Source organism: Rhinopithecus roxellana, chromosome 14 (assembly GCF_007565055.1).
Source record: "Rhinopithecus roxellana isolate Shanxi Qingling chromosome 14, ASM756505v1, whole genome shotgun sequence".
Taxonomy (NCBI): domain Eukaryota; kingdom Metazoa; phylum Chordata; class Mammalia; order Primates; family Cercopithecidae; genus Rhinopithecus; species Rhinopithecus roxellana.
Genome location: NC_044562.1, coordinates 17,488,376 through 17,631,231, shown reverse-complemented (window position 1 = coordinate 17,631,231; position 142,856 = coordinate 17,488,376). Strand labels below are relative to the sequence as shown.

The window sequence follows — 142,856 nt, the reverse complement described above, 5'->3', positions numbered from 1 at the left end:
TTCTTTGCTCTTGGAAGCAGGCTGATGGGCGTGAGTGTCCGGGGCTGGTCCACCCGGCCCGACGGGTTGGGGCTGTGGCGCCACATGGCTCCTTTCCTAGGAAGCGCCAGGCGGCAGTGGGAACCGCCACTGGGGCCGCTGTAGCGGGCCTTAAAGGATGGGAAACCTGATCACAGATGCCCCCGCCGGCTTTCCTTTCGCCGGACTAGTGGGAGAGGGACCAGTGGGAGAGGGACCGCAAGGACATTAGGCCCTTCTCCACGTGTCGCGTGCGACTCTTAATTTGGGATGGACAGAACAGACTGGTAGTTCTCAGCGCATTTGCTTACCCTGGGGTTGCTCGGAAGACTTACTGGTTACTGGTTCCTTCTTCCCTTTTGAAGGACTTAAAGGAGAAGAAGGAAGTTGTGGAAGAGGCAGAAAATGGAAGAGACGCCCCTGCTAACGGGAATGCTGTGAGTGTCCGCCTTGCTCCTGAGCCCTGGCAGCTACCGCCCCGCAAAGTTTTTCCTGCTCTACTTTAAACTTGTATATATATAGCTTTGCACAGTGGCAGTATCGTAGCCAGTGAGCTTTACCCGAGGCGCGAATATTGCTAGTTAAATATTTATAAAAACCTTTCGAGCAGCACCTGAACAAGAATAGGTTTAGAGGAGCTCTGGTCGTCTGAGTTTGTGCTTGTCCCAGGGTGGGGAAGCCCTTGCACTTGCCTTGGGGCAGTTAATGTGTAGGGTTCATGATGGAGCCTGGAGGGTGTTGACTGGAGAAAGGCTTCTGGGGTGGGCTTGGCTGGGCTGTAGATGTAGCTGGCAGCCTCTGGTGGGAGACTGGGCATCAGGAGCAACGCTCTGTCCATCCCTGGGCCAGCTGGTAAAGAACGTGGTCTGTTTTCTGTCGAGGAGAATGAGGAAAATGGGGAGCAAGAGGCTGACAATGAGGTAGACGAAGAAGAGGAAGAAGGTGGGGAAGAAGAGGAAGAGGAGGAAGAGGTGATGGTGAGTAGCCTTGTCTGTCTTCCCCTTTTCAGGTACTTCTTCCTGGCCTTGTCTGGCAGAAGGGGAAGGAGTTGGGGCTCCTGGGAGTGGGACCATGGTACTTGGGGCCAGTGGACCACATGACCATGGGCACCCACCTGTAGAGTCAGGGAGTGTCTCCCTGACAAGGAACTGTGCCCATGCTCACACCTGAAAGTTTGTTTCTTGCAGCTCTGAAAGCCACAGATCTGTTGGGCTGGCTTCTTGGGGTGCAGCTGCTTGGGCCTCTGTCCTCTGGAGATTCCCACCTGTGCAGTGGGCATGGGTGTCCTGATTGGGCCCAGTTGCAGGCAGCAGAGGCAGGGCAGGGACCTTGCAGGCCGCCACATCTTCCTCGGGATTTCCCCAGGAGCCACAGTAGGAGGGAAGTGTGGTTTACCTGGCCTTTGATTCTCCAGGTGAGGAAGAGGATGGAGATGAAGATGAGGAAGCTGAGTCAGCTACGGGCAAGCGGGCAGCTGAAGATGATGAGGTGGGTTCTGGCTTGAGAAGAAGCGGGGTTTGCCATCTGGGTCTTCCCACCTACCTCTAGCGGAGGGACTGTTTCTGACTTTGTAGGTGGCCACTGTGTGGTCCTGAATCTTAAGAACAGGAAGGAACAGGGCTGGGCTCAACTTCCCAGAGCAAAGGCCTTGGGCTGTGGAGCTGGGGGTCCCTGGTTCTTGCTCTGCCTGTGGGAGCTGAGGCAGTGGGCTGGATAGGGTCCTGGGGTTGGAGGGGCCTTTGACAGTCTTTCTCTGCCCAGGATGACGATGTTGATACCAAGAAGCAGAAGACCGACGAGGATGACTAGACAGCAAAAAAGGAAAAGTTAAACTAAAAAAAAAGGCCGCCGTGACCTATTCACCCTCCACTTCCCGTCTCAGAATCTAAACGTGGTCACCTTCGAGTAGAGAGGCCCGCCCGCCCACCGTGGGCAGTGCCACCCGCAGATGACACGCGCTCTCCACCACCCAACCCAAACCATGAGAATTTGCAACAGGGGAGGAAAAAAGAACCAAAACTTCCAAGGCCCTGCTTTTTTTCTTAAAAGTACTTTAAAAAGGAAATTTGTTTGTATTTTTTATTTACATTTTATATTTTTGTACATATTGTTAGGGTCAGCCATTTTTAATGATCTCGGATGACCAAACCAGCCTTCGGAGCGTTCTCTGTCCTACTTCTGACTTTACTTGTGGTGTGACCATGTTCATTATAATCTCAAAGGAGAAAAAAAACCTTGTAAAAAAAGCAAAAACGACAACAGAAAAACAATCTTATTCCGAGCATTCCAGTAACTTTTTTGTGTATGTACTTAGCTGTACTATAAGTAGTTGGTTTGTATGAGATGGTTAAAAAGGCCAAAGATAAAAGGTTTCTTTTTTTTCCTTTTTTGTCTATGAAGTTGCTGTTTATTTTTTTTGGCCTGTTTGATGTATGTGTGAAACAATGTTGTCCAACAATAAACAGGAATTTTATTTTGCTGAGTTGTTCTAACAAAGCTGTCTCAAGCCTAGTTTTTCTGTTTCAGTTTCGTCAGACCTTCCAGGGCACTAGGATAGGAGGGGAGGATCCCGGGGACAGTGGGTTGAAGACCTTTTGGGAGGCAGTTGGATGTGACCTGTGATGGGCAGCAGTCTGGTGGGTGGGCAGGGACTGAGCTGCAGTTGGGTGGGGGGCTTCCTACTGGGGCAGTCAGTGATTGTCCCAAGAAGCCTAAACTGGGGAGGAGGACTTCATCACTGGGTGCTACAGGGGGACTCTGGTGCCCTGGAGGTGTGGGGGCATGCAGTCCTAGACACTGGAAACAGGCCACACGGGACTGCCATTCTGTGGAGCGCAGGGGGGTGGTGGTACAGGCCAAAAGGAAACTTGCCAAGCCTCCCAAGACTCCTCCAACTGGTGGCTGCCTCTGCAGGCCTCACCGGTTTAGCTCCGTGACGTGGCTCCCCCTGCCGGCAGCGTGTGGTACCTGCCGGCCTCTTAGGATGCCTAGGGTTTTTTTGGTTTGGCACTGGTGCAGCCTGGCCGTCATCCAACCTTTGGTCTCCAAGTCCCTTAGCTTAGTTGGGCAGGCCCACCCTGCCCCTTGAACACAGTTGGAGAAGTTATTGTGCTGTTAGAATTTTCACACACGAGTTGTGAGCAGTGGGTCAGGATAACCGACTGGAGGAAGTGCTACCAGCTCATGCCCTCAGAGGTGGAGGTGAGGATAAGAGCTCACCAAGAACCTTCTGGGATCCTCCAATGAGAGCTGCAGGGGCCGGGGCCTGTATAGGCACTGCCAGTGGGCCTGTTGCCCAGGTAGGACCTGAGGAAGCCATCAAGGAGTTTCTGCAGGAAAACTCCCAGGAGCAGAGTAAAGTGTCTGCAGAGGCCTGGCCTGGGTTAAGGGAGACGCTGGGAAGGAGGGAAATGGGTGCATTTAAGAGAGCAAGAGAGACCAGCTCCCTCTGCCTGCCCCTTGACACCATGTCCGCTCCATTCTATGCCCCTCCCCCACCTTTGTGGTTCACACCGCCAGAGTTCTGGGCGGACCTTGCCCTTCTTTGGCTGGAGCTTAGTCACCCTCATGGGGCTGCTCAGGCCGCTTGTTCAGCATGTCCCCAGGCAGCTGCCATCAGGATCAGGGGCAGGTTGAGGCCTTGGTAGGAAGGACCCTCTGACCTGTGTCTACCCCACACCCTCTGCACAGCTTGGGCATCTGCATCATGGCTCATCCAGGGAAGAAAGGGAGGGTCTGGAGCCAAAACACTGGCTCCTCTCTGTTCTGCCACCCAAGGCAGCTCAGTACTGCAATGTTCCCAAGCTCGTTGCCCAGGAGGATGTCTCTAAGGCAGGAGTGCAGGCGAAGGCTGTGAAGGAAGGCCACACAGGGCAGGCAGCACTTGGAGCAGAGAGCAAGCAGGTCTAACCCAGCTCCTTCAGGCTGCAGTCCCGCTCAGAAGCACTACTAACAAGGCCCCCTGAAAGGGGAAAACTGTGCCCTGGTCTGCACACAGACATGGCAGCCATGTTAGCATGAGGCAAATAACTGAACCTTGTGGTCCTCAATCCCCTCCTCTGCAAAATGGCAACAATAGGATGAGGCATGAGCCAGGGCCCAGGGCTGCCTTGCCAGGGTCCCCGAGACACCCAACATCAGCAGAGCTTACTGCCTCCGCTGTCTAAGCTGCCTCATCCAACCAAAGGTTTGGCCAGGAACAGCATTTGCTGCTTCTAGCAGAACACACTTGCCCCTAGTCCTGAACCTAGCACACAATTAGCCACTGCCTGAGGATATGCCTCAGGGCCCGGAGTCACCTTGATACCACTCCCAAAGTCCCCGAATGGCCTCCCACCGGAGGCCGGGTTAAAAGATTAGCAAGGAATGGGTGCCCTCTGGTGGACAAAGAGGAACTAAAGCGTGCCCCTGAATTCTGTTCCGTCCAGGAAAGACCCTTCAGTGGGCCCTGGTCCCAAGGTCGGCAATGTCAGTCACCCTCCACCACCCTGATCCCCCCACCCAAACAAGACCTTTCTCCCTCTGTGTTGCTGGAACCCCAGTCAGATGTGACAGTCAGTGGTCATTTCCCAGGCCTTCCTCTGGGCGACTGATGCCCCCTCCCAAGGACGGAGTCCTTTATGTGGAACTAAAGCTGGAAGCAGGGGTCCACTCTTCCACGGTCTTGGGCATCCCTGTGGCCACAGGTGCTCCTGCCATGCTCTGTTCACATGCTTGGTGTGTACACTGCCCTCTTGGGGTGGGCCTGTTCCTCAGTTATCTCCAGTGCCAAGTACAGCACACAGAAAATGCAGGCCCTCATGGAGGACTGTACACAGCCTCACTCGACTCCACACTCCCTCACTGGAGTCCACCCTCCCTCACTGGACTCCACCTCCCTCACTGGACTCCACCCTCCCTCACTGGACTCCACACACCCTCACTGGACTCCACACACCCTCACTGGACTCCACACACCCTCACTGGACTCCACACACCCTCACTGCACACCACACACCCTCACTGGAGTCCACCCTCCCTCACTGGACTCCACCTCCCTCACTGACTGGACTCCACACACCCTCACTGGACTCCACCTCCATCACTGACTGGACTCCACGCTCCCTCGCTGACTGGATGCCACGCTCCCTTGCTGACTGGACTCCACGCGCCCTTGCTGACTGGACTCCACACACCCTCACTGGACTCCACGCTCCCTCGCTGGCTGGACTCTACGCTCCCTCGCTGGCTGGACTCCACGCTGCCTCACTGACTGGACTCCACGCTCCCTCACTGGCTGGACTCCACGCTGCCTCACTGACTGGACTCCACGCTCCTTCACTGGCTGGACTCCACGCTGCCTCACTGACTGGACTCCACGCTCCCTCGCTGACTGGACTCCACGCTCCCTTGCTGACTGGACTCCACACACCCTCACTGGACTCCACGCTCCCTCACTGGCTGGACTCCACGCTGCCTCACTGACTGGACTCCACGCTCCCTCACTGGCTGGACTCCACGCTGCCTCGCTGACTGGACTCCACGCTCCCTTGCTGACTGGACTCCACACACCCTCACTGGACTCCACGCTCCCTCACTGACTGGACTCCACACACCCTCACTGGACTCCACGCTCCCTCACTGGCTGGACTCCACGCTGCCTCGCTGACTGGACTCCACGCTCCCTTGCTGACTGGACTCCACACACCCTCACTGGACTCCACGCTCCCTCACTGACTGGACTCCACACACCCTCACTGGACTCCACGCTCCCTCACTGGCTGGACTCCACGCTGCCTCGCTGACTGGACTCCACGCTCCCTTGCTGACTGGACTCCACACACCCTCACTGGACTCCACGCTCCCTCACTGGCTGGACTCCACGCTGCCTCACTGACTGGACTCCACGCTCCCTCACTGGCTGGACTCCACGCTGCCTCGCTGACTGGACTCCACGCTCCCTTGCTGACTGGACTCCACACACCCTCACTGGACTCCACGCTCCCTCACTGACTGGACTCCACACACCCTCACTGGACTCCACGCTCCCTCACTGGCTGGACTCCACGCTGCCTCGCTGACTGGACTCCACGCTCCCTTGCTGACTGGACTCCACACACCCTCACTGGACTCCACGCTCCCTCACTGACTGGACGCCACGCTCCCTTTCTGACTGGACTCCATGCTCCCTCGCTGACTGGATTCCACGCATCCTCACTGACTGGACTCCACACTCCCTCGCTGGCTGGACTCCACGCTCCCTCGCTGGATTCCACACACCGTCACTGGACCCAACATATCCTCACTGGGACTGCTGCCCTGAGTGCACACTAGGGGAGTTTGAGAGTTTGAATGGGGGGCGTTCACTGGAATGACTAGAATGACTTAGTCACTAGATTGGGGGGCGGGGAGTCAGGGGCTCCCAGCTCTACTTCCTGGCTCTCTTGGCTGTGGGCTACATAGTCCCAGGATCCAGTACTGCTTTTCCTCTACTGCTATCACAAGCCCTGGGGTCAGTATCCTCAGCCTCTGGCCCTTCATAACTCCTCCCAGATCTCAGTCCCTCTAGGGCCCTAGCCTGCCTCTACCGAGCCACCTCTGCGGGTTGGATGCCTGTGTCCTAGATACAGGCCAGCCCTGCCTGCCTCAGGGCCCTGGCCGCTGCGTGGTCCCCTCCTGGTGGGAGCTGCTTCATGAGGATGGAATCCCTGGGCCCCATGTTATTTGGGGCCTGCTTCAGTGTGGCTGGGCCTCACAGGCCTGTCCCCCTGCTATGCCCAACCTGTCTACCCAGCAGCCTATCTCCTGGATGCAAGTGTGGTCAGTTTTGCAGTGTCGCTGCTTGTCCTCCCTGTACCCCAAGCCCGTGGAGGCATGGGCAGAGCCAGCCAGGGAATGGGGCAGAGCTGTGCTCTGAGCTCTTCCTCTCGGGATACCTCAGCCTATGCTCATGGGTCTGCCCTGAGCTCAGAGAGGTGAAGGAAGCACAGATTAGGAAACATGGCTGAAACATTTTAAGGCCGCCTGGCACACTGACCCTATTTATATACTGGGTGAATGACACATGCATTGTTTGCAGAGAAGGCCTGGCAGCCAGTGACTGGTGTGGATTCCATGAAGTCCTGAGCACAGCCAAGGATCGATGGTGTGCCTCCATGGATTCTCTGTCAAGGCTGTCACCCACAGCAACAAGAAGTACCAGGTGGTCACTTGAAGCAACCTCATTTTACAAGCGCCCATGTGGGGACCCTACTGTGAGGCTCTGGACAGGGAGCAGATCCCTTACTGAAAGGAGCTGCTGGTGGATTCCATAAGGTCCCAGGGGACATCTGTTATTTTTTTTTTTTTGTCACCAGCAGCCATTCCTTCACCCTTTTCTTGGCAGTAATGCCCTGAGGCAATGTCCAGCTTTTTTTCCCTTTAGATGGAGTATAGCTCTGTCGCCCAGGGCAGTGGCGTGATCTCGGCTCACTGCAACCTCCGCCTCCTGGGTTCAAGCAGTTCACCTGCTTCAGCCTCCCGAGTAGCTGGGATTACAGGTGTAAGCCACCAGGCCATAGCTTTCTTTCTGAACTTCCCCTCTAGCACACTCAGCCAAGCCACAGGGCAGAACACGTGACTTGGTCTGGGCCAATCAGTGGCCTGAGGTGCCCTGGCTGCATTGGTTGGGTCAGAGTTGGCACATGACCCAAGTCATTCAATCAGAAGGAGTTCTGGGATTTTTTTTTTTTTTTTTTTTTTTTTTTTTTTGGGTTGCCGGAAAGGGAAGAAACATATGGTTTTGTCCCTCAGGGATTTGAACTTAAGAGGCTGGGAAGATGAGGCTGCAGACTACTCAGTGAGGAGCAGAACTGAGCCAAGAGGCAGAGGAACCTCAATTCTGATGGCAATGCTTGAGGGCTTCAGGCCAGCCATGCAGAATATTCAGTTACACAAGCCAGCAAATTTCCTCCCGGTTTAGGCTAGTTCAGGTTGGGTTTTCTGTCATGTGTACCTGAAAGACTCCCAACTAATAAACAGGGAGAATGCAGGGGGCTTCAGGCTCCAGTCTCCAAGGCCGACGAGGCCTCCATGAACAAAGACAGCTTGTTGGTGGGGGACAGAGGTGTGGGGATACCTTTTCTGGTGTGGTTTCCAGATTGGGAGGAATACAGAGGTGTGTGTCAGCCTCAGAAGAGGCTGTGATCTCATGGTCAGTCTGTCAGCAGCATCTGAGTCCTGCCTGAAACATTCCAGCCAGGTGGGGGGATGGCCGGAGTCATGTGAGCTGACCACCTGGTGTCCTCTGTGTGATGCCTCTTATCCCCTCTTCTCCAGCCCACAGTGATCTCTGGCCCACTGACCTCCCAGTGCTCCCATTGGGCCTCACAGCCAAACACACTCATTGAAGTGACTCGATGGCCATGGGAGGCTCCTGGATAAGGTGTGAGATCCCATCTTCACGCAGCCCGGAACCTCCCAGTTGTCTCTCTGCCCCGAGGTGTACCTGAGAGAGGGGAGGTGACTCCATCCCATCTGGAGAAATGTTAGATTAAGCAATGCTAAAAAGGTTCTCTGGCAGGGCATGGTGGCTTGTGCCTGTAATCCCAGCACTTTGGGAGGCTGAGGTGGGAGGATCACTTGAACTATAGAGTTTGAGACCAGTCCCAGCCTGGGCAACACAGTGAAACCCTGTCTCTACAAAAAAATTAAAAATTAGTCAGGAGTGGTGGTGCATGCACCTATAGTCCCAGCGACATGGAAGGGTGAGGTGGGAGGATAGCTTGAGCTTGGCAGGTCGAGGCTGCTGTGAACCACTGCACCACTGCATTCTGGCCTGGGTGATGAAGCAAAACTCTGTCTTAAAGAAAACAAAAAAACAAACAAAAGTTCTCTTTCTGTAGAATTTCCTGGGCACTGGGCAGTGCCTGGGCAGTCAGTGCCCAGGGTATTCTAATATACAAAGGTTGCTGAGTTTCTGAGTGGAAAGTTTAGCATGCAGTTCACTCTCAATTTATTTGACCTGGATTTTTTCACAGAGAACTATTAACATATTGAAGGACATTAGTGTCCAACAAAAGCTGATCTTGCACAAGGACCCTCACCAGGGCTCAGGAAATGTTTGCTGAACCAAGCAGATGATGGAGAAGGATTCTTTTGAGAATTGGTTCCACAGTCTGGCTCTTGGAACCCTGCATGGGCCTTGTTCTCCGATGGCTACAGGTAGCTTGGGGCCCTGTGCTGACAGCACTACATGTCAGTGTCAGCCCAGCACGGGAGGGAGGCATGCCCTTGGCTAAGGAGGTAACTGGCATTTCTAGGTGGGGGGACAGTAAAATGTGGAAACTGGCATAAACCTTTCTGGAAAACATTTTGATCCTGTATATCAAGATCCAAAAAACATGCACACATACTTTTGACCTAGAAGTTCCACGGCCAGGAAACCTGCTGAGGAAATGCTGGGCAAGGTGGCTCATGCCTGTAATCCCAGCACTTTGGGAGGCTGAGGCGGGTGGACCACTTGAGGTCAGGAGTTCAAGACCAGCCTGGCCAACATGATGAAACCCCATCTCCATTAAAAATAGAAACATTAGCTGGGCCTGGCGCGCGCCTGTAATCTCAGCTACTCTGGAGGTTGAAGCAGGAGAATCGCTTGAATCTGGGAGGTGGAGATTGCAGTGAACCGAGATTGGGCCATTGCACTTCAGCCTGGGTGACAGAGTGGGACTCTGTCTCAAAAAAAAAAAAAAAAAAAACCAAAAACAAAACAAAACAAAAAACTGCTGAGGGAGACAGAGGCACTAGACCTGAAGGTGTCCATAATAGCATTATTATTATTATTATTATTATTATTATTTTATTGAGATAGGATTTGGCTCTGTTGCCAGGCTGGAGTGCAGTGGCATGATCTGGGCCCACTGTAGCCTTGACCTCTTGGGCTCAAGCCATCCTCTCACCTCAGCCTCCAGAGTAGCTGGGATTACAGGTGTGAGCCACTGTGCCTGGCCTAACATTATTGATTGATAAGAGTAAAAAATTAGAGACAAGCCAAACGCTCGATCATCAGGAAGCAGGCAAGTCACTTACAGTATAACCACTTGGTGGATATAACAATATTTACAAGGAATTTTGAAAATTGTTTTTAAATTTATAAAAGCGTTCCAGGCCCCCTGTATGACCTTCACACTAGACAAAAGTACTATGTGAGGAATCCAGTGAGACCCCCCTCAACCCCTTGTCTGGTCCAGTAGCCCTCTGTTAACTGTTAATGTGAAGCATGTGCCCTTCCCTCCAGAACTACAAGTAGTTTTGAATAATGTAGAGAAGAGCTTGTTTTAAAATGTCAAGAGAAAAAAAGTTGATACAGAATTGTGTCTACAGTATAATCTAATGATCAAGAAAAAAAAAAAGTTAAGAATGAAGTTCACCAAAATGTCACCTCTCGGTGGTAGAATTATTTTTTTCTTTAAGGTTCTTTAGTAAATTTTCCACACACAGACTTCAGCAGGGAAATAAATTAACAATCAATAAAAAGAAAGAAAGAAAATGAAGAAAAAAAAAGGCAAAACAGCAATCTGCACATCCATTAGGTCTCTTTCAGTTGCAAGTGATGGAAACCTAACTCAAAAAAGGAAGTTTGTTGTCACTAGGATGTCCTGAGATAGCGTGGCTTCAGGTACAGCAGGATTCAGGTGCTCAAACCATGTCATCAGGAACCCGTCTCCCTCCCGCCCTGTGTCAGTTCTGTTTTCTTTGGCATTGGTTTTGTTTTCTGGCCGTTTCACAGCTATAATACTATTGAACATGGTGACTACGGTTCGCAGCTTCTTCACCTAGCTTGCTGGTGGGAGTGGGAGGGCTGAAAAGGTAATATGTTAACAGGACAGTTGGTCTTCTAATGAAACTCTTGAGAAAGCAGTGTGACAGACATCATGAGCCCTGTGGGAAGCCAGCAGCCCCTTGCCCCGACTCCTAGTTCAGCTGGGATTGGGCTGTGCTCTGTAGGCCCTCCTCATGGGGCCTGCTGGGACCCAGCATCTCTGAAGGGGAACCAGTCTTTTTCCCCATGGCTCCAGCCTAAGTCCTGCAGACGGCTCTCACTGGTCAGATCTGGTCACGTGGCCCCACCCCCAAGTCAGTCCCACAGAAGCACTTGGACAGAGAGTGAGAATGGGGTAGGAGACCTTCCATTAGGAGGTCTTCCATTATGAAAAATCAATGTTATGAATAGGAGGGAGGCTGGGCAGGAGAAAGCAACTGATGTCTTCCACATCCAGTCAGTGAGTATTTGAGGAATTTCAATACAATTCCAAATGGAATCAGGGTGACCTGGGCCTGCTCCTGGGCAGGTGGACCTGGAGTATGACTGCACCCAGTGGTAGTGGAACCACATGTCAATATTCCCCTTGTTATTGCCCCTGAGTACTTCTCTCACTTCCCCTCATAGTTCTTCTACCACTAGGGCAAGGCAGGGAGCTTCAGTCTCATTCTCTGAGGGAAGGATGCAGCCTGGGCCAAGAAGACACTGCTCAGCTTGAGTTTCAAAGTAGACTCTCTTTACTCATAGCGAGATGAGAAACCAAGCTCTCAAGAGTAGAAAAGGGCTAATGTGTTTTTATGTATCATGGACCAAAGTTCAGAGACATGACCACAGTGGGAGAGGACAGTGAGAAAGGGCCCTGCTGACTACACAGGGAGGGGATGGGCCCTTCAAGGCTGACAGGAGTAGGGCTTGGATCAGGAGAGAGAGAGACAATTTAGACATGAGTGACCTCATGGGCTGGCAGCTAGTGCCACACGATGCCCCAAAGACCACGCGGGTCCTTCAGTGGATGCCAACATAGAATGCCTGTGTCTTTGGGTGCCGAGCCACCAGCCTCTGAGGAGCTACACTCTCATCCCTCCTCTCTGGGTCCTTTCCAAGCAGAGGAAAGATGCTGCTGTCTGAGGGATGTGGCTGCTTGAGACCTTGTCACATAGCTGGTCACCAGGCTTACCCACCACTCCTGCTTTCTGGTGCTCTCGAGGTCACTCCAGCCAAAAAATGGCCATCTGCTCTCCAGGTCAAAGTGGTGCATAGAAGGGACCAGATGACACCACAGCCAAGGACTTCTCAGGGAACAGGCAGCACCAGAGGATGGCGCATCCTTCACAGCTCTCATGCCCAGCCCTGTCCTGAAGATGCTGGGAGCAGGACAGGCCCGGCTCTGATCCTACTTGAGGGAGGCTTTAGGCAAGAAACTTGCCCTATGAGACTTTGGGCTCCTCATGTCTGAAACGGAGCTCACCAGCTCGGCTCCTCTCCAAATGAGGACAAACACAGGCCCCCCGAGTGTCACTGTTCATTATGATTAGCGACTGCAGGTTACAGGGATTTTGACAACCCTTCTACAGGCAGAATGGGTCAGGGCTCTCAGGTGACACAATGTGACAGGGACCGGTGTAGCTCCAGCTGTTTATGGCGTAGGAGGCTCATACAGCAGAGGACTCAGCCATTGGAAGAGCTGAGGGGTCTGTGGGGGACTGAGGAGGTCTGAGGGGTGAATGTGAGGGGGACTGCACGGTGGGACTAAGGGGTGACTCAGTGAGCTCAGGCTGCTGTAACAAAATACCTTCAACTGGGTGGCTTATAAACAGCAAATATTGGCTGGGCGTGGTGGCTCACACCTGTAATTCCAGCACTTTGGGAGGCTGAGGTGGGCAGATCACCAGAGGTCAGGAGTTCAAGACCAGCCTGGCCAACATGGTGAAACCCCCGTCTCTACTAAAAATACAAAAATTAGTTGGGCATGGTGGTGGGCGCCTGGAATCCCAGCTACTCGGAAGGCTGAGGCAGGAGAATCACTTGAACCCAGGAGGCTGAGGTTGCAGTGAGCCGAGATCGCACCATTGCACTCCAGCCTGGGCGATGAGCGAAACTCCATCTCAAAAACGAAACGAAACAAAACAAAACAAAACCCCAGCAAATATTTATTTCTCACAGTTCTGGAGGCTGGGAAATCCATGATCAAAGGTGCTGGCTGTCTACAAAAACAAAAAGCGTGCTTAATGGACGACACCTCTTTGCGGCGTCCTCACGTGGTGAAAAGGGGGAGGGTGCTCTCTGGGGTCTCTTTTTATAAGGGCACTAATCCCATTCATGAAGTCTCCACCCCCATGGCCCAATCACCTCCCAAAGGCCCCACCTCCTAACACTGTCTTCTTGGGGAGACAGGAATTTTTAGAGGGACACCAACATTCAGACAATAGCAGGGGGATACAGAGAAGGGACTGAGGGGACTGGAGGGGGACTGGGAGGAGAATGTGGGGGACTGAGGTAGGACTGCCCAGGGCCTACCAAAATAACAAACTGGTTGGGCATGGTGAGCTCATGCCTATCATCCCAGCACTTTGGGAGGCCAAGGTGGGGGCACTGCTTGAGTCCAGGAGTTTGAGACCAGCTGGGCAACACAGTGCAACCCCTGACTCTTAAAAACATTTAAAAAATTAGGCCGGGCGCGGTGGCTCAAGCCTGTAATCCCAGCACTCTGGGAGGCCGAGATGGGCGGATCACGAGGTCAGGAGATCGAGACCATCCTGGTTAACACGGTGAAACCCCGTCTCTACTAAAAAATACAAAAAAAGCTAGCCGGGCGAGGTGGCGGGCGTCTGTAGTCCCAGCTACTCGGGAGGCTGAGGCAGGAGAATGGCGTAAACCCGGGAGGCGGAGCTTGCAGTGAGCTGAGATCCGGCCACTGCACTCCAGCCCGGGCGACAGAGCGAGACTCTGTCTCAAAAAAAAAAAAAAAAAAAAAAAAAAACATTTAAAAAATTAAAGATAAATCAAAAACAGTGACTTAACTTTTACTGGTAGCCTCTTGTGCAATAACATGTTCTTGATGTGGCCATCCCAGTGGCTTTTTGCCTCCTCAGGTAGGAGGCCAAGGAGATGCCTGTGTGCAGAGGCATGGTTTTCCTTAGAATATCACTGTGTATCTCCTCCAGAAATACCATTAAATCCACAACTGAGGTTCTAGAATTTGGTGCTATAACATCATTTGTCGCCTACAAATGTTTGAGGATCACTCTGGTTGTAAAACTATTTTGATATCATAAAATGTCTACTTTTTTTTTTTTTTTTTTTTTTTTTTTTTTTTTTTTTGAGATGGAGTATCGCTCTGTCACCCAGGCTGGAGTGCAATGGCACAGTCTCAGCTCACTTCAGCCTCCCCTTCTTGGGTTCAAGCAATTCTCCTGCCTCAGCCTCCTGAGTAACTGGGATTCCAGGTGTGCACAACCACGCCCTGCTAGTTTTTGTATTTTTAGTAGAGACGGGGTTTGACCATGTTGGTGAGGCTGGTCTTGAACTCCTGACCTTGTGATCCGCCTGCCTCAGTCTCCCAAAGTGCTCGTATTACAGGTATGAGCCACTGCAGCCGGCCGAAAATGTCTACTTTTAAGTAAGTCTGCTGTTACTTTCTTGGAATCCTCCAAGAAAAACTGGTTATAATCTTAGCCTAATTTTACCAAATGAATATTAGTTATTCAAAATTTTCAATATCTGTTAAAGAATATTGTTGCTGAATATAAGCCAATTAAAAGTTGGTATATACTTGCCAGTAGAGATTATTTGGATTCTAATCCTGACTAAGAGCTAGACCTAAAGTAACAATATGCATAGCCAACAATGTATCATAAAGAAAAGAAATGATCATGATTGACCTCTTTAATAACATAAAACAATAAAGTGTAATTTTAAGTTCTGTAAACAAGTAGACCAATCATCTCCACTTGATTATGCCAGGGCACCTTGTGACCCATAAAATATTCAGATAGCATATTATATCTCAAATGCACATAATTTAACTCCAAATGAAATAATTAATATATATAAAGCATTCAAGTGACAATAACTTTGCTTATCCTCTTATAACAGAAGAATTATTTGGGGGATGATTTGAGCAAGTCAGTTCACTTAAGAAGTCTTTCTAAGATATCTGAGTAGATGCCTTTTCCATTTAATGCATTTCCTTTAATAAGTGCAAGAATTCAAAAGCATTCCATTGAACCAAGAGCTGCTTCAGAGCTCAGAAGTGGGTGGTCAATACCCATTTGTTGCTACAGCTGCCAGTGATGGTGATGAGTGTGTTTCTTTCTTGAGACAGGGCTTCACTTTGTCACCCAGGCTGGGGTGCAGTGGCATGATCTCGGCTCACCACAACCTCTGCCTCCCAGGCTCAAGCGATGCTCCCACCTCAGACTCCTAAGTAGCTGGGACTATAGGTGCGCACCACCACGCCCAGCTAAGTTTTGTATTTTTGGTAGAGATGGCGTTTCACCATGTTGCCCAGGCTCATCTTGAACTCCTGATCTCAAACAGTCCCCTGCCTCTGCCTCCCAAAGTGCTGGGATTACAGCAGGGAGCCACCATGCCCAGCTGATTATATGTTTTTAACCCTCTGAAAGACATTTGATTTTTTTGAGACAGGAATCTCACTCTGTTGCCTAGCCTGGTGTGCAGTGGCATGAACATGGCTCACTGCAGCTTCAACTTCCTGAGTTCAAGTAATCCTCCTGCCTCAGCTTCCCAAGTAGCTGGGACCACAGGTGTGTGTCACCACACCCAGCTAATGAAAAAAAATTTTTGTTTTGCAGAGACGGGAATCTTGCTTTGTTCCCCAGGCTAGACTTGTATTCTTGGGCTCAAGCAATCCTCCTGCCTCGGCCTCTCAAAGTGCTGGGATTGCAGGTGTAAGCCATGGTGCCTGGTCCTTCAAGACAAATATGTCTTTAAACTAAGAGCTTAACAGAGGTCCCCAAACTTTCTCTGTTCACAGCAATCTTAGTGGTTCAGTAACTTTTATTAGTGCACCTAGGCCAAAATAAATGAACTCCTCTTTAGTTAGTTAGGTTCAGACAACGTATGAAGCATTTCTGCTTTAATTTGGTAGCTTGTCATATTATTGATTGATTGATTGATTGATTGAGATGGAGTCTCGCTCTGTGGCCCAGGCTGGAGTGCAGCGGCTGGATCTCAGCTCACTGCAAGCTCCGCCTCCCGGGTTTATGCCATTCTCCTGCCTCAGCCTCCCGAGTAGCTGGGACTACAGGCACCTGCTACCTCGCCCAGCTAGTTTTTTGTATTTTTTTAGTAGAGACGGGGTTTCACTGTGTTAGCCAGGCTGGTCTCGATCTCCTGACCTCGTGATCTGCCCGTCTCGGCCTCCCAAAGTGCTGGGATTACAGGCTTGAGCCACTGCGCCCGGCCTTGTCATATTATTTTGGAGAAAAAAAGCCACATAAATTGAGAAAATATTTTCTGTCTTTTTTTTTGTTTTTTTTTTTTTTGAGATGCGCTCACTCTGTTGCTCAGGCTAAAGTGCAGTGGCGTGATCTCAGCTAACTGTAACCTCCACCTCCTGGGTTCAATCGATTCTCCTGCCTCAGCCTCCCAAGTAGCTGGGACTAGAGGCACATGCTACCACACCCAGCTAATTTTTGTATTTTTTGGTAGAGACGGGGTTTCACTGTGCCAGGCTGGTCTTGAACTCCTGGCCTCAAGTGATCCACCCACCTCCCAAAGTGTGGGGATTACAGGTGTGAGCCACCATGTCTGGTCTAATTTCATTTTTTTTTTTTTTTTTTTTTGAGGCGGAGTCTCGCTCTGTCGCCCGGACTGGAGTGCAGTGGCCGGATCTCAGTTCACTGCAAGCTCCGCCTCCCGGGTTTGCGCCATTCTCCCGCCTCAGCCTCCCGAGTAGCTGGGACTACAGGCGCCCGCCACCTCGCCCGGCTAGTTTTTGTATTTTTAGTAGAGACGGGGTTTCACTGTGTTAGCCAGGATGGTCTCAATCTCCTGACCTCGTGATCCGCCCGTCTCGGCCTCCCAAAGTGCTGGGATTACAGGCTTGAGCCACCGCGCCCGGCCTAATTTCATTTTTAATTAAAATGAATGACTTACTAATGGAGTGTGTGTGCCTATTAGTCACTGCACAGCTTTTCGTACCTTGGAATCCGATTGGACGCCACCATCCTCATCTCCTGTTCACGTTGATTTTCTCTGGGTTCTTGCTTCTTATCACCCAAACCTCCGCAAGCTCAGCTTCCCACAGATATTTCATCAAAGAGAATGCAGCATGGCCTAATTTGAAACTTAACAATCTTGAGCTAATAGTTAAGAGTTAATAGGACAGATGTTCAGTGCCACTGTCTTTTCTTTGAAAATTAAAAAAATCCTGCGGCCTCCCTGTGAGTTTGCGGAAGTGCCCTGGGAACCAAACATCTTTGCCAAATCCCTGATTCTCACTCAACTCCACCCCTCAGTTTATTCAAAGCTACAGCTGAAGCTGCTTAGTTACAGATCAAACAAAATCACCAAATAGAATTGCTAAGCCCGATTATGTCTTCACTTTGAGGACCATTTTAATAGTGTGTTTTGAAAGCTGTGAAACAATTACCAGGTCATTAGCAAGAAGTTCTAAAAATAAACTGGACAATACAGGCTTAAAGTACTGTCCCACAGGCACAGGACAGTATTGTAACTAGCGGGGCTGGTGATCAGATTGCACCTTAGTATGTTCTTTCTGGCTGTGCCGTGGAGAATAAGTCAGGAAGGGAGGCCAGTGCTGCAGTCCTGAGATGGTTACAGGAGCTGAGGTGGGGGCCGTGGGGATGGTGAGGACACGAACAAGATGTTTATGAAGTGAGGTCAATGTTCTAGGGTCTACTGGGCTGTGGGGCAGTGGGGCAAGTGGGGCAGGGAGAATGGAGACAGGGGATGCCCACACCCTGGGTGGATGTGTCCAGCCACTCTTCTCATGTGTGACTGGGAGTGAAGGAAAGCAAGGACACCTGACCTCTTTGCCCGACTTTTTCCTCATTTCTCTTCTCCATCATACACTAGGCTGCAAGGGGAGGGCTTTCACCTTCTCCTATAACGATTTCCCTCACGTTGTAGCCTGAGTTCTCTGTATTCAACAGGTAATCAAGTAGCGTACACCTGGTTCTTGTCATGTTGATGTCAGTTTAAGGGATTTAAACACTCTTTTCTTTTGGAGTAAAGCCTGGCTTTCCAGACTTTTGGTTTGCTGGAGACTAAAAAATTCTGTTTTGGAAGTCAATTGCTGAATGTTGACTTCTTTCATTTTTTTTTTTTTTTTTTTTTTCAAAAAATAAAGACAGGGTCTTGCTATGTTGCCCAGGCTGGTTTCGAACTTCTGGCCTCAAGTGATCCTCCCCCTTGGCCTCCCAAAGTGTTGAAATTACAGTTGTGAGCCACCCATGCCTGGCCTTGACTTCTTTCAGTTTCTACACCCCATCATTCCAGACTGATGCTGTCATTGTACTGTCTTGCTTTCTTCAGAACACTGATCACTATCTGAAATTATTTGCCTTCTGTCTCCTCCCATTAAAATCTAATGGGAGATTGGCTGGGCACGGCGGCTCATGCCTGTAATTCCAGCACTTTGGGAAGCTGAGGTGGATGGATCAGGAGGTCAGGAGTTCAAGACCAGCCTGGCCAACACGGTGAAACCCCGTCCCTACTAAAAATACAAAAATTAGCCAGGTGTGGTGGCGGGTGCCTGTAATCCCTGCTACTTGGGAGGCTGAGGCAGGAGGATTGCTTGAACCTGGGAGGTGGAGGTTGCAGCAAGCTGAGACCACGCCACTGCACTCCAGCCTGGACAACAAGAGCGAAACTCCATCTCAAAACAAAGAAACAAGAAAATCTAATGGGAAAATAGGGCCCTCACTCATCTTGTCTAGTAAGTTATCTCCATCACTTAGAACAGTGTCTGGAGTATAAAAAGTGCTCAGTAAATGTGTGGGGAGTAAATGTATAATGCCTAAAGAATTGTCACATAGCATGTTCTCAATACACTACAACTAAAAAAGAAAATCTAAGACATTTTTGGGACGAGGCAGCTGGAAGAAAATGAAGAGCCTACAGATGAGGAAGGAGCAGAACACCCAGAAGAGGGGCTCCAAGAATGCAAGGAGAAGAGAAACCCAGCAGACATTAGAAGAATCAGATGCAGCAGAGAAAGCAAGGACTCGAAGGCACCCGACAGAGGGGCGGGGGCCAGAGCCAGATGGCAGTGTTTGAGGAGTGGATGAGAGGAGTGGGAAGCATGAGTGAAGACAATTCCTGAGGAGTGGATGAGAGGAGTGGGAAGCATGAGTGAAGACAATTCCAAGTTTGGATCTGCAGAGAAAGAGAAGGGCTAGGGCAGAAGCTGAAGGCCATGCAAGATTGAAGATAAATCTTATTTTTAGAAATTCATTTTTTAAGGTGATTTGAACATGTTTGGTGAGCTGAGGGTTGATGGATCTGGAGAAGAGAAAAGGCTTTTCCGATTTTGTCTTGAGCATAGTCTCCTCTTCCTTTAAATTTCTACCTGGTATTTCTCTTTTTTTTTTTTTTTTTTTTTTTTTTTTTTGAGACGGAGTCTTGCTCTGTCGCCCAGGCTGGAGTGCAGTGGCCAGATCTCAGCTCACTGCAAGCTCCGCCTCCCGGGTTTACGCCATTCTCCTGCCTCAGCCTCCCGAGTAGCTGGGACTACAGGCGCCCGCCATCTCGCCCGGCTAGTTTTTTTTTTGTATTTTTTAGTAGAGACGGGGTTTCACCATGTTAGCCAGGATAGTCTCGATCTCCTGACCTCGTGATCTGCCCGTCTCGGCCTCCCAAAGTGCCGGGATTACAGGCTTGAGCCACCATGCCCGGCCTCCTGGTATTTCTCTTATGGCATTTTTTTTTCCTTTTTTCTTTCTTTTTTTTTTTTTTTTTTTTGAGAAGGAGTCTAGTTCTGTCACCCAGGCTGGAGTAGAGTGGCACGATCTCAGCTCACTGTAACCTCCACCTCCTGGGTTCAAGCTACTCTCCTGTCTCAGCCTCCCGAGTAGCTGGGATTACAGGCACCCGCCACCATGCCCAGCTAATTTTTTGTATTTTTAGTAGAGACGGGGTTTCATTGTGTTGACCAGGCTGGTCTCAAACTCCTGACCTCGTGATCCGCCCACCTCAGCCTCCCAAAGTGTTGGGATTACAGGTGTGAGCCACCGCACCCGATATTTTTTTTTTCTTTTTTTGAGATGAAGTTTCGCTCTTGTCACCCAGGCTGGAGTGTAGTGGTACGATCTTGGCTCATTGCAACCTCCACCTCCCAGGTTCAAGCGATTCTCCTGCCTCAGCCTCCTGAACAGCTGGGATTATAGGTGCCCACCACCACGCCCAGCTATTTTTTTTCTTTTTTTTTGTCTGTAGAGATGGGGTTTCACCATATTGGCCAGGCTGGTCTTGAACTCCTGACCTCATGTGATCCACCCGCCTCAGCCTCCCAAAGTGCTGGGATTGCAGGCATGAGCCACCACCCCAGGCCTCTTATGGCATTTCTGATAATTATTTATTGTATCCTCCTACTAGAGACAAACTCAGTAAAGGTAGGCTTGTGCCTAGCACAGCATCTTATTAGTGGGTATAACAGGCCTATAAGTGTGGCCTGAATGTGGAAGTGTGAAGTCTCCCTTTGGAAGACTTTCATGCCTAACTAGGGTCAGACTCAGTACTTCATCATATTCCCCATCACAAAAGCCCAATACTCAAAACACTGGCAAGAAACATAATGGGGGTACAGATGCGAGGGTGTATTGCACATTACACAGCAAAGTTTAACCGAAATTCTCTAAATAGAAATCTATATTCTTTCTCGCAAGTCTCCTTCTCCAAGGCTGTGCGGACTGGGATTCTTCCCCCATCTCCTCCCCAACACAGACTCTTAAGGCCCTCTTGATTGCCCTGAGCAGCTGAACTCTCCCTCTCAGCTTGTACAGGTCAGAGATGGGACTCCGTTCCTTAAGCAAGCCACTTGGAGACCTCAGTCTGTCCTGCAGCCATCCTCATATACACATCTATGTCTCTAACACATATTAAATGCTTCTACCAGTATTTCTCAAAGCATGGTCCATAGACCACCTGCATCGGAATCACCTGGCGGCTTTAAGGTGCAGGTTTCTGGGCCTCACACCTACTGATCAGACTCTCTGGGAGCCGGGTGGGGCGGGGACATGCCCATTGCTGGTCTGAAAATCAGTGGCCATAGACTGTGCTAGGCCTGGTCTATATGAGTCTCTTTCCAGGAACATTCTGCGGCTTTCAGTGTATCCAGAAAAAGCTGCTTCTCCAGGCATCCGGGCCTGCACCAAGGCCTGCCATACCAGAGCTGACTTTGACTTCACAAGGGTCCTAGTCCCTACAGTTCCCCTGTCCTCTCCTTTTGCTTGTGTTTACTTAGGCCTGCACCAATTCCTTCCTCCTCCTCCTAGCATTCAGCCTTCCCCCTCACCAGTTCAAATCCCACCCACACTACTTGGAGCCCCTAGTCAGTACTGTCCCTGAAGCACACACTTTCTATTTTTCTTAGAGCAGCTAGCAAGAAGCATGTCTGACTGTTTTGGACAGACGAATGAGTGGAGAAGCATTCTCTGGGAAGTCCTTTCTCCACTACAGTGTGTTCAGTCCCATGAGAACATTCCTTGATGGAATTATGGGGAGCAGATACGGTTTAGCAAAGAGAAGGAGATGGGTTCACTCTTAGAAAAAGAGATGGCATTTTACGAAGGTAATTCAGGCTTGGTGCGGTGGCTGACACCTGTAATCCCAGTGCTTTGGGAGGCTGAGGCAGGAATTTCTTGAGACCAGGAGTTTGAGACCAGCCTGGACAACACAGTGAGATCCTCATCTCTATAAAAAAGTTTTTAAGGCAGGGCGCAGTGGCTCACGCCTGTAATCCCAGCACTTTGGGAGGCTGAGGCAGGGTGGATCACGAGGTCAGGAGTTCGAGACAAGCCCTGACCAACATGGTAAAATCCCATCTCTACTAAAAATACAAAAATTAGCTGGGTGTGGTGGCACGTGTCTATAATCCTAGCTACTCAAGAGTCTGAGGCAGGAGAATTGCTTGAATCTGGGAGGCAGAGGTTGCAGTGAGTTGAGATCACACCACTGCACTCCAGCCTGGGTGACAGAACAAAACTCTGTCTCAGAAAAAAAAAAAAAAAGAGTTAAAAAAATTAGCTGGGCATGGTGGCGCACATGTGTAGTCCCAGCTACTCGGGAAGCTAAGGTTAGAGGATCTCTTGAGTCCAGGAGTTTGAGGCTCTTGTGAGCTAGTATCGTGCCAACTGCACTCCGGCCTAGGTGACAGAGAGAGACTCTGTCTCTAAAAGAATAAATAGATAAATAAACAATAAAGCAATTCATTTTCAGCTTGTTTTTTTCTTTCTTTCTTTTTTTGAGACGGACTCTTGCTCTGTTGCCCAGGCTGGAGTGCAGTGGCGTGATCTCGGCTCACTGCAACATCTCCCTGGCTCAAGCAGTTCTCCCTGCCTCAGCCTCCTGAGTAGATGGGACTACAGGCACCCGCCACCATGCCCAGCTGTTTTTTTCTTTTCTTTACATTTTGTTTAGTTCCTTCCTTCCTTCCTTCCTTCCTTCCTTCCTTCCTTCCTTCCTTCCTTCCTTCCTTCCTTCCTTCCTTCCTTCCTTCCTTCCTTCCTTTTCCTTCCTTCCTTCCTTCCTCTGCACCCGCCACCATGCCCAGCTGTTTTTTCTTTTCTTACATGTTGTTTAGTTCCTTCCTTCCTTCCTTCCTTCCTTCCTTCCTTCCTTCCTTCCTTCCTTTTCCTTCCTTCCAACAGGGTCTTGCTTTGTCACCCACGCCAGTGTTCAGTGGCACGATCTCAACCCACTGCAACCTCTGCCTCCTGGGCTCAAGCAATCCTCCTGCTGCATCCTCCCGAATAGTTGGGACTACAGGCACACACCTCCATGCCTGGATAATTTTTTTTTTTTTTTTTTTTTTTGTAGAAACTGGGTTTTACCATTGTTACCCCAGGTTGGTCTTGAACCCCCGGGCTCAAGCAATCCTTCCACCTTGGCCTCCTAAAGTGCTGGGGTTACACCAACTTGTTTTTCCATCCAAACTTTAGTATTTAAAAAATAGCTTTTGGGCCGGGCATGGTGGCTCACGTCTGCAATCCCAGCATTTTGGGAGGCTGAGGTGGGTGGATCACCTGAGGTCAGCAGTTCGAGACCACCCTGACCAATATGGTGAAACCCTGTCTCTACCAAAAATACAAAAAAAAAAAAAAAAATTAACCAGCGTGGTGGTGCGTGCCTGTAATCCCAGCTACTTGGGAGGTTGAGACAGGAGAATTGCTTGAACCCAGGAGGTGGAGGTTGCAGTGAGCCGAGATCATGTTACTGTACTCCAGCCCGGGTGACAGAGCAAGACTCTGTCTCAAAAAAATAAAATAAAATAAAATAAAATAAAATAAAATAAAATAAAATAAAATAAAGTAAAAAAATAAAAAATAGCTTTTGAAGACAACAGATCTAATATGAGGAATTGAAACGTCATTGAAAGATGATGCTAGTACACTAAAAATGTACTGTTTCTCCTCCCCACCCGCAGATGCAAACAGACTCAGGTAATAGAGAGAAAAGGAAAAGAGGAATCCGAGAGCAAGAGCCACACCAAAGAGAGCCACACCTTTGGTGTGTTCTGTCCTCTGGCCTCAGACCTTACTGCTTTGGTAACTTGAAAACATGTAATTGTTGGTATTTTATAAAAGACAGTGGCTTGCAGTGAGCTGAGATCATGCCACTGCACTCCAGCCTGGGCGATAAAGCGAGACTCTGTCTCAAAAAAAAAAAAAAAAAAAAGACAGTGAAGGCAGGCCAGGAGCGGTGGCTCAAGCCTGTAATCCTAGCACTTTGGGAGGCCGAGCCGGGCAGATCACCTGAGGTCAGAAGTTCGATACCAGTCTGGCCAACATGGTGAAACACTGTCTCTACTAAAATTACAAAAAAATTAGCTAGGTGTGGTGGCAGGCTACTCAGGAGGCTGAGGCAGGATAATTGCCTGAACCCAGGAGGCAGAGGTTGCAGTGAGCTGAGATCGCGCCATTGCACTCCAGCCTGGGCAACAAGGATGAGACTCTGTCATAGAACAAAACAACAACAAAAAAAGACACTGAAGGCTACTAGTAGCTCTGAGGTAAGAACACTTTTTGGTGTTCTCTTTTATGTCAGACCCGAAAGAACTGCCAGTTGTAATCCCTTTTCTCCCATGCTGGCTTCCAAAGACAGCAGTCTTAAAGGCCTCCCAGCCTCCTCCCAGCCCAGATGCCTTCCCATCGTTCTCCAGTTAGGTCCGTGCAGATCTTTTTGTTTTGTAGCTTCTAGTCTCATTTAGGAATACAAGAGTCCCTACTCTACCAACTTAGAACCGCCCTTTCTGGAAACTTCTTGAACAAATGAATACTGTAAACAAATAGAAACAATTAACAATAATAAACAAACAAAGAGTGCATGTATGTTGTGGAAAAGGACCATTAAAGATTGTGTCGAGGCCGGGCGCGGTGGCTCAAGCCTGTAATCCCAGCACTTTGGGAGGCCGAGACGGGCGGATCACGAGGTCAGGAGATCGAGACCATCCTGGCTAATACGGTGAAACCCCGTCTCTACTAAAAAATACAAAAAAACTAGCCGGGCGACGAGGCGGGCGCCTGTAGTCCCAGCTACTTGGGAGGCTGAGGCAGGAGAATAGCGTAAACCCGGGAGGCAGAGCTTGCAGTGAGCTGAGATCCGGTCACTGCACTCCAGCCTGGGCGACAGAGCGAGACTCCGTCTCAAAAAAAAAGAAAAAAAAGGATTGTGTTTAAAAGACAAATGTTAAGGTCATGGGTTTGGTTCAAGTATGTTGCACAATTTTGGAAAGCAGTAACTGCGGCACTAGGGAACAAGATCTATCAGTTCCATTCCTGGAGTAAAATACAGTTGTGATCTTATATTTGGTTTCTTTGCATTATGCAGCCAGGTTCACTTTCCAGAAAAAGGAGATAAAAGCAGTGCGATGCTAAAGACTGTAGGAATATTTTAATTCATACTTTTAATTACATTATGTAATAATATCACAGTCTATTTTACAAGTTAAATGTATGAGAATGTATGAAATAGAAATGGTAGGAAAAAACTAAACATGGGTCAGGAACATGGAATTTTTCCAAAACCAGGGGCCAAAGGTAGATGTGTAGCCTGTAGGGCCCAAGGAGGAGACAAGGAGGGCGACAGGTACAGTTATTAGTTTGTGGTATGTGTTTGTTCCCTGTGTGGGGAGGGAAGGATTTGAGACCTGTCCCCTGCCCTGGTCTGGGGTTGGGAGTTTAGTCTGGTCAGCTGGAAGATGGCAGCTTGGGAAAAAGAGCCATCTGGTTACCTACACAGAGCTGGTCCCCTGGTGGCTGCAGGTAGGTTCTGCTGTTGAGGGAATTAGGGGTGGAAGTGTCAAAAATCAAAAGTGTGGAGGAAAAAAGTAAACATAGTTTCCTCCTCCCTCCAAAAAACCCAAATTCTTGACATGCGCACACATTCTTCTTTCAAACATAGAAAAGTCTCACTCTGGATGTGCTTACAAGAAGATCGTCGTCAAAAAACTTTGTTTCTATGATAACATTCCCACTGTAAGAAAGAAGAGAAACAGAGGGCAAAAGAGTGAGCATGTTAGGCACAAGATTTCATTTCCACAAAGTGGTTTCCATCTGGATTCCTGGGCCAAAGGACATGTACCCACCCAGAGTATTAGCTTGGGGCCATTAAAATCCTTGTCTATATAGGGCTACAAGTCTAACACGACATTTAATTTATGTGGCTAGATTCATCCCTGTCAAGCTCCCAAATCAGAAGTGAGAGCATGTCTCCACTCCTTGGTACATTCTAAAGCCTTTAGTAGAGTGCTCTGCACACAGGGTGCTTATAGATCCGACTGACTTTCTGATACCGCATTCATGGACACCTCTGGCTGGTTTATACATAGAAGCCTGCAGACCTCAGGGGCAGCATCCTTCTCTACAGTACTCACTATAGTGGAAAGGTGGGCTTTAGCCTGGCCCACATCTATTTTCCTGCCTTTGGGTATCAGCACCTTGCTCTTCATTTGGGAACCACCCTTCCTCCAGTCCATGTGCCAAGTGAGTGGCCCCTCACTCACCTGGCAAAAGGGTGAACAGAGGATGTAACTTAGGCCCATCAGACTCTTTCCTTTGAGCAAGATCCTTCCTGTAGCTTCTCCTTGAGGAAGCCATCCAGGGATTCCTGCCCACCTGCATCTTTCGAGCCACCCCAGGTCTCCCCCTTAGTCTTTCAACTCTCGTATTAGCCAGAGCCTGTTTCTATGACTTACAACTAAAGAACACTAAATGATGCACCTGTATTGTGAGGGAAGAATTTTATTTTTCTTGGTGGGTATCTCAGTGCTCCCATTTGTAAAATGGGAGAGACCATGACCTTACCAAATCACACTTGAGCTGAGTTTAGGGCAACTGTTTTTGGGGGTTCTAAAAAGTTAAGTATAGTTGGTCCCCTACTTACAATGAATCAACTTATGATCTTTCAACTTTCTGGTGGATTTATGGGGATATTAAATGCATTTTTGACTTATGATATTTTCATCTTATGGTAGGTTTGAGACAGATCGAGACTCTGTCTCAAAAAAAAAAAAAAAAAAAAAGAAATAAAAACAGCAACAAAAAATCCGGCCTGGTGAAGAAGAAGTCAAATGAAGTTTAATAAAATCTAAAAAAAAAGCCGGGCGCGGTGGCTCAAGCCTGTAATCCCAGCACTTTGGGAGGCTGAGACGGGCGGATCCCGAGGTCAGGAGATCGAGACCATCCTGGCTAACACGGTGAAACCCCGTCTCTATTAAAAATACAAAATACTAGCCGGGCGAGGTGGCGGGCGCCTGTAGTCCCAGCTACTCCGGAGGCTGAGGCAGGAGAATGGCGTAAACCCGGGAGGCGGAGCTTGCAGTGAGCTGAGATCCGGCCACTGCACTCCAGCCCCGGCGACAGAGCAAGACTCCGTCTCAAAAAAAAAAAAAATAAATAAATAAATAAAATTAAAAAAAAAAAATAAATAAATAAAATCTAAAAAAAACACAAAAACCTGCTTTCCTAAACTACTCTGTACTTTCCCAGGGTAATTAATAACCAGCAGATAAATTCTGCTTGTAATTAATTATAAAACAGGTAAATAAGGTACTCAAAATCTGACTGGCTGATAGGATATAAAAATAGCTACCATTGTAATTAAAAATCTATTTTTAAAACCATTAAAACTTTAAACAATTCTATTACAAATTTGTATTTATTTGTTTATTTATTTATTTATTTATTTTTGAGATGGAGTCTCACCCTGTTGCCCAGGCTGGAGTGCAGAGGCACAATCTCGGCTCACTGCAACCTCCAGCACTTGGATTCAAGTGATTCTCCTGCCTCAGCCTCCCGAGTAGCTGGGACTACAGGTGCGTGCCACCAGGCCTGGCTAATTTTTTTTTTTTTTTGAGATGCAGTCTCACTCTGTCGTCCAGGCTGGAGTGCAGTGGCGCAATCTCAGCTCAGTGCAAGCTCCGCTTCCCAGGTTTACACCATTCTCCTGTCTCAGCCTCCCGAGTAGCTAGGACTACAGGTGCCCGCCACCACACCCGGCTAGTTTTTTGTATTTTTTTAGTAGAGACGGGGTTTCACTGTGTTAGCCAGGATGGTCTCGATCTCCTGACGTCATGATCTGCCCGTCTCGGCCTCCCAAAGTGCTGGGATTACAGGCTTGAGCCACTGCGCCTGGCCTATTTTTTTGTATTTTTAGTAGAAATGGGGTTTTGCTGTGTTAGCCAGGATGGTCTCGATTTCCTGACCTTGTGATCCACCTGACTCCGCCTCCCAAAGTGCTGGGATAACAGGTGTAAGCCACCACACCCAGCCTCTGTTACAAAATTTAGATGAGGTCTTGCTATGTTGCCCAAGCTAGTCTCAAACTCTTGGACTCAAGCAATCCTCTCCCCTCAGCTTCCCAAGTAGCTAGGATCATAGGCAAGTGTCACCACACCTGGCTCTTAAAAAAAACTATTAAAAACTTAAAAATGGGCTGGGCACGGTGGCTCATGCCTGTAATCTCAGCACTTTGGGAGGCCAAGACGAGTGGATCACCTGAGGTCAGGAGCTCAAGACCAGCCTGGTCAACAAGGCAAAATCCCATCTCTACTAAAAAATACAAAAAATTAGCTGGGCATGGTGGTGGGTGCCAGTAATCCCAGAGACTTAGGAGGCTGAGGCAGGAGAATCACTTGAACCCAGGAGGCAGAGGTTGCAGTGAGCCAATATTGTGCCACTGCACTCCAGCCTGGGCAACAGAGAGAGACTCTGTCTCAAAGAAAAAAAAAAAAAAACTTAAAAAGTAGAGACAGGCATGGTGGCACATGCCTGTAGTCTCACCTACTTAGGAGGCTGAGGCAGGAAGACCATTTGAGCCCAGGAGCTGGAGTCCAGCCTGGGCAACATGGCAAGACCCTGTTATTATTATTATTATTTTTTAATAAAATAAACAAAACCCAAAACCAAAACAAACAAAAAACCTAAAAGTAAATAACCTCAATTTTTAACAAATTCAATATGGCTTTCATAAAGGAACTGTTGAAAGAGATGATCCAATATTACACAATTATCTGTGGGACTAACTCTTTTTTTTTTTTGAAACAGAGTCTTGCTCTGTTACCCAGGCTGGAATGCAGTGGCGTGATTTTGGCTCACTGCAACCTCCACCTCCCAGATTCAAGCAATTCTCCTATCTCAGCCTCTTGAGTAGCGGGGATTACAGGTGTGTGCCACCATGCCCAGCTAATTTGGGACTCTTTTTTTTTTTTTTTTTGAGTCGGAGTCTCGCTCTGTCGCCCAGGCTGGAGTGCAGTGACGCAATCTCGGCTCACGGCAAGCTCCGCCTCCCGGGTTCACGCCATTCTCCTGCCTCAGCCTCCTGAGTAGCTGGGACTACAGGCGCCCGCCACCGCGCCCGGCTAATTTTTTGTATTTTTGATAGAGACGGGGTTTCACCGTGGTCTCGGTCTCCTGACCTTGTGATTCGCCCGCCTCGGCCTCCCAAAGTGCTGGGATTACAGGCGTTTGAGCCACCGCGCCTGGCCGGGACTAACTCTTTAGAAGGTACTATTACTATAACATCTGAGAGACTAACACCTTTCCCACAGACAATGGGAGGTGGGAAGTTACTGACCGTGTTTTTGGACAAAGCACAAACAAATTGTTCTTTGAACAGGAACCAAAGCTATTAATATGGTAAGCTATTCACCAAAAAATTGTAACCAAGTATTATCCTTGAAAACAGAATTATTATTATTATTATTATTATTATTTTTTTTTTTGAGACGGAGTCTCGCTCTGTCGCCGAGGCTGGAGTGCAGTGGCGCGATCTCGGCTCACTGCAAGCTCCGCCTCCCGGGTTCACGCCATTCTCCTGCCTCAGCCTCCTGAGTAGCTGGGACTACAGGCACCCGCCACCGCGCCCGGCTAATTTTTTGTATTTTTAGTAGAGACGGGGTTTCACCGTGTTAGCCAGGATGGTCTCGATCTCCTGACCTTGTGATCCGCCCGTCTCGGCCTCCCAAAGTGCTGGGATTACAGGCGTGAGCCACCGCGCCCGGCCGAAAACAGAATTATTAATAGGACTTTGCCAGATTCTGTTAAAGGTGATCTAAACAAAATACAGAGATACCGGAAGTATGGTAGTCAGGAATGGGAGCAAATTAACATAGATTCGGTATATATTAAATGCCAGTCTCCTTCCATGCCATTGCATTTTATCTTCATTACACCTCTGTAAGAGAGAATTAATTTCTGTGTTTAGAGATGAAAGACTAAGGCTCAGAGAGACAAAGTATATTAGTGCCCAAGATGACACAGGTAGTCAGGGTGAATCAGGAATTTAAATCTGGTCTAATCTAAAGTTTTTTTTTTTTTTTTTTTTTAATTATTCTTTCCACTCTATCACACTGTCTTTTTTATATGAAAAAGGTCAGGAACCTGGAAACCTAGACAACCTTGGATACTCTTTTACTCTATTTCTCAACTGAGCTCTCTGCCCACTGAATGGCACCAGGAGTCCCACCTGCCTGGAATGACTATTTCTAGACACACTTCGTAATTTCCTGAGACCTGCTCACTCACGTTAAGACGCTTGCTGGCATCATCTGGGACTCGGGTGCTGCCTCTATCAAGGACTGCCAGGTATTTGTGGAGTTAGGGATCACAAAGCCAAACTCGAAGAACCATTCTGAAGGAAGAAGGAAAAGCCGGGGTGAGCAGGTGCCCCAGTATAAAGTTTAAGGGCTCTTTGTCTCCCTCCTCTAGAGTGAGCCTCTTTCTACCCTGAGAACCACCAGGAAGTTATCAGCAACCTCTCAGACCAGAGGCATAAAAAAGACAGGGAAGCCTCCTCAGGTTGTCCTCTGAACCACACCAAAGGCTTGCTTCTCATGCTTTGAGGCCTAAAGGACTAGGACCAGTGACCAGGACACAACATAAGCAGCATTTTCTTAGAGGTAGGCTAGATGTGAACTATACATAGATACATAGCTCAATTCACTTGGACTAGCTCGAAGGGGCTTATGTGCCCTCTTATACTGCATGGTGAGAATTCAATGCAGAGTGGCCTTGCCAGTCAAATCTGTATGATACTGTATGTAGAGCACTGTACTAGGCCCTGCTCATAGCAGCTTCCTCCATGACCATATCACAATACAATGTCAGTGCCTAAACCAGGTACCACCATCCATGCTCCCAGTGTCAGAGACCTCAGAGCCCCTTGCAGTAGCCAGCTTTGTTTTGGCTTGCTTTCACTGGGGATTCACAGTCTTGCAGAGTGTAGGAACCCTACCACAAACTGAGTTGTAAAAGGAATGTTATCAAAGCACTGCTTTAGTTCACTGGGTATTGTTGCCTTTTGTCCTGGTCGCCCTAAGCCCTGATTTCAGGCATGCAGGCAGCAGAATACCTTCTAGGCATTGCCCTTTGAAGTAAACTTTTTGTTCCAGGCGGAATTTTTCCATTTGTTCTGTTGAAGAAAAATTGAGTTCTCGAGACACTGCCTTGCACTTGAGGATTTTCTTGGGAACACGGGCTGGTAAGAGAAAAACAAATGTTGAAGCCATTCTAAATGAAAACCACATGACTATGATGCTTCAAATTTCTGGGAGCTTCTTACAGCTGATTTAGAGAACACTTTATTACATTTTGGATAATGCCTTGGTAAGTGCACTACACTTTGTGTGGTTGAAAGCAGAGGACTCTAATTGGTCACTCATATCTGAAAGATATTAGATCTTCAAGGAACACCAGGTTTTGTGCATCTAAGGGCCTCATCAGGAAGCGGGCTTCATGGGTACCTTCTCTCTACTCTGTTCTGGTGATTTTAACCCCTTACTTCTTTACTTCAGGGAGATAAAAATACAAATTTTCTTTTGGAGAAAAAAGTTGAGATCTCAGTTTCTATCTTTGGGTATGTTCTAATGGTAAAATTTCAGCACATAATGGGTTTTGGGAAGTGGGAGAAAGAAACGTTAAGAAAGCAACTGGGTTGGGTGTGGTGGCTCACACCTGTAATCCCAGCACTTTGGGAGGCTGAGGCGGGCAGATCACTTGAGGTCAGGAGTTCAAGACCAGGGTGGCCAACATGGTGAAACCCTGCCTCTACTCAAAATACAAAAATTAGATGGGTGTGGTGGCACGTGCCCATAATCCCAGCTACCTGGGAGGCTGAGACATGAGAATTGCTGGAACCTGGGAAGCGGAGGTTGCAGTGAGCCGAGATCGCACCACTGCACTCCAGCCTGGAGTGTGTCTCAAAAAAAAAAAACAATAATAATTGTAATTGAAACTGTCAACATGTCAACAACACATGGATTAACATGCTGCGTCTTCAGGGGCTCACCCGCCTATTAGGTATGTGTTAACTTAGCTCTCTTATGCTCAGGTGCTAGTCTGGCATTGGTCACAGCCCTGTGTAGACAAAGGGTTGGAAAGTACCTTCATGCTCCACACCAGGGACAGACAGGTCTTCTGTTCCTTGCCAGAGAATCTTCCCTGTTTCAGCATCCCGAAGGTTCATCCAATTTCTGATCAAATATGACTAAGGAAAAATAAGGCACTGAAAGTGACTCCCACTTTGTACTCTAGGTGTCTCATGTTTACTCCCACCAACTCTTGTTTACTTTTTAAAAAGTCTGTCAAACTGCTCATTGCTATGGAAGCAGATAAGAATGTGTAGGAGAGTCAAAAAGACATCTAAAAGAGGAAGCAGAAACCTAGAGAAGACATTATTATCTATGAGAATCTTAAGGCTGTACACACCTAGAAACTGCAAGAAAGGGACAGAAAATGAACAGTGCAAAATTTAAAATTTACCAACAGGATCTAACCAACCAAGATAAAATACCTAAAGAAACAAACATCAGATGTACCCCTAGGAAACAACTCATGAAGATCACTCTATAGTGAAGGCCACAGTCCATACACTTCACCCACAAGCACAGAACTCTCAAATTGCTTTGTAGTGCCCCCCCCCCCCCTTTTTTTTGAGACAGAGTCTCACTCTGTCACACAGGCTGGAGTGCAGTGGCACAATCTCAGCTCACTACAACATTTGCCTCCTGGGTTCAAGCAATTCTTGTGCCTCAGCCTCCCGAGTAGCTGGAATTATAGGAGTGTGTCACCACGCCCAGCTTATTTTTGTATTTTTAATAGAGATGGGGTTTCACCATGTTGGCCAGGCTGGTCTCGAACTCCTGACCTCAAGTGATCTGTCTGCCTCAGCCTCTGAGTGCCCTGTTTTTAAATATGAGAAGATAGCCAAGTATCACCAGAAATTCAAGAAAGCATTTATTATGAAAGACAGACCTCAGCCGGGCGCGGTGGCTCAAGCCTGTAATCCCAGCACTTTGGGAGGCTGAGACGGGCGGATCATGAGGTCAGGAGATCGAGACCATCCTGGCTAACACGGTGAAACCCCGTCTCTACTAAAAACTACAAAAAACTAGCTGGGCGTGGTGGCGGGCGCCTGTAGTCCCAGCTACTCGGGAGGCTGAGGCAGGAGAATGGCGTGAACCTGGGAGGCGGAGCTTGCAGTGAGCTGAGATCCGGCCACAGCACTCCAGCCTGGGTGACAGAGCGAGACTCCATCTCAAAAAAAAAAAAAAAAAAAAAAACAGAAAAACAGACCAAAACAAACTAAAGGAAAAAAGTAACTTAGAGGAATAAAGAGGCTTACAGATAAAGACATAAAGTTTTTAAAAGGAGCATTAAAAAAAGAAAGATATGACATAAACTCTACAGACAATAAAAATTAATACAATAAAATTCTATATATTTTAGGTGAATTTCTCTGGTTTGAGGTTACAACTTATGAAGATGGTCAACTGATGTTCTCTGTCAGAAAATGCCTTCTAACGTAAGTATATTTTCTAGTTTCTGTATTGTTTGATCCATTAAATGAGCCAATAATACCAATTTAAAAAAGAATATTCAGAGAACAAAAAAGAACTCGAGTAATACATATATTTTGATAGCAGAACCAAACAACTCAACGCAAAGAAAAAATTGAAGAAAGCTTTCAGAATGAAAAAGGCAAGGATAGAAAACAGGAGAGCAGGCCAAGTGTGGTGGCTCAACGCCTGTAATTCCAGCACTTTGGGAGGCTGAGGCGGGTGGATTCCTTGAGCTCAGGAGTTTGAGATTAGCCTGGGAAACATGGTGAAACCTCATCTCTACAAAAATACAAAATTAACCAGTCATGGTGGCGCATGCCTGTGGTCCCAGCTACTCTGGAGGCTGAGGTGAGAGGATTGCCTGAGCCCACAAAGTCAATGCTGCAGTGAGCCGAGATCATGCCATTGCACTCCAGCCTGGGCGACAGAGGGAGACCCTGTCTCAAAAAAAAAGAAAAAAAAAGGAGAGTAAAGGTACAAAAACTTATAGTCCAAGAATAGTCTAAGAGTTCCAATGTCTAACTAACAGAAGTTCTAGAAAGGTAGAACAGAGAAAACTGAGGGGAGGATGGCATCAATAAATTAATTCAAGAAAATTTCGTAGATTGAAAGTGTCTAGGCTGGGCACAGTGACTCACGCCTGTAATCCAGCACTTTGGGAGACTGAGGCGGGCAGATCACCTGAAGTTGGGAGTTCAAGACCAGCCAGACCAACACGGAGAAACCGCGACTCTACTAAAAATACAAAATTAGCCAGGTGTGGCAGTGCATGCCTGTAGTCCCAGCTACTCAGGAGGCTGAGGCAGGAGAATCACTTGAACCCGGGAGATCGTGCCATTGCACTCCAGCCTGGGCAACAAGAGTGAAACCCTGTCTCAAAAAAAAAAAAAAAAAAGGGCGTGTAGCAAATGCCCATCACATCATTAGTGGATTTACATAATATCAAAGATAAAGAAAAGCAAAAAGCTTCCAGAAGTTAAACAAGTCATTATACAAAGGGTCAAATCAGAATAGGAAAAAAAAAAAAAAAATCAGAATAAATCAAATTCAAAAGGAACCCTGGAGGATAGGAGACAATTTAGCAGGGCCTTTAAAATTCTCAGGGAAACAATTCCTGAAACAAACTAAAAAATATTTACTTTCTTAAGAAACTAAGGAAAACATGGTTTCATCAAAACGACAGAGAAAACCAAGAAAGGGGATGACATGGGATATAGCAAGCAAGAAACAGAGGAAGGGAGTCCCCTGAGTGACAGTGAAGGAAGATCCCAAGAAAATAGCTCTTTAGCAGGTCTGGAGAGTGACTAGTCCAGGGCCCAGGCTACAGCAGGTCACAAAGCTGAGAAAGAGATTCTTTTAAAAAGATGAAATTCATAATACCTAGTGTGTTTATGTGGAAAGGAGATTTATACAATTAGAGGGAGATTTTGGGGTCAAATTCATGAGAAGCACAGAAAACCTAAGCAAATGACAAAAATTCAAGTATTGACATCAAGAAAAATTAAGGTAGTACTAGAAGAAAAATGTAGTCATAGTATAACTCATGGCTTCATTGCAAGTAGTGCAGATATGGTCATAACAATGAAAGCACATGCTAACACCCAGTATAATTACCTGGGAGGATGAGGGAACAAGAGTATGTATGGATAGTCAGGCATGAAATGTTGAGAAACAACAAAACTGTCATTTTCCACAGTGGAAAGTGGATAAATAATGCTAAAATGGAAACATTAAGACATAGCCACAATATGCTTTTTAGAAATATCAAGATGAATACCAAATAAATACGCTAAAAAGAATTGAAAATAGTTTTCCCTGGGGAGTAGAAAATAGGGGGACAGGGTGTGGTGCTCTTCATTAGAAACTAGGTAGCCGGCCGGGCGCGGTGGCTCAAGCCTGTAATCCCAGCACTTTGGGAGGCCAAGACGGGCGGATCACGAGGTCAGGAGATCGAGACCATCCTGGCGAACATGGTGAAACCTCGTCTCTACTAAAAAAAAAATACAAAAAACTAGCCGGGCGAGGTGGCGGGCGCCTGTAGTCCCAGCTACTCGGGAGGCTGAGGCGGGAGAATGGCGTAAACCCGGGAGGCGGAGCTTGCAGTGAGCTGAGATCCGGCCACTGCACTCCAGCCTGGGCGACAGAGCGAGACTCCGTCTCAAAAAAAAAAAAAAAGAAAGAAAAGAAACTAGGTAGCGTGTTTTTTTTTTTTGAGATGGAGTTTCGCTCTTGTTGCTCAGACTAGAGTGCAATGGCACGATCTTGGCTCACTGCAATCTCCACCTCCTGGGTTCAAGTGATTCTCCTGCCTCAGCCTCCTGAGTAGCTGGGATTACAGGCATGCACCACCACACCTGGCTAATTTTTGTATTTTTAACTAGAGACAGGGTTTCTCCATGTTGTTCAGGCTGGTCTCAAACTCCTAACCTCAGGTGATCTGCTTGCCTTGGTCTCCCAAAGTGCTGGGATTACAGTTGTGAGCCACCTCGCCTGGCTGACTGTGATTCTTTAAATTATGAACACATACAACTTAATAAAAATAAAGACTAAATTTAAGAAGAAAGTGCTAAGTTTTTTTGTTTTGTTTTGTTTTAAAATACAACGGACAAACCATTAAAGGAAAAGAAAATTAATATTATGCAAGCACAGAGGATAAGTCTGCAAAAGATCATTAATATTTGCAAAGAGACTGAGCTTCAGAAAAATATATGTATAATATAGATATAGTTTACATGTGTCTCTTTTTTGGTTTTCTTCTTTTGCTGTCTTGTAATCAGACTCTCTTCCCAAAGCACTCCATAGTCTCTCTTCCTTGTAGAAGGCAGTGACCGCTCTGCACTACAGCAGCTAGAAAGGCCAGATCCTTTTCTCCCAGTCCTGGTATAATTAGGGGTGAGCACAAGAAGGCCTAGCTTTGGACACTTGCTGCCCAGTTCTGGGGTCCTGAAGCTATAGGACTTGCAAGGGAGTTGGAAGTTCTTCAGGGTCGGGGCAGCAGGGGCATGCCAACCTGCCCTTTCCTACTGTGTGGTCTTTGCTATAGACCCTGTCCTTCAACTTCCAGGCAGTTCCAAAAGCCTCAGATCAGATACCCTTTCCCATTGTTTGAATAGCTTGCAGTGGAGAACCCTAAACAACACAGTTGACTGGAATCATCATGTGTGTAATAACACTATATTTTACCCTCTGGAGAGATTCTGTCTAGGTTTTGCTGCTATACAAGAAAAGTCTCAAAATATAACCAAGTGTTATTCAGCAGAGTGCCTGCAATGTGGTGAGGAGTCTATCTTTCTGTGCACTCAACTTGCTTGTGGGCACCCCTGCATGAATGTACTGTTGCTTTCAGGTCACACTGGTTGTGTTACTCTCCTCTCAGGGTGTGCAATTCCTAACAAACTGTCCTTCTATGCTCAATACATTTCCAGACAGTGCTGTTCCTCTCCACCTATGTGATCTACCTTCCTCTGGTTCATATTTTCAAACTCCACTTTGTTTTTTCTTTTTTTTCTTTTTCTTTTTTTTTTTTTTTGAGACGGAGTCTTGCTCTGTCGCCCAGGCTGGAGTGCAGTGGCCGGATCTCAGCTCCGCCTCCCGGGTTTACGCCATTCTCCTGCCTCAGCCTCCCGAGTAGCTGGGACTACAAGCGCCCGCCACCTCGCCCGGCTAGATTTTTGTATTTTTTAGTAGAGACGGGGTTTCACCGTGTTAGCCAGGATGGTCTCGATCTCCTGACCTCGTGATCTGCCCGTCTCGGCCTCCCAAAGTGCTGGGATTACAGGCTTGAGCCACCGCGCCCGGCCCACTTTTTTTTTTTTCTAAACAACTAAATTCAAAAGCAAGTTTACATACTTGCTTAGGTCATGTCTCACAATTATAATTGCTATAAATATGCTCACACCTCCCAGCGTCTCTATATATTAAGAGAAAGTTTCCCAACTGCAGAAGGAAAGCAACAGATACTACTGCTCTATCAATCCCCTCTGAGCTAAGATCTAAACTGTCCCAGGCAGCTAAGCCCAAGGTTTTCTGAAGACATAGTCCTCATTTGACCTGCTCTGAACAAGCTTTCCATTCTTTCACAGCAGACAGTGTCCTATGTACCCACTATGGCAACACGGACATCAGACTTTCTTAAATTAAACAATAAGACTAAACAAAACTAAAATGACTTCTACAGTTCCAGGCTCACAGGCAGGTGAGGCATTCTAGCAAAACTAGAAAAGCCCCGGAGGGTCCCTGTACAAAGCTGCGGCTAGAGCAGACTGAACTTCCAGAAAAAGTACTACAGTGACTGGCAGAGGTCAGAAAAGCAAAGCCTGGGGCCAGGACTTACTCTTCAATCTATATATTAAATGATAAAAAAGAAAGACATTTTAAATTAGTCTTCTATCTGGTATTTAGTGAATAGTAAATTTAAGCTCCCCTTATTTCAAGGGAGAGAAGTAGCTAAAAATACATGGTTGATTGCCACAACATGAGTGTCTTTTCTCTGTAAATAATCAGGTTAAGGACTTAATTGCTTATCTTTTTTTTTTTTTTTTGGAGGCGGAGTTTCGCTTTTGTTGCCCAAACTGGAGTGCAATGGTGCGATTTCTGCTCACCACAACCTCTGCCTCCTGGGTTCAAGTGATTCTCCTGCCTCAGCCTCCCGAGTAGTTGAGATTATTACAGGCATGTGCCACCACGCCCGGCTAATTTTGTATTTTTAGTAGAGACGGGCTTTCTCCATGTTGGTCAGGCTGGTCTCGAACTCCCAACCTCAGGTGATCTGCCCGCCTCGGCCTCCCAAAATGCTGGGATTACAGGCGTGAGCCACCGTGCCCAGCCCTAATTGCTTACCTTTTGGGGAATCACATAAAAAATATTCTATAAAATATATTTATATGTTTGGCCAGTTCAATAACTGTGCACTTCCTGCATGTGCCCTAATCTGAAAAATTATCTACCAGTATCTATATCATGTACTTCATTTTATAATCCTTGAACATTTTAATCCTTAACAAATTTTGTAAGATTTTATCCTCAATACAGCATTAGAGAAATACAAAGACAGCTCCATCCAAGGATGTTGGGATTGAGGCTATTGAGGGCCCCTCTAAGTTCTGTAATTTTAGGGGTGAAAAGGAAGCCCTTAGTTTATGGTAGAAATGCAGCAATTTGGGAACAACTTTACAAAATGGAAATCCATAATAGTCTATTAGTAAGGAGAAATAAAAGTTATTAACGTAGGTGTCTTAAAATAATAACAATGAGAAAAGCTGGTCCTCAAAAGAGGAAACTTCAAGTTGACTTCTGAGGAGCCAAAAAAAAAAAAAAAAGAGGAAACATTTTACTAAAAATGCTAGAAATGAAAGGCAAGCTTTGATGATTGGTCATCATCTGGCTAAAAACATATGTGTTTTAACAGCTTATTGCTAACCAGATTTTTTAGAGAAAAAGAGCCCAAGTTTTAAGACTCAAAGGTCAAGTCACTTCCAATCTTGAGAGGAGGATTAGGTGGACAGGCTTTAAAGGAGGGGCTGGAATACTATTTATAAATTCTGCCCTCTGGGTCAGCCAGGTCTTTGTTCATTTAAAAGCTCCCTGGTGATTTATATGAAGGATGAGCATAAAGGAACACTCCTTTCCTATGGGAAGCCTCCTGCTTAGAGAAGATCGGGCCCTGGTACCCTCTCATTTGGAACCAGGCAAACATAAAGAAGCACTCTCGTATGTAAAAGTAAGAATATCTTAAAAATAAGCTTCAGAACAAAACCAATAGTTCGCAAAGTATTAAGCATTAGGAAAGGTAAAAAAGGAAGTAAATATTCCATAAATATTATAGAGGAATGGGTGACACTTGGCTCAACACAGGGTTACACAAATCCTCTTGTCTTACAGAATAGTTGTGACCTGGTGTGATTTAGATGCAGTCTGGTGCAGGAGCTGGGGGCAGACTTGAGGTGTAGAAGGCAGTGAAGGAGGTGGGTGGTAGAATGGGAAGGGAAGGATTGGGGATCAGAAGAAATCAGTTAGATGAATGGGGTACTAGGTAAATTTCCCTGAGAGATGCAAAAGCAGAAAACAGGATAATAAAAGGATTTGAACCAAGCTTGTCCAACCCATGGCCTCTGGGCTGCATGTGGCCCAACACAAATTTGTAAACTTTCTTAAAACTTTTTTTTTTTTAGTTCATCAGCTATCATCAGTGTATTTTATTTTTTAATTTTTACTTTATTTTATTTTATTTGTGAGACAGAGTCTCACTCTGTTGCCTAGGCTGGAGTGCAGTAGTGTAATCTTGGCTCACTGCAACCTCCATGTTCCAGGTTCAAGTGATTCTCCTGCCTCAGCATCCTGAGTAGCTGGGATTACAGGTGCCCGCCCCCACACCCGGCTAATTTTTTGTATTTTTAGTAGAGATGGGGTTTCACCATGTTGTCCAGGCTGGTCTCGAACTCCTGACCTCAAGCAATCCACCTGCCTCGGCCTCCCAAAAGTGCTGGGATTACAGGCGTGAGCCACAGTGCTTGGCCTGTTACTGTATTTTACGTGTGGTCCAAGATAATTCTTCTTCCAATGTGGCCCAGGGAAGCCAAAAGATTGGACACCCCTGTTAAACTAGTTTGTAACAATCATGTAGGAGTATTTTGGAATGAGTACACTGGTTCTGAGAGTCTTGATTAGTTTTAAATGGAAATAGTCAACATCATTTTTTATATAATAAACAGATCCACACTACATGCCCATACCTCACTGGCCAGTTGAAGGAGGAAGAAAGATAAATCAGGCTAAGAGAATAGAGAGTGAGAGGGAATGGGGAAGATAAAAAGCGGAAACAGAAAAGAAACACAGGGGACACACAGAGACGGAGAGACACAGGGACAGAGTGAAGGAGAAAAAAAGACTGAAAAAAACACAGAAAGGCCCACATACAACTGAGAACTAAGAGACAGAGCCAGGACAGAAGGCAACAAAAAGGAAGAGTCTCCGAAAATTTGGAGATAAGATCCCATACAGTTTTCTTCCTACTTTAATTTTATATAGCTCTCTGGGTTAGTTGAGTTTCATAAGACAGTTTGAAATTGAGCACACGAGGAAGACTAAGCATTCCAAGTGTTAAGCTCCTCTGAAAATGTTAATTGGCTGGTTCATAGTTTCGTGTAATTTATCATCCAAACTATGATATTTTCTTTTCTTTTTTTTTTTTTTTTGAGATGGAGTTTTGCTCTTTGTTGCCCAGGCAGGAGTGCAGTGGTACAATCTCGGCTCACTGCAACCTCCGCCTCCCAGGTTCAAGCGATTCTCCTGTCTCAGTCTCCCGAGTAGCTGGGATTACAGGCACGCACCACCTCACCCGGCTAATTTTTGTTTTAGTAGAGACAGGGTTTCACCATGTTGGCCAGACTGGTCTTGAACTCCTGACCTCAGGTGATCCGCCTGACTCGGCCTCCCAGAGTGCTGGGATTACAGGCGTGAGTCACCATACCCGGCCTATGATACTAAGAATGAAAGAGAGTGCTAACCGGAGAGCACATTTAAATGACCTGGCTCATAAAATGTGCTTAGAACAGTCCTCAGCATTAGTAAGCCATGTGTTAGCTATTATTATCAATGACAATTATATTATAATCAATTATCAATATTATTATAATTATATAATTATAATTACATTATATTATTATTATCAATGACAATTAATTCTTTATCATCTCCCATCTAGCATTCTGACTGGGTTTCCTTGCTTCCATTCTTGCCTCCTTCTCCATTCTCTTCATAGAAGGAAGGGGTTTTTTAAAACTATAAGTTAGGCTGGGCGCGGTGGCTCAAGCCTGTAATCCCAGCACTTTGGGAGGCCGAGGCGGGCGGATCACGAGGTCAGGAGATCGAGACCATCCTGGCTAACATGATGAAACCCCGTCTCTACTAAAAAAATACAAAAAACTAGCCGGGCAAGGTGGCGGGCGCCTGTAGTCCCAGCTACTCGGGAGGCTGAGGCAGGAGAATGGTGTAAACCCGGGAGGCGGAGCTTGCAGTGAGCTGAGATCTGGCCACTGCACTCCAGCCTGGGCGACAGAGCGAGACTCCGTCTCAAAAAAAAAACAAAAACAAAACAAACAAACAAACAAACAAAAAAACACTATAAGTTAGATGTCAATCCCTGGCTTTCCTCTGCATTTAAAAAAATTGAGTTCTTTCCATGGTCTACAAGGCCCCTCAATCACTATGCCCTAGGCACAAAAGCCTCTTACGTCTTTCTCTAACACACTAATACCTCTTCTCACCTGTGCCAAGAAGTCTGAATACTCTTGACCTTATTCTTCACAGCCTCAGGTCCTGGTGTCAGTGGCACCTCCCCTGAGAGGTTCTTGGGAACACTGAGTCCACAATGGTTTCTGAATGCACGCATCTGCCTGACTTCTAAGTTGGGGCTCCTTCTGTGCCTCCATGCCAACACTTGACTATCCTCCCCTGGGCAGAAAATTTGTGGTATCTGTATCTCTTCTGAGGAGAGGCTAAATTCCACTTCACCTTTGGTATATTACTTTCCTAGTCAAAGACTTTCTCTGATGTCAAGTGGGTATTTTGAAAAACACACTAGGAAATTTAAAAATATAGAAATAAGAAAAAAAAAAAAAAAAAAAAGACTTTCAGTGGATCCTCACAGACTAATCCAGGGCCCTCCATATATCTGATCTCAAACTATCATTCATTCATTTAATACATGTTTACTGACAACCTATGATATGGTTTGGCTGTGTCTCCACCAAAATCTCAACTGGAATTTTATCTCCCAGAATTCCCACGTGTTATGGGAGGGATCTATGGGTTGGTAATTGAATCATGGGGGCTGGTCTTTCCCATGCTATTCTTGTGATAGTGAATTAAGTCTCACAAGATCTGATGGGTTTATCAGGGGTTTCCACTACTGCTTCTTCCTCATTTTCTTTTGCCGCTGTCATTTAAGAAGATGGTTTCACCTCCCGCCATGATTCTGACGCCTCCTCAACCATGTGGAACTGTAAGTCCAATTAAACCTTTTTTTTTGTTGTTCCCAGCTTCAGGTATGTCTTTATCAGCAGCGTGAAAACAAACTAATACAGTAAATTGGTACCAGTAGATTGGGGCACTGCTGAAAACATACCTGAAAATGTGGAAGCAACTTTGAAACTGGGTAACAGGCAGAGGTTGGAACAGTTTGAAGGACTCAGAAGAAGATAGGAAAATGTGGGAAAGTTTGGAACTTCCTAGAGACTTGTTGAATGGCTTTGCCCAAAATGCTGATAGCAATATGGACAATAAAATTCAGACGGAGATAAGGAATGTGTTGGAACTAGAGCAAAGGTGACTCTTGTTGTTTTAGCAAAGATACCGGTGGCATTTTGCCCTTGCCCTAGAGATTTCTGGACTTTGAACTTGAGAGAGGCTTAGGGTATCTAGTGAAAGGAATTTCTTTTTTTTTTTTTGAGACGGAGTCTTGCTCTGCCGCCCAGGCTGGAGTGCAGTGGCCGGATCTCAGCTCACTGCAAACTCCGCCTCCTGGGTTTACGCCATTCTCCTGCCTCAGCCTCCCGAGTAGCTGGGACTACAGGCGCCCATCACCTCGCCTGGCTAGTTTTTTTTTTTTTTTTTTTTGTATTTTTTTAGTAGAGACGGGGTTTCACCGTGTTAGCCAGGATGGTCTCGATCTCCTGACCTTGTGATCCACCCAACTCGGCCTCCCAAAGTGCTGGGATTACAGGGCCACCACGCCCGGCCTAGTGAAAGAAATTTCTAAGCAGCAAAGCATTCAAGAGATAACTTGGGTGCTGTTAAAGGCATTCAGTTTTATAAGGAAAGCAGAGCATAAAAGTTTGGAAAATTTGCAGTCTATGTGATAGAAAAGAAAAACCAATTTTCTGGGGAGAAATTCAAGCCAGCTGCAGAAATTTGCATAAGTAGCAAGGAGCCTAATGTTAATCCCCAAGACCATGCGGAAAGTGTCTCCAGGCCATATCAGAGAACTTCTCTGCAGGCCCTCCCATCAAAGACCCAGAGGCCCAGGAGGAAAAAGTGGTTTCATGGGCTAGACCCAGGCTTCCCATGCTGTGTGCAGCCACTTGGTGTTGTGTCCCAGCTGCTCCAGCCATGGCTAAAAGGGGCCAATGTACACAGTTCAGGCTGTGGCTTCAAAGGGTGGAAGCCCCAAGCCTTGGCAGCTTCCATGTGGTGTTGAGCGTGTGCGTGCACAGAAGTCAAGAATTGAGGTTTGGCAACCTCTGCCTAGATTTTAGATGTATGGAAACGCCTGGATGCCCACACAAAAGTTTGCTGCAGGGGCAGGGCCCTCATAAAGAGCCTCTGCTAGGGCAGTGATTAGGGGAAATGTGGGGCCAGAGCCCTCACACAGAGTACCTACTGGGGCACTGCCTAGTGGAGCTGCAAGATGTCCACTCTCCTCCAGACCCCAGAATGGTAGATCCACCGATAACTTGCACCATGTGCCTGGAAAAGCCACAGACACTCAACGCCAGCTGGTGAAAGCAGCCAGGAGGGAGGCTGTTCCCTGCAAAGCCACAAGGGCAGAGCTGCCCAAGACCATGGGAACCCGTCTCTTGCATCACCATGACCTGTTTGTGAGACTTGGAGTCAAAGGAGCTCATTTTGGAGCTTTAAAATTTGACTGCCCCGCTGGATTTCAGATTTGCATGGGCCCTGTAACCCCTTTGTTTTGGCCAATTTCTCCCATTTGGAATGGCTGTATTTACTCAATACCTGTACCCCCACTGTATCTAGGAAGTAATTAGTTTGCTTTTGATTTTACAGACTCATAGGTGGATGGGACTTGCCAAGGCAAGGCAAAGTCTCAGATGAAACTTTTTTTTTTTTTTTTTGAGATGGAGTCTCACTCTGTTGCCCAGGCTGGAGTGCAGTGGTGTGATCTCAGCTCACTGCAATCTCTGCCTCCCAGGTTCAAGCGATTCTTCTGCCTCAGCCTCTTGAGTAGCTGAGATTACAGACACCTGCCACCATGCCCAGCTAGTTTTTTGTATTTTTTTTTTTTTTTTGAGACGGACTCTTGCTCTGCTGCCCAGGCTGGAGTGCAGTGGCCGGCTCTCAGCTCACTGCACCTCCCGGGTTCACGCCATTCTCCTTTCTCAGCCTCCCGAGTAGCTGGGACTACAGGCACCCGCCTCGTCGCCCGGCTAGTTTTTTGTATTTTTTAGTAGAGACGGGGTTTCACCGTATTAGCCAGGATGGTCTCGATCTCCTGACCTCATGATCCGCCCGTCTCGGCCTCCCAAAGTGCTGGGATTACAGGCTTGAGCCACCGCGCCCGGCCTTTTTTGTATTTTTTAGTAGAGATGGGGTTTTGCCATATTGGGCAGGCTGGTCTTGAATTCCTGACCTCAGGTGATCCACCTGCCTCGGCCTCTCAAAGTGCTGGGATTACAGGTGTGAGCCACCATGCCTGGCCTCAGATGAGACTTTGGACTGTGGACCTTTGGGTTAATGTTGAAATGAGTTAAGACTTTGGGGGACTACTGGAAAGGCATGATTGGTTTTGAAATGTGAGGACATGAGATTTGGAGAGGCCAGGGGCAGAATGATATGGTTTGGCTATGTCCCCACCAAAATCTCAACTTGAATTGTATCTCCCAGAATTCCCATGTGTTGTGGGAGGGATTTAGGGGGAGGTAATTGAATCATGGGGGCTGGTCTTTCCCATGCTATTTTTGTGATAGTGAATAAGTCTCACGAGATTTGATGGGATTATCAGGGGCTTCCGCTTTTGCTTCTTCCTCATTTTCTCTTGCTGCTGTCATGTAAGAGCCTTTCGCCTCCCGCCATGATTCTGAGGCTACCCCAGCCATGTGGAACTGTAAGTCCAATTAAACCTTTTCTCCCCCCAGTTTCAGGTATGTCTTTATCAGCAGCATTAAAACAAACTAATATAACCTACTATGTACCAGGTATTAATGTTAAAGTTGCATCTAAAAATTTTGGGCAATGTTTCATTTAAAACGACAGGTAGTATAGAGGGGGACAATATTTTTAAATTCATATATTATTTGATAAAATTTATGGTTTTAGTTATATATGTGAAAATATATATCTATTTCATCCACATCACTTTTTTTTTTTTTAAGACAGAGTCTCACTCACTCTGTCTCACTCACTTGCTCTGTCGCCCAGGCTGAAGTGCGATCTCAGCTCACTGCAACTTCCTCCTGGGTTCAAGAGATTCTACTGCCTCAGCCTCCCAAGCAGCTGGGATTACAGGCGTGTGCCACCATGCCCATCTAACCTTTTTTTTTTTTTTTTTTTTTTTTTTTTTTTTTTTTTTTAGCACAGACTGGGTTTCACTGTGTTGGCCAGGCTGGTCTTGAACTCCTGAGCTCAAGTGATCTGCCCATCTTGGCCTTCCAAAGTGTTGGAATTACAGGAGTGAGCCGCCATGCCTGGCCTCACATCACTTTTTAAAAATATTTTTTCACTGGAAAGATAAGAGATTACATTATATTCAGGGTTACCTTATATATGGACATTATTCTCATAATTTTATGGGTTCCTTCTAGTTAGAACCAAATAACTTATTTACTCATCTCCTTCAAAACAGTTCATATGCAAGTTGGACACTTATTAATGATACTGAGATAATCCTCTAATGATGTTACCTCAAATCCTCATTACCAATCTAGGGATGGAAAATCTAAAACATTTCAATTCATAACAATTCACCAAGAAATAAATTGTTTTATCAGGTGTTAATTCTATTCTTTTTTTTTTTAAATAAACCTTTTATTTTAGAATAGTTTTTTCTTTCTTTCTTTTTTTTTTTTTTTGAGACAGGGTCTTGCTTCATTGCCCAGGCTGGAATGCAGTGTTGCAATCACTGCTCACTGCAGCCTTGACCTTCCAGGCTCAGTCGATCCTCCTACTTCAGCCTCCTGAGTAGCTGGACTATAGGCACTTACTACATTGTCTGGCTAATTTTTTAAAAACATTTTTTATAGAGATGGGGCCTCACTATGTTGTTCAGGCTGGTCTCAAGTGATCCTCCCACCTTGGCTTCCCAAAATACTGGGATTACAGGCATGAGCACTGTGCCCAGCCAAGAACAGTTTCAGATTTATAGAAAAGTTACAAAATAGTAGAGTTCTCATTTATCACACACCCAGTTTACTCTATTATTAACATCTTACATTTGTCACAACTAATGAACCAATATTGATGTTATTGCTCCTCTTGGATGTAAGAGATTCTCAGACTTTCCTTGTTTTTGATGACCTTGACAGTTTTGAGAACTGGTCAGGTATCCTGTAGAAAATCCATAAACTGGTATTTGATGTTTTTCTTATGATTAGATTGGAGTTATGGGTTTTTTGGGAGGAAGACCACAGAGGTAGCATCATTTTTATCACATCAATATCAAGGATACATGCTATCAACATGACTGATAGATGCTGATGTTAACCTTCATCACCTGGGTGAGGGTAGTTGTCAGTTTCTTCCATTGTGAAGTTACTCTTTTCCTCTCCTTTCCACACTGTCCCCTTTGGAAGGGAGTTACTATACCCGGCACATCTTAAGGAGTGGTGAATTATGCTCTACTTCCTTGAGGGATAAATAACCATATGAATTACTTGGAATTATACACTGGAGATTTATCTTCTCTCCCCATTTGTTTTATTCAATCATTTATTTATATCAGTCCAGCTGTTTTTTTTAAATCAAATGACTGTTCTGATACCTAAATTTTTATCGCCAAGATGAAAGTATTTCAACACTAAGAAATCTGCTTAAAAATACTTATTTGAGATACTTACATGTAAGTCTCAGGAATTCATTTGAGTTATGGGGGAAGATAGAAACCATAGGGCATGTTAGTTTATAGTCAGAAGGAAAAGCTGCAAGAGGGGAAAATACAGTTGGTTTAGAGCAGAACACCTGCTTTGGAGTCCAAGTTCTATCACGTAGCAGCTGTGATCTTAGATCAGTCATTTAACCTGCCTGAGATTTAATGTGTAAACAACAGATAATATGAAGGCCTTATGGTTGTTCCAGGATTATATGAAATGCCTACAAAAATGGTTTAGAGATTATAAAACATGATATAAGCAAGCGTAGGACATTATTATACCATAATTCTTCAGGATTGAAAGAGGCAAATTATGGAAGTAACTTTTTATGAACAACTTCAAATTCTCTAATAAAAGCATATATCATTATCTTATTCTTTCTCTAAAATCTTCAAAAAGGAAAACACAACTGAAAGCTTGTTTGTATTAATTAATGTTTGACTTGAGTTTTATTCACTCAAAACCTTGTAATTCCTGGAAAACCTGCTACAGTCTTTTGTGCTGCTCATATATTAATCTTAATCTCTTTGCTCATCCTATTCTGTGTTAGAGATAAGGCTTGAGTCTACTTTTATACTTGTATTATATATATTAAATATTAGATATATACAGAGCAGAAATTGCATTTGAGAGATTTGAGTATTTTTTTTTTTGAGACGGAGTCTCTCTCTGTCGCCCAGGCTGGAGTGCAGTGAGGCAATCTCAGCTCACTGCAAGCTTCGCCTGCAAGCTTCGCCTCCTGGTTCATGCCATTCTCCTGCCTCAGCATCCCGAGTAGCTGGGACCACAGGCACCCGCCACCACGCCCGGCTAATTTTTTGTATTTTTAGTAGAGACGGGGTTTCACTGTGTTAGCCAGGACGGTCTCAGTCTCCTGACTTCGTGATCCGCTCGCCTCGGCCTCCCAAAGTGCTGGGATTACAGGAGTGAGCCACTGCGTCCAGCCTTCTCTTTTATATTATTGGTCCAACAGCCTCCCAATTAATTTTTCTCCTTTAGTCTCTGGTCCATTGTTTCTCAAAGGGTGGTTCCATGACCTTGTTAAAAATGCTGTTTCGGTCGGGTGCGGTGGCTCACGCCTGTAATCCCAGCACTTTGGGAGGCCGAGGAGGGCGGATCATGAGGTCAGGAGATTGAGACCATCCTGGCTAACACAGTGAAACCCTGTCTCTACTTTAAAAAAAAAAAAAAAAAAAAAAAATTAGCTGGACGTGGCGGCACGCGCCTGTAGTCCCAGCTACTTGGGAGGCTGAGGCGGGAGAATGGTGTGCACCTGGGAGGCGGAGCTTGCAGTGGGCCGAGATCGCACCACTCCACTCCAGCCTTGGTGACAGAGCAAGACTCTGTCTCAAAAATATATAAATAAATAAATAAAATAAAATAAAAATAAATAATAAAAAATAAAAATATAAAAAACCACCAGCTTTCACATAGATGAGCTTTTGCATGGAAATACATTAAATAACAGATAAAAAATTTAAGAAACCCCTCTAATCTGGCTTTTACAATCTAATACACGTGACAAGAGTGCCAGTGGTAAAATACAAACTGGATCATATAATTACCTCCTCTTTAAAAACCTTCAATAGGTTTTCACTGTTCAGAGAAAAGTGCTAACTTCTTAGCTTAGTATTGAAAGTTTACATTGTGGCTCAAAGATCTCTCTCGTTTCCCCTTCTGTTTTACACCCCTTCCTACACCCATTCTCATCCAGGCACAGTGAATCCAGCCTCTCATAAGGCTTCAAACATCAGCAACATTAAAAGAGTTGAGTGGCCTTTCAGGGACCCAATCAAGTGTTATGATGACCATAGGACCATATCAGACAAAGATGATAAAGGAGGGGGGAATAAACCTTTCCCTAACTTAGAAGATCCCTGTGGAGGTAACCATGACAGAGGAAAATGGGAGTAACAAAGACAGCAATTATTGTTTTCAGAGGCTGGCTACAATTGCCCCAGATGTACCAACTGCAGAGTAAAGCCAGCCATATTACCCCAAGAGAATCTCTCTAAAATATATCATCTCTATAGTCTTCACTTCCATTGCTGCGAGAAGAAAACGGCTTTTGTTTTTGTTTTTTTTTTTTTTTTTTTTTGAGACGGAGTCTCCCTGTGTTGCCCAGGCTGGAGTGCAGTGGTGCGATCTCAGCTCACTGCAACCTCCGCCTCCCAAGTTCAAGTGATTCTCCTGTCTCAGTCTCCTGAGTAGCTGGGGTTACAGGCACCCGCCACCACGCCAGGCTAATTTTTTTTTTTTTTTTTTTGGTATTTTTAGTAGAGACAGGGTTTCACCATGTTGGCCGGGCTGGTCTTGAACTCCTGACCTCAAATGATCCACCTGCCTTGGCCTCCCAAAGTGCTGGCATCACAGGCATGAGCCACCATGCCCAGCCTGCTTTTGTCTTTTTTTCATATGAGAACACCATTAATGCCATGCAGCAAAACTTATTCCAAAGAATGGCAGTTTCTCATTGTGTGATGAGACTAAGAGAAAGGTAATAAAGTAGACTAGTTAAGTGCCCTGGCCAAGGTTACAGAGCAACAATAAAAGGATAATCTTCTTGTTTTTGCTCTGCTACCACCTTTCTTATCCTCTCTTCCAAAGACTAAATTTTACCCTTATTTCTTACATTAATATTAATACATAACATTAATAAACTAAATGTTTATGTCCCCTCCAAATTCATACATGAAATCCTAACCCCCAATGTGACGGTATTAGGAGGTGGGGCTTTGGGAGGTGATAAGGCCATGAGGGTGGAACCTTCATGAATGGGATCACTGCCCTACAAAAGGGACCCTAGAGAGCTTTCTCCTTTCTTTGAACCACATGAGGATATGAGAAAACAATAATCTGCAACCTGGAAGAAGGCTCTCACCAAAACCTGAACATGCTGGTACTCTGATCTCAGACTTCTAACCTCCAGAACTGTGAGAAATGTTTCTGTTGTATATAAGCCACCCAGTCTTTGGCACTTTGTTACAGCAGCCCGAAATGACAAAGATATTGCTATTATAAATTTTAAAAATTACAGTGCTTTTTTTTTGTAATGAAATAAAGAACAACTTATTTGTAAAAAGACCCAGAAAAACTAAGTCTTAAGCACTTCTATAAGCACCAAAGTGCTGAAACCAATGACAATTCTGACTTCAGTCATAGGCTCCCAATTCTGGGGAAGCTGATTGCTTATGAAAGTGATTCACGCCCAGTCTGCAATCCCAGCACTTTGGGAGGCAGAGGTGGGCAGGATCACTTGAGGTCAGGAGTTCAAGATCAGCTTGGTCAACATGGTGAAACCCCGTCTCTATGAAAACACAAAAATTAGCCAGGCATGATGATGGTGGGTGCCTGCAATCCCAGCTACTTGGGAGGCTGAGGTGGGAGAATCACCTGAACCAGGGAGGCAAAGGTTGCAGTGAGCTGAGATCATGCCACTGCACTCCAGCCTGGGTGACAGAGTGAGACTCTATCCCAAAAAAAGAAGAAGAAGAAAAAAAAAAATCACCACAGGCATGAGCCACTGCACCCAGCCATGGAATTCCTTTAATTTTTTTTTTTTTTTTTTGAGAGAGGGTCTCACTCTGTCACCCAGGCTGGTGTGCAGTGATACCATTAGGGCTCACTGCAGCCTCTACCTCCCCAGGCTCAGGTGATCCTCTCACTTCAGCCTCCCATGTAGCTGGGACTACAGGCGCACACCATCACACCCAGCTAATTTTTGTATTTTTTGTAGAGATGGGGTTTTACCATGTTGTCAAGGCTGGTCTTGAACTCCTAAGCTCAAGCAATCCACCTGCCTCAGCCTCCCCAAAGTGCTGGGATTACAGGCATGAGATACGGAGCCCAGCTATTCACTGTAATTTTTAAGGTATAGCACATCCATTATTGGTCAGGGGCTTCATTGTGACAGGAAAGAATTTGAGTCATGTTAGATAACTTCTAAAGATCATACCCCATTTAGATAGTGAACCTCTTAAAAAACCAAAATTAAATTTGTTACAACACGACTTTAATATTTCTTTTTTTTTTTTTGAGATGGAGTCTTGCTCTGTCGCCCAGGCTGGAGTGCAGTGGCATGATCTCGGCTCACTGCAAGCTCCGCCTCCTGGGTTCACGCCATTCTCCTGCCTCAGCCTCCCGACTAGCTGGGACTAACAGGCGCCCGTCACTATGCCCGGCGAATTTTTTTGTATTTTTTGGTAGAGACGGGGGTTTCACCGTGTTAGCCAGGATGGTCTCGATCTCCTGACCTCGTGATCCGCCCGCCTCAGCCTTCCAAAGTGCTGGGATTACAGGCGTGAGCCAGCGCGCCCGGCCCAATATTTCTTTTCCTACCACACAAGCTCTTTAAAAAAAAAGTTGACTGGGAGCGGTGGCTCACGCCTGTAATCCCACCACTTTGGGAGGCTGAGGCGGGTGGATCACGAGGTCAGGAGACTGAGACCATCCTAGCTAACATGGTGAAACCCCGTCTCTACTAAAAATACAAAAAATTAGCCGGGCGGCGCCTGTAGTCCCAGCTAGTCGGGAGGCTGAGGCAGGAGAATGGCGTGAACCCAGGAGGCGGAGCTTGCAGTGAGCTGAGATTGTGTGATTGCACTTTAGCCTGGGCAACAGAGCAAGACTCCATCTCAAAAAAAAAAAAAAAAAAAAATTGGCTGGGCGTACTGGCTCACGCTTGTAATCCCAGCACTTTGGGAGGTCAAGGCCGGCAGGTCACTTGAGGTCAGGAGTTTGAGGCCAGCCTCAACAACACAGTGAAACTCTGTCCCTACTGTCCCTACTAAAAATACAAAAATTAGCAGGGTGTGGTGGTGCATGTCTGTAATCCCAGCTACTTGGGAGGTTGAGGCAGGAGAATCGCTTGAACCCAGAAGGCAGAGGTTGTAGTGAGCCAAGATTGCGCCACTGCACTCCAGCCTGGGTGAGAGTGAGACTCCATCTCAAAAAAAAAAAAAAAAAAAAAAAAAAAAAAATTCTGACATCTTTATAAAGTTACATTTCTTTCAAGCCAAAGAATATGAAATGCATCACAGTTTTATCAACCACACTTGATAATAAGCATACACTTTCAATACTGCCTCAAGCAAGGGCCAAGACCAAACTATCTGTAGCTGAAACAATTTCCAGGGCAGCACTAATTCTGTGTGACCAAGAGAACCTGAAATTCTATGATATATTAGTAATGGTGGGCAGAGGTGGCTTCTGTTAATTTGTTTCTGTCGACATTATTTTCCTTTGTCTCAGTCTGAAGCCACAGGGGAGGGCTACGGGGTTTGCTTTTGACTTGTAACAACAGTAGAGGCTACAGATTCCCTCCCTTGCTTAACTTGATTTTGCTCCTCCCCTGGAAATGGTCAAACTGGACACAGAACACACCCAACAGGACAAGTAATCTGCTATCCGTGAAACTTTTGGTTGGCTACTTGGGGAATGCTGATGTATCTGTCTGAGGAAAGAACAAAAGGAAGAGCTAGCTGTGGCAGGGAAGTCCATTAAGTTCCTCTGACCCTTTTATTTGCTCAACTTCTCACATTTTTCTTTTAATGCACATAGCTAAGTCTGGCTATAAATAAAACACCTGAAAAGCAGCTGGTTCCATGACTGTTTTGCATGGTTATTTACAAGTAAACACTCAGGCTAATTACAAAGCATATGTTTATGTTATCCCAGTAAGACAGTAGTTAGTGATACTGTACCAATGTCAATTACCTGGTTTTGATAATGGCATATCAGTAAGATGTTATCATTGAAGGACAGTGGATGAAAGGTACATGAACACTCATTGTACTTTTTTGCAATGTCTTGTGAGTCTAAAATTATTTCAAAATACAGTTGGCCGGGCACAGTTGCTCACATCTGTAATCCTAGCACTTTGAAAGGCAAAGGTGGGCAGATCACCTGAGGTCAGGAGTTCGAGACCAGCCTGGCCAACATGGTGAAACCCCATCTCTACCAAAAATACAAAAATTAGCTGGGTGTGGTGGCGCATTCCCGTAGTCCCAGTTACTTGAGAGGCTGAGGCATGAGAATCGCTTGAACCCAGAAGGTGGAGGCTGCAGTGAGCCGAGATTGCACCACTGTACTCCAGCCTGGCAGACAGAGCAAAACTGTTAAAAAAAAAAAAAAAAAAAAAGGGCTGGGCGTATTGGCTCACGCTTGTAATCCCAGCACTTTTGGGAGGCCAAGGCAGGTGGTGGATCACGAGGTCAGGAGTTCGAGACTAACTTGGTCAGCACGGTGAAATCCCATCTCTACTAAAAATACAAAAATTAGTGGGGCATTGTGGTGGCACCTGTAATCCCAGCTGCTCAGGAGGCTGAGGCAGGAGAATCGCTTGAACCCGAGAGGCAGAGGTTGCAGTGAGCTGAGATCACGCCTCTGCACTCCAGCCTGGGTGACAAAGCTAGACTTCGTCTCAAAAAACAAACAGTTAAAAATAAAAAAAAAAAATAGGCAAAGATACCCATATGTACATCCACACCAGAGGGCCACTTGTTTCTAAGATATTTCAAAACTCTAAGGCTGTGCTTTCTTTTCTTTCTTTCTTTCTTTATTTCTTTCTTTTTTTTTTTTTTTTTTTTTTTTTTTTTTTTTTTTTTGAGACGGAGTCTGGCTCTGTTGCCCAGGCTGGAGTGCAGTGGCGCAATCTCGGCTCACTGCAAGCTCCATCTCCCGGGTTCCCGCCATTCTCCTGCCTCAGCCTCCCGAGTAGCTGGGACTACAGGCGCCCGCCACCACGCCCGGCTAGTTTTTTTTTTTTTTTTGTATTTTTAGTAGAGACGGGGTTTCACCGTGTTAGCCAGGATGGTCTCGATCTCCTGACCTCGTGATCCGCCCGTCTCGGCCTCCCAAAGTGCTGGGATTACAGGCTTGAGCCACCGCGCCCAGCCTCTTTATTTCTTTCGAGACAGAGTCTCACTCTGTCGTCCAGGCTAGAGTGCAGCAGCACGATGTCAGCTTACTGCAGTCTCTATCTCCAGAGCTCAAGTGATCCTTCTGCCTCAGTCTCCTGGGGAGATGGGATCAGGCGTGTGCCACCACCCTGAGCTAATTTTGTATTTTTTGTAGAGATGAGGTTTCACCATGTTGCCCAGACTGGTCTAAAGCTGTGCTTTTCTTAGTGGCCTTCGATATCCCATTGTTTTACTTTATTTATGTTTCAACCTTAGCTTTTTTTCCTTAGTAATATCAGAGTAAACAATATTCCAGTAACATCATTACAAAATTTCAATAGAGAAATGAGGCAAGTGAAATTAAAGAGGAATTGCTCAAAGGACTAAGAGGAGTTTTTGGAAATTCCGTTTCTTGTCCTCTGTTGCGAGGGTGTTTATTTGTCACCCTGAGAATTACAGATTTTAGGGTAGTGGAAAGATGCAGATGAGTTAATAGTTGCGGAGAGAGCTGCTGATGGTAGTGGTTTTGAACCCAGGTAACCAGAAAACAATGGTACTTTCTAAAAATTAAGGCATTCAAGGGAGAAAAGCAATTATATTTTAGAGAGAAGAAAAGAGTTGGTAACAGTCTGGTGAAGGAGGTGGCTAAAAGGAGGCCCTTTAAGAATCTCAAGGATGAAATGGAAAAGTTAACGTCCAATATGTAGGTGGTAGTGGTGCACATTCATATACTAAAGTATACTTCAAGCTACAATAGTATGATACTATTAATACTAATAGCATAAAAATACATATTGATATACTAGAAAACCTAGGTATGACTTGAGTGATGTTAATAAGACTTTTATATATGCTAAATTTCAAATCAGTTAAGAAAAATGGTTATGTCACACTACACACTATAATATGTTCCAACTGGCCAATTTCTTTAGATGCAAAGAAAATACAGGTGAATACTTATGTGACCTAAGTGAGGATGAGGAAGACCTCTCTAAGGAGAAAAGCAAAAGAAGAAATGATAAAGATCAAAGTATATAATTCCACAAAATAAGTTCCGGATCTGAGTTGGGGGAGTAGGGTTTGGGATGGAGGTCAAAAGATACTCAATTGATGCTGGGTATGGTGGTGAGCACCTATAATCCTAGCTATCTGGGAGACCAAGGTGAGAGGATCCCGTGAGCCCAGGAGTTTGAGGCCAGCTTGGGCAACATGGTAAAATCCCATCTCCCTCAAATATAAATACAATTGTAAAAAATTATTACAAAACAAAATTTAATAAAGAGTCTCAGGCTAGGTGTGGTGGCTCACACCTGCAATCCTAGAACCTTGGGAGATGGAAATGGGAGGATCACTTGAGCCCAGGAGTTCAAGACCAGCCTAGGCAACATAGTGAAACTGTCTCTAGAGAGACTCAAATAAAATTGGTTGTAATTAGCTGGGCGTGGTGGCTCATGTCTGTAATCCCAGCACTTTGGGAGGCTGAGGTGGGTGGATTATGAGATTATGAGGTCAGGAGTTCGAGACCAGCCTGGCCAATATGATGAAACTGTGTCTTTACTAAAAATACAAAAAAATTAGCTGGGCATGGTGGTGCATGCCTATAATCCCAGCTACTCAGGAGGCTGAGGCAGGAGAACTGCTTGAATCCAGGAGGTGGAGGTTGCTGTGAGCCGAGATTGCACCACTACACTTCAGCCTGGGCAAAAGAGCAAGACTCTGTCTCAGAAATAAATAAATAAATAGTTGTAATTAAAAAAAATATATATATATTTTGTGGAGACAGGGTATCACTATGTTGCTCAGGCTGATCTTGAACTCTTGGCTTCAAGCGATCCTCCCGTCTTGGCCTCCCAAAGTGCTGGGATTACAGGTGTGAGCCACAGTGCCCAGCCCTATTATAATTTTTTACAAGGATAATTATTACCTGAATAATTAAACTTAATTTAAAAAGTAGTTCAAAAGTAAAAACAAAATCTTTTGTAACTCAAAATCATGGTAAACGAAGGTAAGTCAAATGAAAACTAGAAAAATATTTATAATATGACAAGCAAAGAGACAAAGTCTTTACTATATAATAAGCACTTATATATGATAAGAAAAAGACAAACATCTGAAAAGAGCACTAGGCAAAATATGAGGGAAATGCAAATTTTCACCTGTCAGACTGGCCCCCTGAGCCCATCCCTTAGAGAAAGTGAAGGAGAAGCAGCTGAGTTCCCAGAGGGTTCCTGAGGAGGCTGCCTCCATGGGGGAGGGTCAGGTTTCAGTGAGGGTAGGAAGATGGAAGGAGGGCTCCATGAAGAGCTCCATGAGGTAGGGGATTTTGTTTATAATGGAAAGGGCTTTCTGACAGGACAGCAGTGGTGTTGAGGAGAACTGGGTGGAATATAAAGAAAGGAGATGACACCACCAGAAGGGACTGGTGCCTGCAGGAGTCTGCATTTTGGGAAAACAGGAAGTTTACAGAAGAGTCAGGGAGCCACTTACAGCCTATTCTCAAGGTTTCTAATCTGGTGAAGGAGGTGACATTATTTTCATGCCAAAATTGCCGGAAAGCTTTGTGCCTTTAGACATTGCCTTTCATGACCTCCCCTGACCTTCCTTTCCAGATAGTCACCAGGTCCTGATATTTCTTCCACTGAAATGCACTGTCATGTTTCCACATTATTGTTGAACTTCTGCAAGAACTGCCGAACTGCTTTATCTCCCTCTCCATTCCAATCCAGTCTGCATACTGCTGCCAGACTAATTTTTCTCAAATATCACTTGTATCATGTCACCTTCCTGTTCAAAACCTTTCAATGCTTCTCCCCTCACTGGATCAAGTCTAGACACCCTAGATCAACATTCTTAATTGTGCAGGTTGTCTCCACCTGAAAAAACACCTGCTCCAGCCAAAGAAGATCAATCACTATAACCTGTCCCTATATGTGACAACATCTCTTCAAACCTTTTTTGTTTTTCCTACTCTTGATTTCCTCTCCTCTCTTTTCACTTATCCATATTCTGGCATTCTTTCACATTAGTTTCACTCCCTCTCCTCCCATCAGTATTCAATGTAGTTAAAGCACAGGTGTAGTCTCATAGCCCTGGGTATAATCATGGCTCTGCCATTTAACAGTTAAGTGGTCTTGGGCTTTCTTATGGCTTAGTTTGCCTCAACTCTGTAATGTAATAAAGACATGATTTTTGTGAAGATTCAGTAAGATGCCATGTATAAAAATAACAGAACATCTGGAATACAGTAAGTACTCACTAGATAAGTATTAATATTGTCCAAATGTACTCTTTTCTCTGAGTATATAGGCGTTCTTACTAGCTTTTGTGCACTATTATTTTTCTCTTACATTTAAACTTTTTTTTTTTTTGAGGCAGAGTCTCACTCTGTCGCCGGGGCTGGAGTGCAGTGGCCGGATCTCAGCTCACTGCAAGCTCCGCCTCCCGGGTTTATGCCATTCTCCTGCCTCAGCCTCCCGAGTAGCTGGGACTACAGGCGCCTGCCACTTCGCCTGGCTAGTTTTTGTATTTTTAGTAGAGACGGGGTTTCACCGTGTTAGCCAGGATGGTCTCGATCTCCTGACCTCGTGATCTGCCCGTCTCGGCCTCCCAAAGTGCTGTGATTACAGGCTTGAGCCACCGCGCCCGGCCACATTTAAACTTTTAATATTCAGGTGTTGTTTCCTCATACTTGACTTCATGTCATTACAGTCAGTGTGCCAAGCCCTGTATTAGGGGCTTTACATATATAAAATCCTGTAAATTGGGTCTCATTACATCTATTACTTCATTTTCCGGATGAGAAAACTAAGTTTTACAAATATTAAAAACCTTAATATTAAAGAACTGGGAAATAGTGGGATAAAGATCCAGGCAATACTTCTGGTTGATTTTTTTTTTTTTTTTTTTTTTGAGATGGAGTCTCACTCTGTCACCTAGGATGGAATGCAGTGGTGTGATCTCAGCTCAATGTAACCTCTGCCTCCCAGGCTGAAGCGATTCTCCTGCCTCAGCCTCCTAAGTAGGTGGGATTACAACCCCCGCCACCATGCCCAGCTCATTTTTGTATTTTTGGTAGAGATGGAGTTTTGCCATGTTGGCCAGGCTGGTCTTGAACTCCTGACCTCAGATGATCTACCTGTCTTGGCCTCCCGAAGTGCTGGGATTACAGGCGTGAGCCATTACATCCAGCCTGGACATGTGTGGCCCCTTGATCTTTTAAAAACATTTTTTTTGGCTGGGTGCGGGGGATCATGCCTGTAATTCCAGCACTTTGGGAGGCTGAGGCGGGTGGATTACCTGAGGTCAGGAGTTCGAGACCAGCCTAATCAACATGGTGAAACCCCATCTCTACTAAAAATACAAAAATAGCTGGGCGTGGTAGCAGATGCCTGTGATCCAAGCTACTCGGGAGGCTGAGGCACGAGAACTGCTTGAACCAGGGAGGCGGAGGTTGCAGTGAGCTGAGATTGTGCCACTGCACTCCAGCCTGGGCAACAGAGCGAGACTCCATCTTAAAAAAAATTTTTTTTTTTTTTTGGTAGAGATGGGGTTTTGCCATGTTGCCCAGGCTGGTTGCAAACTCCTGAGCTCAAGCAGTTCACCTGCCTCAGCCTCCCAAAGTGCTGGGACTATAGGCGGGAGCTACGGTGCCTGGCTGGAACTCATTTTAAATAGCAATTTGGCACATACTGAAATGTAGTATATATTCTGGACCAATCTTAAATTGTATATATATGTATTTTTTGAGACAGGTCTCACACTGTCACCTAGGCTGGAGTGCAGTAGTGTGATCTCAGCTCACTGTAGCCTTGGACTCTCGGGCTCAAGCCATCTTCCACCTTAGCCTCCTGAGTAACTGGGGCTACAGGCATATGCTATTGCACCCAATTTGTTGTAGAGACAGGATCTCACTATGTTGCCCAGGCTGGTCTCAAACTCCTAAGCTAAAGCAATCCTCCTACCTTGACCTCCCCAAAGCATTGGAATTATAGGCATGGGCCACCTTGCCCAGCCTCTCTTTTTAAAAATAAAAAAACTATTACTTAGGATGAACAAATTCCAAGCTGACAACTACAGATACTTTTTGACTAATGGTTAAGAAACCAAAATAAAACTCTAGGGCAATAACTTTGCTACGTATCCAAAAATGAAACATGTATCTCACTCATTTAATTTATCGAATATATTAGCATTTGTGGCCAGTGATATATATATATTTATATATTATATATTAAACAGAGACAGATATATATATATATAAAATATATAATATATATATATATATATATATTAAACGGAGATAGAGTCTTGCTATGTTTCCCAGGCTGGGTTTGAACTCCTGGTCTCAAGGGATCCTCTATCCTGGCCTCTCAAAGTGCTGGGATTACAGGTGTGAGCCACCACACCAGGCCCAGAGACATATTATTATTATTTTTTTTTCTGAGACGGAGTCTTGCTCTGTCGCCCAGGCTGGAGTGCAATGGTGCGATCTTGGCTAACTGCAACCTCTGCCTCCTGGGTTCAAGCGACTCTCCTGCCTCAGCCTCCTGAGTAGCTGGGATTACAGGCATGCACCACCATGCCCAGCTAATTTTTGTGTTTTTAGTAGAAATGGGGTCTCACCATGTTGGCCCGGCTGGTCTCGAACTCTTGACCTCGTGATCCACCTGGCTCAGCCTCCCAAAGTGCTGGGATTTCAGGTGTGAGCCATTGAGCCCGGCTCAAGAAATACTCTTTAATTTTGTGTTTTCATATCTTATTTAAGAGTCAAGGTACTATACTGACAGGCAGTATAGTATACACACATCGTCAGATAAATCAAGTCTAAAAATCTAATCCTTGGGTAGGTACAGTGGTTTATGCCTGTAATTCCAGCACTTTGGAAGGCCGAAGTGGAAGGATTGCTTGAGTCTCAGAGTTCCACAGCTGCCCTGAGCTATGATAGTGCCACTGCCCGCCAGTATGGGTGGCAGAGTGAGACCCTGTCTCTAAAAATAAAAAAAATTTAAAAATCTGGCTGGGCATGGTGGTTGAGGCCTATCATTCCAGCACTTCGGGAGGCCAAGGAGGGTGAATTCCTTGGGCTCAGGAATTCAAGACTAGCCTGGACAACATGATGAAACTCCATCTCTACAAAAAAGACAAAAATTAGCCTGGCATAGTAGCATGCGCTTGTAGTCCCAGTTACTCGGGAGGCTGAGTTGGGAGGACTGCTTGAGCCCAGGAGGCAAAGACTGAAGCTGAGAATGCACCACTGCACTCTAGCATGGGCCACAGCATGAGACCCTGTCTCAAAAACAAAAACAACAAAAAAAATCTAGTCCTCAAATTTTGATATAATTTTAGGTTTAAAGTTTCTTAATTATTTTTCTCCATCTTTCCTGCAGAATAGTTACCAACTTCACAGTTGTTCTACTTTTTTTTTTTTTTGAGACGGAGTCTCACTCTGTCGCCCAGGCTGGAGTGTAGTGGCCGGATCTCAGCTCACTGTAAGCTCCACCTCCCGGGTTCACGCCATTCTCCTGCCTCAGCCTCCCGAGTAGCTGGGACTACAGGCGCCCGCCACCTCACCCGGCTAGTTTTTTGTATTTTTTTAGTAGAGACGGGGTTTCACCGTGTTAGCCAGGATGGTCTCGATCTCCTGACCTCGTGATTTGCCCGTCTCGGCCTCCCAAAGTGCTGGGATTACAGGCTTGAGCCACCGCGCCCGGCCTACATTTTTTAAAAAAGACTAGTTAGGTACAATAGTGTAAAGACTTATTGGTATTAAGTAATGATCATCACATAATTGGTATAAAAGAAAAAACAAAGGTCAAATTAATCTGGATTTGTATATGCCGTTTTGATTATAAGCTGAATTGGACATTTCATTTGCCCAACATTTACTGAACAATTATGAGTGTTAGGCTCAGGGCCAGGATATACTATGATTAATAAGACATGGTTCCTGCACTGGTCCCTGGAGTTCTTCTCCAGGTAGGGAAACCACCAGGTAAAATAATTGCAATGCAATATGAGAAGGACTATCTACAATGGAGGCTTGTACAAAGTACCATCTTCAGCTTGCCTGTGATCAGGCCCTGTGAGATAAGATAAATATCAGTGTCTAAAACATGCCTCTGAAGCTGAATATCCACTCACTAACTTGTATCATTTTTCAGCACTGTGCCATACCCAGGTGTCTCATCTCTTCCTGATTTGCATGCCCAGACAAGATACCCAAAGTCGATGGGGCCACAGTCTCAGGTTAAGGCACAAACTCAGATCAAACACTACTCAAAGGAACCTACATCCTTTAGGTACCAATAAGTACAACTTCTGAAGACTTTAGGTCATGACGTGCCTTGTAATCTTTCTTCTCAAGAATGCTAAGTTTAAAAGCTCTGTTAGAATTCAACTCTGTAAATAAAATATTAGGCCTAGGCCGGGCATGGTGGCTCACACCTGTAATCCCAGCACTTTGGGAGGCTGAGGCGGGTGGATCACCTGAGGTCGGGAGTTTGAGACCAGCCTGACCAACATGGAGAAACCCCATCTCTACTGAAAATACAAAATTAGTTGGTGGCGCATGCCTGTAATCCCAGCTACTCAGGAGGCTGAGGCAGGAGAACCACTTGAATCTGGGAGGCGGAGGTTGCAGTGAGCCGAGATCGTGCCATTGCACTCCAGCCTGGGCAACAAGAGCAAAACTCCATCTCAAAAAAAAAAAAAAAAAAATTACATATATAAAGCCTATTTCTCTGAAAATAAAAATTGTGCATTTCTGAAACTTTTTTTTTTTTTTTTTTTTTGAGACGGAGTCTCGCTCTGTCGCCCAGGCTGGAGTGCAGTGGCCGGATCTCAGCTCACTACAAGCTCCGCCTCCCGGGTTTACGCCATTCTCCTGCCTCAGCCTCCCGAGTAGTTGGGATTACAGGCGCCCGCCACCTCGCCCGGCTAGTTTTTTGTATTTTTTAGTAGAGACGGGGTTTCACTGTGTTATCCAGGATGATCTCGATCTCCTGACCTCGTGATCCGCCCGTCTCGGCCTCCCAAAGTGCTGGGATTACAGGCTTGAGCCACCGCGCCCGGCCCTCATTTCTGAAACTTTTATATACAGATTCTGGTAGAGCAATGTTTAAAAGAGGTAAAAATGTGACGACAGAGCTTTTGTCCTGCAGAATAAGCCACTGTGTATCTTTATAAAAGTTCTCTAATTAAAGAACATGTCTCTTTCCTTTTCATCATAAAGAGACCACTAGCAAAATTACTCTCTTCCCCTATAATGCAAGCAGACTGGGGCAAGAACAGAACAGTTTTGGGGGCAGATAATTTCTTTTGTTGAAGTTGTTGGAGTGGTATTTATTCCCAAAGGTTTGGGAAAGAAGATATACTTGACTTTATTTGATTACAACATAGCTTGGCCATCATACACCACTGAGGTTTACAAGATGTTGCTCTAAGGATTTTCCAGCTTTCCATATCATAATGTACATATTATTGCAGAGGAAACTCAAACTGTAAGAGATATTGGTTGTCTTGAAGCACAATTCCAACCAAATCAAAGGTTCATTTATTTATTAAAGACAGGGTCTCACTCTGCCGCCCAGGCTGGAGTGCAATGGCACAAATGAAGCTCACTGCAGCTTTGAACTCCTGGGTGCTAGCGATTCTTCCCACCTCAGCTTCTTGGGAAGCTAGGATCACGGGTGCAAACTACTATACCCAGCTTTTTTTTTTTTTTTTTTTTTTTTTGAGAGACAGGGTCTCCCTCTGTTGTTCTAGGCTGATCTCTATCTCCTGGCCTCAAGTGATCCACCTACCTTGGCCTCCCAAAGTGTTGAGATTATAGGCATGAGCCACCACACCTGGCCCTAAACCAAAGATTTAAAGAGAAAGTTTAGAAATATAATTCCAGCCACAGGTTGCAATCCAAACATCATTAAGAATTCCCTGTGGTGGGCCGGGCGCGGTGGCTCAAGCCTGTAATCCCAGCACTTTGGGAGGCCGAGACGGGCGGATCACGAGGTCAGGAGATCGAGACCATCCTGGCTAACACGGTGAAACTCTGTCTCTACTAAAAAATACAAAAAAAAACTAGCCGGGCGAGGTGGCGGGTGCCTGTAGTCCCAGCTACTTGGGAGGCTGAGGCAGGAGAATGGCGTAAACCCGGGGGACGGAGCTTGCAGTGAGCTGAGATCCGGCCACTGCACTCTAGCCCGGGCGACAGAGCGAGACTCCGTCTCAAAAAAAAAAAAAAAAAAAATTCCCTGTGGTGAAGCATCTTCTGAGAAAGTGAAGTCAAGCTCTGTGTGTTAGGTTTAAGTGCTCAAAAAAAAAAAAAAAAAAAAAAAAAGATAGTATTCAACTGACTACTGTTGTAAAAGCCTTAGAGAAGGGCTGACGTAACCTCACTTCCAGATATCTTTTCTTTTTTTGAGACAGGGTCTCACTCCCATTGCCCAGGCTGGCGTACAGTGGTACGATCACAGCTCACTGCAGCCTCAACTTCCTGGGCTCAGGTGATCCTCCCACCTCAGCCTCCTGAGTACGTGGGACTACAGATGTGTGCCACCACACCTGGCTAATTTTTTATATATTTAGTAGAGACAGGGTTTTGCCATGTTGCTCAGGCTGGTTTTGAACTCCTGGGCTCAAGCAACTCGGCCTCCCAACAGACATCTCCTTTTTTTTGAGACGGAGTCTTGCTCTGTCGCCCGGGCTGGAGTGCAGTGGCCGGATCTCAGCTCACTGCAAGCTCCGCCTCCCGGGTTCACGCCATTCTCCTGCCTCAGCCTCCGGAGTAGCTGGGACTACAAGCGCCCGCCACCTCGCCCGGCTAGTTTTTTGTATTTTTAGTAGAGACGGGGTTTCACCGGGTTAGCCAGGATGGTCTTGATCTCCTGACCTCGTGATCCGCCCGTCTCGGCCTCCCAAAGTGCTGGGATTACAGGCTTGAGCCACCGTGCCCGGCCTGACATCTCCTTTTAAACATGTCCCCTCCTGTGGACCAGGGCAATTTCCAAACACTAAAAGGTTCAAGAATTAAACAATTTATTTTTTTTCTTTAGATGGAGTTTTGCTCTTGTTGCCCAGGCTGGAGTACAAATGGCATGATCTCGGCTCACTCTAACCTCCACCTCCCAGGTTCAAGCAATTCTCCTGCCTCAGCCTCCCCAGTAGGTGGGATTATGGGAGCGTGCGACCACACCCAGCTAATTTTTGTATTTAGTAGAGACAGGGTTTCACCATCTTGGCCAGGCTAGTTTCGAACTCCTGACCTCAGATGATCTGCCCGCCTCAGCCTCCCAAAGTACTGGGGTTACAGGCGTGAGCCACTGCGCCCGGCTAAACAGTCAATTTCTTAAAAACTCCATATCAGTATGTAAATAAAATTAAGGTAAAAATTCAGTTATCTTGGGTCAGGATTCACTTTAAACAATATAAAAGCCTAACTAATAATGTTTAATGGTATGTTCATAATGTACTGATATGTGAACAGGAAGAATATTTTTTAATTAAAAAGCAGTTTACAAAACACGTATAATGTGATCACAGTTATTAAAAAGTATATTTACACATATATTTCCTTTACCAAAGGAATGACTGTTATAGAAAGTTTGGAAAATAGAGGACAGTGCTTGCTTGGGCAGCACATATACTAAAATTGGAATGATACAGAGAAGATAAGCATGGCCCCTTAAAAAAAAGAAAACAAAGGACAAAACAGAAATAACTGTAATCTTAAAACCCAGAGATTACTGGGTTTAATATTTTGATGTACGTATTTCTAATTTTTTTTTTTTTTTTTTGAGACGGAGTCTTGCTCTGTGGCCCAGGCTGGAGTGCAGTGAGCCGGATCTCAGCTCACTGCAGGCTCCGCCTCCTGTGTTTATGCCATTCTCCTGCCTCGGCCTCACAAATAGCTGGGACTACAGGTGCCCACCACCTCGCCCAGCTAGTTTTTTGTATTTTTTAGTAGAGACAGGGTTTCACTGTGTTAGCCAGGATGGTCTCGATCTCCTGACCTCATGATCCGCCCATCTCGGTCTCCCAAAGTGCTGGGATTACAGGCTTCAGCCACCGCGCCTGGCCATATTTCTAATTTTTAATGCACATATGCTTCTCCCCAATAAATGTAACTGTAAAGGAGTTTTTTAGTTATTAGCTTTGCCTATCTACCTACCTACCTACCTGTCTGTCTAAAACGGCATCTTAGATAGACAGACAGACAGGTAGGTAGATGGTGCAGTAGTGCACATGGCTTACTGTAGCTTCAAACTGTTGGGTTCGAGGGATCCTCCTGGCTTGGCCTCCTGAGTAGCTAGGACTACAGGCACCCCCAGCTAATTTTTTTTTTTTTTTTTGTAGAGACAAGGTCTCACTGTGTTACCTAGGCAGGTCTCAAACTCCTGGGCTCAAGTGATGCCCCTACCTTGGCCTCCCAAAGTGCTGGGATTATAGGCACGAGCCACTGGATCTGACCACATCAACTTATATATACCTTGTATTCTAAGAAGCTAGGGCAAATTATAAGAATCATATACAACAGTGGTTCTCAGCCTTGGCTGACTATCAGAATCACTTGGGGGAACTTCTAAACCTCCTGATTCCTGAACCTGATCTTTCAGACCAATTAGAATCTCTGGAGGTGGAACCCAGGCATCACTATTTTTCAGAGTTCCCCAAGTGATTCCACTGAAGCCAGGGTGGAGAATCACTACTTGACAAAGTGTCCCCTAATCCCTGACCCTTGAGCAAAAGGTGATTCACAACAGGGATTTCTTAAATTTTCATTTGTATACCAATCATCTGGAGATCTTGTTAAAATACAGATTCTGGTTCAGTAGGTTGGGGCGGGAACTGAGATTCTGCATTTCTAACCAGCTCCCAGATGATGCCAATGCTACTGCCCCAGGGACCATACTTTGAGTAGTTTTAGGGTACTAGGAAAGAAAACTCTCATAAAGAGTGAAAAGAAAAAGATTATAGCCACTAAAGCCCATACTCTATACCAGCAGACAGGGAGGGGTGGTCCACAATGGATGAACAAAGGGTCAAGGCTGGGAATTAAAAGATGTTTCTAGGCCAGGCATGGTGGCTCATGCTTGTAGTCCCAGCACTTTGGGAGGCTGAGGCAGGAAGAATGGTTGAGGCCAGAAGTTCGAGACCAGCCTGGGTAACATAGGGAGACCTCATCTCTATTAAAAAAAAATAAAAAATAAAAAAAATTAGCTGGGCATGATGGCGCATGCCTGTGGTCCCAGCTATTTGGGAAACCGAGGTGGGAGGATTGCTTGAGCCCAGATGTCAAGGCTGCAGTGAGCTGGGTTCATGCCACTGCACTCCAGCCTGGGCGACACAGTGAGACCCTGTCTCAAAATGAAAAAAAAAAGCAATTTTAAAGAGAAAAAAAGGGAAAAAGATATTTCTAGGAAATAAGATTTTGGAGATGGGAAAGGTTTGGAATAACACATTTTTTAGGGGGAAAAACAGCCATTGGAGCTTATGTATTCGTGTGTACAAAGGAAAGCAAGCAAACATGGGGGAGAAGAGGAGTAGGCAGTGAGAGAAAAAGATCAAATATCTAAAAAATTGTTATGGAAAAAATAAACCCTTGGCTACAGTGCTGGAAAGGGATAGAGAAGCACTATAAAGGGATCTGTGGAATCTACCTCTCTGCCAAAAACATGTTTGGGAAGCAGAAAAGCTAATAAACTGAAGTTGGTGTAGATTAATAACCATCTTCCATCAACTCCCTCCTGGGGACATGAAGAGGCCCCAGGAATATAAGTCTCCCCTGGCAGTGCTTTAGGAACTAACAACAAACAGTGAATTACTGCCCAAATGCTTCTCTTTGTAAGCAATGAGAATGGCAAGCAGCTCAAACATGGCATCCCTTTGCGGATTCTTGGCAATATCCTTCTGGGAATTTCTAAACTTCCAGGCAGGCTAGAGATATAGCCCCCAAAACAGGGGAAAAAAGTGTTTTTCTCCTGAGGGCCTTCACACAGAAATGAGAAATGTTTAGTATTTCTTAGAACAATAAGGTAAACATTTAATGTAAAGATATTCATAAATCACTACCAGACTTTCATACCTTCAAAATAATTTCTAAGAACAGTAAAACAGGAAAACCTTATGTAAATTAGCTGGAGCAATTATTTGAATCAGCTGGTATACTTTATCAGCTGGTCCTTATCAAAGGGGTCACATCCAAGTAAATTTCTGTTTAAATCAATAGAAGAAAGTAAGGCAAAGACTTTACCAAGATATGGAAAGAATTCTGTTTGTAACATGATTTGTGTTACACATCACTTAGGTATACGAAACTCTGGCAGAAATGTATGCAGTATTCACATTCAGTATCTATTTACTGTACAATGATGATGGCTAAGATGTACTGAGTACTAGATACAATCCTAATAATTTAGATATTATTCACGTATAAATTAATCCATATAACCCTATGAAATAGGCATTATTATTATAGCTCTTACATGGATGAGGAATCTGCGGTTTGAGGATGGTAAGTTTTTGCTTCATTTCATTGCTCAAAGGTCACAAAGCCAATAAGTGGTCAAGTTGGTTTTTGACTGCCTGATTCTAACATCCATGATTTTTAACTTTATATGACACCTCCAACTATCCTGCATACCCAATTTGTACCAGGGAGAGACTGAGGGATATAAGATGAATAAGTCATGATCCCTACACTTATGGTACAAGACAAGTAGTTCCTCTAGGACATGAGATGAGAAAGGCATTTCCAAATGCTACAGGATACAAGATGCCAGATCAGATTATGCTGCTAGTGTATTCCACAGGTCAAAACCCATATACTTTTGGGGCCCTTGATTTTTAATCTTTTTTATATACCCTTAATGGGTAAAAGGCATATTTATAAAAAGGACACGCTGCAAGCCTAGTGACACTATTTTCTAGCTCAGGCAAGTTTTCCAGAAATTACTGAACCACATCAATTTATATAATAAAGGGGATAAAGCTGTAACAATGTCCAGCTAACAGATCTAATATCAGTTCAGAGAATGATCTCTTCCATATTCAAGTGATAGAGTGTTGCCTGATAACTTGGTTCATGAATACATTAGAATGGAGACAGAAATGAGTCTAAGACTAAGGTTGTGGTCTCTCTTCTGAGACCATTTCTATAAAATCTCCAAAGGCTAAAGGGAAATCTCATTCATTGTATTAGCCCAAAAATGGCTATAAATCAATAATTCTTAACCTATGGTTCATTGTCAGTGCAGACAGATAAAGTCTTAACTATTTTGCATTTCTCAGGGCTAGCTTTCTAACAGTCTTGTTTAACTTAACTGCAGACAGTATAAGGCCAGGGCAAAGGTGAACAATATTTCTAGCCTTATCTGGCATCTAGCTATATTCATAGTTTAAAGGTAGTCCTCAAACAAACAAGAGGCAGGGTAAAAGAGCTAATATTTGAGTACCCATTTTCAATATATATGTTACGTGCTGTGCTAACAGCCCCTCTTTTTTATTTTTCAATCTTATTTAATACTCATACCCACATAAAATAGTGGTGCTCCCAGCAGTCAAATATCTTTCTCAGGAACTCACAGCTGCTAAATAACATAGCTAACATTCAGATAGAGGTCTGTTCACACTACATACCCTTGAGAACAGAAAGGCTCCAGGGAACTGCAGGGTCCTGCGTACCTTTGTGATGACATTCTTCCAGGGCTAGAAGAGCTGAGGGAACTGATGAGAGGGTGAGAAAGGCAAGCAGACTCCCTCAAATATACCATGGAAATGGCCCTTTTGCCCTTCCTAACAATGTTCTCTTGGGGATATGCTTAGTAGAGAAGGAAGATGATGTATTGAGTTATTGACTTTGTACTGACCCACATTGAAAACAAAATTCCATTTACAACAAAACTTCCCTGTTGTAACTTGCACTTAAATATTGTGAGCTTAAATATTTCAAAATAATGATCTCCATTGAGTATAGCCGTATATGTGGCTATTAAAAAGTAGACCTCCTCTTTCCTATCCCTTGAATGAAACCATGATATATTTTTTTAATCTGAAGCAGACTCAAGGACTAACTTTTTTTTTTCTTTTCAGACAGAGCCTTGCTGTGTTGCCCAGGCTGGAGTGCAATAGTGTGATGTTGGCTCACTGCAATCTCTGCCTCCTGGGTTCAAGTGATTCTCCTCCCTCAGCCTCCTGAGTAGCTGGGATTACAGGTGGGCATCACCATGCCCAGCTAATTTTTGTATTTTTAGTAGGGACAAGGTTTCACCCTGTTGGCCAGGCTGGTCTCAAACTCCTGACCTCAAGCGATCCACCTGCCTCGGCCTCTCAAAGTGCTGGGATTACAGGTGTGAGCCACCGCGCCTGGCCTAACAATTTGGTTTTAAGAACTGAAGACTTGTAGTGTTGTAAGCAACCCAAACTTATCTTAATGGACACAGAAGGCTTGTTTCAAAGCTTTTCATAAAAATATTTCTTACCCTATTCAGCTAATCTTCTGAGAGGACACAGAGGAAACAAGAAAATCTCAGACAGAGATCTTAGGTGCAGTGGCTCACACCTGTAATCTCAGCACTTTGGGAGGCCAAGCTAGGAGGATCACCTGAGCCCAGGAGTTCAAGACCAGACTGGGAAACGTAGTGAGATCCCATCTCTACTAAAAAAAAAAAAAAAAAAAGAAAAAAGAAAAAAGAAAATCGCAGGCAGAGAAAGCATTTGGCAGTATGGTCCGTACCGCAACATGGAAAAATGCACTGGTTCTAAGAGCAGTTGTCAATATTTGAAATTAATCCTAGCTGACTATAGATCTGCTCATGAGAGCTAGTTTAAATAAATAGGTTGACATCTTTGTGCAGTCATTTAGAGCAAGTTTTACATATTCAGCATGAACAAAACTATATTTTGCATAAATTCAGACAGAGGATTTATTAGTATTTATCTGTCTTGATAGAGAGCCAAAGGAACAGTATTCCGAGTGAATGATGACAAAAAGTTTGTTTTACATGGAGGACAGCATTATTGCAGTAATCCTGAGTTTCTCACTTAATCATTTCCCTCCAACTCTCCAAAGAGAGCTTCTATTCTCCTTTTTTCCTTGCCTACTACTACAATCATTCCAATCGTCTCATTCACGTATTTACTGCACAAATATGTATTGAGGTACTGTGTATTGGGTGCAAATATTGGGGATTCCACAGCTGTACCACTCAGAATGTGGCCCACAGACTGGTCCTGGTCTATAAATCCATTTGCTACCAGCCTGTGACATGTGTTTGAAGTTTTTAATAACAATACAGCAGAATAATTTATTTGTTGATTTCAATAATAATTTTTAAAAACTTTTATGTCATTTTTTTTTTTTTTTTTTTTTTTTTTTTGAGACGGAGTCTCGCTCTGCCGCCCAGGCTGGAGTGCAGTGGCCGGATCTCAGCTCACTGCAAGCTCCGCCTCCCGGGTTCACGCCATTCTCCTGCCTCAGCCTCCCGAGTAGCTGGGACTACAGGCGCCCACCACATCGCCCGGCTAGTTTTTTGTATTTTTAGTAGAGACGGGGTTTCACCATGTTTGCCAGGATGGTCTCGATCTCATGACCTCGTGATCCGCCCGTCTCGGCCTCCCAAAGTGCTGGGATTACAGGCTTGAGCCACCGCGCCCGGCCATTATGTCATTTTTTAAAACCTTTTTTTTTTTTTTTTGAGACGGAGTCTCGCTGTGCTGCCCAGGCTGGAGTGCTGTGGCCGGATCTCAGCTCACTGCAAGCTTCGCCTCCCGGGTTCACGCCATTCTCCTGCCTCAGCCTCCCGGGTAGCTGGGACTACAGGCGACTGCCACCTTGGCCAGCTAATTTTTTGTATTTTTTAGTAGAGAAGGGGTTTCACCGTGTTAGCCAGGATGGTCTCGATCTCCTGACCTCGTGATCCGCCCGTCTCGGCCTCCCAAAGTGCTGGGATTATAGGCTTGAGCCACCGCGCCCGGCCTTTTTTTTTTTTTTAGAGACAGGGTCTCACTCTGTTGCCTAGGCTGGGGTGCAGTGATGTGATCACAGCTCACTGTAACCCCATACTCCTGGGCTCAAGTGATCTTCCTGCTTCAGCCTCTTGAGTAGCTGGGACTACAGGGATGCCACCATGCCTGGATAATTTTTAATTTTTTTTTTTGTTGAGACAGAGTCTGTGTTGCTCAGGCTGGTCTTGAATTCCTGGGCTCAAGTGATCCTCCCACTTTGGCCTCCCAAAGTGCTAGGATTACAAGCTTGAGCCACCCAGGCCTGGCTTTATGTTATTTTTCTAATAATGAATCTCACTGTATTTTACAAAAATATTGGTCTATGAAGGATTAGAAGTAAAAACCCAATTCTTTGACAGCTATAGTTTAAGCAGCATTGTTCTAGGAAACAGGAAGAGTAAGGTAAGACTTTTGCTCTTGACAAGGTCTTAGTCTTGTGTGAGTGTTCAATAAAAAGTCTTGCCAGGTGTAGTGGCTCAAGCTTGTAATCCCAGCACTTTAGGAGGCCAAGGTAGGAGGATCGCTTGAACCCAGGAGTTTGATACCAGCCTGGGCAATATAGTGAGACTGTGTCTCAACAACAACAACAAAAAATTAGCTACATGTGGTGGTGTGCGCCTTTAATCCCAGTTACTTGAGAGGCTGAGGGCAAGACTGTGCCACTGCACTACAGCCTGGGCAACAGAGTGAGACCCTGCCTCCAACAACAAAAACTCCTTCCATCTTTGTACACATTTTTGAGGAACACAGAAAGTTTAGGCTTTGTAAGTAGGTCTGGGGAATATTAATTTTTTTCTAATGAGCTATTAATAGGTTAAAAGGACAACAGAGAAGGGTGAGATAAGAAAGGCTGTCAACAGAAAGGACAGTTTGATAAAGAACAGGAAATCAACAGGCAACCAGGGGGCCAGCAGGTATAACAAATTGCTATATGCCTCAGGTGAAGAAGTCAAGAGGGCAAATCAAGGCTTACTGGAGGAAGACACTGAGTCCAGTCTCTGCCATACATTCCATTCTCCAGAGTGTTGTTTGTTATAGCATCAGCTCCTATCCTGGCCACTTGTTTATACCTGTGTCATAGTACTTTTTGGAGAGTACCAAGAATATATTAGTTTGCAAGTCAAATTCTACAAGTTGTAAGTCAAATAAATATATTATTTATCTTTCTCTTCTCAGTGCTCAGCATGTAACTGGCACTCAAATATGTGTTGAACTACACTAAGCAATAGAGGGCAAGTTCATAAGAATTCTCTTCAGGCTGAGCAACCAGAAGAGATGCTTTTAGGGTCTAGTAGACTGTAGAAAGGGCAATCTAGGCTGGGGCGCAGTGGCAAATGCCTGTAATACCAACACTTTGGGAGGCCAAAGCAGGAAGACTGCTTGAGCCCAGGAATCCAAGACCAGCCTGGGCAACATAGTGAGATTCCATCTCTACCGAAGGGAAAAAAAAAAAAAAAAGACAAGACAAATTAGCCATACAGTGGTGCGTGTCTGTAGTTCCAGCTACTCAGAAAGCTGAGGCAGGAGGACTGCTTGAGCCCAGGATTTCAAGGGTGCAGTGAGCCATGATCTTACCACCGCACTTCAGCCTGGGTGGCAAAGCAAGATCCTATCTCCAAAAAAAAAAAAAAAAAAAAAAAAAGTGGGAGGGGGACAACTGCTTAAACCTGAAACTCAGAAAAAAAAAAAAAAAAAAAAAGCAAAAACCAACCCACCAACCAACCAAAAAACCTCCACTCTCCCTAAGGAGAACAGCTAAGTCAGTCAGCTGAATTGCAAGTAACAATATATTAGAATTTAAAAGCCCATTCTGCATTAAGTCTGAATTCATGACTTGACAGAGTCCTCACAAATTATATATGGGCATGTGGCTCTGAGTAATTTCAAGGTAAGTATATTTTTCAGGCAAAATGGCTGACTAAGCATATAATGATATATGCTAATGTCTACTATGGCAGACCAGAGCAGTATGAGGCAAAGCTTCAAAATCAAGGTCACAGGCGTAAAGAAAAACCTCTCCCTTCTCATTACTTTGGGGTGGAAGCAGCTGCAATGACTAGCAGTAAACAAAGGGAGTTTCTATTTGGTGGTATCCTGAGCATTTTCATTACAGGGCTGTCCTTCTTTACTCTGTTTTCATAGTTTTTGGTTGTGGCTTTTTTCCTCCTGTTTTCTATCTTTTCACACTCTGCCTTTATGATCTCTCCCTTCTCAAACTCTCTCCTCCTTGTTTCCTTTCTGAACTCATTTCCTTCTCTTACTCCCACTTTCTTCATTAATTCTTAAATACCACTTAGTCAGAGCCCTCTTATGCTTCTGCCTTAGTGTTGGTTACACAGAGCATTCTGCCTTTAGTACCTTCTTAACGACCAATTCTAATTCACGGCCATTTAAATGCATTTCTCCACCCAATAATTTCCCAGTGATTTTCCCATTTATGGGGGATAAGGTGAGAAAATATAAATGGATCTCTGAGAACCCAGGTTTCAGTATCCTTGAAACATAATATGCAGCATTGTAATCAGTGGTGATATCCATGTGAAATAATACTCTTGTGCTGGCAAAGGTACTGTGCTTGGAAAGTATACAATCAAAATTCAAACTGGCCTGGGAAACAGTGGAGGCAAGTAATTTAGTAATGAGAAAAAGATCAGTATTATGAAACACAACAGTCTTCTCCCTAGCAAAGTCAAACAATAAAACAAACCTTTCTTTTTCTAGTCAGCCCATTATCCTACTGACATGTACAGTTATGTGCCTGGAACTGGTCAGAAACAAGCTAGAAGAGACATATCCAAAGAGATTCTTAGAGGTCCCTTTGCACTTTTATTTGCTTCCCAGCACCTCCTGATTGAAGAAGAGATAATACAAGGCCTTTTCCCAAGGGCATGTTCCCAAAAGGCCACTGTTTCTTTCAGGTTATTTCGAGGCACAGGGATATTGCCTTGAATCCTATCAAAATCTACATCCAGAGATGCCTGAATTTCACCCAGTTTTTAAAAAATGCTATAGTATTGGGAAGAAACTCAACTCCTTCAAATTATAACCCTTAAAAAAAAAAAGCTGGCTGGGCAGGGTGGCTCATGCCTGTAATCCCAGCACTTTGGAAGGCTGAGAAGGGCGGATCACCTGAGGTCAGGAGTTTGAGACCAGTTTGGCCAACTGAAACACTGTCTCTACTAAAAATACAAAAATCAGTTGGGCGTGGTAGCACACGCCTGTGATCCTAGCTACTCGGGAGGCTGAGGCAGGAGATTGCTGGAATCCGGGAGGTGGAGGTTGCAGGGAGCCGAGATCACGCCACTCCAGCCTGGGCAACAGAGCAAGACTCCGTCTCAAAAAAAAAAGCAAAGTCAAAGATGATTTTGGTTTTCCAGCTAATAAGTGTCATCTGGGGGGTTTCTTCTGTTGTCACTCCAAGAGCCACAATTAATTCCCAGAATTATGAAAAAGGGCTTTCAGGTATCTAAGCTGAAGTAAAAAACAATCAGTAAGGCTCTTTTCTGATATCCTGAAACATCAAATCTACAAATTTACAAAACAGATCGCAATGTTAAACTTTAAAGCAAAGGTAAATAATGATTGTAATAATGTAATAGCAAGCATAGTGAATTTGAAGAGCTATGGTTTTTAAATTGAGTTGGCATGTATTATTTCATTCAAATTTCATAACATCTCCATCAAACAGCATGCATTATCCTTGCTTTTTTTTTTTTTGGAGACGGAGTCTCACTCTGTCACCTAGGCTGGAGTGCAGTGATGCGATCTCAGCTCACTGCAAGCTCCACTTCCCAGGTTCACGCCATTCTCTTGCCTCAGCCTCCTGAGTAGCTGGGACTACAGGCGCCCGCCACCATGCTCGGCTAATTTTTTGTATTTTTAGTAGAGACGGGGTTTCACCGTATTAGCCAGGATGGTTTCCATCTCCTGACCTCATGATCCATCCTACTCGGCCTCCCAAAGTGCTGGGATTACGGCGTGAGCCACGGCGCCTGGCTGCATTATCCTTGTTTTACAGAATATTAAGTGACTCGTACAAAGTCAGATGGCTTAAATAAGTGATTTCCATTATGTAATGAATTATATCTACCCACTCAAGCTGCTCCCCTAATATCTGCTTTCTCAGGTCACCAGATTTCTTGAAAGAGAAATCTATTCTTGCTGACTTTCTTTCCTCATATATTTTATTCATTTTCTAATCTTGAAAGATTATACTTTGTTTCTTTATTGTTTCTTTTTTTTCCAGACAGGGTCTTGCTTTGTGGCCCAGGATAGAGTGCAGTAGCCAGTGGCACAATCTTGGCTCCCTGCAACCTCTGCCTCCTGGGCTCAAACGATACTCCTACCCCAGCCTCCCGAGTAGGTGGGACTACAGGCACACGCTACCATGCCTAGCTAATTTTTGTATTTTTGGTAGAGACAGGGTTTCACTATGTTGCCCAGGCTGGTCTCAAACTCCTGAGCTCAAGGGATCCATACACCTTAGCCTCCCAAAGTGTTGGGATCACAGGTGTGAGCCACTGTACCCTGCCACTATCTATTGTTAAAAGATCACAATGACCTATAAGGTATCATGGGACTCTCAGCTGATTCTTAAATATCATTAATGAATAAAATTTTGATGAATTCCAAGGATTTGTTTGGTCCTTATCCTTCCTCATTCCTGACTCCAACTCACTCTTGAAATACTTTCCTTCCTCTCTGTTACTCCCTACTATCATAAAGATTAAACTAGGCACCACCTCATCTTTTAAGATCCTATTCAAGTGATAATCCTTTGTTGTTGTTGTTGAGATGGAGTCTCCCTCTGTCGTACACGCTGCAGTGCGGTGGCATGATCTTGGCTCACGGCAACCTCCACCCGGGTTCAAGCGATTCTCCTGCCCCAGCCTCTCGGGTAGCTGGGATTACAAGCGTGCAACACCACACCCAGATAATTTTTGTATTTTTAGTAGAGACACGGTTTTACCATTTTGGCCAGGCTGGTCTCCAACTCCTGACTTCAAGTGATGCACCCGCCTCGGCCTCCCAAAGTTCTGGGATTACGGGCATGAGCCACCGCACCCGACCTCAAGGGATAATTCTTGAAGTCTTCCACAACACCCCTAGTAGTAGTCATCCTTTCTCTGAGTTTTCACAGCACTTGATACTACTAGGTACTTCACACATTGTATTCTGATTGTTATGGTCTCTTTCTCTCTCCCTTATATAAGTTACTTGGTCATGGAAACTGGTTTATAATTTTCTTTTTTTGAGATGGAGTTTCACTCTTGTTGCCCAGGCTGGAGGGCAATGGCATGATCTCAGCTCACTGCAACCTCTTCCTCCCGGGTTTAAGCGATTCTCCTGTCTCAGCCTCCCAAGTAGCTGGGATTACAGGTACATGCTACCATGCCCGGCTCATTTTTGTATTTTTAGTGGTGACAGGGTTTCATCATATTGGTCAGGCTGGTCTCCAACTCCCGACCTCAGGTGATCCGCCCGCCTTGGCCTCCCAAAATGTTGGGATTACAGGCGTGAGCCACTGCGCCTGGCCTGGTTTATCATTTTCTATCTCTTTGGTTTAGCAGATGATATACCACGTACAGATTCTATTAACAAATGTCTGAATGAATGGCCAGTAAGTGGCAGCACTATGACCAGAATACAGCTCTTCCGGTTCCTTTGTCTTTGCTCCTTAGGCAGAAGATGGCTCAAAAGAAATTAAGGCTTACAGTTACATTTCTCACCTCCTATTTCATGAAAATGCTGAATCTCAGATTTAGTCCCTTTTTCTTAATCTTTATCAGTGACCTGGTGAAGAACTATACTTTTCACACAGAGTAGTCACCTAGGTAGCAGTGCCACACATGGCATAGTTATGACTAACCTACAATTTGCTCTTTCTCACACACACACACATATACATACACACAGATACATACATATATACACACACACAGATATGTATATATATACACATACACACACATACACACACATATGGTTTGTAGAGATGGGGTCTTGCTCTGTTGCCCAGGCTGGAATGAAGAGACACAATCATAGCTCACTGTAGCCTCGAATTCCTGAGCTCAAGTGATCCTCCTGCCTCAGCCTCCTGAATAGCTGGGACCACAGATGGGACCACATTTTTTTTTTTTTTTTTTTGAGACAGAGTCTCGCTCGGTCTCCCAGGCTGGAGTGCAGTGACCGGATCTCAGCTCACTGCAAGCTCCGCCTCCCGGGTTCACGCCATTCTCCTGCCTCAGCCTCCAGAGTAGCTGGGACTACAGGCGCCTGCCACCTCGCCCGGCTAGTTTTTTGTATTTTTTAGTAGAGACGGGGTTTCACCGTGTTAGCCAGGATGGTCTTGATCTCCTGACCTTGTGATCCGCCCGTCTCAGCCTCCCAAAGTGCTGGGATTACAGGCTTGAGCCACCGCGCCTGGCCTGGGACCACATTTTTTAACAGAGAATCACAGAAAAGGAAATAGTCTGTTAGATTCTTATCTCAATCCACAAATACTTAATGGACCTTTTAAACAAACCCTAAATGCATAATAACACTCTGTAACAGGAACCCTCGAGTTGGTTCTATAAGCTACCCACAATATACTTTCACCTGATATTTTTCATAGATGTTTAAGGAAAAGGTTTCAGGATGAAACTGAAATAAGCTGGTCACAAGGTAGCCTTGTGTATTCTGAACAATGCCAGGAAATGTTTGTTTATCCATGTTAGTATCCAAGACTTTTTCACTTTTTTTTTCTATTAACGAGATTATCTGAATTGCTCATCTGAAACAACTTCATCATGGGATAAATTTTGTGTTACTTTATTGGATAAAACTATATGGACACAATCTTGTGCTTATCAGACTTGAGTAACAACCTCCTATGTTTGATCATCACTGAAGTTGCTGATCAGACCCCTATGAGTAGCCATCTCTTGACTACAGAGGACGATGTTTAAGAGGACTGTGCTTAAGATGAAAAAAATACGAAAACAAGAATATATCCACCTGCTGCTTAAGTATTTTCTGGAAAATGTATTTTTTTCCTCCAGTAACCCTTAATTGTTAAAAAATTCATTATCTTGGGCTAAACCCTGGCCCCTGTGTCTGGTGAATTGAGGGAAAAAAGAATATAGGGGACATGACCACATTAGAAGAGGGTAATTTTCAACGGAAAAATAAATGTGGCTGTGACTTAAACACTGAGAAAAGGGCTGGGCATGGTGGCTTATGTCTGTTAATTCCAGCACTTTGGGAGGCCAAGGCAGTCAGATCACTTGAGCCCAAGAGTTAAAGACCAGCCTGGGCAACATGGCAAAATCTGGTCTCTAAAAAAATTACAAAAATTGGCTGGGCGTGGTGGCTCACTCCTGTAATCCTAGCACTTTGAAAAGCCGAGGTGGGTGGATTGCCTGAGGTCAGGAGTTCGAGACTAGTCTGGCCAACACGGTGAAACCCCGTCTCTACTAAAAATACAAAAATTAGCCGGGTGTGGTGGCAGGTGCCTGTAATCCCAGGTACTTGGGAGGCTGAGGCAGGAGAACTGCTTGAACCTGGGAGGCAAAGGTTGTGGTGAGTTGACATTGCGCCGTTGCACTCCAGCCCGGGTGACAAGAGCGAGACTTTGTTTCAAAAAAAAAAACAAAAAACAAAAAAACCCACAAAAATTAGCCAGGCATGATAGTGTGCGCCTGTAGTCCCAGTTATCTGAGAGGCTGAGGTGGGAGGATCACTTGAGCCTAAGAGGTTAAGGCTGCAGTGAGCTGAGAAATTTTTTTTTTTTTTTTTTTTTTGCACAACCTCTGCCTCCTGGGTTCAAGTGATTCTTGTGCCTCAGCCTCCCAAATAGCTTCTGTGGGGTTTGCCATGTTGGCCAGGCTGGTCTTGAACTCCTGACCTCAAGTGATCTGCCCACCTAGGCCTCCCAAAGTGCTGGGATTACAGGCATGAGCCACCTCACTCAGCCAAGCTGAGAAAATTTTAAAACTCAAAATTAATAATACAACAACAAAAGAATAAATTCTCCAGAGAGGCACCATGGTATATCGTAGAAAAGCTGGACTTTTAAAAAGACAAAACAAGGCTTAAATTAAGGTTCTGCCTTCATTTAAGTCACTGCCTCGTCGATCCTCAATTCCTTAATCTATAAAGTGAGGCTAACAATGAATAGGGTTGTTGTGATAATGCAGTAATATATCAAAGTTCTTTAAAAACCGAAAAGCAGTATAGAATTATGAGATATTACTAGACCACCCCCTTTCTTCTTGTGGCTATATTTACAGTGTTAATTCATATTAGAGCTATTCATGTTTCATTCTCTGAATGTTATCTAAATTCAAAGGCAATAATTGCTCTCCTTGACTCTGAATCAGTTGTATCCATAATGCACTAAACCAAACACTTCAATACTGAGTGTCTAAGAGTTGTGTCAAAAACAAAACAGAAACAATCAGGTCACAAAAAAAGTTTTGCCTATTTCAGGTGTAGAACACATCTCCATATAAACATTTGCTGAAAAGAGTACTTGTTAAGTAAGAGAGGCTGTCACCAAATCAAAGAATTGTAGTGCTGGAAAAAGATTTGAGTATTTCTGGAGATCATCTACCATAATACACATTTGATACATACAAAATTTCCCTCTGCAACACTCTTGACAGACAGGTATCCATCTGCTGCTTAAAACACTTTCTGGAAAATGTCTTTTTTCAGGTAACTCTACTAATTGTTAAAAACTGGCCTAAACTCTGTCCCCTGTAATTTCTACCCTCCAAATCTTGTACTTCCTCTGAGAGCTACACAGCAACATTTAATTCTTCATCTTTAGAACAGTTTTTTTTTTTTTTTTAACTTTAGAAGAGAACACTTATGTCCCTTGTCCAACTCTTTTCATTTTTAGGTTAAACTTCCTTCAGTTCTCCCATTATTGAATGTATGCCATGTTTCAAGTGGCCCTCCTTTGCACCAGATCCACTTTCCCCTGCCTCCCTTTGCTGTAGACTAAACAAGCTCCCATGTGTCCTATGGTGAGACCATCACCTTCTTTGCCATAAACAGTGTGCTTTAGTCCAATCCACTGAAATCTTTGTGGATACTGGACTGTAAGAAAATATATTTGCTTTTCTTCCCAGCTCCAAGATTATAAGCAGGTCAAAAGCAAAAAAGAATGCTGCTCTCAAAACTTTGACAATTTGAGTTTTATGCATTCAAGCAATTATTAGAATAGTCAGGCTGCTGGAGAAGATGGCCTTTAAAATTCCTTCCTATGATGCTAGGCTTTAGCTCAGGAATAGGGAGGGATAGGGCTATAAGTCAAATCCTCTCATAACATGAGGATTTGTGGATGCAGAATGCTGACAAGTGAGGCCTGGGAGGCAAAACTGAGGTCAACCCTAGTAAGAAGCTAGAGCTTCCAAGCCTCAGAACCACTGCTAGTCCTTTATCAAATGTAGTGATGATTACAACTGGAATTCTTCATGAGCGTTTTACCGTGTTCTGTCCCATTTCTCCAGAAGTTACCATAATGTTTCATTATAAACCATATACACAACCCTGGGAAGAAACTTAGCAGATCAGTAGAAGACTACATAAATATCTAATTATACTCTAACTTCCTTCCAAAAAAGCAAAAGCAGGAATGCCTGTTTAAGAATCCTAAGGGCTGGGTGTGGTGGCTCACGCCTGTAATCCCAGCACTTTGGGAGGTCGAGGCGGGTGGATCATGAGGTCAGGAGATTGAGACCATCCTGGCTAACATGGTAAAACCCTGTCTCTACTAAAAATACACACACACACAAAAGTAGCCGGGTGTGGTGGTGGGTGCCTGTAGTCCCAGCTGAGGCAGGAGAAGGGCGTGAACCCAGGAGGTGGAGCTTGTAGTGAGCCGAGATCGCGCCACTGCACTCCACGTTGGGCAACAGAGCGAGACTCCGTCTCAAAAAAAAAAAAAAAAGAATCCTAAGTAAGACCAGGTGTGGAGGCTCATGTCTGTAATCCCAGCATTTTGGGAAGCCAAGGTGGGCAGATTACTTGATCCCAGAAGTTCGAGAGCAGCCTGGGTAACATAGTGAAACCCTTTCTCTACAAAGAAAAAATATGAAAATTAGCTGGGTATAGTGGTGCACACCTGTGGTCCCAGATACTCAGGAGGGTGAGGCAGAGGATCACCTGGGCCTGGGAGGTCAAGGCTGCAGTGAGCTATGATAGCACCAGCCTGGGTGACAGTGAGACCCTGTCACACACACACAAAAAAGAATCCTAAGATAATCAATAGGACATTATATTCATTTAATCAATTCAAGATAACAATCAAACTCTCAAGAGTCCATGCATGAGGAAACAAGCTACCAATCACAATCTACATGAAATTGGGCTATATGAGTGGTATACCTGGTTGCTTTCCAAGACTTTGGGTTGACAAAAACTATATTATGGGAAATAATAAACCTCAAATTCATTTTTAATATTTGGCCAAGGCCATTGTACTAGGGAATACTGACATTCAAGAGAAGTTCTATAGTCGACTTTTCTTAATAAGTCTACTATTCTTATTCTTTATTTTAAGTGAGTAAATAGAAGATGTAAAGCCAACTAGTTTTTGGTTGGAAGCAAAGTCAAGGATCAAGGTACTATGAGAAAGAAGATACAGGGATTCCAGGACCCAACTATGGGAGAAGAAATGTAAGAACACAAGTGAAAGGTGCTTTCAGAAACCTTCTGAGCCCAAACTCTTTTTGCTAACCTGACATAAATTAGAATGAGATTCATTTTCTAGACAAGATAAACATGAGGTATACATCAATGCTTATTGAATCATTTATTCAGAGGCAAAATGGGAATACCATAGTTTTTTTGTAAGAAAATATAACTCAAATGAAGGCATCAGTTATATCTCAGAGAAATAAGTGGCTTTACAATCATATTAACACTATTGTCATTATTATTATTATTATTGAGATGGAGTCTCTGTTGCCCAGGCTGGAGTGCAGTGGCGTGATCTCGGCTCACTGCAACCTCCACCTCCCGGGTTCGGGCGATTCTCCTGTCTCAGCCTCCCGAGTAGCTGGGATTACAGGTGCACACCACTATGCCTCATTTTGTATTTTTAGTAGAGACGGGATTTCACCATGTTGGCCAGGCTGGTCTTGAATGCCCAAACTCAGGTGATCCACCTGCCTCAGCCTCCCAAAGAGCTGGGATTACAGGCATAAGCCACCGGACCCGGCCTGTCATTATTATTAGTAATTATTAATAAAATGAATGGCAGCAGATATTACTATATGCCAGGCACTGAACCAAACATCTTTTATGCAGTTTCATTTAATTCTCAAAACAACCCTCTGATGATATGAGATACAGATGCTGAGGCTCAGAGTCTAACCCTTGGAAGTGAGCCCATACGCTAAACCATTGTGCTATATGCTCTACTGCAGCTATGTGTAAACATTTGATAGATACCAATTACTTTCTATAGACACTATACACACATATAAACCAAATGAGAGTGCCCCTTTCCCTCAATGTTGTGAACACTGATTAGTCTTTTTTTTTTTTTTTTTTTTTTTTGAGACTGAGTCTCTCTGTCACCCAGGCTGGAGTGCAGTGGTGCAATCTCGGCTCATTGCAACATTGGCCTCCCAGGTTCAAGTGATTCTTCTGCCTCAGACACCCTAATAGCTGGGATTACAGCTGTCCACACCATGCCCAGCTAATTTTTGTATTTTTAGTAGAGACGAGGTTTCCTCGCATTGGCCAGGCTGGCCTCGAACCCCTGACCTCAAGTAATCTGCCCACCTTGGCCTCCCAAAGTGCTGGGATTACAGGTGTGAGCCACTGTGCCTGGCATCTTTTTTTTCAAATAAATTTTTATGTATTTTTTTTTGAGACAGTTTCACTCTGTAGCCCAGGCTGGAGTGCAGTGGTGTGATTTCAGCTCACTGCAACTCCTGCCTTCTGGGTTCAAGTGATTGTCCTGCCTCTGCCTCTTGAGTAGCTGGGATTACAGGCGTGTGCCACTATGTTTGGCTAATTTTTTGTATTTTTAATAGAGAGGGGGTTTTGCTATGTTGGGCAGGCTGGTCTCAAACTCTTGGCCTCAAGTGATCTGCCCACCATGGCCTCCCAAAAGTGTTGGGATTACAGGCATGAACGACTGTGCCTGGCCTATTTTTTTTTTTAATTTTATTTTCATACAGTGCCACTCTCAGGATATATATATTATCAATCTTTTAAATTTGTGTCAAATAATTGGGAATAAAGAGATAGTCTATTATTATTATTATTATTATTTTAGACAACGTCTCACTGTTACCCTGGTTGGAATGCAGTGGGGCACAATCTTGGCTCACTGTGACCTCCACCTCCTAGGCTCAGGTGATCCCCTCACCTCAGCCTCCCAGTAGCTGGGACCACAAGTTTGCGCCACCACATCTGGCTAATTTTTGTGTGTGTGTGTGTGTTTTTTTTTTTTTGTAGCGGCAGGGTCTTGCCATGTTGCCCAGGCTGGTCGCAAACTTCTAGGCTCAAGCTATCCGCCCACTTCGGCCTCCCAAAGTGCTGGGATTACAGGCATGAGCCACTGCACCTGGCAGATAGTCTATTATTTTAACAAGGTTGAGCATTTCCTCATTTATTCATTGGTCATCTGCTTTTTTCTTCTAGGAACTGCTTGTTTATAACCTTTGTCCATTTTGAGTTAAATGCTTATCATATTGATTTGTAGGCAGCCATTTATATTCTGGATATTATAATATCTGAAGTATAAATAAAAGAATTAAATAAATAAAGGGAGACAATAAGCCAATATTAAAAAAAGCTACATTACTACTCTATATCTTATACCAAAGAAAATTCCAGATGGATTAAAGATAATGAAATCATAAAAGCATAATTCATTCTCATGGAAGTCTGTCAGTTTCTTGTTAATTTAATAAAGTAATATTTTTATGTTGATGAAAAAACTATTCAAATAGGCAAAACAGTGGATACAGACCATACTAGAAAGCTAGTAGAAGAGTACTGTGACAAATGCTGGGTGCGGTGGCTCACGCTTGTAATCCCAGCACTTTGGGAGGCCTGAGGTCAGGAGTTTGAGACTAGTCTGGCCAACATGGTGAAATCCCGTCTCTGCTAAAAATACAAAAATTAGCCGGGCGTGGTGGTGGGTGCCTGTAATCCCTGCTACTTGGGAGGCTGAGGCGGGAGAATCACTTGAACCCGGGAGGCAGAAGTTACAGTGAGTTGAGATCGCATCATTGCACTCCAGCCTGGGCAACAAGAGTGAGACTCCATCTCAAAAAAAAGAAAAAAAAAAAAGAGTACTGTGACAAATCTGTCAGTAAAAACAACTGAAAGTAATTATCTTTGGAAATCATAAATATGGCAAATCTATTATTAAGTGATCAAAGTAAGTTACAAAGTGATATTTACTATTCCATTTTTATAAAAAACACATTAAAAATTAGCTACATTAGAAGGCTATATTAAATAATATTTACAAACGTCACTCTAGGTAGCTGGAGTTTGTAATAGGAAAATTAAATAGAATTTAAAAAAATGCATTGCTTTTGAAGATATTCCTTTTACACAGACATAAAGCTGGTTAACCTTCTGGAAAGAAAGGACTGTAAGTCATTCATTTTTGTATCCTTCAAGTGTAGAGTGCCCTATACATAACAGTCACCCAACAGACCTTTGTTGAAGAAACGAAACGGGAAACGTGGGATTTACAAACATCAGTCTCCATGTCAGCTGCTTAAAATAATCAAATCCAGGCCGGGCGCGGTGGCTCAAGCCTGTAATCCCAGCACTTTAGGAGGCCGAGACGGGTGGATCACGAGGTCATGAGATCGAGACCATCCTGGCTAACACGGTGAAACCCCGTCTCTACTAAAAAAATACAAAAAACTAGCCGGGCGAGGTGGCGGGCGCCTGTAGTCCCAGCTACTTGGGAGGCTGAGGCAGGAGAATGGCGTAAACCCAGGAGGCGGAGCTTGCAGTGAGCTGAGACCCGGCCACTGCACTCCAGCCTGGGCGGCAGAGCGTGACTCCGTCTCAAAAAAAAAAAAAAAAAAAAAAAAATCAAATCCAAAATATTTGCAGGAGAATCATATTGTTTCCCAAGTAACATTTCATTCATAACATTAATTTACAATTAGGAAATGTTATGCTTTTAACAAACAAGAAAGAAATGCAAGGTTCTTAATGTGTATGAGAGCCTTGCATTTCTTGAGAGGTAGTATAGCGCCACAGTCCAGTATAGCTCTTTTTTTTTTTTTTTTTTTTAGACGGAGTCTCGCTGTGTCGCCCAGGCTGGAGTGCAGTGGCGCGATCTCGGCTCACTGCAAGCTCCGCCTCCCGGGTTCCCGCCATTCTCCCGCCTCAGCCTCCGAGTAGCTGGGACTACAGGCACCCGCCACCGCGCCCGGCTAGGTTTTTGTATTTTTAGTAGAGACGGGGTTTCACCGTGTTAGCCAGGAGGTTCTCGATCTCCTGACCTCGTGATCCACCCACCTCGGCCTCCCAAAGTGCTGGGATTACAGGCTTGAGCCACCGCGCCCGGCCAGTATAGCTCTTAAACCACTATGCTATATTACCTTTTATGGATCAAGGGATCCAGGAAAATACAAATTAAAACAAGGTATCATGTGTTGTCCGAACTGGCAAAAATAAAAAAGATTGACCTAGTCAACGTGGAAAACTGAGTACTATCAACACTGTTGGTGGGAGATCATAATGGTGCTCTTTTTGTAGTGATAAACTCTTCTCACAAAAACAGATACTCTGAAAGAGGTAGGGTGAGATGGGGTGAAGGTGATACGAGAATAAAATCTTGTAAGATTTTGTTTTTGAAACAACTGATGGCAAATACAAAGGCTTATACTGAATTCACTCAGACCATGCCTGATTTATGCATACAGTATTCACTCTTATGGAGTATCTTTAAATTTTTTTTTTTCAGAGTTGGGGGGGTCTCACTATGTTGGCCAGGTTAGTCTTGAACTCCTAGCCTTGAGCCATCCTCCCACCTAGGCCTCCCAAAGTGCTGGGATTACAGGTGTGAGCCACCATGCCCAGCCAACGTTTCTATCTACTGTGGGCACATGGCAAGCTTCTATGTGAATAAAAGGGACACAAATATTTATAGGGACCTTAAACACACATATTATGTTAGTCACAGACCAATCCTATTGTAAACTATACTAAATCACATCATAAAGCTATAATAATTCAATCAAATGTGTATAGGCACAAGAAGAGACAAATAGATCAACGAAACAGAAATAATCAAAAAATAAACCTACGTCTTATGAAAATTTAGTATATGACAAGGATGGCATTTCAAAACAGTGAGGAAAAGACGGACTAACTACTTAGTACTGGAACTACTGGCTATTCAAACAGCAGAAGTACTTAGATATCTAGCACATACCAAATGTGTAAATACGTTCCAGGTGGATTAAAGAGATAAACATTAAAAGAGAAGAAAAGATAGGATATTTAGTTAATCTTGGGATAAGAAAGATCTTTTTAAACAAGATACAAAATGCAAAAGCCAGACAGCAAATATTAATAAACTTGAGGCCAGGCACGGTGGCTCACGCCTGTAGTCCCAGCACTTTGGGAGGCAGAGGTCAGGCGGATCACAAGGTCAGGAGTTTGAGGACAGCTTTGCCAACGTGGTGAAACTCTGTCTCTACTAAAAATACAAAAATTAGCCGGGCGTGGTGGCATGTGCCTGTAATCCCAGCTACTCAGGAGGCTGAGGCAGGAGAATTGCTTGAACCTGGGAGGCGGAGGTTGCAGTGAGCCAAGATTGTGCCACTGCACTCCAATGTGGGCAACAGACCAAGACTCCATCTCAAACAAATAAAATAAATTTGAAATGACAATTTTAGAATTCTGTTCAACAAAAAAGGAGACAATACATTGAAAGAAAATATTTGCAAAATATATAATATGCAAAGGATTGATAATACAATATGTAAAGAATATCTACAAATAAGAAAAATAAACAATTTAATAGTAAAATGGGCAAAAACAAAATTAACAATTTACAGAAGAAAAAGAAATGGCCAAATAGAGGAGATGTGCAACTTATCTAATAACAACAAGAATAACACTAGCTAAAGCATAAGGCTTACTGTGGACCAGGTGCTTTTCTAAATGCTTTAGATATCAAGTCATTTACTCTCAAAGCCCCATGCGATAGGTAGTACACTATCATTTTTCGCATAAGAAAATTGAGATGAGGTTGAAGCAGTTGCTCAGGGACACACAACTAGGAGTGCAGGGCTGGAATTCCAATGCAGGCAGTATAGCGACATAGTCCAGTATAGCTCTTAACCACTATGCTACATTACCTTTTCATGGATCTAGGGACCCCAGGAGAATACCAATTAAAACAATATATCATTTGTTATCCAAACTGGCAAACAAAAAAGACTGACCTAGTCAACGTGGAAAACTGAGTACTATCAACACTGTTGGTGGGAGAACATAATGGTGTTCTTTTTGTAGTGATAAACTATTCTTACAGAAACAGATAATCTGAAAGTTCAGAAAATCTATTTACCCAATAAAAGGTGGACAATAGTCAGTTTCTTACTAAAACATTAATTTTACTTTTTCCTGAAGGTAGTAGCATATCTTAACATTCCTGCTTTTCTTTTCTTACTCCACAAATGCCCAATAAAGGCTACCAGAGGATGAGCACGCCACTGCTCTCATGCTAACTTTTTGATGTGGCTGCTTCCCTTGTGCTTCAGGATTTAATCAGCTCAGGTCAAGCTTTCCCAGACAGCCTGTTTCTGGATGCACTAACATCACTGAATTGGTTGATTCGCTTTTCCTTCTAGTGGGCTGACACAGATTCTGCCTTCTGAAACTCTTTTCTGTATTTGTCTCTTATCCTCTTTCTTAACAGGTTCAAGAGCCAAGACTGAAGGTGAGAAGCTCAAACTTTTCTGCTTTGTTCAAAAGCCATTAAAAAGGTATTTCTTCTTTTCAGCAATATGGTATTTCCAATCAGATGAAAACGTTGCTTCTGAAAGCTCTCAATTCTCCATAGTTTCTGGTTTACTGCTTACACAGCAGGTTAAGTAACAATATTATTACATTGTTACATGTTAAGTAATAATACAAATTACTTGAGGGAAAAATAAAATTCACGTCATAGCTTTTCCAGCACTTCAGTCATCCCTATATACCTATATGCTCCATTATGGAAACAAACACAGAAAGGCACATGGAGCTATAAAAGAAGCTGCCACTAAACCACTACATAAAAGTACTGAAAGTTTATCATGAATGGTAGTGTGCAAAGGTGATACAGCCTTTAGGTTTTTTTTTTAAAAGCATAGATCAATTTTCATTTGAAATATCTCACTTGTACATCCAAAACTTCCTTTTTGCACTGTGGTCTAAAATGTATTACCAACTTGGTTTCTGATGATAGCAAAGCAATTAAAGTTTGCAAGGGTGACATGGACATTGTGAAAACACAACAGAATATCAAGAAAACAGTGCTTTACTAAACCTCCAAGGAAGGAGCCCTAAAGTGGTGACTACCTTTTCACTGAGGGAGCAATTTAAGAACGTTCCGTACTATAGATTACAGACAGGATGTATGAAGAGATTAAAGTCGGCAGGAGAATGGAAAATTTGAATATATAAGTTTGCATTTTTTCATCTGCATCATATGGTGACAGACTAACACACTCCACGAAAACACAAAGCTTCCTTACCACATTGAGGAGAGGTTGCAAAGGCGGCATCACAACAGGCCCGAGGCAATGATTTCTCTACCCCACTCTATCCTACCGTGGCCCCAGCGACATCACACTATTGCTGGACAGCTCCACCACAGCTAGGCATTAACCGCACCCACAGGAGCGAGCAGACACCTCGGCTAGGAGCCCCAGCGCGAGGCACCCCACACCTAAGCCTATGGTCTTCATCTTGCTGGAAAGGAAACTGAGGCGCTGAGGGGGAAGCAGTGACCAATGCCTCAGAACGCCAAGAGTGTTAAGACGAGGTTGATCTTGGACTTCTCTTTCCCCACCTCCCCCAACTACTCCAGCCCTGGAAGAAGCCACAAGTTTGGAAGAGAAGTTGTGGAAACCAGACGGGGGTGCGGTGCGGTGCGGTGGGGGCCCTGAGAGAGTTTTAAAAGCACTGGTATTTGTCCCGCACAAGGTCGCCCGCTCCAAGTCACTGTTCCCCGCTCCCCGGGTACGCTTATAGCCAAAGAGGCTTCTAGGCTTCAAGATCAGCCCACCGCGCCCCCTCAGCCTTTCCCTGCGGGCCGCAGCCCCCTCCCGGCCTCTGGGTCCCGGCCGGGGATTGGAACCCAGCCGGTCTCTCCGACAGCGTTTGCGACGCCCGGCACCTCTCGCAGCCCCGTACCCCAGGCTCTTCCGTCCCCACCCGCCACCCCCTGGGGCTCCTATCAACGTCCCCTTCCTCCCTCAGGACGCCCCTGGGGGCGCTTCTCGCGCCTGGTCCCGCCGGGTGCTCGGCACGCTTTTCCTTTCCTCTCCCCTCCCGCGGCCTTTATTCCGTGGGGCCCACCTGGCGCGGCCCCCGCCCCCGGCCAGTCTCCTCAGTGAGCGGCCGCCTCCCAAGTCCTCCCGGCCCCGCCCCGCTCCCGGGCGGATACAGTTTGAAGCCCCTCAGGATCTCCCTGGCCCGCTCGTCCTTGGCTGACATGATGCGGCGCTCGCCGCCCGCGGCTTTCTCACTCTGGTCGGCGGAGCCTCGCAGACGGTGCCCAGGAGCCGAGGATGGAGCCGCAGCCCGGCTTGGAGACCTCGGGCGAGCAGCCGCAGCGGCCAGACCAGGACCGGCCTCTCTCTCCCCTCAGCTCCCGCTCCTGATCCCTTCTCCTTCCCCCTAGCCTCGCAATGCCCTCCTGGAACCAATGGAAAGCCAGCTTTGGCGATTGGCATCCCAACCAGCCAGTAGGAGCGCGCTGCGGCTTCGCAGGGGGACTGTTAACGTCAATGGGAAGGGCCCTCCCCGGGAAGTCCCATAGGACACAATATTCATCTGGTGTTATTGCCTAGAGTTTGTCCCAGCGGAGTGTTGGCTTCGGATCTGCACAGGCTTTAGGGACCTGCTTCCGCAGCTGAGCACACTAGCCATCTGAGGCGGCAGCTGGTTGCACTGTGCTACGCGACAGAGACTACATTTCCCAGCATTCCAGCGGCGCACTCGGGGGACCACAGATCCCAGCGCACCACAAAGAGGTCCGGAGACTACAAATCCCAGCATCCTCTGCACTCAGTTCCTCTGTAACTTAGACTCCAGTGTGCCGCGCAGTGTGCGCAAATTCACAAACCCGCCGGCTGAGTTGGTGGTTTCGGAATCCCGAGACTTGAAACCCAGCGGGAAGACCCTTCTCACCGTCAAAAGAAGATGACAGCCCGCAGAGAGTTAACTTCTGTTTACATGGAACTCAGACATCTTCTGCAAATCATGGTAAGGCTGCTAACAACAAACAAAAACACTGATTAAACCGTGAAAGATAACAAAATGACTACTTCAAATCGTGCTTGTTTGTTGGTCTGAGGCGCCTTTTACGTGTTTTTCAGGGGTTTTTGCTGTATTCCTGCTTTGGACCGGGAGAGCTATGGATTGTATACTCAGAATATCAAAACATAAAGGGACTTTGCTAATCTACCCCCTGTTGTTACGTACGAGGAAATTGAGGCCCAGAGAGGCGAAGGGATTGGCCACAGATCACAGCAAGTTCGGGCAGAGTTAGAATTCAGCCCTAAGTCGGCTGACTTGCAGTCTGGACTCTTTGCACCACACTAAGGAGGTGATATTTTTAGCAGCATGGCAATGTGAATTATTCTCCTTGAACAGTTTTCCTATCCAGTGTTGAAACACCCAGAATTAGGTAGCATTTATTTGGTGGATTTCTTTCAAGTGAGGGAGTGTGATATTTATTTTCAGCCTAGGTAGGACTTGGTGTTTTGTTTTTTGCCACTCAAGGTGACATTTAATGTGATTTCAGGAAGTAGGTAAAATTGCAGTGTGAGCCACGGTTCCCTTGGAAACCTCCTCTGTCCTCTTGGCCTTCCTTCCTCTGCCTGTCCCCTCTTTCACCCATCTGGGAACTCACCCAATTTTTTCTTCCATGTAATTCAATAAATATCTTTTCAGCCTGTTATTTGTCAGGCACTGAGTGGGTAAAAGGTGAAGGACATGGTCACTGCCACCAGGAAGATAAACATCTATTTAGGGAAATAAGGAGACTCCACTGAGATTCAAGATGGAGTGTGATAAAATGGCATAAAGAAACGACAATCAGAATGCTAAGGAGGCCCTGATGAAAAGGTTCATTGCAGCTGGCAAAACTTTAATGGAGAAGGTGGCATTTGGACTTGAAGTTTTTTTCCATGTTAAAAAAGTTTTTTTTTTTTTTTTTTTTTTTTTAATGAGATGTGACATACAGTATGGGAACAATTTTTGCATAGGTATACACCCTTGTCCTCACTACCCAAATCAAGATATAGAACATTTCTAGCATGCCTAGTGCTCCTTCCCAATCAGTATTACCTCCTTACATATTGAGATAATCACTCTCTGACTGTATCACCAGAGATCAGTTTTGTCTGTTCTCGAATTCCAGTTAAATGTAATAATACAGTATGTACAGTATGTGTCTGGCTTTTTTACTTTATCAATATTTTTGTGAAATTCATCTGTTGTGTGTAGCCTTTTAACTGCTGAATAGTATTCTGTTGTATGTATATAGCACAATTTACCTTTCCACTGTTGGTGGGCATTTGCGTTGCTATTTTTTGGATTATTACTAGCAAAGCTGTAGTGAGCATTCTTACATGTTTCTTTTTTGTAGACACTTGCACCCATTTCTAGGAGAGGAATTGCCCCTGTGTAGGGAGGGTAGGCACATGATCAGTGATAGTAGACATTGCCAGTTTTTCAAAATGATTGTACCAATTTATGCCTTTGCCAGCAATATGAGAGAGTTCTAGGTGCCTCTTATCCTTGTCAACACAGGATTTTTGTTGTCATTCTTCTTTTTTTTTTTTTTTTTGAGACGGAGTCTCACTCTCGCTGGGGCTGGAGTGCAGTGGCCGGATCTCAGCTCACTGCAAGCTCTGCCTCCCGGGTTCACGCCATTCTCCTGCCTCAGCCTCCCGAGTAGCTGGGACTACAGGTGCCCGCCACCTCGCCGGGCTAGTTTTTTTCTATTTTTTTAGTAGAGACGGGGTTTCACCGTGTTAGCCAGTAGCCATTCTGGCTGAATGTGGTATCTCATTAAGGTATTTATTTACGTTTTTCCTTATGTTGGGCACCTTTCAATATGCTTGTTGGCTAGTTGAACGTTGTCTTTCCTGAAGTGCCTATTCTTTTTTTTTTTTTTGAGACGGAGTCTCGCTCTGTCGCCCGGGCTGGAGTGCAGTGGCCGGATCTCAGCTCACTGCAAGCTCCGCCTCCCAGGTTTACGCCATTCTCCTGCCTCAGCCTCCCGAGTAGCTGGGACTACAGACGCCCGCCACCTCGCCCGGCTAGTTTTTTTGTATTTTTTAGTAGAGACGGGGTTTCACCGTGTTAGCCAGGATGGTCTCGATCTCCTGACCTCGTGATCCGCCCGTCTCGGCCTCCCAAAGTGCTGGGATTACAGGCTTGAGCCACCGCGCCCGGCCGAAGTGCCTATTCTTTTCCCAACTTTAAAAAATTGGGCTGTCTTCTTACTGATTTGTAGTTCTTTACAGTCTGGATATGCAGTTCTTTGATACATGCTTTGCAGATATCTTTTCCAAGGCGTGGCTTGTCTTTTCACTCTCTTACTGGTGACTTTTGAAACAAATTATATTTTTGAGGGGTGGGGTCTCTGCTCTGTTGCCCAGGCTGGGATGCAGTGGCTATTCACAGGCACTAGCATTGCCCACTACAAACTCGAACTCCTGGGATCAAGTGATCCTCCTGTCCCCGCCTCCCAAGTAGCTATAGTAAGACTATAGGTGTACTCCACTGCATCTGCCAAGCAGAAATTCTTAATTTTAACATAGTGCAATAGTTCCATGTTTTCTGTTATGGTTAGTGTTTTTTGCATTGGATTTCAGAAATCCTTGCTTTTAGAGTTGGTAGGTTTTTCACAGGCTAATATAAGAGCATTCCAAAAAGGAGTAAGCTTCAGCATAGGCCTGGTGTCTGAGAGGGATGGTATAAGTTGTGCGGGGCATGGGAGTTTAGACTGTGAAGGGGGTGGGGTGCGACAAAGCTAGAGGACTTAGGAGGGAGGCACACTTTGAAGGGCTTTCACTGCAGCCATGGGCTGGGTATGGTGGCTCACACCTGTAATCCCAGCATTCTGGGAGCCAAGGTGGGAGGATCACTTGAGATCAGGGAAGAGCAGCTTGAGCAACATAGCGAGACCCCATCTCTAAAAAAAAAAAAACAGAATAAATTTGCCAGGTGTGGTGGCCCGCACCTGTAGTCCTAGCTAATTGGGAGGTGGAGGTGGTAGGATCCCTTGAGCCCAGAAGTTCAAGGCTGAGGTGAGCTATGATAGTGCCACTGCACTCCAGCCTGGGTGACAGAGTAAGACTCCGTCTCTTAAGGGAAGAAACCCAAAATACTAAGTCCAAATTGCAGCCATGGAGTCTGGACATTATTCTGGAGGAAGTAGAGGCATTGCTGGAATTTCTATGAAGTCAAACTAAACTCTGTTGTCTTCCTCTCAATCCCATATTTGTCCCTCCTCGTCCATAGCCCTGTTCACTTAACACCAGCTCCAGACAGCTCTGGCCTCCCAGGACAGAATCCTGGGTGTTATGCTCCCCCCCTCCTTATATTCAGCTGGTCACCAAGTCTTATAGATTCTACATTCTACAGTCTAAATGTCTCCAACAGTGTCCCGTCTTTTTCAACCCCAATTGCTACTCCCTTTGTTTTTGTTTGTCTTTTTGAGATGGAGTCTCAATCTGTCACCCAGGCTGGAGTGCAGTGGCACAATTTCGGCTCACTGCAACCTCCGCCTCCTGGGTTCAAGCAATTCTCATGCCTCAGCCTCCAGAGTAGCTGAGATTAGTAGTGCATCACCATGCCCGGCTAATTTTTGTATTTTTAGTAGAGACGGAGTTTCGCCTTGTTGGCCAGGCTGGTCTCGAACTCCTGACCTCAGGTGATGTGCCTGCTTTGGCCTCCCAAAGTGCTGGGATTACAGGCGTGAGCCACCGCGCCCAGCAGTTGCCACTACGTTTGTTCGAGATCTCACAATGTCTTATCTAGAATAAATCGGTCCCCTCACCGGAGGTTTTCCCTGCCTCCAGTTCTCTCCACATCCAATCCATTCCTAAAGCACCTAGCATGACCACTCTAAAAAGGCAATTATTCATACCTCTTCTTAGCTTAAAAAGCCTAAGTAGTTCCCCAGTACCTGGCATGTGGATTCCAAGACCCTTGATGACCTGACTCCAGCTCTGTACCCCTCATTTCTCACTCTTGAAAACCCTGGGGTCAAACCACTCTGGGTTTCTTTTTGACATCAGTATATGCTGCACAGTGCAAACCTCTGTGACAATGGGCACTACTCCCCTTTTTGCCTGTTTTTTCTTCCTCAACCTCTTGTCTTCTGTGCTTCCAAAGTGTTGTCATATGTTCCTCATAGCATTTAACACATTGGAGCTTTTGAGGGGAAGAACTTTGTTTTATCTTTGAGAGAGAAAATGCAGCCTGAGGGGAGGATGTGGGGCCCAGGAGGGCGATGGCGACGGTTGGGCTGCAGTACCGTCTAGGCCGCATTCCTCTCCTTGGGCGCCTAGCCACCCCGTCCCCGCCGGGTTCCCGGGCTGCAGCCTCTTCTCCGCCCCCTCATCCCCACTTCCCCACCGGAGGTCTAAGAGAGTAGACGCGGCGGGTGGAACCTTGTGTGGGCGGAACGCGAGTGCAGCGGTGGGAGGCTTCCGGGGGAGCTGCACGGGCGACGGGTCGGCGGAGGCAGAAAAGCGCCGGACGCCGGGGTGATCATGGACGCTTGACAACCTGCGGGCAGGCGCCGGGAGGCCGAGCCAGCGACTAAGAGGACCGAGAGGTGGCTCGGACAGGTAGGAGCTAGCGAGAGGGTGGGCCGAGCGGGGCCGGCGCTCCAGGCTCGGCCAGACGATCCGGCTTAGTACCCGCCGCCAAGGAAGCCCGCGGCCGTGCCCGCCCCGCCCCCGCCTTGGGGAGCGCGCCCTGCGGCTCCTCACTCCACGCCTGCGGCCCTGCTTGGAGCATACCGCACGCCGTGAGGTCTGCTGCAGCTTGCGACCCTCAGCATCAGTGCTGTGGCTGCCTTCGCTTTCCCATCCCCAAACGCTGCCGTTTGCCCCACTCCGGTCCATCCAAATAGCGCCCTCCCCTGACGGGAATTTTTCTCCGCTCTGTGCATAGCCTCTGGCCTCCCACTCCAGAAGAAAGCGACTGTCTCCATCTCTACATTCTCTGCGCCCACAGGCTTTGCTCCTTAAGCCGAGATCTTTTGAAGGGACAAGTTTCTCTCCATTTCCCTACCCGCTCTCCACCCCCACCTCCTAACATTCAGTCTCTTGGCAGAGATCCCTATCTGTCTCTTCACACGGGTCCTCTTGGAAGGACCTTTTCGCTCCTCCTCTCTTGACCGTCACCGACCCTCCTTTCTTCCCTATTCCTTCCCTTCTTCCTCTTATCCTCTTCTCTTCTGTTTTCCCTTTCCCTTCCCTCCTCAAAACCCGTTGTTCCCCAGCACGTCACTTTTTTTTCTGTGTCTGGCCGGACCTTCTTAGGTAACCCTGAGTGAGGCGACATACTTGTTTTTCTAATACTGTGAAAGGGTAACTATTCTGTGTGCCTGCCAACACAAAACTTAGTTTCTCTTTCACCAAACTATTCTTCGAATTGTTCTTTGCTCCACTCTACTATACCGTCTTTCGTTCATTTTGTCACGCTGCTGTAATATGTATCATTCTTAGAGGAGAAATCTTACCTGGAACTCCTGTACACTCAGCGTGTAATTAGATTACACAATTGAGGGACCCTCTTATACTTAATGTCTTCGGAGTGCTGATAAAATATTTTCACTGTGTTCCCAAATCTTTTTATTGTTTTCTTGAGTTTTTTTTTTTACACATTCTGAAGTCACGTTTGGTTAAAATGTCCTATCAGGAGGAGGCCGAATACAGGGATTTTCCCCCATGGTCTTACACAGCATGCATGTTCTTAGTTTGAGTATGTCGCTGTTTTTTTTTCCAAAATGATGTCTCCCTTTACCTGTGCTTACCTAACTTGATTAAATGAGACATCTTTCTTGTTTGGTTTTTTGTTTTCCTTATCTGTCTGACTGTAGATGGGATTCTGATAACACAGTGGGAGCTGTAACTGATTGCTGTTGCTTACATCTGGTGCCTCTGTGTATAGGTAGTATCCTGTATTTCTTAACCAGAATGTGTAACCGAGGTGGATATAAAACAGCTGCTGAGAAACTCCTGTGTTTTTCTTTAGGTCCTGGTCAGGTTTAAGGACTTAGAAGGTGTTGCCTCTGGAGGAGGGGCAGGTGGAAGTGAAATGACTTTTACAGAGTGTGTTTCAAACACCAGAATTTAGTAAAAGATCCTTTTAACTCCAGGTTGAACTCCACCCATCTCCCAAGGTGGTAATTGCATCTGGACTCAGGAACTGTTTTTTTTTTTTTTTTAAAAAAAAAGACAGTCTCGCTGTATTGCCCAGTCTGGAGTGCAGTGGCGCGATCTTGGCTCACTGCAACCTCCACCTCCTGGGTTCCAGCAATTCTCGTGCTGCAGCCTCACAGGTAACTGGGACTACAGGCATCCGCCACCAGCCTGGCTAATTTTTGTATTTTTAGTAGGGATGGGGTTTCACCATGTTGGCCATGCTGGTCTCGAACTCCTCACCTCAGGTGATCCACCCGCCTCGGCCTCCCAAAGTGCTGGAATTACAGGCATGAGCCAATTGCACCTGGCCTGGATTTTCTTTGTCAACACTATAAAATTAAAGTATTCTGGTGTTTGATTCAGCACTAACTAGGCATAGACTTTGCAAAGGAGAAGGAAGAATGACACAATTTTCTTTTGGACAGATTTCAAGGCCAGAGGATGGCAGGGGAACAGAAACCCTCAAGTAACCTCCTGGAGCAGTTTATTTTACTAGCCAAAGGTACCAGTGGCTCAGCCCTCACTGCTCTCATAAGCCAGGTCTTAGAGGCTCCTGGAGTGTATGTCTTTGGAGAACTTCTGGAGCTGGCCAACGTGCAGGAGGTAAGAACGGCTTTCAAACAATTTCTCTGTCTTTGTTCTAAGACTCTCTGTAATTCTCCAGGTTTCCAAAGAATTTCAATGCTGAAGTATTGTGAACCTGTGAGGTAGGTTATTGAGAGAGGGATGGGAATTGGTGGGGCAGAGGAAGAGATTGAGAGGATGTCCTTGGCTCCTTTTATCCAGTATTTTTATCTTAACTTGGGTAAAATTAGATTGTTGCTAATAATAATCTAAAAGATAGTAAAAAAGTTAAGTTGATCCTGATAAATTACAAAAGTAGTGCTGTAAGCACTGATGTTTAAAAGGGGTAGATTCAGGCATTCTTAGGGACAAGAAACCTCCAGTGAATTATCGATAAGGAGGATTGGTCAGGGACACACAGCAGAAACTTACTGCTATTGAACATAAAATGGACATGAATAGGAGTGTATTTTTCTTTTTTTTTTTTTTGAGACGGAGTCTCGCTCTGTGGCCCAGGCTGGAGTGCAGTGGCCGGATCTCAGCTCACTGCAAGCTCCGCCTCCCGGGTTTACGCCATTCTCCTGCCTCAGCCTCCCGAGTAGCTGGGACTACAGGCGCCGCTACCTCGCCCGGCTAGTTTTTTGTATTTTTTTTTAGTAGAGATGGGGTTTCACTGGGTTAACCAGGATGGTCTCGATCTCCTGACCTTGTGATCCGCCCGTCTCGGCCTCCCAAAGTGCCGGGATTACAGGCTTGAGCCACCGCGCCCGGCCAGGAGTGTATTTTTCTTGTGGAAAAGGACAGTGCTATGCCAAATATGTTAGATATGACATGAAAAGCTAGGACATAGTTCATTTTACTTGTTTGCTTGCTTGTTATTAAAACCTTGGGTATCCAGTTTTGGTAATTGTGCCTCAAAAATGAGAAGATCCATTGAACAGAAGGAACAAAGAGATGTAAAGCAATCTATACTTCTCCACCTCTATTTCCCACTTTGAACATTTTTATTTATTTATATTTATTCACTTACTTGAGAAAAGTCTGTGAGCATCTTTATTGCTTTGTGGGGTGGAGGGTCATACTCAGGAGCTTTTGATGGATCAGTGGGGCAGGTCCCCTTCCTCTTCATCGTCACAGGCTTCTGGCTTTGCAGGCTGGTGCTGGCTCTGTGGAAGGCTGCCATGCACCGATCTGGGTGGTGGTACCTCTTGTGGAGCATGTGCCGGATGCTGTTGAGAGTGGCCCTGCAGTTCTTGGTGGTGGCTATTTGCATATAGGAGGAGGTTTGCTTTTGTTAGACAGTTTATCACCTTCATGACCACCACAACACCTTTGCTGTTGGCTCCACACCCACAGTCAGTTTTAACAGGAGTTTCAGTGAATCTGTTAGTTGTAACCAAAGGAGTTGCTGGCCTTCAGGTTGTTGGATTCGGAGCTGTGTGTCCACCTGTTCCTCTTGATGGGGAAACTGCAGCAGTTCCCCACAGCACAGCCATTTCAGGTGCCCACTTACGACTCCTCTACCTGTGATGGTCAGAGATGAGAAGAGCCACTTTTACTTTTTCATTGTAAATTTTTATTTAATGTCAGGCTTGCTTGCCAAACTGTAATCTCTATGAGGAGGTCTGTAGTGCTCAACATTGTTTCTTTAGAGCTGAATACATAGCCTGACACACAGTAGGTTTTCAATAAAAATTTAATTTGCCAGAAGTGGAAAATAAAATGAGTTTTATGAAGAAGATTTGAGAGAACTGGGTTCGTTTTTCAACACAAGAGATGAACCAAAGGGTAATATGTTCCTTCAGGTTCATGAAAAGCCTGCATGAATATGCCAAGTAGTTGTTTTGTAACTGTGGAAGATTGGCTAAGAGGAGATGGTTGGAAAGTAAAGCCAGAAAGACTTTATTGACTTAGGCCAGGGGGAGAAGTGTTGGAGTATCTGCTCTGGAGAAAATACTCTTTTCCGGCTAGTTTTGTTAATTATGTGTCTGAAAAGTGGGGGCTAGATTGGATGGTCTTTACCAGGTTTCTTCCCCTTCTGATTCAGGGACTTCAGGAGGTTTGTGGTAACCTGAGAAAGTAGCCTGAGGTATTAGGATGCTGGAGTTCTCCATAGGGTGCTTAGCAGACCACCTTTATCTCTCCATACATTGCGTTTTTCCTTATGTGAGCTGAGAATATGCTGGTTGCCTTTCAGTGATCTGAAATTATAGATGCATTTCTTGGAAGTTTTATTTTTTTAAAGGCTAAAATTGAGTAGTATCGCTAGTCCTGTTTAGAGTTTACTGGGCTTGGTAAGTTGGAAGGGTAACAGGAGCACGTTTGTGATTTAAAAAAAAAACAAAAAACCCACCAGTTAACGTAATTGACAGCAGAGAAGTTCCAGGCAGAACAGTGGCTCTTTCGTTTTTCTTCTACACGTGGCTTTTTGCCATCAGCATCAGTGAAGAATAAGTAATTTTAATGAACATTTTGATTTGGAGCAGACTGATACACTGGTTTTTCTGTCCCAGCCTGGCTTTTTGTCATGCCCTATGATGTGCTGGTCTCTCCCAGGGTTCATAGTCCACATGTAGTCCTGAAACTTGGAACGAACCCTGAGCTTTGTTCACTTTGGGTTGGTGGTGGCTCATGCCATACCTACCAAGCTAGTATGTAGATACGGCTGCTGCAGTCTTTGTTTTAATGCAAACAGAATCTTGAGAAGATTTGAACTCCTTCCAATGCTTAATGCTTTGTATGTGTGTGAGAGAGAAAAGCAGTTCCTTGGGCATGCTGTGTAGAAAGTAAAACATTCCTGAGGGAGAGATATTAAGTTTGGGGCTTTAATAATCTTCTTTATTTTTTCCCAAAGAATCAGAGTTGAAAGAGACCCCAGGGGCCAAGTAATCAAATAGTACAGAATAAACAGCCATGGCATCTTTGACACATGCTCACCCGTCCTCTGTTTGAACACTACAGTGATTGGTAGACAGTTTGGTCTGTGGTGAACTTTTTTTTTCCTCCTCAGCTTGCGGAAGGAGCTAATGCTGCTTATTTGCAGTTGTTGAACCTGTTTGCCTATGGGACATACCCAGATTACATAGGTGAGTTGATGAAGATCCTTCAAAAGACTTGTCTTAATTATGTTGCTCAGTTTGGAAGTCCATCAAGGTTTGAGAGATAAAGCATGGCGTAGTGGGGAGACTTCTTGACCTGGCTCCCCATTTTGCTGTGCGTGGTAGGTGACCTCACAAAGGGAATTTTCCTTCTCACCTTTTATATTCTAGTGGGTAAAATGGGGACTGTGTGTGCTCATCCACAAATGTAGCCCTTGTTTATTTTCCAGACGAGATTCTTGAGGACTGGTGTTTGTAGGGCTCTTGGAGTGCTGTGAAGTGTCAGAATACCCACCTGTAGAATATTTCAACATTTTAAATATAAAAATAATACCAGCATATTGAAGAAAATTTGGAAAATAGATTTTTAAAAAGTCACTCATAGGCTGGCCGCGGTGGCTCATGCCTGTAGTCCCAGTGCTTTGGGAGGCCGAGGCAGGCAGATCACTTGAGGTGAAGAGTTTGAAACCAGCCTGGCCAACATGGTGAAACCCTGTCACTACTAAAAATACAAAAATTAGCTGGGTGTGGTGGTGGGCACCTGTAATCCCAGCCACTCCGGAGGCTGAGGCAGCAGAATTGCTTGAACCTGGGAGACAGAGATTGTGGTAAGCTGAGATTGCACCACTGTACTCCAGCCTGGGCAACAGAGCAAACTCTGTCAAACAAACAAATAAATAAATGTCTGTCATAGTTGTATTTCCATCAGACATTTGGATGCTGGACTTTTTTGTGCCCCTTAAGTTTGTGTTTTGTATTACATAGGTATAACTATGTATATAGTTTTATGTCTTGCTTGTTTCCCACTTATAGACATTTATCCATGTTTTAAGTCTTTGTAATATTTTTAATATTTCATAACCTAATATTTCATAATCTACTTAGCCCATTTTCTGTTGTAGGACATTTGAGTCATTGAATCTTAAATATTAGGATGAGGTATTTGTGTGTCCAAACACTGACTTACCTTCTACCCAAACCATTTTTTTCTGGCTTTCCTACCCTTTTTTAATGGTATGACAGTAGCCTAATACTCAGGGTCTTCTCTACGATATCCCTGACTTCTTCTTTCTCCCTAGTCACTTCTACTTTGTACGGCTCTCAGACTGGACAGTTTGCCACTTCCTGGTACACCACATTTTTTTCTGACCTTCCCTTTGTTCTAGGGAGTGTGTTCTGTTTTTCTGTCCTCGCTTACTAAAGAGGCAGCATTGCAAAGACTCTGTTACCAGACTGCGTGTAGCCACTCTGGCTCCACTTCTACTAGTAGTGTGTTCATTGACAAATTAAGTAATCTTATGCAACTCAATTTCCTCGTCTGTAAAATGGGAGTGACAATACAAGTCCATTATTCCTTACCTACATTCCTTAAAGCTAGATGTTTCAGAATTTAGAATTTTTGGGACGTTAAAAGGGTAATATGCGCATGCCTTTTTATGGAACATTTTCAGAGGAATGTGGAAACAAGTGGGATAAAAAGCCTGTCTCCGTTCAGGTCCAAAATTCTCACCAGGTGAATTTCAGCACCATGCTTAAGGAAAAAAAAATCAGTTTGGATTTAGTTTGTTGGAATCCAGAATTATGGTTAAGGAATTGAGGACACTTGGAATCTTGTGGGGTTGTTGTTAAGATGAACTGGATGTGTGTATGTATGTGTGGATCTATGTGATCCGTAAGACATAAAGCTTGCTATTTATGTTAGCTGCTGCAGCTGCTGCCCTTGCTGTTATTATCATTTATGGTTATTATTGAAATTTTGCCTCTTCCTCGAGGCTCAACTCAAACTCCATCTCGTCCATGAATTCTTTCCTTTTATCTTCCGTACCTCCCAAATGATACTGTTCTCTTTCTCTCTCCCCCTCCCCTTTCATCTCTTTCTCTTACTCCTACCTCCTCCGTCTCCTTTCTTCTGGTAGCTTGTACCTTTCTTCTGGTAGTTCTGCCTTGCATTTGTAGCTGTTGAAGCATCTGATTGTAAGACGGAGGACAAGTCCAGGGCCATGAAGTTGCACACCTCTAGGTGATTGGTGGCCCTGGAGCTGTGCCATGCAGCAGCACTGGCAAAGCCCGTCTTATTCATCCTTGATTCTTCTCAGGACAGAGCATGCACACAACAGATGCTCGATGAAGATATGTTTAACTTAGCGGAATGTCACAAGGGGCACAAATAGTACTCCATTAAGATAATTGCCACATCATTTTGCTTGTTTACTTTTTAGGAGACTAAACTCTGTTTGTAGAAACTGAGTCTTTTCTTCTTTGGAAGTACATAGTCTTCCAAAGAAGACAGGAATATTTGCCAAATGAATAAGTGCAAAGTCATGATAGTGATTCAGTAGTAGATTTGGTTTGGGGAGTTGTTGAGCTTATTCCATAAAAGAAATCCTAATTTTATTTTGTGTCTTGATTTTTGTGGTGGGTGGGACTGAGCAGCCAACAAGGAGAGCCTGCCAGAACTGAGCACAGCTCAGCAGAACAAGCTGAAGCATCTTACCATCGTGAGCTTGGCATCAAGAATGAAGGTACGGTCCTGAGCCCTCGCTTGTCTTCCTCCTCATCCCAAGTCAGCTGTCTCATTGGCATCAATGAGGGAAGTCCTAGCTGCATATAGGAGAGTCACATCATAAATGCATAAAATTTGCTCAACAGAGGAAAAGATAAAATAGTGTAGACAAGTACTCTCCATTCCATACAGGAAAAGTATGCCCAGCGGTGATTGACTCAGCAGGTCTCAGTCCTGGCATGCTGTGGTGCTGCATGTGGCATGAGCATTTTGCCATGTTAAGGGGAGACTGCTGGTAAAGATACACATTTTTCAAATAGCAAGGCATCTCAAGGCAAGTTAATAACTTTATCTCTTGCTCAGTGCACAGTGAACTGTGCCCATCCCGGAGGAAAAACTTGCTATATTGGACTAGCTAGATTTGATTTTTTTTTTTTTTTTTTTTTTTTTTGAGATGGAGTCTCACTCTGTCACCCAGGCTGGAATGCAGTGGTGTGATCTCAGCTCACTGCAACCTCCGCCTCCCAGGTTTGAACAGTTCCCCTACTCAGCCCCAAGTAGCTGGGATTACAGGCATGGGCCACCCTGCCCGACTAAAGTTTTCTTTTTTTTTTTTGAGACAGAATGTTGCTCTGTCACCCGTGCTGGAGGGCAGTGGTGCAACCTGGGCTTACTGCAGCCTACACCTCCCAGGTTCAAGCAATTCTCCTGCCTCAGCCTCGTGAGTAGCTGGAATTACAGGCACCTGCCACCACGCCCAGCTAATTTTTATATTTTTTAGTAGAGTCAGGGTTTCATCACGTTGGCCAGGCTGGTCTTGAACTCCTGACCGCAGGTGATCCACCCACTTCAGCCTCCCGAAGTGCTGGGATTACAAGCATGAGCCACCATGCCCAGTTAGATTTTTAATATACTGCTTTTCTCTGGGATTTTCAAGGGTTATTATACTAATTGGAATTTTGCCTCATATGCTAACTTTAGACCCTAACCTTGTATAAGATACCAACCACTCCCCTATACCTCTAAGTCCTCTCCCACAGTTGATTTAGAAGAAGCTTTGCAGCCAGCTGCTCATAGCCATTAATAATGAAGGTCCAGATTTAGTTAATTTATAGTTGATTTTGGCTCTCTGTCTAATCCCAGCCTAAGTGTCTAAGTTTCTGTGGGACTATGCCTTTTAAAAAATTTGGTTTTAGCATTTCCCCTCCATGATTGAGCTTCAGAGATAAATATTATTTTTCTTTCTTTCTTTTTTTTTTTTTTTTGGGAAGACAGAGTTTTGCTCTTATTACCCAGGCTGGAGTGCAGTGGTGTGATCTTGGCTCACTGCAACCTCTGCCTCCTGGGTTCAGGCGATTCTTCTGCCTCAGTCTCCTGAGTAGCTGGGATTACAGGCGCCTGCCACCATGCCCGGCTCATTTTGTATTTTTAGTAGAGACGGGGTTTTGCCATATTGGCCAGGCTGGTCTCAAACTCCTGACCTCAGGTGATCTGTCTGCCTCGGCCTCCCAAAGTGTGGGGATTATAGGCATGAGCCACCTATCCGGCCTTTTTAACTTAAAAAAAAAATTTTAAATTGAGACACGGTTCTCACCATGTTGCCTAGGCTGGTCTCAAACCCCTGATTTCAAGTGATCCTCCCATCTCAACCTCCCAAAGTGTTGGGATTACAGGTGTGAGCCACTGCACTTGGTCTGTCTTGTTCTTGGATTGCAATTTCAGTTGCTGAAATCATTTTATCTGATCTAATGACACATTTCTGATTCTCAGCCTAGCATTTCAGGTGGGAGGGCTATTTTGTTGGGAAATGAGGACCTGACCTTTTTTCTTGTCCTGATTGTGGACTTCTCAAATGTAGTAAAGAAGTAACAGTGACCCTTTTCCTCATTTCTGCAACCTGTCATTGTAAGTCCACCGACCGCCCATGGATATCTATGCCTTTAGCCATAGAAAACCCTTCTAGGTATATTTGCTCTCCTCTCTGTATGTATCTTCCTCGTGTCTGTTTCTACAGATTTGATCATTGTGTTAATGTTCAAACTAGTAGTGATGTGGCAAAGGATTTGCAGAAAACTGGAGTCTTGGAGTCATGCAGAATGTTGGTACAGCCCAATAAAGAACTATTGTTGGGGAATTCGTATTGGTTGTAAGTGTCTGAGAAACCAGACACAAACTTCAGGATGATGTCTGAGCTGGCAGTACCCGTTGGCCACCTATAGGTAGATGTGCTAGCCTGCAAGTTTTTTTTTTGTTTTTGCACTTTGCTGGGCAAGTAGCCAGTTCTTTCCAGTGACTGGGATCTGCTGGAGATTTATGGTGATCTGACAAAGTCTGAAAGCTTCCAGAAGGTGGCAGAGTGGCATATACTCAGTAGTTCCCTGTCTCTCCACTGGTACAGGTTTTTAGGATCTCTGCAAGTATGCTGCAGCATGTGAAATCTGAAGGCTGGGTGAAGCCAAGGAGGCAGAGAACCAGGAGGTTGCTTTCTTACATGTTATTGGGTCTTCTAGGTCTCGTGGTTCATTTATCCACCTCTTGTTGCCCTAGCTATTAATAATTACCACTAGCCTGCATTTCCTGAGCCTAGAGGCAGCTGTTGGCTATGTGAGTAATACCTGCATTTTCGCTAATGCTTGCCAGATGGTTTTTATAATGATCTTATGGCCTTATCTACAGTGTATCCCCTACTCCGTGTTGCTGAAAGACCTGGAAATGCGGAATCTTCGGGAACTAGAAGACCTCATCATTGAGGCTGTCTACACTGACATCATCCAGGGCAAGCTGGACCAGCGAAACCAGCTGCTGGAAGTGGATTTCTGCATTGGCCGTGACATCCGAAAGAAGGATATCAATAATATTGTCAAGACCCTGCATGAATGGTGAGGCTGAAAGGAGAAGGGCGATATCTAGCATGTCTTTTGTGCCTCTCCTTGCAAAAATGTGATTTCCTGGTGTCAGCTGAGGGTTTGGGGTGGGCCTGTGGCTACCTGGGAGCTGGGGCTTAGTGAGCCAGAGAGTGCGGCTACATTTGTGATCACAGCTGTGCAACAACAGGAGTCATTTCAGGCCTCCTGGTGCCTTGGTTGTGAAATAGTTCTTGCCTTAAATGCAACTGGGAGCTATTTAAAAGCGGGCTATAACATGCCCAGGGTTAGCAGGTGGAGTCTGTGTGTCCTAGCTGTGTGAGGCTAGTCCTGCCCTTTCCAAACTCACACTCAGGTTTGACCGCACTCAGGAAGGCTAGTGTTTGTAAAATTCTCTTTGTTTTTATTATTATTTTTTCTATCCCTGTTGAAGTTAACATGTTTATAAGATTCTTTGGATAAAAGAACTTATGTTCAAAATCAGTAACATTTTGGGCTAATGTTTGTGAAACACCATGAGGGACATGGAAGACAAGGAGTGGGTCATTTTAACTTGGAATACAGACTCATACAAAGAATATTTGATAACTATATTCCAGTATATAAAAAGCATTGGGACATTTGCGTTTTCTCTGTTTTAATGGAATTTGATATTTGCAAGAGCTGTCACACATTCTACAAGGATTTAGTATGGAGTGATTTAAATTATTTGGGGCTTATAAAGTCAGATGGACTGATTGGAGAAGTTTTAGCTCAGTTTTGAAGGAGGGCCAGGGTTAGAGTATACCTGGAGGTGAGGAGAGTGTGTTCCCAGGCATGCACGTGGCATGTTGGGAGCCGTGAAGCAGAGCCGGCGAGCTTCATGCACAAGTTCGGGAGAGAGAGAATCTCTGCTCATCCCCGAGGAAGCATAGGCAGAGAGGAGCAGTGCCACTTTGACTCCTTGGGGCCTGATGCCCCCTGAGTTTCCCTCACTTCAGCTACTCTTAAACCCCAGGACATGTGTTGCTCACCCCTCACCCCAATTTCTGTCTAAAGTGTAGCCCCAAACACCTCTATACAACATCTGACACAAGCGGAAGTTTTCAATAGGTTACAAAACTTAGAATAAATAAGAAATAAACTTAGAAATACCCCAACACAAAAATGGTCTGGCACACAAAATCTAGTTTCTGAACCTGCCAAAGTTGGCTGTCCTATTCTGTTTTTGACATGGCTGACACAGCTTTTTATGTCCATAGTCTGGTTTCCTGTTTTTAAGCCCCCAAAATGTTTGACATGGAGGTACCAGACTAACTGGTTACCACGGGATGTTTACTAGCAGAGACTCTTACAACTCATTTTTAGGCACTGGAGGTAGATTGAAACAAAATTGATAGGCTGAGGGGTACCACATATATGGCAAAATGCTCACACTGTTGGATCTTAAGTGGAGGGTATGGGGATATTCATTGTAGTCTTTCAACTTTTTCGTTTTTTAAAAAATTAATAGTGGAGAAGATAAAATAGGAGGGGTATGGCAATTAGGAAGCAACTTAAACTTCTGAGAAAAGGAGGAATCTTCAAAACAGGATGCTTTTAGAAAATCTTTTTTTTCCTTTGAGAAAACTGTTGAGAAAAGGACCACTCAGTGCCATCTATAAAATCTATTCTACCTTTTTTTTTTTTTTTTCTTTCTGAGACGGCGTTTCACTCTGTCACCCAGGCCAGAGTGTAGTAGTGGTGTGGTCTCGGCTCACTGCAACCTCTGCCTCCTGGGTTCAAGCGATTTTCCCGCCTCAGCCTCCCAAGTAGCTGGGATTACAGGTGCCTGCCACCACACCCAGCTGATTTTTGTATTTTTAGTAGAGATGGGGTTTCACTGTGTTGGCCAGGCTGGTCTCGAACTCTTGACCTGGTGATTCACCACCGCCCCCCCTCCCCCGGCCTCCCAAAGTGCTGGGATTACAGGTGGGAGCCACCACACCCGGCCTGTCCTACCTTCTTTAATCGTATGTGCTACACAACCATCTTCCATGAGATACAAAGTTGAAAATTAAAGCTGTATTCTAAGAAACTAGCCCCAGACTACCATATTTGTCTCCCAATGTCCTGCATTATGTATTTAGAAGTGCTTGTCTTTGGGTGCACGTGAATGGGCAAGACATGTGGCAGAGGGAGTATTAAAGGAGGTCCCTGTAAGATACTGGGGAGAGCTATTGGGGAGGAAGATTTCAGAGCCTAGAAGAGACTTCCCAGGCCATTCTGCAGCTCAGGGCTGGTTTTCTCCGTTGTAGGTGTGATGGCTGTGAAGCAGTTCTGCTGGGCATCGAGCAGCAAGTTCTGAGAGCCAACCAGTACAAAGAGAACCATAACCGAACTCAGCAGCAGGTTGAAGCAGAGGTAAGGAAGGAAAGGAACGTTTGTTTCTCTCTCCAGGGCATACCTGTTTATTCCTTTGCAGTGTTTATGTTTTTGTTTTGCGAATCTTGGTGTAGTTGAGACAAGCAGTCACCAACAAATGGGCCTGGGTTAGGTGCTGGGGTACAGGGATGAGTGTGACACGGCTCCTACTCTTGGTGTTCTCTCTTTTTTCCGATTCCTGGTCAGCATAGGGTGATCGATCAGGCTTGGAGAACAGAGAATGTTGTAGTTTCAGTACACATGTACTTTGCAGCTGTAGAGCAAAAGAAAATGAGTTTGGGGATGGATCTTAAAAATGGATAGAAGGATGGTGATAAGTTACCAGGTAGAGTGGAGGGAGGGCTACAGCTGGGTAGGGGCATGTGGGGCTTCAAGGCCCTGGGAATATTCTGCTTAAGTTGCGTGGTGGGCACATAGTTTCATTTTATTCTTTTTGTCTGAACTGTACATATATATTATAAATGTGTAAAATGCATGACATATTTCATATGGAAAGAAGAAAGGGATAAAATTTGGCAAATGAGCTGCAAGTGAAGTTAAAAGGATGTAAGCATGGTTTTAGTGACACCTGGTTGTTGAGGAAACATTTAGCTTCTTGGACAGATGTAGGCCCCAGCCTTTGCGTTATGGGCATTTGTGTACCTGTAACCTGACACATGAAGTGACCTCAGTTCAGAATTTATTTGGAGCCCTGAAAATCAGAAGCACTGATTTTCCGTAACATTGGAAGTTCTTTTCTAGGGTGGATGGGGGTTGAAGTATTAATGATGCTTAATGAATTTTGAAAATCAGGTGTCTAAGAGTGTGGCAGAGTGGGACCCAGAATTGCAGCTAAGAAGCATAAGAGATGAGTAGATGTGCCTTTCAAAGGGGGATTTGTGAAATTTGGAGTGATTCCCCATACTGTTATACGCACTTCTTGAAAACAAAACCTGTATCCTATTTGTAAGACGAGCTTCTGGTCCCATGCCTAACCCATAGTAGGTACTCAAATGTTCAACTGAATATTTCTGGCACACCATGAAAGTATGTCAGTGGACTGCGGAACTCTGCTTTTCATGAACTTGAGCTAATTTTTTTAAATACACACACACACCACCCTATATACATGTACTCTGTGGATGTTCAATTCATAGACCATGTTTAATCCTACTAGCCAAGGAAGTATGAGGCTGGGTGTAGTAACTCACACCTATAATCCCAACACTTTGAGAGACCGAGGAGGAAGGATTGCTTGAGTCCAGGAGTTTGAGACCAGCCTGGGCAAGGAAGTATGAACTGTATTTAACAGCCCAAAGCAAAGACAATTAGGAAAATCAGCCTGCTGCTTTTCTAATAAGCTGTGCAACCACTCTCTTGATGATAGTGGCCTTTTCTCTTGGGATTGAAGTCTGAACAAAGTAGAAAGGGCTGACCACTCTCTCCTTTCTGTTTATTCTTCCCTATAAATCAAACTCTGTACAAAGTGAGGTTGGGAGGCTAACCACACTACCGAATCTTTGGTATCAAGGTCATTAACAGAGGTGAATGATACTAGTTTTAGAATGTGAACTGTTCAAGTTTATTTTCATGATAAATAGCATCCGACAAAAGAAAGGTGGGTGTGCACAGAGCTATTGTAGACACTTGGCTAAAGTTTGAGGCACTGACTAAAGTTTGAGGCACACCATGTAGTTACACAACAGTGTAGACTCTTTAAATTTTGGTTATTTAAACACAGAGGGTGGGTGTGTGCACTAGCAGAGCCTGGTGCTGCCAGCAGGTGGCGGTAAGGATTTAAGTTTGAGAAAAAGAAATCTGAGGAAAAGGCCAAGGCCACCTCCACCACCAATTAAAACAATCTATTGACGTAATAATGTTTTAGAAAATCTGAACCAGACCAGTATGTTCTGTTCCCTGAGCATGGCCAAAGCTTAGGGCCTTGTCATTTTTCCCATTTAGCAAATGCATGATCTGGCTGCTAAGTGGTGGAGGCTGCTTGCCACCTACTTGAGGCACACGGAAGGTACTCACCAAATAGCTACTGACTTGAAAGGAAAAGAAGTCTACGAAGCACCAGGGTGATTCTGTTGTATTCTGTTTGTATTTATGCTTCTGTTACCCTTGGCCTAACTTTTAAAAGCCAATTTTGTCAACTGATTGGTGATCTTTTCTTTATTTGTCCTTAAATTAGATTGTTTGTTTTCAGAGGGAAAAACGTGAAGTCCCCCTCCTGAATCTTATAACAGCAGCTTTCTTCTGGTGAGTTGTAGCTTTAAGAGCCCTCCTTACTGAAGTCAGCCCTATCACAGACTGCGGAAGAATATTCTCTCCGTTTAGGCTTTTGTGGAAACCCATGTTAGGTCTACTTCCAGCATACCTGGGGGACCATTATGAGCTGTTTCATTATTTCTGAGAAAGCACTCTGGTGGGGAGGTAATACTTAGAGCATTACAAAGCGCTTCCACATTTAAATTTGATTTTGGAAAGTATTTTCTTTTTGAGAAACTGTCTCAGTCTATCACCCAGGCTGGAGTGCTTGGAGTGCAGTGGTGCAAACACAGCTTGCTGCACCCTCAACCTCCTCAACCTCCTGGGCTCAAGCAGTCTTTCCACCTCAGCCTCCCAAGTTGCTAGGACTACAGGTGTATGCTACCACACCTGGCTGATATTTTTCTTTTTTTTTTTTATGGAGAACCGGGTTTTGCTGTATTGTTCAGGCTGGTCTTGAACGCCTCACCTCAAACTATCCTCCCACCTCTGGCTCCCTCTTTGTTGGGATTACAGGCGTGAGCCACCATGCCAAACCCACTTTTTTTTTTTTTTTTTTTTTTTTTTTTGAGATGGAGTTTCACTCTGTTGCCTAGGCTGGAGTGTAGTGGCGTGATCTTGGCTCTCTACTGCAACCTCCGTCTCCTGGGTTCAAGCAATTCTCGTGCCTCAGCCTCCTGAGTAGCTGGGATTACAGGCACCTGCCACCACGCCCAGCTAATTTTTGTGTTTTTAGTAGAGACAGGGTTTTGCCATGTTGGCCAGGTTGTTCTCAACTTCCTGACCTCAAGTGATCCGCCTGCCTCGGCTTCCCAAAGTGCTGGGATTACAGGCCTGAACCACTGCGCCCAGCCTCATTTTTCTTTATATTTGGATGTGCCTATGTCTGATGTTATATGGAATGTTAATTTATAACTATTGCTATATTTACAAAGTAGGCGATATTCCAGTCATGGAGGTCGTAAAGTGTAACTGGACAAAGTAAGCTCTGTTTTCCATTATGTAGAAAATCCCCTAGGAGTTAGTGACAATCTTAAGGTTTATACAGTGCACCAAAAGTATGCTTCCTGGTGCCTCTTGGAGAGGGGTACTCTCTCCATCACCCAGTTCTCTTTTTCTCTGTAGCACTTTTCCAACTGTGCACTGCATTTTCTCTCGTCTGCCTTTGCTTTGCGCCTCAACTGCAGGAAGGTTTCCTGTCACAGGAAGCTCTTTCTCCTTTTGCCTAAATATTTAAGGTCTCTGATGGAACTAGGCTGCATTTTTGCTAGCAGTGCAATCCTACTTGAAAATTTCTGAGGTTCATGTTTTGAGCAGCCTGTAAGCCAGGCCACTGGAGGAAGAAAGTCATTAAGGACTCTACCAAATTTAGGTAAAAGAAGACAAGTCTGTGGGGATGATATTTGTTGTCAGTTGAAGGGTGGCTCTTTGGAAAAGGAATTGGAATTCTTAAGAAAGTCTACAAGGCCAAAATGGGTTTAATTGGTTGACCTACCTGAGTGGCCAATTTGGAGTCCTAGAAGGAGCTGTCTGCGCTTACAACTGCCCAGCTACTGGAAGAAACTAGTTGACTTTTTTTGTTTTTTTTTTTTTTTGTGTTTTTTTTGAGACGGAGTCTCGCTCTGTTGCCCAGGCTGGAGTGCAGTGGCGCAATCTCGGCTCACTGCAAGCTCCACCTCCCAGGTTCACGCCATTCTCCTGCCTCAGCCTCCCGTGTAGCTGGGACTACAGGCACCCGCCACCGCACCCGGCTAATTTTTTGTATTTTTAGTAGAGATGGGGGTTTCATTATGTTAGGCAGGATGGTCTCGATCTCCTGACCTCGTGATCCGCCCGTCTCGGCCTCCCAAAGTGCTGGGATTACAGGCGTGAGCCACTGCGCCCGGCCCGAAGCTAGTTGACTTTTAAGATCCCCTTCCACTAGGAGAGTCTGTCAGTGCTTCAGAAGTCTCGTTTGTGAGTTGTGTGTTATAAATGCAGCGGTAAAGCTGACTTGAGCAAAGTGTCTCTGTAATGGATCCCAGTGTGAGGGCCATGGCCCTGTCCCGGCCCAGGCCGGGCCTTTGTGGAGGATAAAGGGCTCATTTCCTAGGCTTAGAGACTTGCCCAAGAAGCCCTCTTTTGCTCTGCAGGATGTTTACATTTTGCCTCAAAGTGGTCACAACTGTAGAGGACTTAGATTTGTCAGCAGTCTTACTGGAGGAGTGAGGTGTATGCATCTGAAACACGAAGGAGCTGCAGTGGTGTGGGAGGCCACGAAGAGTGAGAGGCACTGCCAGGCAAGTACAGGTTGAAGGGTGGCGGATCAGTGTGGGCTGCAGCAGTCAGGGCAGGTTGTATGGACCAGGTGCTCAACTCTCCAGGCAGGATCAGAAGGGCGACCTGGGGAGGAGCAGTACCCGCCCCCTCCCAGGGTACATGAAAAACAGAAGGGCATGGGGGAATGACTGCTTCTAAGTGTGGTGTGGGGGATGAGTGTGACTGAGATGGCTTGAGTGCAGGGCATGTGTTGAGGAGTGGGAAGGAAGGTACCTGATCTTGGTATTTCAGAATTGGAGAAAAAACTAAGTTTTTCCCTGAGCCAAGTCTTATTTCTTTTTATTGCATATCAGGGTTACTGACACCTAAAAAAACGGAATGAGAGAGCAGTTTGTACAGGAGAAAATTGCTTGAGGAAGTAAATAGGCATCTGAATGACAGGGGAAAGCGTCCATGCTTCTGTCTACTTATTTGCTCAAAAGCTTTTGACAGGATCTTGAATCTCAAAGGCTTTTAAACAGAATTGAGTCACCACGAGAGAGGGAGGCTGCGTTATGGTAGGGAGTGGCAGTACAGAAATGAAGAAGGCTTACCCTTCTGTGACTGCAGAAGGGTGATGCGCGGGCTCCCTCAGGACCAGAGTGAGAATGGTGAGTTCGTGGCTTTGTGAAGGAGAAGCATTGGAAGTGTTGAGCTTTGAAAAGAAAAAGAGTAAAACGGCAAAGCCTTTGGGTGTCTGTTGAACTGGTCAGTTGCTGAGAGGCTGGCAGCGGAGCATTGCCTTTGGTGAATGTGCCACAGGCAGAGTTTGCTCCTTGGCTGGCAGGTCAGGGACTCATCACTCAGCCCAGCCATAGATACTCTGAGTCCAAAGCTAGCCCAAATCACCTTGGGCCACTCTAAAGAGAGAAATAAATGCCGGTGTTACTTTCTGATAGACCGGTAATGACTTTATGCTACAAAAACACAGGTGAAGCAGATAGAAAATATAACCATTATTTGGGGATTAATGCCTTTTCCTTACTCTTGCAGGGGTTATGAGACTGTCAGTAAATCTAAGACATGTTAAATGATGTAGAAAACTATTTGTAGTATAAGCTGATTGTTTAGTAAAAATTATTATACAAATAACTTGAGGAAATAAGGCTAAATAGTGTTTATCAGCCAAGATGAAATTAGGAATTTTTTTTGGTTTTGTTTTTTAATTTCTAATAAAGCTATTTTGCCAAATGGGAAAGGTAATTATTTACTTGGAAAGATACCGTTTTGGAAATACAGTCCTTGAAACAAAAACTTGTTAGTTTTCTAATGTCTTACTTGATTAAAATTTTGTCAGCTTTTGGGGAAACCTTAAAACACATTCCCTCGGTAATGTAAAATTGCAGGATCTTCTTTGGAAGTCACAGGTAACTGATATGCAAATAAATAAACTAAAGTCACACCCTTTTTAACCTCTTATTATCTTCTGGATATTTCGAAAATATATCAAATTGGAGAAGTCTTAGAATGTTATTTTATAAAGCAGTGTTCCCTGAGAAATCAGATTTCTTAATTTTTCCTCCAATGTCATCAAAATATGCCTTAGCTGGGATGACAGTATGTGTCTGTAGTCCCAGCTACTTAGGAGGCTGAGGCAGGCAAATTGGTTGAGCCCAGAAGTTTGAGGCCAGCCTGGGCAACATAGCAAGATCCCATTTCTATTAAAAAAAAAATGCCTTAAAGTAAAACAAATAATATCTCTTTTATCAGAGAAAGAGTGATAAGCCATTGACTTGCTCCAGGTCATTCACTCACCACCTTGCCAGGTGACTCACTGAATGAGATACACCAAAGCAGCAGTGAGCCGCTGGGAGGGCGAGATGCCTCAGGTTCTGGGTTCCCAGATGGTGTTTTCTTGTCTGGCAGGACACTGGGTAAACCCAAAGATGACTCCCCTCTCTGTTTATTTTATATATATATTTATTTCTAGGCACTGGGTCTTGCTGTGTCACCCAGGCTGGAGTACAGTGGTGTAATCATAGTTCACTGCAGCCTCAAACTCCTGGACGTAAGTGATCCTCCTGGCTCAGCCTGCTGAATAGTTAGGACTCTAAGCGTGTGCCACCACACCAGGCTAATTGTTTTTGTCTTTAATTTCTTTTTGTTGTTGTTGAGATAAGGTCTCACTTGAATGTCACCTAGGCTGGAGTGCAGTGGTGCAGACATGGCTCACTGTGGCCTCTACCTCCTGGGCTTAAGCGATCCTCCTGCCTCAGCCACTTGAGTAGCTGGGACTACAGGTGCACGCCACCATACCTGGCTAATTGTGTGTGTGTGTGTGTGTGTGTGTGTGTGTGTGTGTGTGTGTGTATTTATTTATTATTTTTTTTAGAAAGACAGGGTCCCACTATGTTGCCCAGGCTGGTCTTGAACACCTGTTCTTGAGCAATCCTCTTTGCTCAGCCTCCCAAAGTGCTAGGAGTATAGGTGTGAGCCACCATGCCCAGCCTGCCCTCTGTAATGACTGTTCCAGCCCACAGTCCTCTGTCACTCTCTCTTCAGAAAGGCTACGGTGTTGATGGAGGTTATAGAAGTTTGGGGCATGGCTCTTCCCCCCCGTCTCAAAATAGTGACAACAGAAAATAACTTATGATCTAGTTAAGGTGGATTCTGCAAATTTTTGTCTCACTCTTATAGCATTGTTTTGTCTTTGCATTTGGACTGTCTCTTACTTTCAAGCTCATGAGATATTCTGACTGTTCAGAACTTTTGACCCTGACAACTCCTTTTCACTGTGTAGAAAACTGGCTGGGTGTGGTGGCTTATGCCTGTAATCCCAGCACTTTGGGAGGCTGAGGTAGGAGGGTCATTTGACCCTGGGAATTCGAGAACAGCCTGGACAACATGGTGAAACCTTGTCTCTACAAATAATTTTTTAAAAATTAGCCAGGCATGGTGGCAAGCGCCTGTGGTCCAAGCTGCTCAGGAGGCTGAGGTGGGAGGATCACTTAAGCATGGGCAGTTGAGGCTGCAGTGAGCTGTGATTGCGCCACCATACTCCATCCTGAACAACGGTGTAAGACTCTGTCTCCAAAAAAAAAAAAAAGACTAAAAAAGCTATTACTTATTTGACTGCACAGTTCTTCCCTACCACCACCATCCTCTTCCTGCTGTTTATTCCTCTCAATGAACTGAGGAGCAAAGGTTTGGAACAGTCACTTTTCAGCAGGCAATATAGCAGTACTGATTCAAATGTAAAATGTAAATCCACTTTGATCTAGAAAACTCACTTCTAGGAGTATCTTCCATAGATGTTCATAGAAGTATGCAAAGGTAAACATAGAGGGCTGTTCAGAGTAGCACTGAAACCCAAACTAGGAACCAATTAAAAAAACCGGAGAACGCTCCCAGTAGAATAGGATTCACATGTCACAGAGGATATCTGTTCTGACGTGGAAAAATGTTCAAGAGCTGCTTAAGTATTTCCAGTCTGTACTTCGTTAAGTGAAAGAAACGTATACTGCACACGGTAGTGTCATAGCATTTTGCTAGTACTTTTATTACATTTTCTTCATTTCTCACTTAGTTGGCTGAAGTTCATCATCTACTGGTTTATTCAAGAAGGGTTCATGGAGCTGTATTCCCAAAGTTTTTATGAAACTATTTGTGGTTTTATAAATGAATAACAGCGGAGTGTAGAATTCTTGGGTCTCTCTTTTTCTGAGGACATTTTAATCACGACTGTTTCACTGTTGGTATTGTGCCTCTTTGCTAAATGGTCCCCTTCCATTTGTTTCAACCAGGAGAGCATTAGTCCCACTGTTTTGCTCGATTCATTTCCACAAATCTGCTGTGAGTAGCCCAGGCTTGTTTCTCCTCATCTGGATTTCTGAAGAGAATTTCAGGTTTTCTTGTAGAGGATTTTAGCTTCCTGTCTGAAGTGAAGACATAGTGAGAACAAGTTTTGGTGAGCACATACAGACTGAGCACTCCAATTCTCTATCTCCCCACCAGGTTACCAACATCAAGAAGACACTCAAAGCCACCGCATCCTCCTCGGCTCAGGAGATGGAGCAGCAGCTGGCTGAACGGGAGTGTCCACCTCACGCTGAGCAGAGGCAGCCCACCAAGAAGATGTCCAAAGTGAAAGGTCTGGTCTCCAGCCGCCACTAGGGCCGGCTGGGGCAGCTGGCACTCACCAGGCCTGGGTCAGGTGGGGAGGGGACACCAAGGGCCCATTTCCTCCCCTCTCTACCTGCAGTGAGTTCCAGACCTGCCCGTCCCCTCACCAGCGCCTCCCCACCCTGTTGGTACTGTTCCAGAAAAACTGTTAACTCCCCCTCACCCACTCCCTCCTTCCCCAGTTGTTCCCTTCAGACTCAGGGGCTCCACCGATGCCATCCCAACAGGGTCAGACACTGCCCAGCTTCCCTCCAGGAGGTTCTTGTCTCTGTGTAAGGGCTTGTGTTCCTCCCAGTTTTTCTTTTGCTCCATGTCATTTTGTCAGGCTGGTTATAAGCTGGAGGCAGCTTTAACCAGCCCCCAGGGATGATTGTGAAGGAGGCCCCTCCCCTTGTGAGGAGGGGGCGCTCCTCTCCAGCCCCTCCTACCACAGTCCTCACGATGGTGCAGCGATCTCTAGCCAGGCGTCAAGATGCGCTGCTTTCCCTCTCCTGCCTCATCCCTTGTTGGCAGCTCCAGTTCAGGCCGTGGAGGGACGTGATGCTGCGCTATGTTTACTAAACCCACGGGTTTTCAGCCTCTTAAGCCCAGCTCCGATCTCCAATTAGTTGGGAGCGCTGGGTTGACTAACCTCTGGTATCTGAGCACAGACAGAGGGTGCTGTGGGTCTGCTGGGTGCAGAAATGGTTCCTTCCGGCGTGGCGTTCTCTCCTGGCCGCTCCTCCTGCTGCCTCTGACTACTCAGCCTTGTTTTCGGTGTGTAGGCCCCAGCTGCCCACTGGAACTGCCGGCTAATGCTTGCTCTCCCGAGATCTTTAACTCCTCCTGGCTGCACCTGGGTAGGGATGGTGGCACCGATGCCCCTCTGTCTGCTGAAGGACCTGTTGCTGCTTCTGTCTTTTCACCCCTCCACGGCTGATGACCTAGAGCCCTCTGATGATGGCATTCTCCTGGCAAGAGAAAAGGACTTAACTAGACTTCTGAACTTGAACAGTTTCAGGTTATATTTTAATTTTTTTTTTTTTTGTACAGGTTCTGATTCTAATACATTTCAACATGGTTTTGTCCCTCCTCGTGTCAATATTTGTTATAGACTAATCGCCGGGGATTTTTCACCTGGTTGGAGGGTGGTGCGTGTGTGTGTGTGTGTGTGTGCAAGTGTGTAAGGGGAGGTGGAGGTCCTGGACTGATATTAAAGTTCATTGAGGAAAAAGCACATTTTACAACAAAAAAATAAAGTATAGATTTAATGTATGTGACTGGGGTTTGGGGTGCATAAGATCTTGAGGGGCTGGGATTAGGGTGGTTCAGGAAAATGTGATACTGTTTCCCCATGTTTAGCCATGGTCAAACAATGGATTTCTCCTTTTTCTAAAATGTCCAGCAACTGCCTACTGTTGATCAAATGTTGAAGTATTCTTGTTTCCTTTTTAAGCCAGTCCATGTGCCCATATAACATTATGCCCAAGTGGAGAGTTCACTTTAATTTCCAAAATATGTTTCATGAAACCCCCTGTCAGATACTCTGTGGAAAAGGGGTTCTGTTATGAAATAAATGTGGCACTTCCTGCATCCCATGTCCTCATTGGAAATTCATTACTCAGGTGTCCAGGCATTCCTTGGTGAGGAAGCCTGTACCCACACCGATTTCACCGCCAAATCCTTTTGGGTGATATCTAGGTGAAACAAATCTTAGGGAAATTTTGGGGAAAGTGTATTTCTCAAAAAGCCTAAGAGTGCTGGGCGCAGTGACTCATGCCCATAATCCCAGCACTTTGGGAGGCTGAGGGGGGAGGATCGTTTGAGCCCGGGAGTTTGTGGCCAGCCCACACAACATAGTGAGATCCCATCTCTGCTACAGATAAAAACCCTAAGAGAAGCGAAATACCTTTCAACCTTACAGGTTTTCCCAGCTATTCTTTCTAGACCTCAAACAGGCACAGTCACTCTGAGCAAGTTTTCTTTCATCCTTGTTTTTCCCACTGGCAAGTAGACTAGGAGATATGGTTTGACTTGTATGAAGTCTGTGGCCATTCCTTATTCGATTGCCCCAAGGCCCTAAGGGTCCTCTCCATGATTCAGCTTCCTTAAAAATGATGGCAACAGTAGTAACTTGTCTCTAAAGTGCTTTACAAAGTGTGTTTGCATACAATAAGTCATTCAGTCCCTTCCACCCAAGCAGTCTTCTAAGGTGGGTAAGGGTATTATTGCAACCATCATCGCTTTGCATATGAGAAGACAATCCCAAAGATTTGAAGTGTCCCAGTGGTAAGTGGCAAAATGAGAACTCTTAGATCTCCTGACTTGCACATCCTGTCATCTGCTCTGTTACATTCTCATCTACAGTCTGCTATCCACACTTGAGCCTTGCTACCCCTCTACCTGCTGCTGTTCCTCTGAGAGTTCATCTTGCCCTTATTTTGAGGGAGGGAGGGGCAAGACCAGTGTTAGTGTTGATTTTGCCTCAAGGACCCTGGCAGGGAAGCAGCAGTGTTCCCATTGTAGAGGCCAGAAAAGCTGCACAGTGACACAGCCAGGATCCATCATGGAGCCGTGACAGGCCAGGACTGGGGCTCCCAGCCACTGAGGAGGGGTGGCAGAGCGTTGTTTGGCCAGGTCTGGGTGATCTGAAGGCTTGGTGACCAGGGACGACATAATCATATGCAGGACCAATGCCATCACTGCCCTGAGAATGTTCTTTCCCCGGAAGTCTGCCTCCAATAGCACAGGCACCTGCTTCTCGGATGGTGGTGACATCTGAGTACTTGGACTTCATCAGCTGCCTCTAGGAGGTGAGGTAACAGTAGGTGAGGACAATACCCCTTTCAGCTTCAGCAGGTGAAAAGTGTGGTTCTCGATGAAGTTGAGCTGGTGTGTGTGCCAGGTCTCCTTCTACAGTGGGTACGCATCATACAGGATCCCGTCAAAGCGACCACCTGGCAGGGTGAGTGCCACCTCCTTCCACAGGACTTTCAAGGGGATGACCTTGTGTGTCTGCTGCTGGGCCCAGTCTTGGAGCCACTGGAAGATGCTGTCATTGTACTCCATGATCCAGTGTTCCTGGATGGAGACCTCCTGCACCTTCCATGTTCTTGTGGCCATGCTGAAGCCCACATCTAGGACTCGGCCCCCTTTGGAGGTGGTGAAGGCAGTGATGGAGGTTGTAGTGGGGGCGCTCTTGCTGCAGATAGAGCCCCAACTTGGAACCTGACGTGCCAGGGCCCAGTCCCTGCAGCCATCTTGCTTTTCACATACCTTGTTTCTACTTGCCAAACCCACCCAGCCACTTAATAAGGAAGCAGAGACTATAGGATAGAGACCTCCAGAAATTGTGGGAATAGTGGCCCAGCCAGATGTTCATTGCTCCGCTGGGACTCTGGTGGGAGGCTTGGCCTTCAAGCTCTGCAGTTTCCTGTCTGGCATCCTGGCAGCTGGGCTCAGGTCTAAAATGTGTAGAAGTGTTTTATACATAAATAGAACATTCCAAAGAGATGTCCTCATCAACAGTGAGACATCTTAGAGGAGGAGACACCGCAGTATTAAAGAGAATTACCTCGATGGCAGTGCCTGTGGGCTTGCTTGAGCCACATTCTTTACCTCTGAGCTTTCTGCCTCCTCAAACCCTTTTTGCTCTTTCTGTGCAGATGAGAGGCGTTATGGTTCCTATTTGGGTAACATTAGGGAGGTTGTCAAAGCCCCAGGACAGCCCATTTCTGTGGTCCTAATCCAAGATGGTAGTCACTGATAGTAAGATTCTCTTCTCCCCACTTCAGTCACAGGAAATGGGGTGGCGACCATACAAGCTCAAGTGATAAACTGCTGGTGATATGTGTACATGTTTGTTGTTTTCTCCACCTCTGAGGTGCTGGGTTGCCTGAAACCAAAGTGTTTTGGTTTGTGTACTAAAGTTGTTTTTCTGGCTGACTGAGACCTCACTTTTTTTTTTTTTTTGAGGCAGAGTCTCGCTCTGTCGCCCAGGCTGGAGTGCAGTGGCCGGATCTCAGCTCACTGCAAGCTCTGCCTCCTGGGTTTACGCCATTCTCCTGCCTCAGCCTCCCGAGTAGCTGGGACTACAGACGCCCGCCTCCTCGCCCGGCTAGGTTTTTGTATTTTTTAGTAGAGACGGGGTTTCACCCTGTTAGCCAGGATGGTCTTGATCTCCTGACCTCGTGATCCACCCGTCTCGGTCTCCCAAAGTGCTGGGATTACAGGCTTGAGCCACCACGCCCGGCCAAGACTTCACTTTTTAAAAAATGTGGCAATTGGTTGACTTTTGGTGGTCCCGAAGGACCTATCACACTACTCATGGTATCTGAGTTTCAAGTCTAGCATGGCTTGGGTAGTCTGTGATTGTACCTGTTTCTTCCTGGATTCTGCACATAGCCAGGAGCATCTCACTGCTTCATTCCATGTTTCTTGCAGTTATGCTTGGGATATGCAGATGAAAATGCGTATTATATTGTAAATTTCATTTTATGTCTAGCTTATATTACCCTTAGAGCGTTCAGTGGGTCTTTTAAACTTACGTCTGTTAAGTAGGTTGTCTGTGACTTGTCGGGCAGTAAAGGTAGATGCTAAGCAAGTATTTATTATCAAAAGGAAGCGCTGAGTCAGTATTAAGGGTGAGAACCGCTCTTCGTGGTTAAGGATGAAACCAACAAGGAAAGAAGTGATGGGAATGCAGAGACAGGAGCAGCCCAGCTCTTCTTGGGGTTGTTTATGCGCATCCTTGCATTGGTCTGTGACTTTTCCTCAGCAGACACCACTGTGGGCTGCTCTAATGACTTCTCTTTCCTCCTCGAACAACTTCTGGAGAAGTTTCACAGCTGCAGAGTGGTGCCGCTACACATTCATCATCTAACCTGACCTGGGTCCTCAGCTGTAGGGCCATCTGTCTCGAGTCAGCTGTCACTGTTAAAAGTTTCATCATGGCCGGGCGCGGTGGCTCAAGCCTGTAATCCCAGCACTTTGGGAGGCCGAGATGGGCGGATCACGAGGTCAGGAGATCGAGACCATCCTGGCGAATACGGTGAAACCCCGTCTCTACTAAAAAATACAAAAAAAAAAAAAAAAAAAAAAAAAAAAAAACTAGCCGGGTGAGGTGGCGGGCGCCTGTAATCCCAGCTACTCAGGAGGCTGAGGCAGGAGAATGGCATAAACCCGGGAGGCGGAGCTTGCAGTGAGCTGAGATCTGGTCACTGCATTCCAGCCTGGGTGACAGAGCCAGACTCCGTCTCAAAAAAAAAAAAAGTTTCATCATTTTCTCTGGTTTGGCTTGCTGAAAAAAAAAGGAAATGTAACAAAAACATTAAAAAAGTTTCACTATTTTCTTAAAATAGTTTGCCTTATCATACCCTCTCATGTTCACTGGATGACTATCCTTTCTTCCTGGTAAAAGCAGAAACCCTCAGTTTGTCATCTTCCACCTACAGACTCATCTGCATCCGTCCTTACCTCCTTGGGGAGAAAAAGACGTCTCTCCTTCCATGTGAATATCAGTCATTCCCCTGTGCCATTTCGTTTTCTGTTTTTCAGTCTACCCTTTTCTCCCCCAAAGTTTTCACTTATGTGTCTTTAGCCTCTCCTCTAATGGATGTAGGTGATGAATAATTTCACACTTAAAGGGACCCTCCCTTTACCTCATGTCCCTTTCCAGCCACTGCCTTTTTCATCTTTAATGACCACCCTTCTTGAGAGTTGTCTACCCTTTCTGTCCCTCTCTTCTCCTTCACTGACATGTGATGGCTGCTGCTACCCAGCCGCTGATCATTTTCTTGTCAAGGGGACCATTGATCTCCGACTTGCTATCCTTAGTTTTTATCTGGCTTGATCTTTGTGTTACACTTGGCACTGTTGGGCTCACTTCTTTAAGTGTTCTCTTAGTTTTCATGGCTCCAGTCTCTCCAGATTTTCCTGTGTTCCTTGGCCTATGTTAAAATTTCTTCAGGGGCACCTCTTCCTTTGGAGTCAGAGGTGTTTTCTAGGGTTCCGTTGTGACCTTCTCATTTTACTTTTATACATCTCCAGAAGTTATTCACTGCCATGGTTCCACTTTCATTTATAATGCCCAAATCTCTACCTCTGGCTTGTTCTGCCAACATGAATAGTCAGGAGCCACCTGGACATTTCTGCTTGCCATCTCCCGGGTCCACTCCTGTAGTCAGTAATCGGTGCCCACTATTCACCAAGTATATTAGTTTGCTAAGTCTACCATAACAAGATGCCACAGACTAGGCCAAAGCAACAGAAATGTCTTTTCTCACAGTTCTAGAGGCTTGAAGTCTAAGATCACAGTGTCAGGAGGTTTGATTTCTCCTGAGGCCTCTCTCCTTGGCTCGCAGATGGCTGTCTTGCTGTGTCCTCACATGGCCTTTTCTCTCTCTCTCTCTTTTTTTTTTTTTTTTTTTTTGTGAGACGGGGTCTTGCTCTGTCACCCAGGCTGGAGTGCAGTGGCACAATGACAGCTCACTGCCCTCTCAACCTCCTGGGCCCAAGCGATTCCTTCCAGCTCAGCCTCTCAAGTAGCTGGGACTACAGGTGCATGCCATCATGCCTGGCTAATTTTTTGTATTTTTGGTAGAGATGGGGTTTCACCATGTTGCCTAGGCTGGTCTGGAACTCCTGAGCTCAAGCAATCTGCCTGCCTTGGCCTCCCAAAGTGCTGGGATTATAGGCATGAGCCACTGCACCAGGCCAGGCCTCTTCACTCTGCACACATCCGTCTGGTGTCTCTTTGGCTTATAAGGACATTGGTCCTATTGGATTAGGGCCCCACCCTTAGGACCTCATTTAACCCGAATTGCCTCTTTAAAGGCCTTGTCACTAAATACAGTCACATTGGGGGTTAGGACTTGAACAATGAGTTTTGGGAGAGACAGTTCAGTTCATGACAGCCATTTGCCTGAGCAAGAACTGGGGTTTCATCCTTAACTCCTCTGTCGTGTATCTGATCACCACATCTTGACCGTTCTACAGACATACCTTGGAGATACTGTGGATTTGGTTCCAGACCACTGCAATAAAGCAAATAGTGTTGTAAAGTAAGTCACACGAAGTTTTTGATTTCCCAGTGCATATAAAAGCTGTGTTAATACTGTAGCCTATTAAGTACCCAATAGCATTATATATATAAAAAAAGTACGTACCTTAACTAAAAATGCTTTACTGCTAAAAAATGCTAAGGAGCGAGCCTTCAGCATGTCGTAATCTTTTTGCTGGTGGAGGATCTAGCCTTAATGTTGATATCTGCTGACCAGTCAGGGTGGTGGTTGCTGAAGACAAGGATGACTGTGGCAATTTCTCAAAATAAGATAGTGGTAAAGTTTGCCACGTTAACTGACTCTTCCTTTCACAAAAGATTTCTCTGTAGCATGTAATGCTGTTTGATGCATTTTACCCACAGTAGAACTTATTTCAAAATTGGAGTCTTCTCAAACCCTGCTGCTGCTTTATCAACTAAGTTTGTATAATATTCTAAATCCTTTGCTGTCATTTCAACAGTGTTCACAGCATCTTCACCAGGAGTAGATCCCATCTTAAGAAACTACTTTTTTTTTTTTTTTTTTTGAGATGGAGTTTTGCTCTTGTCACCCAGGCTGAAGTGCAGTGGCACCATCTTGGCTCACTGCAACCTCTGCCTCCTGGGTTCCAGCGATTCTTCTGCCTCAGCCTCCCAAGTAGCCTGGATTACAGGCACCCACTACCATGTCTGACTAATTTTTGTATTTTTAGTAGAGAGGGGGTTTCAGCCTGTTGGCCAGGCTGGTCTCAAACTCTTGACCTCAAGTGATCCGCACATCTCGGTCTCCCAAAGTGCTAGGAGTACAGGCGCGAGCCACTGCGCCAGGCCAGAAGCCACTTTCTTTGCTCATCCATAAGAAGCACTCCTCATCCGCTAAAGTTTTGTCGTGAGATAACAGTAACTCAATCACATCTTCAGGCTCCACTTCTAGTTCTCTTGCTGTTTCCACCATATCTGCATTTACTTCTTCCACTAAAGTCTCGAACTGTTCGAAGTCATCCATGAGAGTTGTAATCAGTTTCCTTCAAACTCCTGTTAATGTTGATATTTTTATCTCCTTCTGTGAATCAAGAATGTTTCTAATGACATCTAGAATGGTGAATCCTTTCCAGAAGGCTTTCAGTTTACTTTGTGTAGATTAATCAGAGGAATTACTATGGCAACTGTAGCATTTGAAATATATTTCTTAATAATAAGACTCGGGCCGGGCGCGGTGGCTCAAGCCTGTAATCCCAGCACTTTGGGAGGCCGAGACGGGTGGATCACGAGGTCAGGAGATCGAGACCATCCTGGCTAATACGGTGAAACCCCGTCTCTACTAAAAAATACAAAAAACCAGCCGGGCGACGAGGCGGGCGCCTGTAGTCCCAGCTACTCGGGAGGCTGAGACAGGAGAATGGCGTCAACCCGGGAGGCGGAGCTTGCAGTGAGCTGAGATCCGGCCACTGCACTCCAGCCTGGGCGGCAGAGCAAGACTCCGTCTCAAAAAAAAAAAAAAAAAAAAAAAAAAAAAAAATAATAATAATAATAAGACTTGAAAGTCCAAATTACTCCTTAACCCATGGGCTGTAGAATGGATGTTGTATTAGCAGGCATAAAGACATTAATCTGGCCAGGCATGGTTTGGCTCACGCCTGTAATCCTAGCACTTTGGGAGGCTGAGGTGAGTGGATTGCTTGAGCTCAGGAGTTGTAGACTAGCCTGGGCAAGATGGTGAAACCCTGTCTCTACTAAAACAAAAAATTAGCCAGGTGTGGTGGTGCACATCTGTAGTCCGAACTACTTGGGAGGCTGAGGCTCGAGAATCACTTGAACCCAGGAAGTGGAGGTTGCAGTGAGCTGAGATCACGCCACTGCACTCCAGCCTGGGGAGACAGAGTGAGACTGTCTGAATAAATAAATAAATACAACATTAATCTCTTTGTACATCTCCATCAGAGCTCTTGGATGACCAGATGCATTGTCAATGACCAGTAATATTTTGAAAGGAATCTTTTTCTGAGCAGTAGTTCTCAACAGCAGTCTTAAAATATTCAGTAAAGCATGCTATAAACAGATGTGCTGTCATTCAGGCTTTGTTGTTTCATTCACAGAGCACAGGCAGAGGAGATTTAGTGTAATTCTTAGGAGCCCTAGGATGTTCAGAATGATGAATGAGCATTGGCCTCAACTTAAAGTCACCAGCTGCATTAACCCCTAACGAGAGAATCAGCCTGTCCTTTGAAGCTTTGAAGCCAGGCGTTGACTTCTCTCTAGCGATGAAAGTCCTAAGTGGCATTGTCTTCTAGTAGAAGGCTGTTTCATCTACATTGAAAGTCTGTTGTTTATGTTGCAGAGATGCTTCTTTCCTTAAACCTCGTGAACCAAACCTCTGCTAGTCTCGGACTTTTCTTCTGTAGCTTCCTCACCTCTCTCAGCCTTCAGTAGAATAAAAGAGAGTTAAGGTCTTGCCCTAGATTAGGCTTTGGCTTAAGGGAGTGTTGCGGGTGGTTTAATCTTCTATCCATACCCACTGAAACGTTCTCCATATCAGCGATAAGACTGTTTTACTCTCTTACTTATGTGTTCACTGGAGTAGTCTTCTAATTAACTTCAGGAACTTTTGTATTCACAACTTGGCTAACTGGTGCAAGAGGCCTAACTTTGGCCTATCTCGGCTTTCAACATGGCTTCCTCACTAAGCAGATAATCATTCTAGTTTTTGATTTGAAGTGAGAGTTGTGCGACTCTTCCTTTTGCTTGAACACGTAGAAGCATTGCAGGCCTAGTTTCAATATTCAGTGGCCTAGTTTCAATATTGTGTCCCAGGGAATAGAGAGGCCCAAGGAGAGGGAGAGAGATGGAACAGCTGGTTGGTGGAGCAGTCAGAACAAACATACATTTATTGATTAAATTTGCAGTCTTATGTGGGGTGGTTCAGGCATCCCAAAGCAATTACTGTAATAACATCAAAGATCATGGTCACCATAACAGATATAATGAAAAAGTTTAAAATATTGCAAGAATTACCAGAATGTGGCACAGACATGAAGTGAGCACATGCTGTTGGAAAATGGTGCTGACAGACTCACTTGACTAAGGGTTGCCACAAACCTTCAATTTGTAGAGTACAGTATCTGCAAAAGGCAATAAAGTGATGCACAATAAAACAAGCTGTGTATGTATTTTATTATTGTTTGAACCCATCCTTTTTCCATCTCCTCTGCCACCTCAAGCATTTGAAAATTTATTCATTCAGTACACTTTTTATTTTTATTTATCTTTTGAGACAGGATCTCGCTCTGTTGCCTAGGCTGGAGTGCAGTGGTGGGATCATAGCTCACTGCAGCCCCTCGACCTTCCAGGCTCAAGCAGTCCTCCCACCTCAGCCTCGCAAGAAGCCAAGAATACAGGCACACATCACCAAACCCAGCTAATTTTTAATTTAAAAAAAAAAAAATTTTTTTTTTTTTTTTTTTTTTTTTTTGAGACAGAGTCTCGCTCTGTCGCCCAGGCTGGAGTGCAGTGGTGCAATCTTGGCTCACTGCAAGCTCGGCCTCCCGGGTTCACGCCATTCTCCTGCCTCAGCCTCCCGAGCAGCTGGGACTACAGGTGCCCGCCACCGTGCCCGGCTAATTTTTTGTATTTTTAGTAGAGACGCGGTTTCACTGTGTTAGCCAGGATGGTGTTGATCTCCTGACTTTGTAATCTGCCCGCCTCGGCCTCCCAAAGTGCTGGGATTACAGGCGTGAGCCACCGCGCCCGGCCTAAAAAACATTTTTTTTTGAGACAGAATTTCGCTCTTGTTGCCTAGGCTAGAGTGCAGTGGTGCAATCTCTGCTCACGGCAACCTCCGCCTCCTGGATTCTAGCAATTCTCCTGCCTTAGCCTCCTGAGTAGCTGAGTAGGGATTACAGGCCTGCACCACCACTCCCGGCTAATTTTGTATTTTTATTAGTGACGGGGTTTCTCCATGTTGGTCAGGGTGGTCTCGAACTCCCAACCCCAGGTGATCTGCCTGCCTCTGCCTCCCAAAGTGCTGGGATTACAGGCATGAGCCACCATGCCCGGTGCTAATTTTTTACTTTTTGCAGGGATGGGGTCAAACTCCTGGATTCAAGTGATCCACTTCTGCCTCCCAAAGTGTTGGGATTACAGGTATGAGCCACTGTGCCTGGCCCAGTACACTCTTTGCATACACATTATATGCTAGGGATGCAGCCAAAGAAGTTTAAAAAATATACAGCTTAAGAAAGCTTAAGAAAAGTAGGCCAGGTGGAGTGGCTCACGCCTATAATCCCAGAACTTTGTGAGGCTGAGGCAGGCGGATCACTGGAGGCTAGGAGTTCGAGACCAGACTTGGGATCCCTGAGCTGACTTGTGAGAAGTCCAGTTGGGCTGTGGAGGAGAGATGCCCAAGGAATCTTCACAGTACAGGTGCCAAGTGGGAGTGAGCGGGCCTGCAGGTGACTCCAGCCCCAGCCATAAAGGATGATGTCAAACACAGCAGAGAAGACCCCTGCCCGGCCACCCCTCTGCCAGATTGCAGATTGTTTAGGAAAATAAACGCTGCTGCTGATTTATGCTACACGTTTTGGAGTAGTTTATCACACTGCATGAGATAACTAGAATTGATATCAATAAGAATGGTGCTACCTCTTTAATTCCATCATGTGGATGTGTCAATTTGTACAGCCATTCTCCTAACCCTGAGAAAAGTATCCCAATTCACATAAACGTTTCCACATGTGTAACCCAGTTGTCAACCTGCTGTTTTGAGGGTTATTACCTTCCTCTGGCACAGTTGGGAGGGCAGAGCCTTGCTTCACAATCCACTGCTGGTCAGCTCTGCACTGCAGCTCCTCAGCAGTGTCCTGGACCCTCCAGGCCCCAGCTCACTCCCCTCCTACTGGGCACTCCTTGGAACTCCTGGACCACTGTCTTCGTCAGTGCAGTACTCTTCACCCTGGGTCAGCCTCTTCCCTGACCTGGGTTAAAGTCTGATTACTCTCTAGAGTAGTAGCTAGCTTTTCTTTCTTTCTTTTTTTTTTTTGAGACGGGCTCTTGCTCTTGCCCAGGCTGGAGTGTAGTGGCGCGATCTTGGCTCACTGCAACCTCCGCTGCAACCTCCGCCTCCTGGATTCAAGCGAGTCTCCTGCTTCAGTCTCCTGAGTAGCTGGGATTACAGGTACCTGTCACCACACCCAGCTGATTTTTGTACTTTTAGCAGAGAATACCCTGTTGGCCAGGCTGGTCTTGAACTCCTGATCTCAAGTGATCTGCCTGCCTCAGCCTCCCAAAGTGCTGGGATTACAAGTGTGAGCCACCACGCCCGGCCTAGAACAGTAGCTTTCAACCAGGGACAGTTTTGCCATGGGGACCTTTGGCAATATTTGGAGACATTTTTATTGGTAATTTTTATTGAGATAATTGTAGATTCATATGCAGTAGTAAGAACACAGAGGGATCCCTTGTATACTTTGTTCAGTTTCTCTCAATGGTAACATTTTGCAAAGCTAGCATGTGACAACGAGGATACTGGTTTGTGTATGTGTGCATGTGTGTTAAGTTCTATGCAATCTTACCACCTGCATAGGTTTGTGCTTCTGCCACAGTCAAGATACTGAACATTCCCATCACCACAAGGCTCCCTCTTGTTGCTCTTTAATAGCTACACCCACTTCCCTCCTGCCCTCACCCCCTCCATAATCCTGGCAACTACAAAACAGTTATCCATTTCTGTGACTTTTTCATTCCAATATTATGATATAAATAGAATTATACAACATGACACCTTTGGGAATTGTCTTTTTTCACTCAGCATAATTCCCTGGAGATTCATCCAGGTTGTGTGTATCAGTAGTTCACTCCATTTCGTTGCCAAGTAGTAGTCCACAGTATGGATGTACCACAGTGTGTTTAACCATTCACCTGTTAAAGGACATCTGGATGGTTTCCAGTTTAAGGCTATTAATAAAGCTGCAATAAACGTGTGTAGGTTTTGGTGTGAACACAGTCTTCATTTCTCTGAGATAATTGCCCAGGCGTGCAATTGCTGGGTCGTATGGTAGTTGTATGTTTAGTTTTGTAAGAACTGCCAACTTTTCCAGAGTGACTATCATCTTACATTTCCACCAGCTGTGTAGGAATGAACCAGTTTCTCCACATCTTGCCGGCATTGGGTGTTATCACTGTTTGTATTTTAGCCATTTGATAGGTGTGTAGTCTTCAGCCATACCACCCTGAACATACCACATCTTGTCTGATAGGTGTGTACCTATCACAAAACCTCATTAAGATTTTAATGTGCATTTCCCTAGTAGCTAATGATGTTGAATATCTTATCATGTCCCTGTTTGTCATCTCTTTGGTGAAATAATCGTCTTTGGTGAAATAACTCTTTATGTCTTTTGTTCACTTTCTTTTTTTTTTTTTTTTTTTTTTTTTTTTTTTTTTTTTGAGACGGAGTCTCACTCTGTTGCCCGGGCTGGAGTGCAGTGGCCGGATCTCAGCTCACTGCAAGCTCCGCCTCCCGGGTTTACGCCATTCTCCTGCCTCAGCCTCCCGAGTAGCTGGGACTACAGGCGCCCGCCATCTCGCCCGGCTAGTTTTTTTGTATTTTTTAGTAGAGACGGGGTTTCACCGTGTAGACCAGGATGGTCTCGATCTCCTGACCTCGTGATCCGCCCGTCTCGGCCTCCCAAAGTGCTGGGATTACAGGCTTGAGCCACCGCGCCCGGCCTTGTTCACTTTCTAATTGGATTGTTTATTTACTGTTGAGGTTTTTTTTTTTAATTTTTTAATTTTTTTATTATACTTTAAGTTCTAGGGTACATGTGGATAATGTGCAGGTTTGTTACATATGTATACTTGTGCCATGTTGGTGTGCTGCACCCATCAACTCGTCAGCACCCATCAACTCGTCATTTACATCAGGTATAACTCCCAATGCAATCCCTCCCCTCTCCCTACTGTTGAGTGTTGAGAGTTCTTTATATATTCCAGGTACTATTCCTTTATCAGATCTGGAGATATACTTGTTTATCACCATGGGGTGGGTGGGAAGAGGTCTGCTACTGGCACCTAGTGGGTAGAGGCCAGGGATGCTGCTAAAAATCCTACAGTGTACAGGCCAGCCACCACATCAGAGAATAATCTGCTCCAAAATAGAAATAGTGCCCAGGGTGAGAAACCTTGCTCTAGAAACCCTACAGTGTACAGGCTCTGGAAACTCTGCTCTAGAAACCCTACAGTGTACAGGCCAGCCACCACATTAGAGAATAATCTGCTCCAAAATAGAAATAGTGTCCAGGTTGAGAAACCCTGCTCTAGATTGACATCCTGAGGGGACCCAGGCTGGAGGGCTCTTCGCACACTACATCTTCTCAGAGGTCCTTGTACCTGGATGAAGTGCAGAGCCCCTTTATTACTCTCAGCTGTTGTAATATTATGACACAGTAAGAAATATATATTTAGTCTTCATCCCCAGTTCCTGGCATACAGTTCCTAAAACCTTTGGGCTTTCCTGAATAATAGCAGTGAAAGGAGCATCTTTTGTATTTATTATAAGCCCCTTGCTAACATACCTGAGTTAATGCTAATAAAGTGGCTCTTTAATCACCTCTGGATGGTCATTGGCCACCAGAGCAATCAACTATGTTAGGAACTTTCAGCTTCCCTGCCTCCAGGGAGGGGAGAGGGGCTGGGAATTGAGTTAATCAATGGCCAGAGGTTTAATCAATCATGTCTATGTAATGGAATGAACCTCCATAAAACCCCCAACTGATGGGATTCAGAAAGCTTCTTAATTGGTGAGTGCATTCACATGCTGGGAAGGTGGGCACCCCAGCTCCACGGAGACAAAAGCTGCTGTTCAGGGACCCCTCCACACTTCTCCCTGTGTACCTCTTCATCTGGCTGTTCATTTATATCCTTTATAATATCCTACAGGTGTGGTAGTGCACACCTGTAGTCCCAGCTACTTGCTGGGTGGGAGGATCGCTGGAGCCCAGGACTTCAAGGCTGCAGTGAACTATGATCATGCCACTTCACACCAGCTTGGGCAACAGAGCAAGACCCTGTCACTAAAAGAAAAAAAAAAATCCTTTCTAGTAAACTGGTAATAGTAAAGTGTTTCTCTGAGCTCACAGATGAGCTGTTATGGCAAATTTTCAAACCTAATGAGGGGGATATGGAAGCCCCCAGTTTGTAGCTAGGTCAGATGTGGGAGTGTGGATAACGTGGGGATGCACTACTTATAATTGACATCTGAAGTTGGGGCAATTTTGTAGGGCTGAGCCCTTAACCTGTAGGAGCTGTGTTAACTCCAGGTAGTTGGTGTCAGCATTGAATTAAGTTGTAAGACACTCAGTTGGGATTTCCACCAAGAACTGGAAAATTGCTATGGCATAGAAAATCCACACATTTGGGTCAGAAGTATTGTGAGTGGAGAAAGTTTTTTCTTTTAACTGTACACACACTCTCACACTAGCAACTAACATTGAATGCCTTTTCTGTTTAGGGCATCATGCTTCATACTTTACATGGATCACTTCCTTCAGTTCTCAACAGTAACTCTTGGAAATATGTATCATTCTCTGTCTTTTAGGATGAGGAAACTGAAGGTCAGAGATGACATGACTTTTCCAAGGTGACACAGCTAGAAAGTGGTCTCTGCTCTCACCTGATCTGCAGCACTGCCTCCCTAAGATTGTTACTGAAACACCAGGGGTTTGGGCGAGGTCTGCTGCTTGCAGCACAGAAAGCCAGGGACTCAGAGGATGAGTATTGCCAAGGAAGAAGGCTTTGTTTATTTGGGTGCTGCAGCAGAGGAGATGGGAGATCAGTCTCAAACCCATCTCCTTGACTAACTAAACTTAGGGGTTTACATAGCAGAGAAGAAATGTAACAATGTATTGGAAAATAGGACCTAGGGAAGAGTAAGGAAACAAAAGCAGGGGTCTGGCATCTCATTGTCTGGATGCCATGATCTGGTGAGTTTCACTTCTTTGATGCTTTTTGAGAGGTCTACCAGTCTTTTCCTAAGGAAGGAACTCAGAGAAAACAAATGTAAGTTTCAAGCTGTAAGACCAGAAGGGTCCATTTCTATGTTTATCCAAAAGAACTCTCTGTGGCAGCAGTCCCCAACGTTTTTGCCACCATGGACTGCTGGAAAACAATTTTTCCACAGATGGGGTGGGAGGTGATGATTTGGGATGAAACTATTCCACCAGATCATCAGGCATTAGATTCTCATAAGGAGCACACAACCTCACATGCATAGTTTCACAATAGAGTTCGTACTCCTATGAGAGTCGAATGCACCACTGATCTGACAGCAGGTGGAGCTCAGGCAGTAATGTTCACTTACCCTCCCTCCGCTCACCTTTTGTGCGGCCCAGTTTCTTTCTTTCTTTTTTTCTGAGACAGAGTCTTGCTCTGTCACCCAGGCTGGAGTTCAGTGGCACGATCTCAGCTCACTGCAACCTCTGCCTCCAGGTTCAAGCGATTTGTCTGCCTCAGCCTCCTGAGTAGCTAGGATTAAAGGCGTGTGCCACCACGCCCAGCTAATTTTTGTAATTTTAGTAGAGACAGGGTTTCACAGTGTTGGCCAGGCTGATCTCAAACTCCTGACCTTAAGTGATCCACCCGCCTCAGCCTTCCAAAGTGCTGGGATTACAGGCATGAGCCACTGTGTCCGGCAGTGTGGCCCAGTTTCTAAAGGTCACGGACCACTACCCGTCCACATCCTGGGGGTTTGGGACCCCTGTCTATGTGACTGTTGGGTTGGTTTCAAGATCTCTGTTACTGAAGAAAAATACTCCCCTAAACCCAACAGAGTTCCAGGATGGATGGCAACTGCCATTGTTATGTAGAGCAGCAAATCACTCACCCTCTTGCCTCAAGACCATGCCTAAAGCCCATAGGCTCATTCATTCATTCATTCAATAAGTATTGTGTGCCTACAATGTCAGGCACTGTTCTAAACACCGTGAACAAAACAGATGCCATCTCTGACTTTGTAGAGCTTTTGTTTGAGTGAGGAGATAGAAAAACAGAAGAGTAAAATGGTTGACAACTGGCCCCATTACTAGGAACGTGGAGGGGAGCGGGGAAAGGGTTTCAAGCAAGTCAGCATCTGGCTACACACAGGTCTGCATTGTGTTAGATTTTGAAATGGCTGCTTGGTTGGCTTCTGGGAGCAGAACGGGGATACCTTGCCTGAGAAGAGGGCAGTATGAAGATTTCATTCTCTGATTGCAATGGTCTGGTAACCTCTTTAGGAAAAGTTTCTAAAAATGGAATGTTTGAAAATCAAAGTAATTAGAATTTTTAAGGCTGTTGGTACACAGAACCAAACTACTCTTCCAAAAGGCCTAGACAACTTACCCTACCCTCAGCTGTGCAAGCCAGAGCTTCCACAATGGGGTGTCAGGACCCCAATGGGTTCCAGGTGCCAAGAGCGTTGTTCCTTTCTGCTCCAGGGCCATAGAAACTGGCTTGTATTGACCCCATGGTACCCTGCTGGGTGCTCATTCTCTGTGTGCCCTATTGTGACAGGCCGTGTGTCCCCAGCCCAGGACAGCACTAGACATTGTCATTCTTTTCTGTCTCACCAGCCTGATTTAGGGGGAATAGCATTTCCTTGGTGTTTTAGTTTGCAATTTAAAAATTACTGATGAAGGTAATTATTTTTAATGTGCTGATTATCCCATTACATTTCTTCTTTTGTGGCTTTCTTGTTCTTGTCCCTTACTCATTTTTCCACTAGGGCCAATGGCTTTTTTTTTTTTTTTTTTTTTTTTTTTTTTTTTTTTTTTGTGCGATCATGGCTCACTGCAACCTCTGCCTCCCAAGTTCAAGCAATCCTCCTGCCTCAGCCTCCCGAGTAGCTGGGATTACAGGTGCCTGCTACTACACCCGACTAATTTTTGTATTTTTAGTAGGGATGGGGGTTTCACCATGTTGGCCAGGCTAGTCTCAAACTCCTGACCTCAAGTGATCCGCCTACCTTGGTCTACCAAAGTGTTGGGATTACAGGTGTGAGCCATCGTGCCTGGCTTCAGTGGCTTTTTAATACTGATTTCCCTTCCTTTTCCTTCCTTCTCCTCTCTTTCCCCTCTCCTTCCCCTCTCTTTCCCCTCTCCTTCCCCTCTCTTTCCCCTCTCCTTCCCCTCTCTTTCCCCTCTCCTTCCCCTCTCTTTCCCCTCTCCTTCCCCTCTCTTTCCCCTCTCCTTCCCCTCTCCTCTCTCCTCTCCTCTCCTTTCGAGACAGTCTGGACTGCAGTGGCACAATCTTAGCTCACTGCAACCTCTTCCTCCCCAGTTCAAGCAATTCTCCTGTCTCAGCCTCCCAAGTAGCTGGGATTACAGGCGCCCGCCACCATGCCCGGCTAATTTTTGGTATTTTTAATAGCGACGGGGTTTCACCATGTTGGCCAGGCTAGTCTCCAGCTCCTGACATCAGGTGATCCACCTGCCTTGATCTTCCAAAGTGCTGGGATTACATGCTTGAACCACTGCGCCCGGCCTAATACTGACTTCTAAGTACTATCCTGAGGTGACCAGCAGGTGGCAGCAGTACATTAGCGTGCTGAAGGAATGACGCTGGAACCTTAGGCTTCATGGTATGTTCTGGGCAAAGGCAGAGCCTGGGCCCTGGGGCATTGGCATCAGTGGACTCAGGAGGAATTTAGAACACAGACAAGGTGGTTAATTTTCTCTCCAAATTGGAGTTAGTTGTCTGAGAGTCTGTGCTGTGGACTAGGAATAAGAAGATGACTTGGGGCCAGGTGCAGTGGCTCACGCCTGTAATCCCAACACTTTGGGAGGCCAAGGTAGACAGATCACCTGAGGTCAGGAGTTCGAGACCAGCCTGGCCAACGTAGTGAAACCCCATCTCTATTAAAAATATAAAAATCAGCTGAGTGTGGTGGTGTGTGCCTGTAATCTCAGCCACTCAGGATGCTGAGGCAGGATAATTGCTTGAACCCGGGAGGCAGAGGTTGCAGTGAGCCAAGACTGTGCCACTGCACTCCAGCCTGGGCAACGGAGCAAGACTCCATCTCAAAAAAAAAAAAAAAAAAAAAAGACTTGGGAAAGTCAAGACTGGTGGTCCCAGTGCATGGAGGAATTCCGACTGAGGGGAGACCTCCGAGAGTGCTTAGATAGAGGGCACCACACGAGTCCTAGGCTGTTGCCAGAGCATGATGAGAGTGTGTGTGTGTACGTGTGTGCGTGCGTGCAAACGTCCATCCGCCACAGTATGGTGAGTGTGTGCAAATGCCCACCCCCTAGAACACAGTGAGAGTGTGTGTGTGCATGCACAAATGTCCACCCCGCCCTCCAGAAAAGCAGCTGAATCATCTTTCCTGTATGCCACCTGCTCTCTTAGAGCTGTCTAGTTCTCCATCTTACTGGGGACCTGAGGCAGCTGAATAAAAAGGGCATGGATGGTGATGCAGGAATGTGGACTATGGTGGGCAAAGGGCCTGAGAATGCAGCCCCGGGCCTCCTTTCACCCTAGGAAGCCAGAGGAACCTTGGGGAGTTCTGAAGCCCCTGGGGTCAGATGCAGAATTGTGTATGCACTTATATAGCTTATTTTAAAAACTACTAATTTTGAAATAATTACAGATTCACAAGAAGTTGTAAAAATAGTAGCAAGGCTCTGTGTGCCTTTTGACCAGTTCCCCCCAATGGTAACATCTACATGACTTAAGTACAGTAGGTAAACCAGGAAATTGACATTGGTATGATCCAGGCCTTATTTGGACTTAGAGAGTTTTACACACACTTATGTGCATGTGTGTGCGTATAGTTCTATGCAGTTTTATCACATGTATAGATTTGTGTAACTCCTACCACAGTCAAGATACAGAACTGTTCCATCACCCCAAAGATTCCTCATGCTACCCTTTTATATTAATATTTACACCCACCCTTGTCTCCCCACCCTGTCCCTGCCCCTAGCAATCACTAATCTCTTCTCTGTCCTTATTATCTTGTCATTTCAAGAATGTTTTATATATATATATATATATATATATATATATATATATATATATATTTTTTTTTTTTTTTTTTTTTGAGATAGGGCCTCACTCTGTTGCCCAGGCTGGAGTGCAGTGGCGTGATCTCGGCTCACTGCAACCTCCACCTCCCAGGCTAGAGTGATCCTCCCACCTCAGCCTCCCAAGTAGCTAGGACCATAGGTGTGCACCACCACACCCAGCTAATTTTTAAAATTTTTTTGTAGAGATGGGGTTTCACCATGTTGCCCACAGGCTGGATCTCAAATTCCTGAGCTCAAGTGATCCGCCTGTCTCAGCCTCCCAAAATGCTGGGATTACAAGTATGAGCCACTGCCCCCAGACCTGTATGTTTTTTTTGTTTGTTTGTTTTTTGTTTTTGAAATGGAGTTTTGCTCTTGTTGCCCTGACTAGAGTGCAATGGCACGATCTCAGCTCACCACAACCTCCACTGCCTCCCAGGTTCCATTCTCCTGCCTCAGCCTCCCAAGTAGCTGGGATTACAAGTGTCACCGTGCCCAGCCAATTTTTGTATTTTTAGTAGAGATGGGGTTTCACTATGTTGGCCAGGTAGGTCTTGAACTCCTGACCTCCGGTGATCTGCCCCCCCTCAGCCTCCCAAAGTGCTGGGATTACAGGCGTGAGCCACCACGCCCGGCCCTATATGTATTTTTACAAGGGATCCACAGCCCACATCATATTCTCAAAGGCATCCACAGTAAAGTGCTGAGATTGCAGGAGCGTGGCGTGAATTCTACAAGAAGCTGAACAGCAGCAGATCCTATTCTCTTGCCAAGCAGTGCCAGGTGTTCTCTGGGTGTAAGGAAATCATAATCAGCCTCTGTTGAATGATTACTATGTCAGGCACCAATGGCTCAAAGATGTTAAGCAACCTGCCCGAGGCCACATGGCAGCAAGTGGCAGAGCAGGAGTGAACCTGGTTCTCTCTGCGCCCCTCTGCTTTCACAGGAGTGATGAAATAGGAGATGCGTCTGCACGGAAGGGCTCGACTGGCCGCAGAAACCCAGGCAGGTCCAGAAACCAGTCCTTGAGCCAGCAGGAGGTTTGGGAGCTGCAGATGTGACTGGGCAAGCACCAGCCCTTTGGGTGCTTCTGGCAAGGGAGCTTGCCGGCCAGGATGGGTGAGCCATGGCTTGCCAGAGGGTGGCCTGCTGGTCTCCTGGTGGCACCAACTTCCTGTAAGTGCTAAGTGGCTTCCCAAGTCATGACCGTGCTTGGTGATCCAGTAAGTATGTGTGTGTGGGGAAAGCAGATGGAATTATCATGGAAAGGTAGTAGAGTTGGCCGACAGTGGTAGGTGTTTGGCACTGGACATTTTTTGGCTACTAATCAGTGGTGGGTGTCTCACTAAATTTGGTCAAAGTTCTGCACATGAGTTGGGGCACTTTTTGGAGAAAGCCAGGCCGACCTCCCTTAGTCCCTGTCACCACTTCCTGCCTCCACCTCGTGCCTTTTGGTTGTCCTCTCCTCTCCTGTATAACCAGATGGCATGAGCCTTAGGGTACTTCACTTTTTCTCCCCAAAAGAAAGGCCTGGGGCTGGAGTTGGGGACCGGTGCTGTGGTGTGCACTGGGATGGTTTTTCTTTCTGTCTGCCTGTTATCTGGGCTCCTCTCTTGTTGAGGTGGGAAAGATGGGTCTCCTCCCAGGTTTCCTGTTGGAATCTGTGTGGCCATTCATGGCCGTAGGCTCTGAGGCCCACATCTCCTTTTTCTATCATTACCCCATTTTCCTCTGCAGGGATTACCTCTCTTCCATCTATATATTCTTGCAGGGGACAATTCCAGCTGCAAAAGCCTGAAGACTTAGGAGCCAGACCCATCTCGGCCCACCCCATGGAGCAGGGAGGCCACAGAGTTCAGTCATCTCGACAGCTCTTGTGGGGCTTAGACCTAATGCAGAGCCACCACCTTGGTGGCCAAGTGTCCCTGGACTTAGGTTGTGGCCCAGGGTTCCCCACCCTAGCCCAGGATACACTCACTTCTTGCTCAATTTCAAGCCATCAATTCTGGGAGTCCCCAGGATCCTCCCAATCTTCCTCTTGCTTAAGTTGGCCAGCATTGGGTTTTTTACCAGTGACCAAAGCACCCCAACTTTAGACACAGTAGAATGCAGACTCGGCCTCATTTGGGTCCCCTCCCTGTGGCCTGCCACACTCAGCAATGAGAGCCCTTCTGGGGGCCCTGCCCAGCTTCCCATGATGTAGAGTAAAGGCTCTGATGGGAAGAGAAATCTTCATTTTATCCCACTGTATCTCCTCTGTACAAACTTCCTTTTTATAATTTTTTTTTTTTTTTTTTTGAGACAGGGTCTTGCTCTGTTGCCCAGACTGGAGTGCAGTGGTGTGATATGGCTCACTGTAACCCCAAACTCCTGGGCTCAAGTGATCTGCTCTGTTGCCTAGGCTGGAATGCAGTGGTGTGATCGTGGCTCATTGTAACCGCAAACTCCTGGGCTCAAGTGATCCTCCTGCCTCAGCCACCTGAGTAGCTAGGACTGTGCGCACCACCAGGCCTGGATATGTTTATAAGACAGGGAAGCGACAGGGTCTCACTGTGTTGCCTAGGCTGGTCTCAAACTCCTTGCCTAAGTGACCCTCCCACCTCACCCTCCCAAAGTGCGGGGATTACAGGTGTGAGCCACCACGCCTGGCCGACACAGACTTCCTCAGGGGACTTTTTAGGAAGGTCATGGCTAGGAGAAAAATTTGCTTACTCTGGGTTGGCTGTACAGATGCTGTCTTGGAAAGTAGGGTGGTAGAATGGTCAAGAGCAGTTCAAATCTGGGCTCTACCATTTATGTGCCACAGGACCTTGGGCAAATTACTTCACCTCTCTGAACCTCAGCTCACACATCCGTTAAATGGGCATAATAATAGTACTGCAGGATATAAGGATTCATTGTAAAGATTAAGATGATGAATGAAAGTACTTTAGCATATGTCTTAGTTTGCTAGGGCTGCCATAACAAAGCACGTGGGTCCCTGAGGGGCGTCACTTCACTCTATGTCACTACGTTACAGTGTCGATGAGGGGGAGAAACCTCTATTCCTCCCCGTGTCTGCATGGGTTTTCTCTGGGTTTCCACTTTCCTCCCACACCCCAAAAGCTGTGAATGGGTGTGTCTATATGGCCTCGGTCTGAGTGAGTGTGGGTGTGTGTGAATGGCCCTGAAATGGGATGGCATCCTGTCCAGGGCTGGTTCCCCTGTGTCCTCAGTTGCTGGGAGAGGCTCCAGCCACTTGAGACCTTGAACAAGAATCAGCAGGTTGGTAGGTAAAAGGATGAATGAATGCAACTGATTGTGAAATAAAAATTAATAAAATCGTCCGGGCACAGTGGCTGACACCTGTAATCCCAGCACTTTGGGAGGCTGAGGTGGGTGGATCACTTGAGGCCAGGAATTTGAGGCCAGCCTGGCCAACATGGTGAAACCTTGTCTCTATAATAAAAACAATAATAATCTGGGTGTAGTGGTGTGTGTCTGTAATCCCAGCTACTTGGGAGGCTGAGGCAGGAGAATCGCTTGAACCCAGGAGGTGGAGATTGCGGTGCGCCTAGATCATGCCACTGCACTCCAGTCTGGGCAACAGAATGAGACTCCATCTCAAAAAAACAATAAAATCTGCAATGATCATAGAGATGCACTGCCATAACAGATGTGGTAGGAAAGGGCCCAGTGAGCCCACGGTGTTCAGGATTGTTTGTTTCTGAACTGCATGGTGATAGGAGGTGCTCCTTCTAATGTTTGCTTTGCAGACATTTATTCCTTGATTTAACCTACCATGACTGGGACCACCATCACTCACTGATTAACCAGAAATGGGGAAATTGTCTTACTTGTTTTTATTAATTTTTCTTAAAGATATGTATGGCTCACATTTATTTTATTTTATTTTTTGAGACAGAGTTTCGCTCCTGTCGCCCAGGCTGGAGTGCAGTGGTACAGTCTCGGCTCACTGCAACCTCTGCTTCCTGGGTTCAATCAAATCTCCTGCCTCAGCCTCCCTAGTGTCTCGGATTACAGGTGCACACCACCACACCCAGCTAATTTTTTTTGTCTTTTTCTTTTCTTCTTCTTATTTATTTATTTATTTATTTTTTGAGACAGAGTCTTGCTCTGTAGCCCAGGCTGGAGTGCAGTGGCGTGATCTTGGCTCACTGCAACCTCCACCTCCCGGGTTCAAGTGATTCTCCTGCCTCAGCCTCCTGAGTAGCTGGGACTACAGGTGCATGCCACCACTCCTGGCTAATTTTTTTTTTTTTTTTTTCTCCTGAGACAGAGTCTCGCTCTGTCACCCTGGCTGGAGTGCAGTGTCAAGATCTCAGCTCACTGCAAACTCCGCCTCCCGGGTTCACGCCGTTCTTCTGCCTCAGCCTCCCGAGTAGCTGGGACTACAGGCGCCTGCCACCACGCCCAGCTAATATTTTGTATTTTTAGTAAAGACGGGGTTTCACCTTGTTAGCCAGGATGGTCTCGATCTCCTGACCTCATTACACGCCCGCCTCGGCCTCCCAAAGTGCTGGGATTAAAGGCATGAGCCACCGTGCCTGCCCCTCCTGGCTAATTTTTGCAGTTTTAGTAGAGACAACGTTTCACCATGTTGACTAGGCTGATCTTGAACTCCTGACCTCAGGTGGTCTGTCCTCCTCAGCCTCCCAAAGTGCTAGGATTACAGGTGTGAGCCATCGCACTGGGCCTAATGTTGTATTTTTAGTAGAGATGGGGTTTCACCATGTTGGTCAAGCTGGTCTCAAACTCCTGACCTCAGGTGACCTGCACGCCTTGGCCTTCCAAAGTGCTAGGATTACAGGTGTGAGCCAAGGCATCCAGCCTATCTCTGTTTTTAATATTAGAAGTGCCTGGGGTCTTTATTTTGAAGTTTGGTGATGCTTTTGTGACCAGAAATATGCTGTAGGAACTTAATTCTTGTTTGTATCAGCTAGCCTATGGTAAAATTGGTTTCTTTATAAGTTGTTTCACTTGAAGTCACAGTTTATAAGACCCACTGACGATAAATGAGGACTTATTGTACCACCAAATGGATGGCTTAAAATAGCAACCTTAACCGTCTCACAGTTCTGGAGATTAGAAGTCAAAAATCAGGGTGTTGTGAGGGTCAGTTCCTTGTGAGAGCTGGAGGGAAGGATCTTTTGGAGGCCTCTTGCTGGCCTGTGGATGGCTGTCTTTATGCTCACATGGTTTTCCTCCTGTATCTTCATTTCGTCTTTCCTCTATGTCCATATTGTCCCCTTTTATAAGGACCCCATCAGACTGGATTAGGGCCCACCCTAATGACCCCACTTTTACTTGATCACCTGTGTAAGGACTCTATCTCCAAATAAGGTTACATTCTGAGGTAGGGGGGTTAGGAGGGGGACACAATTTGACCGTATCAGCATAGTACATAGCACATAGTAAGTACTAAATAAATGCTAGCTGCTATTATTCTAATAATGGTACCGCAATCCATGGTTACTTACAGTGAACACACCTGGAAGTCACGTGACCCTGGTATCCTGGCTGAAGATCAGGCAGCCCTGTGGGTTCCGTATCTGATGACACTGGCCTAAGGGGGTGGGCAGCAGACGAGTGGATTTGCACATGAAGGCCTTGAATTGCGTGTGCTGAAACTGGGACGTGAACTAGGACTCGTGACCAGATCTGATGGGGCGGGGGCCAGGCACCAGAGCTGAAGCCACGTGTGGCCTGGTGTCATCTTCATTAGCTTGTTGTCCAGAAAAAATATGGCTCTGCAGATCTGCTGGGGGAGATCTGAGTTTCGGGGTTCCTGTCTCCCCAGGGTGCCAGAGCCAGGGTCTGTGGTCTCCCCATAGTTCTGGGACCTATCCTGGAGATCTCCTTGCATCTCATGACATCATTGTCTTATTCAAAACGCTTTTTTTTTTTTTTTGAGACGGAGTTTCACTCTTGTTGCCCAGGCTGGAGTGCAATGGTGCAATCTCGGCTCACCGCAGCCTCCACCGGGTTC

General features: G+C 45.4%; 3 protein-coding genes, 1 non-coding gene and 1 pseudogene across 15 annotated transcripts in view; 4 read left to right on the top strand and 1 right to left on the bottom strand.

Annotated features, from left to right (window-relative positions):
- PTMA (prothymosin alpha) overlaps window positions 1-2,514 on the top strand; it is a 4,962-nt gene extending 2,448 nt beyond the window's left edge. Inside the window, 5 exon segments of the mRNA XM_010354577.2 lie at window positions 384-455; window positions 903-986; window positions 989-995; window positions 1,433-1,506; window positions 1,780-2,514. Of these exon segments, the coding sequence (XP_010352879.2) occupies window positions 384-455; window positions 903-986; window positions 989-995; window positions 1,433-1,506; window positions 1,780-1,827 (285 nt within the window). The 3' untranslated portion in view covers window positions 1,828-2,514.
- Window positions 539-695, top strand: LOC115893423 (annotated as a pseudogene).
- A 22,351-nt stretch (window positions 2,515-24,865) lies between the features above and the next one.
- On the bottom strand, window positions 24,866-90,323 carry PDE6D (phosphodiesterase 6D). 2 transcript variants are annotated; one of them, XM_010354575.2, is made up of 5 exons: window positions 89,705-90,323; window positions 31,882-31,970; window positions 30,851-30,976; window positions 30,025-30,130; window positions 24,866-25,474 (listed from the first exon to the last, which is right to left on the bottom strand). In XM_010354575.2, exons 1-5 carry the CDS (start codon window positions 89,752-89,754, stop codon window positions 25,393-25,395), a joined length of 453 nt encoding a protein of 150 aa, XP_010352877.1. In that variant the 5' UTR covers window positions 89,755-90,323; the 3' UTR covers window positions 24,866-25,392. The 2 variants fall into 2 exon arrangements, with proteins under 2 accessions (XP_010352877.1, XP_010352878.1); XM_010354576.2 differs by lacking the exon at window positions 30,025-30,130.
- On the top strand, window positions 64,676-64,785 carry LOC115893327. Its single transcript, XR_004053344.1, has one exon. It is a non-coding gene; the product is annotated as a U6 spliceosomal RNA (small nuclear RNA).
- On the top strand, window positions 90,315-118,387 carry COPS7B (COP9 signalosome subunit 7B). Of its 11 annotated transcripts, XM_030916360.1 has the most exons (9): window positions 90,319-90,525; window positions 90,639-90,868; window positions 97,139-97,316; window positions 100,288-100,363; window positions 102,809-102,897; window positions 105,555-105,757; window positions 108,019-108,124; window positions 110,334-110,386; window positions 116,648-118,387. In XM_030916360.1, the coding sequence occupies exons 3-9, from the start codon at window positions 97,155-97,157 to the stop codon at window positions 116,778-116,780; spliced, it is 822 nt and encodes a 273-aa protein (XP_030772220.1). In that variant the 5' UTR covers window positions 90,319-90,525; window positions 90,639-90,868; window positions 97,139-97,154; the 3' UTR covers window positions 116,781-118,387. The 11 variants fall into 11 exon arrangements, with proteins under 11 accessions (XP_030772219.1, XP_010352873.1, XP_010352874.1 ...); XM_030916359.1 differs by lacking the exon at window positions 90,639-90,868 and having other exon boundaries at window positions 90,315-90,525; XM_030916358.1 differs by lacking the exons at window positions 90,319-90,525; window positions 90,639-90,868 and adding an exon at window positions 94,201-95,129.
- Window positions 118,388-142,856: the final 24,469 nt, after the last annotated feature.

Coding starts and splice junctions, on each gene's coding strand:
- PDE6D (XM_010354575.2), bottom strand. CDS start 89,754: ATGTCAGCCAAGGACGAGCGGGCCAGGGAGATCCTGAGGGGCTTCAAA. Junction 31,971..89,704: donor ATCCTGAGGGGCTTCAAACT/GTATCCGCCCGG, acceptor ATATTTGATCAG/AAATTGGATGAACCTTCGGG. Junction 25,475..30,024: donor ATGCCAGCAAGCGTCTTAAC/GTGAGTGAGCAG, acceptor TCTTTCTTACAG/TGGGAATGTTATCATAGAAA.
- COPS7B (XM_030916359.1), top strand. CDS start 97,155: ATGGCAGGGGAACAGAAACCCTCAAGTAACCTCCTGGAGCAGTTTATT. Junction 97,317..100,287: donor AGCTGGCCAACGTGCAGGAG/GTAAGAACGGCT, acceptor TTTCCTCCTCAG/CTTGCGGAAGGAGCTAATGC. Junction 110,387..116,647: donor ATAACAGCAGCTTTCTTCTG/GTGAGTTGTAGC, acceptor TCTCCCCACCAG/GTTACCAACATCAAGAAGAC.